Source organism: Micrasema longulum, unplaced genomic scaffold, assembly GCF_059751315.1.
Source record: "Micrasema longulum isolate JH-2025_06_02 unplaced genomic scaffold, ASM5975131v1 h1tg000019l, whole genome shotgun sequence".
Classification (NCBI taxonomy): domain Eukaryota; kingdom Metazoa; phylum Arthropoda; class Insecta; order Trichoptera; family Brachycentridae; genus Micrasema; species Micrasema longulum.
In genome coordinates, this window is record NW_028277227.1 from 258,386 (window position 1) to 402,564 (window position 144,179).

The 144,179-nt window shown below is 31.6% G+C and overlaps 1 protein-coding gene and 4 non-coding genes across 5 annotated transcripts; 1 reads left to right on the forward strand and 4 right to left on the reverse strand.

Annotated features, from left to right (window-relative positions):
* Positions 1-30,157: 30,157 nt before the first annotated feature.
* TRNAL-AAG (transfer RNA leucine (anticodon AAG)) lies at positions 30,158-30,239 on the forward strand. The gene has a single exon. It is a non-coding gene; the product is annotated as a tRNA-Leu (tRNA).
* A 3,509-nt stretch (positions 30,240-33,748) lies between these two features.
* TRNAL-AAG (transfer RNA leucine (anticodon AAG)) lies at positions 33,749-33,830 on the reverse strand. The gene has a single exon. It is a non-coding gene; the product is annotated as a tRNA-Leu (tRNA).
* A 3,114-nt stretch (positions 33,831-36,944) lies between these two features.
* Positions 36,945-98,276, reverse strand: LOC148285629 (uncharacterized). The gene is made up of 7 exons (XM_088242666.1): positions 98,054-98,276; positions 47,221-47,525; positions 45,408-45,574; positions 44,330-44,522; positions 43,297-43,430; positions 40,026-40,260; positions 36,945-37,686 (listed from the first exon to the last, which is right to left on the reverse strand). The coding sequence occupies exons 2-7, from the start codon at positions 47,267-47,269 to the stop codon at positions 37,613-37,615; spliced, it is 852 nt and encodes a 283-aa protein (XP_088098792.1). The 5' UTR covers positions 47,270-47,525; positions 98,054-98,276; the 3' UTR covers positions 36,945-37,612.
* Positions 98,277-123,876: 25,600 nt separating this feature from the next.
* Positions 123,877-123,995, reverse strand: LOC148285630 (5S ribosomal RNA). The gene has a single exon (XR_015825419.1). It is a non-coding gene; the product is annotated as a 5S ribosomal RNA (ribosomal RNA).
* An 86-nt stretch (positions 123,996-124,081) lies between these two features.
* LOC148285631 (5S ribosomal RNA) lies at positions 124,082-124,200 on the reverse strand. The gene has a single exon (XR_015825417.1). It is a non-coding gene; the product is annotated as a 5S ribosomal RNA (ribosomal RNA).
* Between the last annotated feature and the right edge of the window lie 19,979 nt (positions 124,201-144,179).

Below are 144,179 nucleotides of genomic sequence, written 5' to 3' on the forward strand. Positions count from 1 at the left end.
CCTGACATGAGAAGACGCACATAAGCTGGCAACCAAAAAAGATGCACGGAGGCTCTTTGTGGACACCAAATGCTCAGACTAGGGAGCAGACGTGGAATGATGATAATATATATATTTTTTTTTTACACAGTTGACGGTTTTAATCGCTTCTGAAAGTAAACCTGACTTACTTTCATTTTAAGTTAGCAGGTTAATTAAGCTAAATAATTAGATCAACAAATTGCATGTTTTATTGTTAATCTTAACCTTACTATGCACAATGTAGACGATCTGCTGCTTACCGATAATCGGTGTATAAACGTGATTTCAAACATGTTTATCACTCGGCAACTAGTTTATTATATTGTGTACATACTTGCCATTATAATTCATTTTAAAAAGTCGCTAGGGTAAAAAAAATAATCAAATTTTAAATAAAAAGTCAGTATTCTGTCAAAAGTTTAATTTAGCTAAAGTTCAAGTGGTATTTCCTTTGTTTTTTTTTTAATTTAAAGTTACAATGGTTTCCGCAACTTTCAATTTTATATTAAAAGATGTTCATCAGAATTCTCATTTAGATTTTTTCTTACATTCTTGTATTTTTCAACCTTTTAATGCCCAATGTAGCATATTTTCCGCATAAACTAAAATATGAAATTAAAACTTAATTTTTTTTTTTTCATTATTTTTCCCTGTATTTGCATAAAAAGCATACATTAAAATATGTTTTTAGTTAGAATTAGAAAAATCAGGAATTGAGGGGTTAAATAACTAATCTAAAAAAAGGGTGATATGTTTGCGTGTCAAAATTATTGTTAACAATATGTAATTAAACTTGAACGCAACAAATTTTGCAACCAAATTCTATCACCTTTTTTTTTTTTTTTTTTATTTTATTATATTGAAAACATATTATACATAATTATATACAATATTCCCAAGGAGTTTTTTAAAAAAAAACTCATTTAGGGACATACAGATAATAATTTTTTTAGAGACGTTTTTAAATTTTAAACTATAATATTATTTAACAAAAGCAGAAAAATTAAAATTATGATATACTACAAATTAAAAAGGGTATAAAAAATACTTGAAAATAACAGAATAAACAGAATACTAGGCATGGAAATAAATTCAAAATAATGTTTACATTATGCAATCTGGGAAAGAAAATTGAAAAAGTTTAAAAATTACATGGATGTATATATACATACTGAACTAGTACAAAATAAAATCTTTTTTTTTAACTAACAAAATATGCGCACACCCAATACAGGTTAATTTTTTTTATCAAAAACGTTGAAAAAATTGAAATTATGTATACAAGCCAAAAAAAGTATATAAAAAGAAAAAAACACAAATAACATTTAAATAGTATTAAAAATTACATATACAAGCAAAAACGGTGAAATATTAAAAGGTATATGTTCAAGATGCGCATTCTCTATAAACTAACATTATTTATTCAAAGTACTTCTGGAAAAAATAATTCTTCAATTCGCACGTCCTGTTTCTATATTTTGAAATAGGTACTTTAAATTTTTGTGGCAATTTATTAAATTCCTTGAAACCTATGTATTGTAAAGATCTAGTACCAAACTTCGTAGACTTCACAGATCCAATATATATATTGTTTTTTGATCGAGTACTGTACCGATGGATGTCTCCAATGAAAGCTGGCTTTATGTTACTGTGCATTGAGTCGAGAGTAGTATTAATGATAGTGTCAGTTATCTCGAAATAGGAAAGCATGCTAAAAGGCATGATTTTTGTTTCAAAATAAATGTCCCTTACATGAGTATCATACGGTAGGTGAAACACATTTCTGATCGCTCTATTCTGAATAATCTGCACCTCAGAAATTTTGCTCTTAGTTGCAAAACCCCAAACACAGCATAGGTATGATAAATGCGAATGGACCATAGAAAAATAGATTGCTCGAAGCAGCAAAACTGGAAGCATTCAATAGCATTCAGCACCTTAATTGTGTTACAAACTATTGATGAGACATTACTGATATTAGAAAGTTGTTCGCTATCTAGTTTTGAACTAATTGTTGACTTATGAATAGTAAATACTCTAACCTTAACATTCCAACGTAAAATAAATTGTTATTATGGTTTTAAATATTTTGTGGGTTAATATTATTGCTACATATCGCAAAACGGTTAACTATAGGTACCTTGTGCGATACTCGTAGCTAGGAATTATCATCATAACCATAATAGTTTATTTTTAAAAAAGTGTTTATCCCAGGAGGCTTAACTAGTAGTTCACAAAGGAGTTCTAGAGCCAACTCTAATTTATGGGAGCGAATTATGGAATTGGAAAAATGATGATGAAAGTAGGTTAAATGCTGTCGAAATGCGATCCCTCAGGCGAATGTGTGATAAAATGATGTATGATAGGTGCACAAATGTCGACACCCGTGAAGTGTGTAAGGTGGAGAAATGCATTACCGACAGAATCAAGAAAGGCGTAATGCGTTGGTTTAGACATGTAGAGCGAATGGACAGCGACAGAACGGCTAAAAGAATCTACGATGCAAATGTTGATAGATACAGACAACGAGGAAGATCGAGAAAGACATGACACGATCAAGTCCATCAAATACTTGAAGATGGACATGTCAAAAGTAGGAATAATCATCGTGCGTGCATGAGAAGATGTATGAATGTCTGTATGCAAAGACAGAGTGATATGGCGTTCTATTCTCTCTGTCTACCCTTACGGGGAAACGGCGTGATGGTTTGTTTTTGTTGTTAAAGTACTGAACTCAAAATTTTGCGCTTGTTGTAGTTACATATTTAACCCATGTACCTAGTGACTGCTTCCCTAATTAAAAACCTAACCGCACGCCCCTAATATGTAAGTAATGTATATGTATATATGCATATATGTGTATAGTGTGTGTTTTTGTATTAATGTGTTATTTTGTATATAATAATATGTGCAATCGTGTTGTCACGTAAAACCGATTAAATCCGTATACCAGCGCACAATGGTATGCCCATATGGGATTTTTTAAATCATTTATCCATTTTTTTTATTTTCTACGCACCTGTCAGCTATTAAAATTGGTCTTCTATTAAAAAAAAAAATACATAATTTATCTAAAATCGAACATAAAACCGCCTGTATGGTTGCCAATTCGCAAACGATTACACCTGAGATGAATGTAAATCTACATAAAAATACGATTTCAACCTTAGAGTATATACATCACTCTAAGATTTCAATTTCATTTCCCAAGAATTTTCAAAACTAATACTTAAATGGGATAATAACATATTTTTTAATGGAACTTCAGACCAACTTGAAGATTCCTACTAGAGTGTGAAAACGCTAAGTGGCCAAATGAATAAGTGGAAGCGTACCAAGTATTTTCATTGATAACTTATATTTAAATATAAGTTATTATATCATTAAATGGAATTCCGTGAAGAATTGTCAATAAATAACTCAAATCAAATAATACGAAAATGTTCATATTATTTTATTTTATTTGGGAAATCAACAGTTCAACATACATATTTATAGTAAACAAACAGATATACTGTATAAACTCAGAACTAATAACAGATTTCCACAAAATACACAAAGTTAGTAAAGAAAATATATTACATATTTATTTATTTATTTATTTATTAACGGACATTGTCCATGTATACAATTTATAAGGTTTAAATATTACAATAAAAGAGTAGTTTAAAATATTTAAAGAAAAAAGAAAGAAGCATTGACAAACATAAGGGACATCGAGACAAGATCTGGACTATTTATTTAGTGCTCGTTTAAATCGTTGTAAACTTAAACCAAAAAAGTCCAGATCCTGTCTTGAGTTAACAATACGACAAAGGCGGGTCATTGGAGAATTTAGGCCATAGTTTGTTCTATGCTGATCGATGAACAGTACTTCATTGTTTCTCAATCTACGAGTCGGAATATTGAATTTTACTTGTCCCAGTAATGATGGAACATCGATTATACCATTTAGTATGCCGAACATATATATGGAGTCAATATTAGTTCTACGTTTTTGTAGACTAGAAATATTTAACATTGACTCTATTTCAGCATAAGAATAATTATCTCTCTCTAGTCCAAGCATCCACGCTATTTTTCGAAGCAAGCGATGTTGGACTGATTCAATGTGATTTATGCGATTGACATAGAATGGAGACCAGACCACTGAGGCATATTCAAGAAGAGGGCGAACAGTTGAGCAATAAAGAGTTTTGATTGTACGGACATTAGTAAAATCAGAGGATATTCTGTTAATGAAGCCAAGTAATTTCAGTGATTTATTTACTGTATTATCTATATGCTCGTTGTATGTCAGTTTATAGTCCAAAACAACTCCTAAATCTCTGATGGACTTGACTACATCAATTTTGGAGTTTTCTAATAGGTACTCGAAGGAAATTGGTTGTTTTGTTCTATGAAATGACATTATTTTGCATTTTTTAATATTTAGTTCTAATTTATTGACTTTACACCATCGGTTAAAAGAGTTAATGTCTGATTGAAGAAGAAAGCAGTCTTGTAAAGTTTGAATTATTTTGAGAATTTTGTTGTCGTCCGAATATTAAATAAGTACATACAAGTTTATACATATAAAAATGTTATTTTCATGTACTCGTACATATTTTTCAATAATCTATTTCTTTTTTTTTATTTTAAGAACAGCAAGTTATTGTAAATTGGGCGGGATTAGGACAAAGATGCTTGAAGAGGGGATAAGGAGAGGGAAATGAGATGTACATATTTATTATTATAGTGTCTATCAAGTTGACTTTTTAGTGTAAATTTTAAATCTGACAGAGTGATCCATGTCTTTAAATTTTGTATTGTACACTGAAAAAGTCCTACGAAAAAAAGCATTTTTAACATACGACATTTACTTATCGGTACATAAAACAGGTGGTACCATCTACAAATCCTGACTGGCATATGTATTGTTGTAAACTAATAAGTTCTGTACAGTCAACTATTCCTGTAATAATTTGTAAACCAGTAGTTGGTCCGCACACGCTTTATTCATTAATCAAAATATTGTTTAATTAATAGACTTTTATTTCAATTTGTTTCCATATGTCCATGAAAAAAACGTGTGAAGGTACTGACAGCGCCCCCTAATGGCATAATTTGCTTAGAGAGGCCATGAGAGTCTCTACTCTTAACGCTAAGCCATAGATTGAAGATACTGTCATACTTCAGGGAAAATATTATGTTGGTCAAATCACAGCGGCTTTCATTTTTTTCACTTAAAGAATGGTAAATTACTCAAAAAATAACTGTAAATAATTTGTGTAAAAACTATTCAAACGTGTGTGAACAAAAGTTGTTATGTATAAATATGCAAAATTAGTTTTCTCAAGTTAATGTTATTATAAATCTTCTTCTTAAGTTCACGCTTTTGTGTTTTATAATTACTTGAATTTAGGTTTATTTTTGTTTTCGTTTTTATGTATTTTTTCATTTTTTACTAATATTCATAATTACAGTACGCGTTATTTAGGGAATCTTCATGTGTCTAAGTTTCGCTCTACAAAGTTTGGCAGTAGGTCATTGGAAAATATTGGCCATTCCGAATATAATAAACTGCCTAATGAGCTAAGACACGAAAAACTGAATAAAAAATCCAGAAGCGTCGCAATTAAAAAATATTTCTTAAATCTTTTTGATATTGATAATTACGAGTATTAATGTAGTTTATATAAAATGGTGTTTTACGTTTCTTACACAAAAATGTTTTTTTTTTATTTCGGATGTATTAATTTGTATAATATTATGTATTGTCAATTTTTTTTTTCTTATGTACGGTCCCAAATGAATTTCTAATAACTCCTGGGAGTATAATATGTAAATTTTGTATTAAATGTTTTATTAATAATAAATAAAAAAATAATTTAAAAAAATATATAGTAAGAATTTATACTTATAAAAAAATACAATACACAATACACATTATAAAGTAATGTCTAGCAGGAGAAGACCCGTGCTAAGGCAGACTAACATAAATGTTTATTTGTATATCTTCGTATTGATAAATACACTTTCAAATAAAGAAAATATATAGTATATTAAAAAACAAAAAATAACATAATTTCCGTGATTTTGGACAAAAAATACGGAATCATAAATTAAGACTGATACTGTTAATTTACTATTTATTTTTTATGCTTTACTTTTTACTTGTCTTTATTGACAATCATGGGATAATAAAGAACGTGATAAAAAAAAAAGCCACAGCAACATTGTACTCCAAAAGGGTTCGTGGCAATTACGTTAGTTTTATAAATTGTTTATAAAGTCACCTCTTAAGATTTAATCTATAAATATCTACATGTATCTGAAAAAAAAAACATTTCGACCTTACCAGGACCTCACCCGGGACCTCAAGCATAATAGGCGAATACGCCAAACACTTCATTACGAGGTGAACTTTTTACCACTTTTTTAACTATTTTTTCCTGAGAGTAGTCATCATGTCGTCACACTCGCGCAGGCTACTGTTTCTGTGGTCTTTATCAGCCAGGATATACAAGGTATAAGGCAGACGGTTATTCAAATGGAAAAGGTAGCCATTGCTGACTCGACCAGCTCCGATAACCTGGACTTGGCCTCAATGTCATGGGTTTTTTTTAGTGTTTGGAAAAAGGTCCAATATCTTAAACTGAAATAAAAAATTAAAGTGGTCTTCACAACCGCCAAAACAATATTTTGTTTTTATGTTAAGTATTGTTTTGCTCTGGTAAAATTATTTTTTGGTGCAGGTAGAAAAATAATTATGAGCTTTAAAAGTTTGTAAAAATCTAAAAAAAAAAAACAGTGTTCAACTTTGCATTACTTTGAAAAAAAAACTAACAATAATTGAGATCTTGTTATCATTGAGAACTCTCTAGAAACTTCTTTAAATGCTACATGCATTTCAAATCCTTAGTTAAAGTTGAGTGATTCGCAATTTTTTTCCACCTGGACGATCCCTGAACATAGATTTAGTAGAATTTTTCAAACTATGGATTTTTGTTTATGTTCAAAGCATTAACTTTGTTGTCAAACATTTTAACTAATGTTTGTAAATATTAGTATTAAAACACTTATCGACTTTTTAAGTCTATCGGTTTCGAGACGTACCCGTCTCTTCGTCCGGACACTCACTATACAAACATCTATGTCCTGACGAAGTTACGGGTACGTCTCGAAACCGGTAGATTTAAAAAGTCGGTAAGTGGTTTTATACTTGAAAATTATGGCTTGAAAATGATTACCTATTTCTCTTGTTTATGTTTAAAAAAAACTCTTTATATTTTATGTACAAAAAATTGTGGTAAATATTTGTACAGTAAAGAAATTGCAAAATAAAATGTTGTCATGTTTCCAATACGATATATTTACTAAAATAAACTAAAAACCCGCATTATAATCAAACCACAATAATATTTGAAAAAAAACAACCTACTTGCCATCAAAATTACAATATTTAGGTTTGTAAAGGAGAAGTTATTTCACACAACCAAACGGTTCCCAGGAGATATTTTTTGAAAAAAATGACTTAAAACTGCTAACGCTACTCAAAATATATCATAATATCCTAAAACCGACAGTAATTAGTTACAACAAACGCATTTTTATATAAGATATACAGAAGTTATTTTACACCAGGACAAAATTGTTAACTATATCTACTCCTTTAACACTACGTACCACTTTCCACACCACAATCCGAACACACAAATAAAAACAACACAAATATAAATAACATCCCCTGTATTCTCATTTTATCTTGTCCTTGTTTGAAATTTGTATTGTACTCGTATATTATGTTACGTAATTGGTACTGTTTTGGATTTATGATTTTTGTTGTGTTTTTTTAAATATTTTATTTACAGAGCACTGTGGGAACAACGTTAAAATACATTAATTTACTTACTGTTATTTTAGTTTTCCTACAATTTTATAGTTAAAATAGCTTTCAGAATTCTAACAGAATTCAAATTAACAATTCAATTAAATGCGGATTGCTTTCTTAACCAACTCTTATATTGACTGATTCTATCCTCTAGACGTTTTCATTAGAGCAAAAAATAAAGATGACTTTCCCTTGGGTTAGGGTTCCTACACCACTGACCGCAATCCTTCCTCCCCGTCATCCCTTCCTGGCACTTGATTACAATGAAACAATAAAATATTTATCGATGCGCATCGACAAAGTTAACAAAAAAAAACTCCATAAAATCGCAACTTGAGTATTATATTTAGTTCCTAAGAAAATTAGTTTTTGTTTAAAATTAACATTTGTGGCACGACCTTTATGATGTTCCTTGATAAATAATAAATTTACTTTTCATCCAACATCTACCCCTTGTTTTTTTCCAAAAATTTGTTACTAGTTCGTAAAACACTGAACACATGGTAACAGATGTATTTGAATTGTAATATTAAAAAAAAGTATAAAGTCTTATTCCACTGTTACTTATTATTTTTTTACCAACAACCGGGTTTTGTCATGACCGACATTGTCAGATAGGTAAAGTTGGATAAATTCATATAGCCTTATATATAAAGGTACTTGAAATGTGATTCTAGCTTTGGTAAGGCTAAAAATATATTTTAAATTTATTTTTAACCTTTGACAATAGAACAGTCCTGTTATAAAATGGGTCAATTTTATTTGTATGATTTTATACAGTGCTCAGACCAATTTCCAACCATTATTTTGTAGCTGCCTATCCATATCCATCCCACTTCTCGTTTCATAGCGCACTCTACATAACAACAATTCCACGTAATGATTTCCGTAAAAGAACGTTATATCTTAAGTACCCAAATAACATTCAACGACACGCAAAATCAACAACCTAGCTGTGCCAGCATCTTTTCAGACCACCATCTCAATTCAAGCTCTGCCAGCGTCGTGAGACCGCCAGCTTCTCCACCAGGTGGCAGCATCGCGTCACGCCTCATCATTTGTAGGTTTGTGGAGTTGCGCAACCTTCCGATCCCAACAATACATTCCACTCTCTAAATAAGCCTCATCGGGACGAGATCCATCTTCACACCTCGTCCAGTCCTCAATACACAGTCTTCAAGTTATTTTTTATTTGTATACAAATGAATCGTAGAATAGATATAGATATATAGATATAATCTTAAAATTTTATATAACAATTACAATTTACAATGAAGAGAAAAGAAAAGAGGGGATGGGAATGATAAAAAAAGAGAAAGGAACAACTTTTAGATAGTGACATTTTAATGCACAATAAGTTTTTCTGGGTTATTATGCCGTGTGTCGTTCGTACTCTCTACCGACGTTTCGGATCGCGTTACAGCGTCCATCATCAGGGTTGATGTTGATGATGGACGCTGTAACGCGATCCAAAACGTCGGTAGAGAGTACGAACGACACACGGCATAATAACCCAGAAAAACTTATTGTGCATCTTAACGGCCGTGAAAATCTAAGAAGTTTAATGACATTTTAATGTTGATTTAAATGTAAATAAAAAAGGACGTGTCTAACATTAGTGGGTAGATTATTCTACAATTAATCAGCTACTACTGTGAAAAGGGAGGCAAGATAACTAGATCGGTGAATGATTATTAAAAGGGTTCTTTCATTAGAGCGAAGGGATAGTCCATGTTGTGATAAAGGTTGGAAGAGCTCTCTAAGATAAACAGGCGAAGTGGGATTATTCAAAACATTGTAAAGAAGTGATAGAATGTGAATGTTTCTTCTATGCCTGATAATGAACCACTGTAGTTGCGTGCAGTATTCTGCTATGTCGTCAAATTTGCGGAGATTAAATATATAACGTACAAAAACATTTTGCAATCGTTCAAACTTATCAAGCAGTTCAGAATATGTTTAGATATGGCGGTCGATAAAAAAAATCAATTACATCCTACATAGATATTTTTTTTAACGTCGTATTGTTATTCGAGACTCATCCCCGTCCCTTTGGGGTGGTAATTAACTACCCTGGGGAAACAAGCTTCACCACCCCTTCCTGAAGAAATAGCCCCAATTAACACTGTCAACTGCGTGTATAGTATTTATCATCGGAATTTGGAAGTTTTGCGTGGGAGACTACTTTATCGATTTCCCTTTGTTGAGGCGGGTGGTTTTAAAAAACAATTAATTTTAAGAAAAAATAAAAAAATTATGGATGTTTTTTGAGGTAACAGATGATCGAGTTGCACTGCAATTTGTTTAACAATGCAGTGCTTTTTTCACCATCAGGCGTATAAAAAGGTTTGATGACGATGATGATGTATTTAGAATGGTATTTTAATACTGCAGTTTAAGTTCCTGGACTAGCACCTAAAGCGTAAGCCTTTTAAATTACTTCATTTGAATTAAAACAATGATCGAGATACGCTGCTATTGATATCTGAGCTCACCCGGAAACCAATGCCAATTTCGCCTGACCTACTATCGTATTAAAGACAGTATGAAAGATGAATCATGTATTCCCGGTACGTGAGCAACAACTTATTAAAACGTCAAAAATGCTGATTACTTTGCACGGCTGTCAAATTTCAGACTCGGTAATTTAAAGATGACCTCAATTCCCTACTCAAAAGAAGAGAGAAAAATTGGGACAGCTACTTTAAAAGCCATGAAACTCTTCCTGCAAGCCGTCAGTTGCAGATCAGTGGTTCAATGGAGTTCAGTTCAGAGATCTGTAGGATTTTCCCACACTTCCTCTTCTTAAAATAGATGGCACAGAAATTCCATTCATGACTTCAGTAAAAACTTAGGTTTTTACGCACATAAACATTTAGGGTGGCACGATCAGGTTAACAAAGTTAGTCGTAAACTTTATAGCAGTTTGCACTTACTTAAAACATTGCAGAATTTCTTGCCAATTAATATTAAGCAAACATTAATCCAGAGCTTACTTCTTCCACTTCTCGATTATGCACATGTATGTTATCCAGATGCTAATTCTAAATTTCTTGATAAGTTAGAACGATTGCAGAATGTTTGTAAACGTTGTATCTTTAATCTTCGCAAACTTAACCATGTAACCGAATATCGCACGCAACTACATTGGCTCAGTATCAGGCATAGAGGAAACATTTACATTCATTTAGAATATTTTACATAATCCCACATCGCCAGTTTATCTGAGAGAGCTCTTTCAACCTCTATCTTAGTATGGGCTAACTCTTTGTTGTAGCAACGAGAGAACCCTTTTTTACCCACTCACCGCTATATTTTTTGCCTCCTCTTTGACAGCAGTAGCTGCTCGATTATGGAAATATCGACTCACTAATGTCAAAGACTTCCTGAATATTTGAGTTTTCCTTTCGCCTTCCTCTTTCTTTCCTTATTTATCTCATTTTCTCTTCATAGTGCTCTAGTGTAGATATTGAGTAGGCTTTTATTTATGTTAATGTTTTTCAATATTTTGTTATATAATGAAAATATTATAATTTACCAACAATATGTTCATATACCACTGATTTTCTCAAATTGAACGGTTTGGGAAGTTAGGAAAAAATTGCCTCAAGACAATATGCCCGCCTATATGCGTATGTATGTAAACTGTATATAAAGTCAAATAAAATAAATAAAACAACTTTGTTTTTGACCACAAATTTTTATTTTTCACCGACCGGTTTCAAAGCAAACAAGCTTCTTTGTCAAGGTTTACGTAACTGACAAAGAAGCTTGTTTGCTTTGAAACCGGTCGGTGAAAAATAAAAATTACTGGTTAAAAACAAAGTTGTTTTATTTATATTATTATAATGAATAACCACAAAGTAAGTGCTTCAAATATAAAATTTATATGTATATGAAGTGTTTAAAAAAATAATAATTAGTACTTCTGATCAATTAAATTCAGTTGTCGATACTCTCATGCTTCCTAACCAATGTCTGTATTTTTCTACTGTCATCTCCATTTGATGTAGGAGCTCCTTGCATTATCAAGCACAACATCCTACAGATATACCAATGCAGTTTCCTTTGCATCATTGGAAGCGAAAAGGTGTATTGCTAGAGAACCGGACAATCGTTAATTCAATTTCTTAATTTACTTTCATAGACTCTAATCAAAAAAATTCTCTAGCTATGTTGGGATGTCTGTTATTCAACTGTTTTTCTAAACACGTGTTTTCCTAATGACGTCATTATTCTACAAACATATTTTAAAACAATTTATTATTATTTTATACGACAAGGAATTCCTCCACCAAGGGATTCTCATCTCCTGTCAGTTTAATTACTATTAAATGTTTGTGCCACCAACACTGCACAGCCCGAGGGCGAAATGATCTTGAACGGTAATGTAGTTTAAAATTTATTACATTTAAATTAATTATAAAATAATGTTACAGTTGAATTATAGCACTATAAGTTTGGAAGCATTTTAAACATTTAACCTTTTCATTTTATTAAGCTTGACATACATAGACAGAGATAAACGAGTTTTTTGAGAAGGGAATATGCAAGTTTAAATATTTACAAGGCTTATGACCTGGGCCTCAGTTATAATGGGGAAATAAAGACATCCCACTTTCACTTTGACGGTATAGTTGAAAATTAATTCTCCCTAGCGATTACGAACATACACTACTGACCCCCCCCTTTAAGTTTTGGGCAAGTACATCGATATGAAACAAGGGGAAGCGTACGTCACGGTACACATATCTACGCACTAAAATGACAAAGCTTCAGTATGACGTCATAGTTGAAGATGAAATTCTCCCGAACTATTACGAAGATATACACCAATCCCCCCCCCCCATCAAGTTTTGATGTAAGTACATCGGTTTGTACCGACGTGTCTAGAACCCATCGATACGTTTATTTACGCGTGACAAAAATTTTGTTACACCGAGCAATTTTTCCTTTAATTACGATTTATTTTAATTTAAAATCGTTCTGAAGTTAGCGCTTTTTGTCTAAAAAAGTCTATTAAAAATAATTAAATAGAGAAGTAAGTAAATTTTGAGTACAATTAAATTCCGACATAACTGTCAGTTTTGAAAACGAGCGACTAGATAAAGTGTCTACACTAGATAGATTGATGCCCACCCTATGAACACACAAGAGCATCTAGCCGTAAAATATTACCACTGTTAAAAATAAATCTTGTTATATTTTTTCCATCTGTTTTACTATCTTTCTGAATGCACGTATCGAGAGTCGGACTTGTAATCGCTCAGTAGATAAATACAAGCGATCTTTAAGTAAACAGTCTTGCTAACGCCAAAACCATATAAAAATCACGTTCAAGCGAGCATTTTTGGCTTGAATTGGGATTTTTTGGAGTTTCTAATCGCTTTGAAATGGGCACTTTTTTTCACAGAAGCCTATTTAAAATATTAAAAAATAAAAAAATAATGTTGATGAATTAAGGAACGCAGACTTAAATTTCGGGATCATTCATTGTTTTTATTCGATCACATGATGTCGAGATGACAAGTAGGTAAAACATACCGAGATAGATACAGAAGTTAGGTAAACCTTCTTGATATGTTCAGATGAAGATGAATATGGCGTTCATAATTGAGGTCTTTGTTTGATATAAACAGTGACTACTCACTTTATTACACTCACCATTCGGTGGTTAAAATATCCACATTTAAAATCATAAATATTATGAAAATGTTCAAAAAGGCTATAAAAAATGAATAATGGAGGTAGGTAGAAGTAAAATGGATTGTCTCATTCGTTCAAACCAATATTGAATTAACGGCTCCACAAGATAGCTTATGTTAGGTTTTTGTTCGTTCATTGTGCGTTTAGTAATATAAATATTATAGATTTCCATAAATGAATTATAAACATAAATACGTAGTGTTGAAAACTATCGGAACATTTTGTCGATTATCTCTATTTATCAAGTTAGTCTTCTTTGTTTATTTTCAACTGTAAAAACATTTTTTTTAAAGTCAAGTCTTCGGCACGGGTAACTCCAGTGAGGTCACATTATTTTTATTATTGATTATGGTTAAATAATAAATAAATTGCTATTTTGTTTAAGGAATCCAGGATTAAGATATAAGGCAGTTGTATATTGAAAAAACCATGATCTTTGTAAAAGTTAACTATTTCTCTAAAAAACATACGCATGCAGAAATATAAAGACCTTTTGCACCACACTATAGCTAACACAAACAAATTCCCATGATGTTCCCAAACTAAGGACTACATCAGCCTAGCGCTACCACTACGGCAGTGGAATAAAACTATAAATAAATTTCCTTAATCAATTAGAGATATAAAATCACTACAAAGGTTATCAAGAGCTGTGGCGATGTGTCTCATGGACAAGGCACAATGCCTTAGAAACATTATATTTTTTATAATATTTTTGTATCTATCTTTTTTTACTGCAGATATGTACATGTGTCTGTGTTCTTGTGGGAGGTATGGTGAGCGGTGATTGCGAGGTGGTCCGCTGTCATTCGAGTGAATATTTAGTATTTGAGTGAGTAGCCGTGGATCACCGTGCTGTCGCTTCACAACTGCTGCCTGTGCGAACGATACCCTACCGATACCACACCATAGAGATACAATTTTCATCTATTTTAATACGGGTTTACCTACATAGATAGATGCAACAAAAAACTGATATTGGGAAATATATAGAAAGCATGTTGTTTTCTTTTATTAGGGATTATAAATAAATCCTTTTTTATGTACACATTGTATTAATATTATTTTTCTATTTAATTGTGATTTTTTTCCTGATATGCATAATAAAGATTATAATTATTATTATTATTGTAAAATTATAAACTAAATTAACTAGTACGTAGTCATGTTTTGTTTTTTAGCTCAACACTTTAAATTGTCTCTCTTGCTCCCGAATATACTTTGTACTATCGGGAGTGAGACGTAAAGACTGATTCAGTACTCTTTTACGTCATACATCGTATCATGCGACACATTGGTAAACTTTACATTATATCGCAGTCTATGCTTTTATGTGATTTCTTTATACTGAGTACCAGAATAATTTCTAATAGTTAATAGCATTTATGTGATGAAGTTCACAATATAACCTTATAAAGAAATCACATAAAAACATAGAATGTAAAATGACACATATTTAAAATAACAAGCTGTAGACGGCAACAACTGCCACACGGTACAAATCTTAAGTACATAACATAACACGTGTATCTACATTCATTATTCTATGTCCGCTCCCTAGTTAAAGCACAAAGTGTCCACAAACATCCTCCAAGCATCTCTGCCGGCTACCAGTTCCTGTGCATCCTCCGTAGTCAGTTTCGCGTCCCGTAGTTCTGACATGAACTGCCGACGAACAGTCAGCAATGGACGTCCAGGACGCCGACAACGTGATGCCTTATAAAGTATGCAAGCGTCGTTAAGGCTCTCAGGAGGCATCCGTAGCACATGGCCAAGCCAACCGTATCCCCTCCACTTGATGACCGTTGTCACCAGAGTTTGCTGCGTCCGTTTCCTTATTACTTCATTTTGCACAAAGTCAAACCACCGCACATCCGAGATTCTTCTGAGACACCTATTCTCAAATTTCGGAATTTATTTATTTATTTTTTATTTCATGTCAAAAGTAGGAATAATAATAATATTTTAAAAATATATATTTTAATAAAAACGCACTACTATGTTTTTGTTGTTAATGATGTGGTGTTGGTTTGGACATGTAGTGCGAATAGATAGCAAAAGAACGGCTAAAAGGATCTGCGATGCGATTGGTGATGAATGCAGAAAACGAGTAAGACCGAGAAAGACATGGCACGATCAAGTCCATCAAACACTTGAAGATGGACATGTCAAGAGTAGGAATAATCATCGTGCGTGCATGAGAAGATATTCATCTTCATGAGAAGATATACATTCATACGAATGTATAGAAAGCGAGGTCTGTATGCCAAGATAGAGTGTTATGGCGTTCTATCCTCTCTGCCTACCCCTACGGGGAAACGGTGTGATGTTTTATTGTTGTTGTTGTTAGAATTTAGCTGTTTTAGGGCCTAGTGAGTTGCCACGATTCGCATCCGTTGAGGAGAATAGGTGTTATGCATGCGTTATATAGGCGGCATTTGGTTTTCACTGAGTAAATATCTTATTTCCGGACAACCTTCATACTGTTGAATGTGGCACCTGCTATTCCTAGCCATACTCCCAGTTCTTTTTGAAAGCTGCCATTTTCCGTTACATATTCCCTCCAGGTATTTGAATATGTATCTACAAAGATAACATTAACCCTGATGATGGATCCTGTAATGCAACCTGAAACGTCAGTAAAGAGAACGAACGATACATGGCATAATTTCTCAGAAAAACTTATTGTGCAATGTGGAACATTCTGCCTATGTTTGAACATCAACATTTCCTCAACTCTCCTATCTGTTGACGTTTGTGTAGTTAAAGAGTTGAAACCTTATTGATATGGTAAGATTCATTTAGCTGAATTATTTCGCCTACTAGGCCGTTTTTTATACCGGTTAGTTTACTCAAAAATATTTTTTTTTATTTCACCCCCTTGGGTATTAAAGATTTCAATTTTCTGTGAAAAATGTGGAACTATTTTTAGATGCAGTTTGAAAAAAGTATTAATATCAATTTGTCTTTTCTGTGCGTAAAATGTATACGAGTAATGGCTGGAGGGTTATACAAATGATCACAGCATGAAATTGAGCTGTCAAGTAAAAGTAATTGGTATCACAATGGAATACTGGAATAGTTTGACAGAAATCCTTTTCAAGCAAAAAAATATAAATAATATATATGTATGCGTAAAATATTCGTACCAATGATCCTGGAAAATAAAATATGAGTTTTAAAGTAGTTTGTGTGAAAGTCGCTACTAACAAGTAAATAAAATATTTTGTTGCTCGATAGTATTTAATAGAGCATTATTAAAATATAATTACAAAAAAAAAAACATTATATTTTCCTATTCAGATATAAATAGTTTATCATATTATGAGGTGTCTAAAATTTTGAAACAATTCAGGAGTTAGTCAAAATTTTAGTATATATCAAGATAAAATATAATGCACAATATTTTAAGTTTATCAAAATTTTCGTAGCCAAATCAGTTAGAAATTAATGTTGCCCTAATATTTGTTGACCATCTAGAAGTATTTTCCAAATTTTCGTGTACATTAATATATTACAACAGATATGAAGAACATTTTACAGAAGACTAGGCATTTATAAGGCTGTGACCTGTATTTGTCCGATTTAAGTGGCCACTTTAGACATTGTGTAACACGTCGTCTCGAAACCAACAAGCATAAGAAATTTGGCAAATGTTCAAATTAATATAATTTAACAAAGATGAAGAACATTTAATAGAAGGGAATATTGAAGTTTAAACATTTAAAGGGCTTATTACCTGTCGTTCGCTGGTTAAAGTGGCCGTTTTACACACCGTGTAACATTTAATATTCTACCTATGTTTGGACATCTATATTCCTTCAATTCTTCCATCTGCTGATCTTTGTGAAGTTAAAAAGCTGAAACCTTTTTTGATACGGATGAGATTCGTACCGAATTATTTCACCTATATATTAGGCAACCCTTGAAAACACTTCGTTTTTATATTTCTTCTTGGAGCAGCTGGTTTTATCAACGATATTTTGAGTGTGTCTATATTATTGTAGACAAGAACTGGATTCAACCCCCTTGAGAATTTTTAACATTAATATATTACAACAGAGATAAAAAATATATTTAACGAAGTCTCGGCATTTAAAGGGCTTATGACCTGTTATTTTCACACTCTAACATTCATGTTTGAACATCTATATTCCTTCAATTCTTTCATCTGTTTTTTAATCCAATTTCGTAGAAAATTCAGACAGACATTTTGATGCAAAATATTTTTAGTTTCTCAAAATCTTCGTACACAATTTAGATATAAATGAAACATAATATTTCGATTTGATTTGAATTATTTCTGACAATTCTTATAAAAAATATATTTTTATGATCTAATAACTTATATTTACATATATGTTACTAACTAAAAATACTTATATACAGCGTAAGAATAATATTTATCATATAATGTTTACCAGTCTGAAGATGCCCATTAGAGGGTGAAAGCGCCAGTTGGTATTAAAAATAAGCGGAAGTATACCAAGTATTTTTAATTAGAAACTTATTTGTAAATATAAGTTATTTATTATATATTTATTTATGTTTTTGGTAAATACAAGACCGAAAATCTGTTTTAATTAAATTAATTATTCATTTTACGTATTGATTGAGTCTTTCATTTTGCAGCGCTTTAGAATATCTAAACATAATTAATAATGTTGACTAGGTGCGTGGCTTTATTGTAAATTATTTTAATAAATTAGTTTTGCCACAAGCGGCTTATAACAATCTCCTCTCTTAGCGGGTAGAATGTTTATGTGAAATGATTGCGTACTGTTCAGCGTAATTTTACACATTTGCCTAATAACTAAATTATTATACAAAATTCTCAAAATTACACACAGTACGAATTTGCCTTTCCTCTTCCACCTACATTGTGAGTAGTTTTACATGCGATAAATTTGCACTGACGTAGACTCATTTATTTGTTAATAATAAACTCTTAAAAGACTAAAAAAAATCTTTACACGCGATAATGTAACATCGTATTTCCACTAGCAAAAAATAATTTTCTGAAATTTAAACATTAGGAAAAAAAACATACTGTTAAGTAATTTATTTTCCATAATTCACAAACGTTTTAAAATAATTTGGGCATGTAATAGTAAAATAAATTAAAAATAATACACCGGTCATTTAACTAGCGCTCACTCCTACTCACTGCCAATGACCGACTGATTCGATCGCACGAATACCTTCTTTCGTTTGTTTTTGTTTCTTTCACACAAACACTGGCGTGCTCTTTTTTACACTGTAAAACAGATTTATTGTGGTTTTAGCATCACCAAAATCCAGCATATTTATATAAAGCTAGCGGGCCCGATAGACGTTCTCCTGCCCAAACTTCGCGTTGGCTTGCCTGCTATTGACTGGATCAGTAATTTTTAATTCTCGGATTTTGTTACAGATTGCAGCGCCACCCATCGGGTCTAATTGTATATCTAAATCACCCGAAGACCCACTCAAACACACAAAAAAAAACATAAAAATCGGTCCAGCCGTTTAGGAGGAGTTCAGTGACGTACACACTTGTGGCGAGCGGTGATTTTATTTACAGGTAAGCTAAAAAAAAATAAAAAATTTGTAAATACATAGTTGGTACATAATAAAATGTAAGTGGTGTTTACTGTAAATTGCTATTTTTTCTGTAGTTCTGTGTGATACAACAACACTTATCTATGAAATCAACTCAAACGACGTAACTTTGTGATATATAATATTATGTACCTTTAGGATCCATTAAGTTAACACATAACTTATGAAAAAAAGCACAATGAATTCAGTCGGTATTAGGTATTCTCATTACGATTGGAATGTCAACTGGCCGATTTGTTCCAGAAATAAATAATGCCAAAAACGGCGGCGTCGAACGCCACATGCGAGTCATATGTTAAAAGTATCATCACAAAGAAAAATATAAACTATATTTGAAATACTGTTTTCCTTATCGAGAATCTTCAAAGAATTTGTGTAATCTGCAAGTTTACTCTCGGAGAAAAATCCCGTCACTGGGTTTAAGATGTTCAAAATATAGTACACTTATTTGTATGAAGAAATAAGCTGGAGTAATCAGCTAGTTCCTTGGCTTATTGCTGGCGCCGGCGCGCTTTATGATAATTTTCATTTATATTTGGAGAAAAATACAAACGGTGACAATGATTAATAAGAAATAGTAATTATTTGTTTGTTTTTCTTTTAAAAAAGTAACCGTATAACATCATTATGGATAGTCAAATATAATAGTAGGCTGCGCATAATCGCTGATACACACTAACAGAAGAATTATATATGTATAAAGATTGACTTTCTAAGTTCTGTGGGTAAATTTTAATTTGAAGATTACAAAAGTTTATTTTATTTATTGAATTTATATAAAAATACATTTTATATACATATAAAGGCGGGTATTTCTTATTTTCTTATATTTCTTCCTACCTACCCAAACCGTTTAGTAAGAGAAAATTACAAGTACATGGACATATTGAATCTTACAATTTTATACAAAATTTAAAAATAAAGGTTTAGAAAATAATAATATATAAAAAAATGACACTTTACTGTGAAGAGGGGAAAGGGGATGGGAAGGAAAAAAAAGGATAAAAGAACAACTTTAATATTTAGATAGTGACATTTCAATCTTGACTTAAATGTAATTTCTTAAAAGTAATTAATGGACGTCTCGAACGTAAGTGGGTAGATTAATCCACAACCGAGCAGCTACTACTGTGAAAGAGGAGGCAAGAAAATTAGAGCGATGAAAAGGTATTAAAAGGGTTCTCTCGTCACTAGAACGAAGAGATGGTCCGTGTTGTGATAGAAGTTGGAAGAGCTCTCTCAGAAAAACAGGCGAAGTGGAATTATTTAAAATATTGTGAAGGAGTGATAGAATGTGAATGTTTCTTCTATGCCTGATACTGAGACAGTGCAGTTGCGTGCGATATTCGGTGGTCGAATTTACGAAGATCAAAGATATATCGTATACAAATATACTGCAATCGTTCTAACTTATCAAGTAATTCAGAGTTAGCATCTGGATAACATTCATCCGCATAGTCAAGGAGTGGAAGAAGTAAGCTCTAGACTAATGTTTGCTTAACATCAATTGGCAAGAAATTCTGTTATCTTTTAAGTGAGTGCAAACTGCTTTAAAGTTTACGACTAACTTCGTTAACCTGATCGTGGAACCCTAAATGCTAAATACAACTTCTTGTATCCTATGCAGACTCGTTTTATACCACAGCCAGACAAGAGTTAAGCCGAATTAAATAATAATTCTTTACAAATATTAATGAATTATTTATTATCTAAAATGTTCTCTGTTTCTGTATGCATTGTGTATATCGTTCTTTTTGGGGGTGTAGGAAGTAAAAGTAGAATGAAATAAGACCTAAGTTCACTTCGCGGTCACGGTAAACCCAGTCTCCCTTAGTACACAAAGCCTGACTCGTACATATATTATAATATATAGTGGCACCCATAAAAGCATCTCCACCCACCCCGCCCTCATAACACGTCCCGACAGTGTCATTTGTACACTAACTGTCTCCTTGTTTCCTGAACTTTAGCCTACAGATGCCAAAAGTCTCTTGCCCGAAAATTTTTCGTTTTTATTATATTTTGCCTCAATTTTCCACAATCGTCAAAACAATAAAGCTTTGGTTTTTTTAGTGTAATATGCACTGTGTTGCATAAATAACCTTTTGAAAAGTCGTCGCTTTAATTCAGTGTTGTCCAACAGCCCAATTTTAACGAAAAAGTGTACAGGAGTTTAGAACACCAATTTAGAGCAGTAAAATTTTAACAACAACAACAAACTATCACGCCGTTTCCCCGTAGAGGTAGGGAGAGAGGATATAACGCCATATTACCATATCTTTGCATACAGACTTCACTCCCTCTACATTCATACATCTTCTCATGCACGCACGCTGATTATTCCTACTCTTGACATGTCCATCTTCGAGTATTTGATGGACTTGATCGTGCCATATCTTTCTCGGTCTACCTCGTTTTCTGCATCCATCAATATTTGCATCGTAAATCCTTTTAGCCGTTTTTTCGCTGTCCATTCACTCTACATGTCCAAACCAACGCTGTACCTATTTCTGAATTCTGTCGATAATGCTAGTCTCAGCCTTACACAGTTCACGGATTTCGACATTTGTGCACTTATCATACATCTTTCTACCACAAATTTGCCTGAGGGATCGCATTTTCACAGTATTTAACCTACTTAGATAATTTTTTTTCTAATTTCATACTTCGCTACCATACATTAGAGATAGCACTAGAACTCCATTGTGAACTGCTAGTTTTGCCTCCTGCGATGAACATTTGTTTGCCAAAGTAGAGTTCAGTGCACCGTTTACCCTGTTCCCGGTTTTCACCCTTCTTTTAATATCTTTCTTTGTCTTTCCATCTCTAGAAAACATACTTGCCAGATACATAAATTCTTCTACCTGATTCAGAATATCTGCATTCACACTGATCTCACATTAAGTTATATTTTCATCCCTTTCCAAAACCATCGCTTTTGATTTATCAACATTCATAAGCAAATCACTTTTCTTGCATACATCGTAGACTTTTGTTACCAAGAGTTGCGGGTCTCCTTTGCTGCTAACCAGAAGGACGGCATCATCAGCATACATAAGACAGTTTACAGTTATACCACTCATTTTTGGTACCATTCTTTAATCTTAGTAAAATTCTAATCTTTTAAATAGTCTTAAAATTATAATTATTACACTCGTTTTACTTAAAAATATGGTTAAGTGGTCCCTAAAATAAGAAATAAATATGGCAGTAGAACACAAAGTTACACTGTACCCTTCATTTTTAATTGAATCCCTACTGGCTTCAGATTAAATAATAATATATGTAATAAGAAAAAAAAATTAAATCGGCTTTAAGAAGCCAAGAAATTGATTAAGATCGAGAGTTTTTATTTTAATGTTCTATAAATAATGTATTCAAATTTGATTTATATGTACTTATAATATTTTTCATGATATATTTGTTTTTCTAATTGTTTTTTTTCTCCTTTTTTTGATTGAGCGGATACAATCCAACAACTGCCCCTTATTAAGACTGTTATTGTTTATATAAAGTTGTTTATTTGAATGTTGGATCACTATTTACATAGATAAACCTCACACACAAGCCACAAAAAGTGACATGGTGAGGTTTTTGTATTTAATTCTTATTTATTTGTCTTAATTTTAATTACTGTCTTCTTTTACAATCAAATGGACAAATAAATAAAAAAGTTATAAAAAAACCTTTACTTTTTAATTCAAATAAAAAAATATTTTCAAAAACTCTAAAAGGGGTTTTTTAACGACTTTTTTCTTGAGTTGAGGTCATTATTTATTTTTATTTCGTAAAAATTATATTTTTGCAGATTTGTGTTTTGATTTGTTGGATAAAAACGAACTGAAGCGAAGAAGTATAAAAAAACGCTGCGCTAGAATTATTCCCCTAAAAATATGGGTGAACGAGTATATTTATGTATATTTAACTTCCTAATATCCGTTCCTAGGGATCATAAGGCACTTTATTAGCAATAACCGACTTTAATACGTGTATCACTTACCAACTTTTCTATGTATACTAGTTTCAAGACTTACTTGTCGCTTCGTCAAAACACTTATTATACTCACATACAAAACCCACCATACTCCTTTACGATACCATAGTATTTGCATTAAAATATAAAGCAAACTTACTGAGAGGTTACATAGTATTAGAAGCTAACACCAACGAGCACTGGTTATAGTAACAAAATAATTAACCTAAAAAAAATTAAGCTAGGGGTGAAAGGGAGGAATAGTTTTCTCACACAAATGCAGCGTATACCGATCATCTGTTAAATGTATTGTGAGAGCCCACGAAGCATATTTGAAAATGCATGACTCTTTGGGGATGGTTCCGTATCACTCGGAAATATGTCTTTCTTTCGGAATGTTTCGGAATCACTCGGGCGCTCGTTATTTATAAACGTTTTTGTAACACCATAGAATCCCATCTGAATAGCGCCTACTAACTTACTCAACATAAAAGTTCTCGTTTTCATTGTAATATCTCGGCTGTGCCATAAATATCTTATAAAATAATTTGAAATGTTTTGGTTATTTCTGGCGTGGACAAGGCGTCAGGTATCTTCTTCTGCTATATACAAAGCCACTTCAAATGTATTTTGAAACATCTCGAACGGATAACACATCAGTTAATTACGAATATGCGTCCAAAAAAAGAAATATTCCCGCGTAAAATCACTCAGTGAGTATATCCCTATTTCATAGAAAACTATGCAGGATTCGAACCTGGATCTGAAAGATAGTAGGCGAATGCACAAACCTCTACACCTCAAAGTGGACTTATTTCCATTCGATTATCTTTTTCGGGATTTTTACCTGATAGTAGCCATCGAGTCGAAAACGCTTATAAAGGATTATGGTTCTATTTCACAGACAGAACTGTATTACTCATCTACCCGGAGACGTATAAAAGTCACATGTATACTTATTTTGCACATTTGTGGCACTTACTTTTCCGTCACAAAAGATCTTCACAGGTCGCACTGACGTCAGAAGCTTGCATAGCACTAACCCCCCACCACTAAAAAAAATAATAAGCACTCACTTTGTGGAATGAAACGTCTAATAAAATTAGAATTTTATTAATTATAAATTATATTTAAATCAAAATCCCTGTTTTAAATATTTTCCCTATAAAGTCTTACCCTACCTTAAACACAACTACCCCATCCCCTATCCTCGTCGAAACCCACTAATCTGGTCACTGTTTCTTTTATATATTATAATTATATAACAAATGTAATGAACTAGTGGTTTTTAACTGCTGTGAATAAATTGATTGCAATTGATTGATTTGGATCGTCAAGAGACGCTGTAAAAATACGAACAAAATCCAAGAAAGGCCTTCATTTTTGGCAACTGTTATCCAAACCTCAGGTGCCATTGATGCATGTATAATCCATAATTATATTCATTATTTGATTACATTGAATAATTTTATAACATGGTAATGAAACACAATTTAACACAAACGTCAATCTCAAACCATAGACAAATAATATAAAGCAAGTCACCATAGATCATACATATAAGTACCATAGTCTAAACCCTCTAAACACCGATGCTATTTAAGTACCTACTGAATACACTTTATTTCTCGAATCTTCTTCAGTCATACAAAAAAGACTCATGCTTTTCCTTGTTCACTCGAAAGTGTGACCCCTGTTTCCATAAAATAAATTAAAGATCTCGGTATCATATTTGATGAAACACTTTTTTTGGAAATCATATTGATTATATACGATATCAAAGAAGGGTATTTAAATGCTTGAATTTGTATTAAGGTCAGCAAAAGATTTCAAATCAATATTTTTAATCAAAAAATTCTATTTATCATTGATAAGAAGTCGGAATACAAATCTTTACATCTCTATGCTACCCATTGTTGTTTATATTTTTTAAATTATCATAAATTTCTCCCGTTCATAAATTTTATATTGCATTTCCAGTGAAAAAAAAATTATATAATCTTCTCCTTTATACATTAAATTCACCTTAAATTAGTAATCGAAGAATAATATATGATCTGTTTTTTTTTTTTGAAGTTGTAAATAATCTTTTTGATATTCCTAATTTGATCAAATGTATCTATTTCAATGCGACTAATAGGTCAATGAGGCATCATATTTATTTAAGATACATTAAAATATAAATATATGTATATTCGCACATTAATTCTCTACTCCCGTGAATTCACTCTTTCGGAAACAAATACTCTGATGACCAAAATATATATTTGTTTGCTATGACTTTATCAAACTTCAAGATCTAATCATTATTTTTTTTTTTAAATAATTGAGTTACCAATATTGTCATTTGTTTATTTATTATATTCTAATATTAGTAAATTGTTTAAAATCTCTGTACATGAAAGACCTCTTGGCGTTAGCAAATATATGAATTATGTATATTTGGTTATAAAATAACCCTAAAAAGGACAACGTGTTGTTACCGAAACTAGTCAGTTGTGTAAATAAATAAAAAAAAAGTTAATTGTGAAAGGAAGTTATTTTATTCATCTCTCAAAAACAAAAGTAGTTCCTTATTCATTTTATTTATTTATTTATTAACGGACATTGTCCATGTATACAATTTATAAGGTTTAAATATTACAATAAAAGAATAGTTTAAAACATTTAAAGAAAAAAGAAAGAAGCATTGACAAACATAAGGGACATCGAGACAAGATCTGGACTATTTATTTAGTGCTCGTTTAAATCGTTGTAAACTTAAACCAAAAAAGTCCAGATCCTGTCTTGAGTTAACAATACGACAAAGGCGGGTCATTGGAGAATTTAGGCCATAGTTTGTTCTATGCTGATCGATGAACAGTACTTCATTGTTTCTCAATCTACGAGTCGGAATATTGAATTTTACTTGTCCCAGTAATGACGGAACATCGATTATACCATTTAGTATGCCGAACATATATATGGAGTCAATATTAGTTCTACGTTTTTGTAGACTAGAAATATTTAACATTGACTCTATTTCAGCATAAGAATAATTATCTCTCTCTAGTCCAAGCATCCACGCTATTTTTCGAAGCAAGCGATGTTAGATTTTCTTTTGGATACAAGTTATATCATTATTTTTTTCAGTGAAATAATTTCATTGTACCTAACATGATACTGCTGTCTAATCTCTACCTGTTCAGTACTGTTAAACTATATTAAACTGTCGCAAAAAATACAAGTTTTATACTGTCAACGTGAATAAGATATTTCAGGCGACTTGAAAGCTGGATGCGTTCCAAGAGTGGATGAGATATGAGCTAAAGCTCTGTCCCTTAGTTTTTAGCTTTCCGAGTCCCAAAGCTCATAAAGTGGCCGAACAAAGAGAGGCCCAGAAGAGCCTTTACCCGGGAACTGTTTTGGTAACGGGAATGAACATTTTCACAGCAAATATTCGCGTTCAGATTCTGCCTAAAAAAATATGGGAAATTCTCGCATTTTCTGAAATTCGTTTTTATCTGACCGGTCGGTCATTGTAATGTATCGTAGAAAGATGGAAAAAAAAACATTTATTTTTTGTAAAGTAGTGAAAAAATAATACAACATAAGGAATATTTCTTTAATAAAATATCGCCTGTGGAGAGGAAAAAGTTACCAAGCGACATGTGACAACTTACAGAAGAGACAATCATTAATTATTTATTTTTTATAAAAAAAAAATATTTTCGTATTATTTTGGCATTTGGCTATTTTCAACTTTGGAAAATAAACAGGTATATTTTTGTATTCATAAAAATCTATATGTTTCTACATGAATGTGCAATACCTCAAACCACGAATACCGATAAAAATAAATGAAATGGATATAGGGAAATTAATTGTATTTTCGAAATCAATATGGATATTGTGTAGAAATGTTTTCATACATAACTTTAAAAAAATATATATAAAAAGTATGTCCGTAGAAAAATGCGAAATGTTTGGCCTTGATAATTGTGACCTCAAGATTCGAAACGATGTTCCATAAAAAAATTAAACAGTTACAATCGAAGTTCAAAATTAACATGAATCTTAATTTATTAGGGGCGTGGCCGATGCAAATACCGTTTTCGCGGGAAATTCAAAATTTTGAATGTTTTTCTGCCACCAATAAAAAGTAAAAAAATATTTTTTTGCTCGACAGTATTAAATATAGACCACTTTTATCTGAAAATTGTAAAAATTAACCGTCATATTTCCCTATTTTTTAAATTAATTATGTAATACTTTTGATATATAAATAATATAACTGTGTTTTTTGCAGAATGCTATTATTAAATGTAGCTACATATATCTATGTAATATTTTTTTGCTAAATTAAAGTTAGATGATCATACCCGTATGCAGAGACAAAACTTAAGGTGAGGAAAGTACATTCTATTGTCTTCACCTTCGGGTTATTCTCCGCATTTGAAATTAGAATTTACTTTCCTCACCTTAAGTTTTGTCTCTGCATACGGGTATCAGTCTCATACTTCAGATGCTAGCCAGTTTAATTACAGTAAAATATTATTACTTCAAGTGATGTCCCATCTCTGTTGCAATTGATTTATTTTCATGTTCCTCACCGTGTCACCAGAAATGAAAATCTGCTATTTATCAAATCTTCTAGGAGCAACTTTTGTTTTTATGCTTCCATGTCCAGAATACCTATATACGTATAATGAGTTAGAAACTACTTTGAATATATCTTCTATTCAAGACCGTCGAAATAAATCCGACCTTATAGTCCTACTTAAAATTATCAACTCACTCTTTGATGCGCCTGAACTACTGAGCTTAGTAAAATTAAATATCCCAACTAGACACCTCATACAAAACTTACTCTTTCATACCGATAACCATAGAACTAACTTTAGTTTTCATTCCCCTATGCCCAGAATTTTTAGGTCTGCCAACAAACATACCAGTCTTGATTTCTTTGATAACAAGTTGTCTTCTTTCAAACGATCACTAAATCAAATTCAATTATAAACACCTCTCTCCCGCTTCCACTCCCACAAAGTCTACCATAAACCATTGAGCCTTTCTAATTTTGTTATAATATTTTTCTATGTATAAATGTGTCCATAAAAATACTCATTGGGCGTATATATAAATAAATAAATGTATAGATTAGTCAATCCGTCACACATCTTGGGATTCTTTGGGAAAGATTGCCCGGCTTTTCGAAGATCTCTTCGCCACTAAAACAGTGTGGGATGAATGATGGATTGGCATGGTTTAGCTCAAAGTCCTATTAATTATCATGTTTTGAATATATATTGTATTGCGCTTTTTTGTCTTTGCTACATAGTTTTATGTTCTTTTTATCAGTTTCTTCTTATTATTGTTGTTTTTGGCTTAGGCCGTATATATAATATAATAAATCAATAAAAAATCAGTTTAAAATAAATATTTCGTGTCGAAAATGAAATTCAAAACCTCGTGAGTGCAATTGCGTGTATTTATTGTAAATAAAATATCGAGATGATTATTATTATCAGAAATGTTTTGAATTTTTCCAAATTTTTGTAGACAAGGATTCAACTCCCTGGGAAGCTGTTAATATAAACATATTACAACAGAGATGAATAACATTTTAGAGAAGGTAACATAGTCTAGGCATCTACAAGGCTTGTGCGCTGTCATTGGCTGGTTTAAGTGGCCGGCTCTTTAACTTTTACAAACATCAACAGATGAAAGAATTGAAGTAATATAGATGTTCAAATATGGGCAGAATAGTGAAAATTATACAGTTGTAAAGTAACTACTCAATCAAGCCAGTGACACGTCATAAGCCCAATAAATGCCTAGACTTCTACGTGCCTTCTCTAAAATGTTCTCATCTCTACTGTAATATGTCATTATTTTTATGTTAATTAAAAAATAGATTTAAAAAAATAGTATTGCGGGCATTTATTTAATTATGATGTGTAAACAAAACAAACGCGTTCCTCTCGTGGCCTAAAGGTTAGCACGTTTGCCTAGTCATTGCAATGGTAAAAAGTTTTGGTTTACATTACCGACATGGTTGTCATTGCCTAGACTGGGGACCTGAAGCGTAAGACTGATCATAATACATGATAGCTTTCTTAACCCGGAAATCAGTGAGCAGACCTGTACTTCCCATGGCAAATGTATAAAAATCAAAATTTTCTTAAAGAATGTTGGAAATTAAGAAGAAATCTAAAGAATAAAATAATTTAAATATAAATTTTAAATTTGAAGCACTAACTGTGTGGTTATTCATTATAATAAAACAACTTTGTTTTTAACCACTTTTTTTTTTTTTCCACCGACCGGTTTCAGTTTAGTCTTTTAGCCCTCTCCTATCTAGCTTCAAAAATATTGATATCAAATTACCACCATTTTAAGGAAAAAGACTTGATTTATTCGGTCCACGTGTTGTATTTAGTTAACATGATACAAATAAAATAGGAATTAATTCATTCGTTACGTAAATGTTGATGAAGAAGCTTGTTTGCTTTAAAACCGGCCGGAGGGAAAAAAAAAAAATAGTGGTTAAAAACAAAGTGGTTTTTCAATATTTGTTTTTAATTATAAATGACATGTGAACATTCACTGTAACATTTATGATTTGGAACAGTTGTTCTTGGAACAAAATAACATAGTACAGAGGACTACAAGTTAAATTATATTTGAACTTTATTATTTATGAATATTTTATCCAATATCTTTTTTTGTGAGTTTTAAACTTTGTTTTTGGATATTTGTTAATTATAATCGGGATAAAAAATAAATCTATACAAATGTAAGTAGATATTTATTTTACTCCTTTATATACATTTAACAAAATATAAATGCAAATTAATTTTCAAAGAATTTAACTTACTATTTATTATTTACAAAATTATTAAATATGGGAAATCTCTAATTGAATGCTACAAATATTGGATAATTTAATGTTATCTTTGTTCATCTTTGTTGTTATTCCAAATCTCCCCGTTTTCCTACACGGTAGCGTGGCCGAGCGGTCTAAGGCGCTGGTTTAAGGCACCAGTCTCCTCGGAGGCGTGGGTTCGAATCCCACCGCTGCCAATCTTTATGTAGATTTATTTAAACTCTTATGTTTTAATTGAAATATTTTTTCAGATACATTGAATTCACGTGATATTTTTTCATCGTTGCATACAACGAAACGTTTTGTAATATTTTTATTCTAAAACAATAATAATAACACGAAAAAAAATTTTCACCTTTGTCTTATTTGTATTTGAAAAAACGTAAATGCTGTTTATAACATACATTCAATTTTTATTTGCAATCTTCTGTTATGGTAAGTAAACATTATTCTAATAATCAAATTTATACGAAAATATTTTAAGATACAATTACAAATAGTTTCAATAATTAGTTATCTTTCAAAATATCTATTTTTATAATCCGAACTCATAATCAGCAGTTAACCTTTTGACCGAAGGATTAAAAAAATATATTGTATTTTGTACAATGAAATATATTTATTTATTTAACTTTGTATACATAATGTTGATTGTACATAAGCGGGCTTATTTCAAACCGCAATTTCTTCCAATGGACCAATAAAACTAATGTTTTGTTTTTATAATTCAAGTAACAGAACATAATCAATTGAATATAAAAATAAAAAAGCTAAAGACATACAAAAATAGAAATAAATGTATTTGTGTATGAATTATCTTAAATCAATACCAATACTCAATGGGAAAAGGGAAAAAGAGGAAACAGGAAAGGAGGAGAGATTAAGGAAGAGAAAGTAAGAGAAAGGAGATGTTTCTTCAGACGTGATTTAAACAGAGATACTGTAGTAACATCTTTGATGGTGGATGGTAGATGATTTTACAGTCGAGCCGCATGGACACTATGTCAGTTGGAGAAGAAAGAGGAAATGTGGATGGGTATTAAGAGAGTGCTTTGTGAATAAGAACGAATAGGTAAACCATGAAATAATAAGCGTTGAAATTTCCCATGATTTTTTTAATGTTTATAGAACTTACTTTGTAGGTCGTTCCCCCTTTTCATACCCAGTGGTGAATAGGGCACTGCATTTGCAAACCATATGAAGCCTAGTTCGAACATCTGTTTTTTTTAGATAAGGTCTTCCGAATCAGTCTAACGCTTCAATGCCAGTCCAGAAAAAATGAAATATTTCATTTTTAAAAATCTTTAAAAACAATATTTTACGTCTACTCTGTAAAAAATTGAGCCCAAGAGTCAACCCAGCATGATTACTACTACTACTACTACCATCACGCCATTTCCCCGTAGGGGTAGGCGGAGAGAATGGACCGCCACACACGTCTATCCTGGCATACACTCCTAGCCTCTTCCACATTCATACATCTTGTCATACATGTCCTTCGGTTCTGTCTGCTTTTGACATGACCATACTTAAGATTTTGGTTTATCTGATCATGCCACGTCTTCCTTGGTCGTCCTCGTCTAACGTTGCCGTTCATTTTTGCCATATATACTTGTTTTACCATTCTCTCGTCGTCCATTCGTTCTACGTGACCAAACCATCTCAGAGACCCTTTCTTAATCTTATCAATTATACTTGTCTCAGATTTACACTCTCGCCTGATTTCATCATTCGTAACCCTGTCATACATTGATTTCCCACACATTCGTCTAAGAGATCGCATTTCAACCGCGTTCACTCGGCTTTCATCCTTCCTCTGCCAGTTCCATGTTTCACTTCCATACATAAGTGTTGGGACTAAAACTCCGTTGTGCACTGCCAGCATGATAAGGCGGGCTTATCTCCATTTGATTTTCTTATTCAGGCTTTTATCCGAGAGCGGTCATCGAGTCGAAAAGATTCGTCCACGTATCGGGTTCTATATTACTATATTACATACAGAACTGTAACATTTATCCGCCTAGACACTGACGTAATATACACGGTATTCAGAGGAACATTCCTCATGGCAAACTTTAAAAAAAATCTAATAAAGATATTCCAAGTACTCTTTTTTTGTAATATGAAAATAGAGTAAATTCGTAATTTCTCTTACTAGCCAGAGCTCAGCTCAGACTAGGGTTTGTGGAAGGGATGCCTCAACGCAAAATTGAAAACTTATACCCGTATGCAGAGACCAACCTTAAGGTGAGGAGAGTACATTCTATTGTCTTCACCTTCGGGTTATTCTCTGCTTTTGAAATTAGAATATACTTTCCTCACCTTAAGTTTTGTCTCTGCATACGGGTATTACTCCATTTTCAAATTTAAAAAAAATCATGAAAAAATCTAATTTTGTAAAAAAATATTCAGGATTTTTTTAAGGTTTGATATGATAAATGTTGCTCGGAAGTTTTGTGGTCTGACCCGGACACATTGTGTATAACTTTTGAAAATAAAAAAAAATATGGAAGAATTGAAGGGTATATGGATATTTAAATATAGGCGGAATGTAAATGTTGCACAGCGTGAAAAGTGACCACTACTCAAATATTTCAATATTGGTGGCCATTTTCAACGAGTTGTAAATAACTCACTATTATAAAATGGAAATCAAGTTGAGGTAGAGTGGGGTTCGAACCTCGGACCTCTAATTTGCAGTCCGCAACACTAGCCACGGGACCACAACTCGATTTTAAGTTAACTATGTCGGTTATCAAACCCAAAACCTCTTTAGTGGTAAACGCACGCGTCCATAACTACACAACGAGCGGATTTTGAAATATTATAGATAAAATTAGTAATACTTAATTTATTTATTTAAAAAAAAAACATTTATAAACAAAGATTAATAATTAAAATAATGTGACCTCACTGGGGTTACCCGTGCCGAGCACACATACCAATATATATATATTTTTTTTAAATATTTTTATATGTGAGAAAAAACAAAGAATACTTAATATACAAAGTTAATTAACAAAGGGTTCAGACAGTTTTAAACATTATGTATTTCAGTTTATATTTAATTTATATATAGTTAATTTATATCATAAAACGCACAATAAAAGAACAAAAACATAACATAAAGTATACATTTGCAGAAGCAATTGATTCAGTATTGGTTTGGGAAAACGAGACAATCTATTTTACTTCTTCCTAGGTCCACTATCCATTTTGTTATAGCCTTTTTGAACATTTTCTCATTTTTAATTGTTTTAAAAGATAGTGGAAGTAGGTTGAAGATTATAATTGCATAAAACTCAAAATCTCTTTTTACGAATTGTAACCATAGCATGCGTAACAACATTTAAAAAATTGCAAAGGTTAAATATTTTCTTTCTTTTAATTTACGCAAATCATTCAATTTGGAGACTATTTCTAACTTCTCGAAAATGTAGTTAAATTGGAAATTAAGTTGTTCTAGAAGTTCTAATACAACCTGATTTTTTTTATTATTAAATTTTATTTGTTCGGGAATCGAACGTCTTACCCACTCGACCGAAAGTCGTGAGATCTTTATAATCATAGGCAGTTATTGTTATTTTTTACGCCTTAAACGTATACTGCTATTGGAAAGTTATGTTTTCTAGGAGATTTCGTTGCGTTTTTTTATGTTCGATTTTACGTTCGATTATGCCAGATTTAAAAAAAAAAAAAAAAATATTGGCAGCGGTGGGATTCGAACCCACGCCTCCGAAGAGACTGGTGCCTTAAACCAGCGCCTTAGACCGCTCGGCCACGCTACCGTTATGTGCTGACAAAATTAATATCAATATTGTGATATGGAAATACTAATAAATCTAATTTTATCAGGGGCTATGATTAGGTTTTTAAAAAAATAAATGTCTGTAACAGGCGCACGAAGAGTGACAGAAAAAGATGTTATGGGAGTTTTTAAGTAAGTTCCTGGATTTATATCTCATGGTTTTTAAAAAAATCCATGGGTATTTTCAGTCCCACGAGAAATTGAATTTAATTGTACGGCGAAATTTCTTGAAAACGTCTTTTTTTAAATAATAAAAACCATTTTTATAAAAATAAAGCACTTTGATTATTCCATATCAACCAATTGTAAGGTGTTGTGATTGATTTCTGGTTTTCAGGAAGCCAACTCACCGGTCAAGACAACTCATCGTCGACAATTAGTGATGTCATAGGCGGAGTAATTTCAAAATTGCAATTCTTAAAAAAAATCATAGATATGATAAAAGTATACATTTTTTTTAAATGGATTAGTCTGATAGTCTAATTTCAAATAAAATATCCATTAAAATTCCTCAGGCGATTACTATACGTATAGAATTAACAGTCCAATCATCAGTAATATTATTGCTGTGTTGACACATCTGTGGTTTTGATGAAATTATTATACAAACATTAGAAAACAGATGAAAATTTAATAATTTGATTGTTTATTCAATACTTTGAGCACCGGCCGAATAAACATACAAGTTACCGTGTGCCTGGCACATTTTTGTGAAATTTCGTGCTTTGTGAAGGGTTTCTTAAAAATGTCATAATTATGAAACGACTTCGTAAAATCAATTGAAACTTTTCACATTTATTTGAAACAATTTAAAAAGTCATTTTTGCATTATAGTTTAGCCAAAATTGGCCTTTATGGAGAGCCACATTGCAATGTTCGCACATATACAGGGTCTCACTCCTTTTTTTGTGCTTTGTATCCCGGAGCCGTGTAAACACGTGATTATAAAAACCATTCGTTGTGTCCCGGTCCCGTGTTTTCACGCAGTTTACCAACAGCGAAAAAGTACTAATAAAAGTCACCAGATTTCCATAAATGCACTTTTTTAGACAGCTGGTAAACCACGTGAAAACACGGGACCGGGACACAACACGTGGTTTTATAATTACGTGTTTACACGGCTCCGAGATACAAAGGGTTAAAATACTAACATCAATGTTCGATTGTTGTCAATTTATTAATGTTATTTGTATGCGAGTGCCTGGTTTAGTTACCAGGAATATTACACTATTTTACAGCGGTTATTTGTGCTAACGGCAACAAAGTCTTTAACTTAAGCATTATACATTTTTAAAAAGTGATCAAACAGAAACAAATACATTTTTGTAAGTTTATTATAAAATATAATTACTATATTTTGTTTAATATTTATTGCAACAGAGAGGGAAAACATTTTTGAGAAGGTAATATGGAAATCTAGGCATTTACAGGGCTTATGACTTGTCGTTGACTGGTTTAATTGACCACTTTACACACTCCTCAACATTCACAATTCTGCTTATGTTTGAACATCCACGTTTCCTCAACTCGTCCATTTGTTGACTTTTCTGAAGTAGAAGAACTGAAACCTTGTGAAGTGGTTCAGCCGGATGAATCTCACCCACATGTTGAATTATATTATGTACTTACCAGTTTCATTTTTTATACCAACCTACTATATTTCTATAAGTTTCAATTCTTGCAATATTTTGGTTTATCTAGTTTTATGATCGTTGCATTTTTTTCTTTTAAATTGCACAATATTTCTTTACTGTATTTCTAAATAAAGCATATTAATTTATTTCTTGAATTTATGGACACTGACAGCATTTAATACCAGGTCTACATATATTAACCTAACAAGTCACCAACTGCTGCGAAACGGAAACCAAAATCAGATTCTCTCAGTTCAGCGCGGCTATCGGGTGTGCAGCACGACATAGCTATCGGCACTCAACACAATCGTAAATTCAGTTCGCGTTTATTACACAGATAAATTTAATCAGTGTTGTCTAAATTTCTAATTATTTTTTTTATTTTTATAGTCATCACTATTTCCTTTCGGCTCCTAATGGTGCATAGGGCACTGCATTGGTACACCAATCGCAGTGTATCTTAATCATTTTTGTTACATGAACGTAAGATGAACAGTTTTACGCTTCAGGTACGGCTTAGGTAATTTCCAGGGACAATGAAATATTCAAGATTAAAAACACTTTTTTAAATTAATATTTCATATCAACCTTGTCGGGAATCGAACCCGAGACCTCTTGCATGGAAGGCAAATGCGCTGACCACTTTACCAAGTGGCCGAATATTATGTAACTCATTATTAGATCATGCAAATTTTTAAACTCAATTATGCTTTAAAATTAATAATTTAGGTTCACGCAATATAAATATATCCGCTTCCTATGTTATAAAACTTCTGGTAAGTCCAATTACAATATTACATAGTTAAAAACAGTCCACAACAAATTGTTTGTGGTTTATGTACTTATCTTTATACATATGATTCTTCTGTACGGGTGATGTCACCAAACTCCTCCGGCGGCTTAACGATATACGTGCGGTTTTCAGCGAAATGTAGATCTTTGTGCTGCGTGTGTTCGTAAATATTAAATTTTTAAATCGAATCTGTAAAAAATAAGTTTGAAGCATGAACCTACCAGGGTTCCATTCGACGAGAATGCATAAAACAAAAAAATTGGAAGGATTTTGTTTTTTTGTGTAAAAAAAAGAATAGTTTGTTTTTGAATGTTTACAAACAACATTCGCTTCATATGGATCCCAATCAGATTATTTCCTTACAATTCTTATTATTGTGTTAATTGATATTCAATATATTTTTGATAATCGCATTCATGAATAAAGTGCACCCCTGTTGGTGAGAAGAGCCGAGTTTGACATTTGAAAAAATAATTATAATTTTGAAAATTAATATTTTTTGGTTTTAGAATTCAATCATAAACAAGTACCTAGGTACCTGCTTAATCACGAAAAGTATTTTTCCAAGGTAAAAGCGGGCAAGCTAATGTTAAGGCAGGACAACGTCTGTCGTATCCGCTAGTATTCATTATAGTTTTAAAAATAAATAGACAATGAAAAACGAGTATTTTGTTAAAATATGTTTATTAATGTTATCACATTTATTTTACAATAATCCATAATGTCTTCATAAAAAAATTTAATCAATTTTTAAACTTAATCACGTCTACTTATAAATTAATGAGCATTATTTTTGTTTGTATTCATTTGAGAAAAAAAAACACCACATAAAATAAACTTAAGTGACAGGTTCTGCCTACTAAAAAAAAAAAAAAAAAAAAACAAATAACTGATTTGATCGCCTTCGCTCCATCGTCAGACAAGTGGATAAAATAAATTATGTAAACATGCTTTAAAATTTATGTTATTAGTAAGTAAGCATACGTATAATATTATTGCTGTGCTATGTTGTTTGAGTGTATAATTTGTCCCTATTTAATCCAGGACTTCAATCCTTTGTAGTTGGGACTAATAAAGTTTCAATAAATTTAAATCAAATTGAATTGTCAATAAATAAATATAATTTATGTCATTAAATCAAAATAGTTTTAATAATTACAAAAAACGTCCATCAATAAATTACGCTAACTAATTATAATGTTTGTTTTAATGAAAACTCACAACAGACATTTTTTTTATTAAAATCACTATTTTCACATGCACATCATTACAAATATGTACCTTCACTGTCATATATATTATTTTATTGATAAAATAATATTGTTTATCTTAAATTTACCGATATTTTATTAAACTTATCCAAATTAATATCGTTGATAGAAGGAGGCAAAATGAAAATGATGTTTTTCCTGAAAAAAAAAATATCATTAGATTTTTCAATAATAAATGATTGTTAAATACCCAAAGGCAGGATTACAATGTTATCGTGTGTCGCGGAGCTATCTGGCGCGTATCGCTTTTATGGATAACATACAGATAGAATTACATTGCACTCGTATGTTGTGTCGAGGCGCCTCGACACAGCAGCCAGATGGCTCTCCAACACGCCACTCTACAACACACGAGAACAATGATCCTATATTTATTCATGGAAATTCGTTGTTATTTTTATCAAATGTTGGGTCCCGTGAATCATGTTTCAGTCCCGTGGTTAGTATCGCGGAACCACGGATCAGGGGTCCGAAGTTCGAATCCAACTTAATTTCCATTTATTTCAGTAGAGAGTTATTTAAAACTCTTTGAAAAAACCCCCAAAGGTGAAATGTTTGGATTGATCATTATATCGCAAATATCACAAAGTAAAATCGTAAAACTCTCAATCACCACTTGAGAACGACGAAAGAGAGGGGACTTGATAGAAACTTATAAGATACTCAATCATAACTATGACTGCTCCCTGCTTGAGATTTATTAATTAAATCCCTACACGAATTTACGGGGTTATAACTGGAAGCTTAATCATCCCTAATCCCACCTCAATCCTAAGAAAAACTTTCTTTTAAGCGGGGTAGTTTCAGATTGGAATAAATTGCCAAGCCTAGTTGTCTATTCCATTTCAGTCAACCAGTTTTTTGGAAAAAAAATAACGCAGAAAAAAGTAGTACACGAAATATAGGCACATCAGCAAAGGCAAATATTTATGATTATTTTTTACTATTTGCAACATTTGGAACTAATATTATATAATGCATGTTTTTAGGTAAATTTTAAACTATGCAATAAAAAACTATTTTACAACTTTAAAACAGGAATGTAGTGTAATAACGCGGGATTTGACACAATGTGTAACAATCACTTTTCTCTAAGTGTGATGTGTAAATTTTTAAACATTTTGTAGAAACGCAACTTTACAGTTTGATGAGCTCTAAAAAATCAAAATTTTAGTTAAGAAGCCTAATTCTAGTATCAGTAGCAGCATTAAACATTCGGTTGTCCAGGATTTTTTTCACCATGGCGTATTTACATAAAACGCTAAAAAATTTATGTTTTTTCCCAAATTCCACGACATATCGGCAGTCGTCGTGCATTATCGCCAATCTATAATGTTGACAAAAATGATTTTTTTACTTTTAACTCTTATTGGATGTTCCCTAATCATACGATATGCGTGAAACCAATAGTAGGCTAGCATTCTCTAGAAGGACATTGAAAGCATCCACCACATACCCGAATCCGTTTTAAAGACTAAATGTCATTCTTCGGATTCACTTATCCAAGCAAGCATTTTTTTTTTCATTTCGAATTGATTACATTTCATCTTTTACTAACCAAATTCAGTAAGTAAAAGCGCGAACAAATATTTACATTTACAACTTTCAATGTCCCTTTCACTGTCGCTCTAAAACCACCCCTCATCCTCTACAAGGTAGAGATAAAGGGAAGTATAAATAAAATAAATAAATAAATTCTTCACCCATTTCAAACCTCTTTATGTCAACAGTGATAGAAAACGTTAGTTACTACTCTCTGGAGCACCAGAATGCCCCCAGGTGACAGTCAAGGCCAGTCACCGGCAGCGCACCCAAAAGCAACAGACTTACTTACTACTGGTTGCAAACCAACTTTTGCCACCACTCATACCTACTCAAACTTCTCTTGAAGGACAGTACCATAGACATATTAAATAATGGGTAAGATTTGATTTTTACTGCCTGTGAAAAAAAAAACCTACTTGATTTGCGTTAATGCACTGATGTTAATGCAATGAGTTCTACAAAACACCAAGTCAATAAATAATGACATACTATCTTTAGAAATAGAGTAATGCTTGACAAAACAAGAAATGTTTCATACATCATATTTTGCCATCTAAAACAAAGACAGCAAAACAAGACGTATTATTAATTGTCAATATTTACTCTTAATCTAATAATAGTATGCCTCGTATGTTGTTAAGTCATGTCTGTTGTTAAGTAACGTATCTCAATTTTCCATCTTTGTAAATTGAAAAATAGACATTTTATAAAGTGACACGGCTAATATTCTTATTTTAGCTGTACCATCATCATTCAAACCATATTTTGCTAGATTGTAGATCTCATCGAGACGAATCCGGTGATAGATAACTCAATATCCCTAAAAAAGTGACATTTCAAACTTTGTAATCATTACACTGATTTATTACTAATATTCGGTACCGACAAGCCTTCATTTTGTACAAGAAACAAAGGTACAGTAGATCGATTACCTGAAGAGTTTGGCCACTCTAGTTTCTGGATATGCAGCGTCTGCGGTACTGCTAGGGTAGCCGTGACCTCCGCCACAAGGGAAGTGGCGGGGGTCTGGGATATGACGGCGATACACTTCACCCTAAGGAGTGCCCCTAGAAAGTGCTTGCGCAAAATCTTCATCGTCAGATCCACCGTCGTCACAAACCCGTTATCCGTCTGATAGATCCAAGTGTTGATATCGGACTCATGCACCTGGGAAATAAATTACAAATAAACACAAAATAATTCCCAAACGACGTATCCGAACAAAATAAAAAACGAACGATATATCCATGCTTCGGTATCACTCAAAAATACGTCTTTATTAGTTAGCATTGTTCAATATTGTAACGTCAAAAATCACCGCTGAGTAGTGCCAGCTAACACCACTCAATATAAGCTTTCTCGTATCTATTTTAGTATCTCGCCTACGCCATAAATGTCTTATAAAATAATTACGTTTGTTTCGGTTATTACTGAGGTGGGTAACGCGTCAGGTATCTTCATCCGACACGTCTGCTATTTACGAAGCAACTTCGGGTAGATTCCGGAACATCCCGAACGGGTGGCGCGTCGGGTAAATACCGTACCGTAAAATATTCGTAAATACGAATATGCATTGAGTGCTAAATGCATGATTGAGAGTAGCATTTCCCTGAAAATCAAGACATTGCGAGAAACGGCGATATCTTTGGCGACTTGTAGAGGGTCTTTAAGAGGAGGATTTTACAACTATTGTTAACCTGGATCATCTTCTGTGTTTACCTGTTTTTACTTTTATCGTGTTAATGTTTGTATTTGTGAGTAATTTAATGATTTGATTAATTTAATTTATGATCTTGTAAGTCACGTGCTGTGGACAGTTAATAACTAATTACTGGCCCAATAACATTTTATTTTGTTCGTATTTGTATTTAAGTAATTTTGTATTGTCAAAAATAAATAAATTTGTGAAAAATGCGTCAGGACAGCAAGAGGTTGATTAAAAAGATCTACGACGCAAATGTTGATGGATGCATGAAAACGAAGAAGACCGTGGACGGCATGGCATGAACCATTCCAACAAAGTTGGACTCTTTCAGCATGAGAAGATGTATGAATGTTGAGTAAGTGAGGTCTTTATGTAAATACAGATTTATATGGCGTTCTATCCTCTTGGCTTTTCTTTACGAAAAACTACATAAGGTGATAGTTTTTAATTGTTTTTATTAAATTTCCAGTTGTCATTACATTGAAATTTCATTAATCAGTCGAAGAATTCTGGGTTTTCCACTTCTGTGAATTTCACCAAAATAGTTTGGAATATCCTACCGAGAAAACCTTTATCAAATTAATTAAACCATAAATAATATTAGAGTTTTCATTACAAAGACGGTAAATGCCGAGACTTCTAAAAATATATATGTCTTTAAAAAAATGTATTTTTTTCTTAGGTGTTTTCCACAAATTAAGTGAAAAATATACTGCAATTTTGAGACCAAAAACCAATAATAGACCAGACAAAATGAGAACTTCAGGACAACATCACAGACATTCGCACATTGAAGGTAAGGAGTCAAGACTTTTAAACCAAGTACTAGAATTATATAGGTAAACACAATTATCACAAGAGATTTAACAAAAGGCCCAGACAAATTTTCTCTACACGGTAAACAATACGAAGTAAAATTTTAAGTTCAAAAGGACAATCATTATAGTTTTCTGTTAACCTATACTGATCTGTTTTAGGATACTGCATACATGAACCCAAAAAATCTTAACCAAAATTTGCCACGTGTGATTTTAAAAACTGAATTATCAATTAACAATTATAATAAATAAAAAATTAAAAATTAAAAAAAAAAATCGAAGTCTCAGCATTGATTTATTGAGTTTAGGCTGCTTCGTGAATTTTGTATTTTTAACTCTTAAAATACTGTGGTAAATAATTCCTTTGCGCGTTTATGTAACATCGTGTTATCACTAGTACGGACGATATATTCTAAAGTTCAGAAATTTTTAAAAAAAACATGGAGACATGCTGTTTAATTTTTTTTTTCATAACTTATGCAAATAAACATATCATTAAGCCCTGTTATAGCAAAATAAATCAAAAGTCATCAATACGCCGCTCATATAAGGCGCGTGCATCCCCCATCACTGTTATCTAACTACTGAATCTATTTTACACAACACCCGCCACAGAACAGCGTCTCTGTCTTTTTTGTTATGAGTTCTATCTCCTTGCTCTCTCTTATACAGATGTGTTGCTGAATTAGCGGACATTCATTAGTAGCAAGGATAAATATTTTTTGTTTTAACATCCAGCAGAACAGTTATATAAATTTTACTTTCTAAATCCGGTGTGAAAATGTCCATTTAATGATTACAAAAATACGAGTTAATCATTAAAAAAAAAAAAAAGAGATATATCAAGTCTTGTGTCCTATGTCGACTAGTGTGACATCACATCCACACGAGATTTAATTAGGCTTAGGTAAATTATCGAAATGGGACATTAAAATGATCATTTAGGTTGTCCCCCTTTCACACATAATGTTCGTTTTGCGTGGAAATACTTGCGATTTAATATTTGTCTACAGTGAATTGCTAATTATGAATAACATAATAACTAGCTAATTTGATTATTTTTTTATATCAAGATAAAACAACAATTCGATTGTTACCGTTATTTTTTTGAGCGTCATACAACTTTACATTAAGATAGAAGAAGCATAATATATTGATTGGGAAGAGTTTGTTTTTACCATGTTCTAAATAATAAAAATACACATGTTAGGATAAGATCTCGTGAAAGATTATCTATATTTGATGTTAGTTATTTACAGTTATTTGGAATTATATTGGTCATAATTATTAAATGATACCTACGCGGAAAAAAATACTTGCGAGAGATTTATTTCTAACTGAGTTTATATTTCGTAATCGTGAGCTTAAGAGATCAAACGGCCTATATATTTGTTAGGAGGTTGTTGGCGTAGACGACAAAAAACCACCCGGGAGAATACTTATCCTAAAATAATATATCGCATATAAAATAGAATAGTGACACCATGAAATAATACATAATTAACATAAAATTACTTGTATTACTTTTAAATTTCAATTGACAATGAAAGCCAAAGGTTTTTGCTTAGAATCATACGCGGTAATGGCTTTAATATACAATATCTTAACTTAATTTGCTATAACTAAATATTTCTCTTTTTAGTGTCACTGTTCTTTTAAAGTGATATATTTTGTACTTACTTCCAATTCATTTACTTGAAGTGTTAGCGTGGCGTGTGGAACTGAAGGCGAAGATGTACATTTTATAATTAGATCTTCACCAATATCATATGTGGACTTAACACCCTCTATTCTGGGTTTGTCCTTTGGAAGAGCTGCAGACAAAAAAAAAACAACAAAGGTGTATGAAATAAATGATTTAACTAATATGCGGATAAACATTATTCCCTGATCTTATTTCATTTAATTCCATAGAGTCTAAAAACGCGATCAATTGAAAAATAGATTATAAATAAATTAGAAGAGCAAAATGGTTAAAATGATTGATCACCAATTTTATGTAGTTTTAAGTAACAAAAGTAATTTAATTACATCGAATGTTTACTTGATAAACATATATTGATTAATGTGTTCATATGTTTAAAAATAGATTTCATTGAAAACCTGGAGTTTTAGTGCTTGGCCATAGTGGCGAGCGTTTTACGGCGCAGCGCGGTGCGGTACGCGGCTTCTTGCTGCGCCCCCGCGGCCACGGTGGACACTAAACTTGTTACCATACCTTTGAGTTTACCGTGACCGTGAAATAAAAATATCTAATCATTGAATAATTATTGTAAAAAAAAACAATTTAATTTTTTTCTAATATTAGGAGAGTAACATTCTGCAGAGAGAATTTTAAGATTTTACTTTGAAATTAAAACTGGCATCAATTGCGTAGAGAAAAGACGCTAAAATGGTTAGTTTGTGAAAGCACACTATGTCCAGGGAAGTGTCTACGTCAACAAAAAAAGTTAATTAGGCAAAATATTAAAATATATATAGATAAAATGTGAATTTCATAAAAAAGTTTAATTAATGCTTAGGCAAAGAGCCGGTTTCGTTTCAAAACCGGTAGAAGTAGAAAAGTCGGTATGTGGTAAGGAATTAAAAAAATTACAAATATTGCTTTTTTTAAAGTTTCATACACAATTTTCAATGTCTCTGTATCATTGATTCTAAATAACTTTCTTCCACGCAAAACATTACTGTGTACGGAGAAGACCATTCCACTTACTCATTACTGTCATATTTCTGGCTTCAATGACAGTTCTGAAGGTGGGTGCCTCCGAGGAGACCTCACAGGAGTAGGTTCCTGATGCATTAAAGGACTTTACTGTTAGACTTATGCCGCATCTCTTCGTGTCGCACTGATCCCGATCCGGCTCTTGAATCTCGAAGTCCGGCATTGGAAATACCAGGAAATTAGGCTAAAATAAAAGCATTATTCAAAATAAAAAGTGTATACTCTTTTGTCATAATCAACATCATACTTTGCACATGCGTGTTGTCTGAAACTCTAATCTGGATTTTGCGCGTAACTAGTTTAACCTTATATCTTTTTTGTAATTTATTATATAAATTTATTGTCTATGGCAATTTTTTTTTACATATCTTATTATTATCGTCATAATCTTTTAAAGCATTATAATTTTGAAAAGTCCCACTGAAACTTTGAAACTACACCGCCTGCCCCTGTGCCCGCGACGTCACGAGTTCTGGTCGGAGAGTGATAACACGCATCTGATCTATGAAACATAACTGACAAGAAGCAGAGAAAACGTGGGCTGAACTAACGTTTTTTGTACAAACCGGTAGCTTGCAGATATTCTACGACATCGTCTGACATAATTGGATTAGTTTGTACGAACGACAAACAGCTTTCTTTTGTTTTTGCTTCTGATATTTAAAAGTTAAACCCAGTGCAATAAAAATGGCTACCACGGAACCCAAAAGATGTCGCTGGTGCAATCATTATCACTCATGGCTGCCACAACAACATAACTATGTAATTCATAATAGTCACATTAACCGGTGACGTTGCAAATCAGTTCATTTTTTAAAACCGTTTTTATTATTTTTTTCTTACATATTTAAGAAACTCATCGTAAAATTAAATGATTGAATTTTTCCACGTGTAAAAACGTTTTTAATATCAGATTTCCCGTAGAACTGAAATTCTTCATTGAAAAATAGTGATACTTGCATCCACAAGTTTGGAATAACCATCTATCATAACCATATTAAATTATTATTCGATTATTTACCATCGCAACCGAATACGAATTATTCGGTTGTAATCGGTTTAAGCTTACCTCGTGATTGGGCATGTATCTGAAGAACTCGCGGTCGTCCAGGTACCACTTGACGGAGAAGAAGGCGAGAGGCGCGGTGTCGTACGAGCAAAATAGACGGGTGGGATGTCTCGTATCCGCTACGGCAGGCACGTTTATTACGAAGATCTGCAGAGCTGATGCGCCATCTGGGTAATTTTAAATCAATTTAATATTTGTAAATGTTTTAACGGGTATTGAAAATGTTTTTGAAAAGGTGGTCGAAGCACAGTTAGTTTACTGTGGGTCAACCATCGGGCTGATTGTCGGAAAAGAGTACGAACGACACGTGGCACAATTACCAATAAAAACCTAGAGTGCGTTTCAACGGCTAAAAATTTAATAGTGTTTTGTTTTATTCAACAACAATGTTAACAATACTTAAAACAATATTGTCACAGGGGCGTTAAATTACCTGAGTCCAAGAATCTTTAACTCGTTCGATCAGGCAATAAAAGTCTGAATCCCATTCGAAATTCAAATTCAAAACATCAGTTTTTTTTTCATTCAATTACATGAGATTTGTTTTACATAAAAAATCATAAAAATTTAAGAAATATAATAGATTATGGACAACTTGGCATTTCTAGACACACCAAGCGGAGTTTAACAACGCCAGGCTGTCCACACTAACACATTCAACACGCGACCAGTTTTGGCCAAACGAAAGCCGGCAGACATTTTTTGATCACCGCTGGTTGCTCACGTGTTTGACATGAAAACATCGTTCTAGACATCAAATAATTTCGCAAAAGCATCCATTTTGTGCGTGGCTAAATTCATTTCCAAAATTATCCACATTTTGTTAAAATTAAAAATAATTGTTGTAGCTGAGTAATATTTCAGTTAATAATAAATTCATTTTAATTTGTCAGTTTTACTTTATTTATTTATTTACATACATTAGTTTCTTGCACATTATTTGAGATATAAGTCCCAACTCCATGGGACTAAAAGTCCTGTGTTAAGGTGGGACGATCAATTAGTTGACACAGACACACGAGTATATCACTACAAATATTGGATCAGAAACATAAAAAATAATTCAAAAAACATATATATGGCACATCAATATAGTAAACAGTAAACTCAAACATTCGGAAAATCATCAAGGAGTTTCCTACTCCAATCCCTTCCACTGAGGATAATCCAGTCATACTGGATTATTACTGTTATTACTGCTAATTAACACGTATCACAATCATTTCAGCATAATCTAACACTAAAAATTTCACTACATACAATTTCACAGTTGGCGTTTTGGGGCCCTTGATTATAGGCCAAATGTGTTAAAATGCCAATATTTTATATAGATATGAGGGTATTTGAAGCAAACTTAGAAATCGAAAAATTAGTTATTAATGCCAAAATAAACCATACATAAAAACCTACCTATCTAAATAATAGCGTAATTTAAAACCATCTCTTCATTTTGCAAAAACTGATTTCAATTATACTAGTACTTGACACCGCAAACTTAGCATTCTCCATTGAGTTGGTGAAGCATAATTAGAAATCTGTTTTTTTTTATTTTTTCGCAAATATCTCAGTAACTACTTCAACGGAGTTTTCTTAGTCTGCTTCTGATACCCTCATATTCCATTTATCGTTTTTTATCAATACAACAGTTGAGGAGGCCTAATTCTAGTTTTGAATTACAGCACAATATACCCAGGATTGAGAAAAATCTCTTTTCCTGAAATAAAAGAATGTAATTACGTTATTCCACAATGTTTTTGCCGATTCAATCAAAAATACATTGAAATATATTTGTTCATCATTTATGAATACTTACTATAGACCACAAAAGTTGTTAATATTGACAGCAATTTCGCCAGCGACATGTTTATTTTTCCTTCGTTAGTTCATGGTTTAGTTTGTCACATTGTTTTATTTTACTTATTTTCACAACACTTTTTACAATCACAATTTCGTTATTTGATCGTAAATAACTTTAGCATAATTTTTGTTAATGTTTTTATACTTCACAAAATACGGTTTCAAATGTTCACTTGGTTTTGATGCTGTATTTTATATTAAATTTGAAATCACTGTTAGCATAAAACTGCTTTTCATAGCTCCAATTGGCCACATCTAAATCTGAAAATAAAATTTTATCATATTATTTTATTTTTATTTTATTTGATTTAATTTTTGATTTTTACAGCTATTACATAAACGAAATAAGTAGAAAAATATTAACAATACTAGTGCCAATTAAAAAATCCACTGTTAATCTAATACATAAGAAAATAGTTTACGTAATTGTATATGTGTGACGTTTGTATTCATGTGTATGTGAATGTGTGTATGCGTGAATGAATGAGGGAGAGGGTACATGTGCGTATGGGAATGAATGAAGGAGAGGGTGCGTGTGTGTGGGTGCGTAAGTAAAAAAAAATAATTCTTTAAAACTTGTAATTATATTAAAAATGGTACAAGAAAGAGCTTGGTAAAAAGTTTGAAACTTTTTTGTTAAAATTTAAATCAAGAAATGTTATAAATCGTTGTTTTTTTTTAAATATGTAAAATTTCAAAACCGTAATCGGAAAAAAAAGCATTTTATTTTTAAAATTTAACTGATACACACTGAATAAATAATGTGCGACGAGTCCCATGCAATACGGTAGGTAACTACAAAATGAAAACAATAATTTTATATTTTTATGATCTGTTATATTTATTTTTGTTATTTTTTTAATAATAATGATAAATATTCTTCTTCAAACCAACTGGTCCAAGAAAAAGTATAAGTAAGTAAAAAAGTATTTTTTTAAATCGAATGCTGCCTAGTAAATAAATTTAATCAGATGGACCTTACCCGCATTAATAAATGTTTTTGCAGCTTCACAAAAATCAACAGATGGAATAATTGAAAAAATTTTTTTTTACATATTTTGTAAAGAGGCTACTTAAAACAGCTAATGGCAGATCATAAGCCTGTAAACACCTAGGCTTCCATATTTCTATTTCTTAAATGTTCTGTATCTCTGTTGTAGTGCGTTAATCAATGAAGTATTTTATACCTATTAAAGTCAAAACAAACATCAAACGTATAAATATAATATTACAAGAGTCCAATTGTAGTCCTGTGGTGATGTCGCGAGCTTCTTTCTGTAGGTTAGAGATTCGTTCTCTGTTTTAATAAATTAAAAAATATATAGTTTATTGTGTCTTCAACCATTTGTAAACTGGTTGCAGCAGAGTGGGAAAAAAATGAGAAGGGAATATGGAAGTCTAGGCATTTACAGGGCCTTTACCTGGCATTGGCTGGTTTATGTAGCCACTTGACACACTGTGTGCCATACTACCTTTGTTTAATTTTCCACGTCCACAATTCCTCAACTCCTCTATCTGTTGACTTTTGTGAAGTAAAAGAGCGGAAACCTTTATCATGTGGTTGAGATTCATTCCTTCTCAAATATGGTTTCCCTTTCTATTGCAACAAATTAATATTTAAATAACTTCCTAGGGAAGAAAACCAGCTTGTCTGCAAACACTTTGACGTTATTTATTTATTCATTCAAAATTACACTAGTTTAAATATTAATTAACTTATTAAGGCTTTTTAGGCTATGCTCGTGTCAAGCCATTTGATTTACAATAAAAATACATGGTAAAATTAATTAGATTAAATTATAATGACGTGTGATGCAATAGAATAACGATCTTCTAAAAAAAGGTAGAAATGATAAAAAATAAAATTCCAAAGAATACAATGCAAAAAAAAATAATAAGAAATAATTTTTAAAATTTAAATTATACAAATTTAGATTCACTCATAATCAAATATACAAAATAATGGTGTTATTAAAACCAACAAAATAATAGTCAAATATAGTAGTATTAAAAAAAAACAAAATAATAGTATCATTGAAATCAATAGAAAAAGAATATATATATATAAAAACATTAAACATTGTTGAATCGGGAATTCCTGATTGGCCCACTTTCGCAAATCCTTCCTGTTCGCGACAGTTTTATATCAAATTCAAGTAATATAATTGCAGAAAATTTTTGAAACATAAACCTTGTTTATCATAAACAAGGTACATATTAATGCAACTTCCATATAAAAAATAAGAAAAGTTCTTGAAACAATATTTCATTTTGTCCGCCCCTGTCAAGTTTAATTCAAAATCTTATCCACATGATAAACGTTTCTGCTCTTTTACTTCACAAAAGTCAACAAATGGAAGAATTGAGGAAAATGGATGTTTAAACATAGGTAAAATGGTGAATGTTACACCGCGTGTAAAGTGGCTACTTAAACCAGCCAAATGATAGGACAAAAGGTATGTAAATGCCCAGACTTCCATTTCTCAAAATAGTTTTTTCTTTCTGCTGCAACAAATTTATATATATATAACAATTGGACTTACTCTAAACCATTTAAATTTAACTTATTTAATACTGAACGAATAAAACTTTCTTGTTTAAATATTTTTTTCACGTTTCAAAATCTAATTAAACTTCGAGATTCAAATTTTAATCTGAAAAAATATTCATGTAATTCGTATAACAGTTCAATCAGTTTGTTTGTAATAACTAAACTTTAAATTCACTATTTTATTTTAGTCTAAAGTCGCAACCCTTTTATCTAAGAGTTTTGTCCTCTGGCTGACCCCTGCGCTTCGCAGACCACTTCTTGATATAAATATATTACTGTATAAAAATAATTAATATTTAAAATATCAAAAGAAACTGTGTTTCCAATGTTTTATTAAATTTTATGTAAAATAAATATACAGCAGGCTTGTATAATTTTATATTTCAACAGAACATTTTACAAGTTTAGTTTAAAATAAAATGAATATTTGAAGCACTAACTTTAAGATTATTCATTATAATACAATAAATATACAACAACTTTGTTTTTAGCCAATTATTTTTTTTTCTACTCACTGGTTTTAAAGATACACAAGATTTTTTATCAATGTATCTTTAAAACAAACATTATAAAATTTTAACAGTGATTACTAAATATTACACTGAAACATTGTGGAACTAACAAGTCAAGTTATTTTGTCATGATGGAAACGTCTTTAAAACAAAACAGGAGTGGACTTAAGAAAATATTATTTATATCATTTTTTGTCTTAATATGAAACGCCTTTTTAATTTCCAAGTGGTCTAATTTTAGTTTCAATTCCAAAAACTTTTGACTATTTCAGATGGTTTGCAAATTCAGAAAAAATACTATAATTTAGGCACCTTAAGTGTTCTTTTACTATTATTTAAAAGTTTCTTTTAGTTTTTCCAATGTAGATTACATCGCAATTATAACAATTTAATTAGTATATACCAGATTTATTATCCATAGAGACTTTATCTTTGTGAATTTTTAACAATCTTTCTATATTATTAGTTGTGAGGAATAAAGGTTTAATATTTGACGATATGGAAAAAAATAATTGTTTTGAAAAATTGACATTGATAAAAAGAAACCAGCCTCTATTGTTTAGGTGGGCTAACTTTATTTATTGTGGGAGTAGAATATAAATATTTATTTATCAGTATGCGTTTTGATTATCTTTATAATATTTAATCAATTAAGTTCAAATTATATACATTACGAACTGAACCCGGCAATGCTTTGCTATTGGTAGATACTGAACCCAATCGAAAGTTTGATTTCAACTATTGTAATTAGTCCAAATTGGATATGTAAGTAAACATTATTATTTATGTGTTTTGGTTTACATAAATTGGAAGAACAAAATTTTCGTATTATTATTTATTTATTTATAAGCGAATTTTTTCCATACAAAAAATGGCAAACATACATTCTTAATAATTTTTATAAATAGGTATTCGAACATGATTTTCATGTCACTGTCTTGTAGATGCCTCCCCAAAACTGTGCGAAAAAGACAACTGCATGTAAGACCTTTTGTTAGAATAGACAAAATCGACGTTTCGTTGCCCCGTTTTCCGCTTTATTTAGGTAAATACTGAACCGATTTTATTTTTACTTTGCCAGAGTATCAGAATATTTTATTTTTAATTAACTCGTTTTGTTATTTTAAAAAATAGTTATGGGTATTTGTAAACCAAAGACAGCAGAAAAAACTGTGCTTTGTTACTGGTTTTTGGGTGGTTCTAGTTCCCATAATAAACATTTTTTCAAAAAACAAAACAATAGAGACACGTTAACGGTAAGTATCTATACTGTGTGAATAACCATTGCTCTTGTGCTATAATCCAGATAGAAAATACGTGAAAACGTTTGTACGGAGAAAAATCAGACCGCGTTTCCTCTTAATATAAAACATTATAAAAAAGACTAATAAAACTTTACTACATAATGCTTTTATTTAACAAAAAACAGCCAACAAAAAAATAGCTTCATCCATTTTTTTCGTATCCGCATTCTCGGCAAATGCAATCCTAGTGATGGATAGTAAAAACATTTACGCTCCTTGCTTTTTAAAAAAAAAAAATATTTAAGGAGCTATAAACCTTTTCGCGGTAAATATGTACATTTATCTAAAAATGACACGTTAATCGGTCCAGTAGTTATTTTTTTTATTCAGAAAACAAAATATTCAGTTATTCAGTCCATCGAGGACAACCATTCGAACATTGCCTTTTATATATTAAGATTAGCGGACCCGACAGACGTTGTCTTGCCCAAACGTTGGCTTGCCTGCTATTAGCTGGTTGAACAAACATTTTTTTCGTAATTAATTACACACGTTATTTATTTTGGACTTTTTTGAGCTATTTAAATATTCGCAATAAGGGTTGGTTTTTCGTTTTATGTCCTCATGTGATTGGCTAAAAAGCCTCGTTGTGCTCAAATGGAAATTTTGCAAAAAGCACTGCTCAAATGCCTCAATTATTAGAGAAAATACGGGAATTCGTGTTAATGAAAGACAGTCTGACCGCAATATATGTGAGCCTCTAAAAGTATGACACTCAACTCACGCTCAACGCTAATTCTGAACAGATTTTACGATGTATTACGTGTAAATGAATAAAAGTCAGACCGCGTTTTTCCTTTAGCCTTCTAAAATTATGCACTCAACTCTTGCCGAAAGTGAATTTAGTCATTATTTAACCGCCCAATATATAAAAGATATTATTATTTGTAAACTTGAAGACGTAAATTAGAAAATTTTGCGAAAAAACCGCACGTTAATCTGTCGAGACATTATCGAGTATTTACGAGTCACAACACGGCGATTCATTTTTATACATATAGATGGATATATTATAAGCAATCTGTTTTCTTGTATTAATTTTTTTTTCCAAATTTTCAACTAGTGGAACATTAATTATGATAATGAACCCATGTTTATGAATGTGGAATTTTTAAAGGGAATTAAATTATTGGATTATCATAATGAATAACCACAAAGTTAGTGCTTTAAATAAAAAAAACTTTAACCATATATTAGTTTACGGAGATTCTTAATGATAGTTCCAAACTGGAACTATAAAAAAATAGTATTCTTTTTCTCATGTTTAGTTGTCTTGTGACAATAATCGCACAGTTAAAAGTTATTTCTAGTCTCAATGCATGCATGTACACGTTACAATACAGTTGCCGTGTATTCATCTGTGTGTGACAACATGGGGAGAATTGCAATTTCAGTGTTAAAAAAACGTCTCAATTTGGTAATGTTTATGAAACTATTTAGATAAAAAAAAATATAAAATATATCTTTTTAATATACGAAAAAAGCATTCTACGAGTGCACTCGTACATGGTACTGTTTTTTTCTTAAGATTCCTAACATTTTTGAATTTAAAAAAAAATGGTAATTTTATTACTACTTGTACAACAAAAACCATCAAAAATTTCAGAATTCAATTTTTTTAAAATTGGATCTTTTATGGGTACAGTTTTACCATCAAGTACCGTACTTAATATATTTTTCCAAAATTGGAAAATACATGCGAATTTCAAATACGAGTTGGAATTCTTGCCATTCTTGGATGAGTTTAATATTGAATTTTAAAATATTCGAGAATTCAATGTTGTGTTTAATAATAAAACTCATGACTTGTCTAGACAGACGGGTCGAAGGGCTTCGTATTATTCCGTGAATTAAAAATCATATAAGGAATTCAGAAAAATTCAACCACACCCCGTGCGAAAAACTTCAATATTAAAAATAAACTGAATTGTCAAGTTATAATTAAACTTTTCATTACTTAAGAAATAAATTATTTTGCATGACAATCTCGCATGCATGTATATCATATCTTCTCGAATTAATTTCAAAAAACTTTGCCAATATTCAGTACAGGTAAACGTCGTTTTACGCCGGACAGAATACGGGTTTTGGTTCGTCAAAGATCACTTCGTTCGAGGTCGGGCGTACTAACACGACTTTCATTGAACTGTCTCACCTATCTCCTTACCATTGTGTAACTTATCACATATTCTCCGTATACCTTACAAATTTGTTGATGAATGTGGACTGGTTTAATGTTTCTCTCATCAAAAAAACGAATTACAGATGGTTGCGAAATATATGGGTATGCATTGTTGACAATGTCTTTTGTCACAACTTCAACATCTTTTTTACACACAACCACTGTTCATTTCCCACTGTAGTATCCTTTGATCATCCACCACAATAAGACCTCGTGTAATGAATCACGCGTTTATTTTATTGAACGTGTGCCGCATCATAGACTTTGTTTCCACCAACCACCAGTGTTCAGCTCCAGATTGGGGGCCTGTCCTAGTGTTGGGGCCCCTCGCAATTGACAAGTCGGACCACAACAATTCCATCAAGAACGAATCAGGTTAATAGCATCCATTCCCAATCCATCTCATTTGTTGGGGTTGTGACCGATTGACACTGCATACTACATATCGAGAATTTTTACATATTTCATTTAAATTCAAATACAGTCCACTCCGCTAAATAATACCGTAGAAGCCCTAGGGCTTCGCCCATACAATAACTCGCCCCGCATCCGCGTGGAAATTCGTTTTTCCACCAACAGATCTTATCTCACAAGTGAAGGGATTAAAAAAAAATAATTGAGCAAGTACCACGAAGCGTATACATCACTCAGCTAACTCATAATAGCGTCAACTCCTAAATAGGTCGGGGTAAGTACCAGACGTGAGCAAACAGGATCGCAGCGCTAGAATGACAAGAAATACAAACGGAACTAATTTTCTGGATATACTCGGTACATATTCCTTAAATATTATGTTAATCAAAATAATATTTACCGCCACCGTCAAATAAACAACATTTGCTTTTCTGGTTTTATTATTACAGATCTACTCAGATCGTATATACACATATGTATATTTATGTAGAAATTTCAACATTACAGTAATCTCATGAAGCTTTTACATTAATATTCATATTATTTTCATACGATGAAATTCAATTTCTCAGTAAACTAGCTTTCGCCATACTCCCTTTTATGTGTATATAATGTAATGTAATTATTTCGGGAAGGCCGTGCGCCGTCAAAAAGAAATAAGCAGATAAGTGGGAGTGTGTAAATGGAATTATCCCCATTTCTACTGACATAACGATGAAAGCTTTCATTTTCTGTCGGCAGGGGATCGTTGGTTAAATATAAATTATATTTAGGACAGTTTTTCACGGCTATTTATATATTTATTTACATACATTTTTAAAAATTACATTTATATTTTTTAAATTAATTTATATGTTTTTTAAAAAAATTATTTCATCTCAATTCATTTAATTTTATTTGATTTTTTGATATTCATTTAAATTAATTTCGTTTAATTTTATTTATTTATTTTTATTTGTTCATATTTTTTGCTTACAAACTATAGTTAATAATAAAAATAATGTGACCTCACTAGAATTTCCCGTGCCGAGGACACTTAACAATTTACTTTTTTTAAATTACATTTGAGAATAAACAAAGAAGGCTAACTTAAAAAAAACGAAGATAATTAACAAATATTCAGACAGTTTTAAAAACAAGGTATTAACGTACATCTGTGTTATTTATATTACAAAACACACACTGAAAATAATAAACACCTAACATAAGCTGTACACTTGTGGAGCAGTTGGTTCAATATTGGTATGGGCGAATGAGACAATCTATTTTACTTCTACCTAGCTCCACTATCCATTTTTTATAGCCTTTTTAATGTTTTCTCGTTACTAATTGTTTTGATAGATAGTGGAAGTAGGTTATAGATTTTAATTGAATAATACTCAAAATCCCTTTGTCCGAAAGTGGTTTTTTGTTTGTATTTGTTTAAATTGTTTATGTGTCAAGGATCTAGTGATTATATTATTTGTATGTGATGTATTGTGGAGGTTATGTTTTTCATTTGAGTAAGAGTAGTTTTTTATTCCTTTTATTTCATTTTAATTCATTAAATTAAATGTTATATCATTTAAATTAATTTAATTTAATTTAAATTAATTTAATTTAATTTAAATTAATTTAATTTAATTTAAAATAATTTAATTTCATATTTTCAAACTAAAATCTTTCTTTTATTTAAGAAGGTAAACATAAACAGAAAAATAAAAATAATGAAATCCACTAAACCGCAAAACCGGCTTGTCAGCAGATTTCTTATTTTTCCTTTACAAAGAAAAAAAGTTACAGAAATTAAATATCATAACTTAAAAATCTAACAGAAATAGACAGCATACAGTGTAACAAATTTCCCTGCGCTCTCTCTCGAGTGTTTGATAAATATTTTTTTAAACAAACACATTTTAATTTTTTTAATTAACCATTCATTAAAGATTTAAAATTTCTTTTGCAATATGTGAATCATTAAAGAGGCCACAAGACCTCTAAAACAGATTCAGGTAAATGGTTGGTGCTTTCAATGACTCAAGTATTATTTTATTTGAATTATTTATTGACAATTCTTGGTGGAATTCCATTGTAATGATGTTATAACTTATATTTACATAAAATGTATCAATTTAAAAATACTTGGTACACTTCCACTTATTTATTTGACTAATTAGCGCTTTCAACCTCTTATGGGCATCTTCAGACTGGTGAATATTATACTGTCTTAAGATGCCCATTAGAGGGCGCTTATTGGTCAAATAAATAAGTGAAAGTGTACTAAGTATTTTTAAGTTGATAACTTATATATAAATATAAATTATTACATCATTGGTTCGCAAAATGATAGTGAACAAATGATTAAAAGCGTGTTTTGTTTATGCTTACTTAAAGAAAAGTTTCTTTCCTAGTAAATTTCGTAACAACAACACCGAATAATTTATAAAAATAGAAAATTTTATAGATAAATTCAAAGATAAACCAAACAATTGTTGAATATCTAACCCATTGAGTAGCAATAGAGGAAAGGTCGTTAAAGAAAAATAATTCACGAGGGGTAAATCTTGCGGTTGCTACTTGTGTCGTGAATCTTGACATTGAATACTTTTCCGAGTAAGTAAACTTCATAAGCTCAAAGGGTCAAGACTTGAAGCTTTTATAACCAGAAAAATTCCAAAGATTTGTCATTTATCACCAAACGTAGTTCGGATCAGCGGAATAAAATATTTTTATCATTTGAGGACAGTAAATGAGATTTTTTATATTTGACTCTTTAATAATAAGAATATAAATCATGTTTACTTTCAATTATTGTATCAATTGTTTTATTAACGTACCTACATTCAGTCATGAATTCATTGAAAAGACCTAAACTTGACACACGAGACTAACTTCAAAGCTGTGCTAAAAAATCCTATTCACGCGGTGATAAACATTGTGTTACTTTAAGCAAAAGACAGAATATTTTGAAGTTCAGACATTCGAAAATGAAAAAATAGAGACATTCTGTTAAAAAATTCGTTTTTCGTAATATGTAAGAACTGTAATTTGATTTATTCCTACTATAAGAAAATAAATTTAAAATCATTAATACGCGAGACATTTAACTAGCATGCACTCACGCTTACTGCCAATAACCGACTGATTGGATGGCTAGTGTCTCGAACTCACGGCTCAAAAGTCCGCGATTCGAATTCTACTCTACCCCAACTTTTTTCCCATTTTCTAAATGTGAGTTATTTACAACTCGTTGAAAATGGCCCTCAAAATTAAATATTTGGGGAAATCGTAAAAACGTTAATATTTATTATCTATAAAAAAAAGGAATTTCTTTTATTGTTTTTGTCTCTCTCACACCAATACCGTCTAGAAAACAGCGTCTTTGTCTTCCTTGTCATAAGTTCTATTCTCGTATGCTTTCTTACACAGTAAAATAGATTTTTTGTGCTATTGGCATCACTTTCATTCGAATGATTATTCTTCGCAAAGCAAGGAAAAGTTTTTTTACTATCAAAAGCCAGCATATTTATACAAATTTCACTTTCTGAATCCGGTATGAAAATGTCCATTTGAAGATTGCAAAAAATACAACTTCATAATTTAAATAAATAAGAGAGATACATAAAGAATTTTATCTCATGTAAACTCGTTTTACACCACAGCCACACAAAGTTAAGAATAACATCATAAAAATAATTCAATAATTTTTGATAAGACGGATTACAATTTGGACTTTTTCAACAACTCAACTGTTCACTACACAGAAAAGCTGAGACTCATTAATATTACAATAATAAGTATTTTTCTAAATTCAAAATTCTCCTTACTTACCCAACACATACACCACATCCATACACTGCATTCCACTCAAATCTACATTACCATACTCGACATACTACACTCCAACACCACAATTCAATAAAAACATAAAACAATGTCACCTGAATTCGCAGTACAAATTATTGTCCTTGTTAGAAATTTGTATGGTATATTGTGTTGTGTACGAAATTAATGCCGTGTTAAGTGTTTACTTGTTGTAACAATTTGAATCTATGTATTATAATTACTTAGCACTGTATGCAAAACATTAACAACAAAAAACAAATTCCAAGTTACAGAAATAAGCTTTCGGACAAAGGGATTTTAAGTATTATTCAATTAAAATCTATAACCTACTTCCAATATCTATTAAAACAATTAGTAACGAGAAAATGTTTAAAAAGGCTATAAAAAATAGATAGTGGAGCTAGGTAGAAGTAAAATGGATTGTCTCATTCGCACATACCAATATTGAATCAACTGCTCCACAACTGCTCCACAACTGCTCCACAACTGCTCCACAACTGCTCCACAAGCTATAGCTTATGTTAGGTTTTTGTAATTTTCATTGTGTGTTTTGTAATATAAATAATATAGATGTACATAAATACCTTGTTTTTAAGACTGTCTAAATGTTTGTTAATTATCTCTGTTTTTTAAGTTAGTTTTCTTTGTTTATTCTCAAATGTACAAACATTTCAAAAAAGTATATTGTTAAGTGTCCTCGGCACGGGAAACCCCAGTGAGGTCACATTATTTTTATTATTAATTATAGTTTGTAAGCGAAAAATATGAATAAAATAAAAATTAAATATACATGGAATGTTTTTTCTCATTGATATACCTACGTATTCAATTTGAAACAACATTAAACACAGAAAAGAAATGGTTTATGTACTTTTAATTGAAAATGCATTACCGCTTCGTACAGCGTATTTTAGACTCAGGTATTATTTTTGCCTGTCTAAAAACAATTTCGACCACCCTCATGAAAGTAAGTTGATCACCACCCTCTGAACATCCCCTTAGTTTGTGTAGGGGTTGCTATGTTATGTCTGCTTAGTATCAATCTCCCCACCTTTTTTCCACATGCTATTTATCACGCACAAAGGGTCTAGGAAACTTTTCACAGAGGGATGAAAACTACTGCTTAGCATCAAATTTTCTTAATTAGTACAAAGTAGTCTGAGAGAAGTGAGAATGTGGTATATTAAATGGTATCATACTTTGTATATTCATCATAATTTACGTAACCACACCCATTGGTGTATAGGGCACTGCACGTGGGCACTTCAAAGCGATAATTAATTCAAATAAATCTCAATTCAAGCGAAAAATGCTTGCTTAAACATGATTTTCATATAACTTTTGACAATTATCAAGATGGTTTCCATAATTTTTTGTCTATATCTACCGAGGTATTACAAAGTTGGCTCAATTCACATCACGATTTGTACTCTCATTAAGATATAAAAACAGGTAAAATAAATATAAAAACTAAATTTTATTTTTATGGTGTCAATGTTTTAATGGCTAGATGCTCTTGACTGAAGAGAGAGTGGAAAGGAAAGTATTGGGAGACCTTGGAAAACATCCAAAAGCATGTTACGGCCTTCTTGAGAGACATTCTCGTCGAGGACTTTCAGGGTGCCTTCCGGGCGTGGCAAACACGTCTCCGCAAGTGTATTGATGCAGGGGAGAGTATATTGATGAATTTTAAGTATTTGTACAGGTCCGATAAATAAATCGTTTTTTTCCAGAAAATGCGTATTACTTTTATAATGGACCCTGTATATAGAGGCTTTACTGACAGAATGCATTAAGCAATTTAAACAAGTTACGGGATAATGGAATTTAAAGCTTTTTTATTATTTCAACGCATTACTTCTCTCACGATTTGCATTAAGAATTTTTTTTTTAAATCTTTTACAGAGTAAAATTTATTCTCGCCATAGCATAAAATTTAAAATCAACATCTTGCACCTATATTTAAAAATATTCGAAATATATCGAGGCTATACTGGCAGAATGCATCAAGTCAACAGTCATAAACTTCAAATAGTTGTTAATACAGAAACAAGATGTTTTTTTTCCAGTTGTATGCCATCCCCATAGTAAAAATGACTTTCTTTAAGCTTTACAAAAATATTTTTAAAAATAAAATTGTGAGAGAAATAATGCGTTGACAGAATAAAAAATAAATAATAATAATAAAGAATACTGTACTCCTATTTAGTCACCTTACTATAATGTAAGTATTAATAGACTAGAAAGGGTCCAACAAAAAAATTTTAAGCAGGTCGACTACCGGTTAAACGTTAACTTTTCTAATCATGCTGAAAGTATGCAGTACCATGGAATAAACTCTCTTAAAAATCGAATAATAATGTTGGACCAGTTATTTTTTTTCAAATTAATAAATAATAAAATTGATTCTCCTAACCTACTAGAAAGATTTCCATTCCGTGTGCCATCTAGACCGACAAGACAAAATCTTTTGTTTTTACATTGAAAACGCGTCAACAAACTATTTTTAACAATCTACAATACCTAGAATATGCGACCAATATAACAATATATTTACCGAGGCTGATATTTTTTGTGACTATGTATGTAAATTTAGGTCAAAAATAATTGAAATTTTGAGAGAAGCAGACATTTTACATTTATTATATTGAACATAATTTAAATTATTGTATTAAGTGTAAACAATTTTTTTGGTGTGTGCATGAGTTTCTTACTCTAATATACAAAGAAATAGGCAATATATGTGTACATACTGTTTGTTTACCTAATAAAATAAATAATAAATCTTTAAATGCGATTATCCTGGAACTTGTTTTAATGAATGAATGCATTTTGTCAGTAAAGCCACGGTATCATCTAGCAAATGCATCTTGCCGTTAAAACAAACAGTTGCATCAGAATTGAATTCAAAATTCATTAGTTTACAAAATTTCTTTCTCGTATTTTAAACATGTTTTGATTCGTTTGAAAGACAATGAATTATTTAAAATGTTCTATAAATTTAAAAAAAATAAAATAATTTCTAACTATAATACATGGTCATCATTTCACAAGTTGATATAGTTCAGTAAATAAGAGAGTGTGTATTAGTATTTAATATTTCAAAGCTCTGCAAGAAATTTGACGACTTGGGACGTAAAGAATACGACGTCGATAAAAAAGGTAATGTGATGATTTTTAAGAAGTACTTTGTTTTTATGGAGACATTTTTCAGAAGTTTTATTTTATCCCCGACATATCATGCAAAAAAGTATTGAGACATAAAAGTTGAGACCTCTAGTTTATTTGCTCCGAATTATGAGGCAATTTGTACATAAATGCTAGAAAATATTTGTTTATAACGTCTTACCGACATCGGTTCCGAGACTTACACGTCTCTTTGTCAGGACACTAGTTGCACTGACATGCCCATCCCACAGTAGTCACAACAGTAGTCGCAAAAAATATAAAACCGACTTACTGATAGGACACATGCTACTATAAGCTAACACCGACGTGCACTGATCAAAATTAAAATAACCTTTGAATATAGCACATTGTACAATGTTCCATTGTAATAATCACCCTGCACCTAGTCAAGTCATACTCCTCTCTTCCTCCCCTGTCCTTTTTTACAACTATTGCTCCATCAAGATAAAACGTTCTTTATTATAATTTGTTTTATGAATGTTTTTACTACAATATTTATTAGTCTGCCCGAAGCGTGATACTAATCACCTTACCTTTCAGCAAGTTTTAGGTGTTAACCAAATGAATGCCAAATAGACGAAAGCGAACATTTTCGACTCCTCGTTCTGTTCGCGATCAATCGAGGAATAAAGCTGCCAAACTTGCTCGCGATTTTGCGCAGTGTACGGTGAAGATGCTATAAATGAAAGGACAGCCGTTCGGCAATTTTTGCGTTTCACCATTTTGTTTTACTTTGGGTGCTCATTTTTTTGAATTGAAAAAAAACTAACAAAACTTATGTTAACACCAGTAAATTATAGAATGATCATTTATACACTAAGATTGGAGTAAAAATACAGTGCTTTAAGAACTATTGAGCTCGGATGAAGGAATAATCCTGATGGTTTGATATATAAAAAAAAACATCTTAATTCATATTTCAAAGATGTTTTATGTCGTATAAAAAATATGGTAATAAATTGTTAAATATTTGCATGTGAACGTAAGGAACATACAATAAATGAATTAATCTTACGCCTGCCACTCTCTTTAAATCAAAGCAAAAGAAAAATAAATTCTGAGGGAATTTGATTTTCCTAATGGAGGCGCTTTCTAAAGCAATTACGTAAAAAGTTTGTTCGTGGTTTGAGAACCTTTGAAATCTTTTCACACCAAACACAATGTGTATATTTTATGTATTTTCAAGTGTATACAAACTACGCATGTCGTACAAATTAAAAATGCCACAAATACGGTAACAATAAATACACGGTGTTCAAAATTTAGAAACAATTTTAAATTTTTTGTAAAAATATTTTTTTGCTTTCTTTTGTTTTTTTTTGCTTTCCCCATTTACGGCCAAACCACTTATGATTGGCACTTTAAGCGTATTTATTGAGTCAATATTTATTTATAAATTAAACAATCATCATTTGAATGAAAACGCTTTTTTTGCATCAACAAATCTTAGTAGATTTGATTTTAAACTTTTAATTTGTATTCAGAGCATCTTCAATTTTTTTTAAATAAATAAAACAAGTTTGTTTATAATCACTTAATATTTTTTTTCCTACCGACCGGTTTCAAGGCAAAAAAGCTTCTTCGTCAAGGTTTACGTAACTTATGAATTAATTCCTATTTTATTTTCATCATGTTTACTAAATACTACACGTGGACCCAATAAATCAAGTCTTTTTTTCCTTACAATCGTGGTAATTTGATATGAATATTTTCGAAGCTAGAAAAGAGAGGACTAAAAGAAATATTGTTTTTTTGGTTATTCATTATTGTTTTCTTTCGAGTTTAAGTAAAAGAGTGCCAATTACCGGGGGGGGTGCCGACAATACCCTGGTTTACCCTATTTCAATTTTTAGGGCCATCTTCAACGAGTTGTAAATGACTTACTTTTAGAATTTTGAAATTAAGTTAATTTATTAATAAAACAGGGTTTGATCAGGAAATGTTTAATTTAAATGAAAATAATCAAATGTATTCGATTATTAAATTCATTCGAATGAAAGTCCGAATGTAGTAATTCATCATTATTCCTTATGCACTCCCCAGTTGAAGCAAATGTTGTCCACGGAAATCCCCCAGGCATTACTGTCGGTTGTGCATCCTCCCAAGTCAGGTTTGCGTCCCGTAGTTCTATATGAGCTGCCGTCGAACAGTCAGCAGCGGGCGCAGTAATTCATTCAAATGAATTTTTTAAATGACCGCAACTGCCAGCCCCAACATACAGGCAACAATAACCGAAACGCCCATGTCTATTATCTATGGTATACCGGAAATCGATAATTCATTCCATTGGTTCGATAATTTAATTAATCAAATTACTAATTATTTGTTTAGATAATTGTATTTATTCGATTCAATTCGTGAGTCCGCGACAGTAGCTACCACCCCATAACCCGGTTAAAAACATAATATTAAAAAAATATAATGTATAGTATTGTCACCTAAAAAAAGTTCAATAGGTAATGGATCTTCAGAGAGAAGACAGCACTTAGGAAGATAAAGAGTCAGTTTTTAAAATATACAAAAACGTAGAAATAAAACTGACATTTTCATGATGGCTTGATTGATTTTACTATATTTATATATTATAACAACAGAGATGAAGAAAGTTTTAGAGACTGTAATATAGAAGTCTAGGCATCTACAAGGCTTACGACCTGTCATTGACTGGTTTAAGTGGCCACTTTACACACTTTGTAACATTCACCATTCTGCTCATATTTGAACATCTAAATCCCTTCAAACCTTTCATCTGTTGATGTTTGTGAATTTTAAGATCTGAAACTTTTATTTATGCGGGTGAGATTCGTTTAAGTGAATTATTTCCCCTACATACTAGGCAACGCCTAAAAAATTTTTTTTTTCAATTTCTATGCTTCTTTATGAACCAGGTGGGTTTATCAACAATATTTTGAGTTTGTCCAAATTTTTGTAGACAAGGACCCACCCGCGTAAATAAAGGTTTCAGCTCTTTAACTTCACAAATATCAACAGATGAAAGAATTGATGGAATATAGATGTTCAAATATGGGCAGAATGGTGAATGTTACACAGCGTGTAAAGTGGCTACTTAAACCAGCCAATGACAGGTCATAAGTTCTGTCGATGCCTAGACTTCTATATTACCTTCTCTAAAATGTACAACCATTACTACTACCCATTCTAGATTACGCTGATGTTTCCATGACTGATTTAAGCTGTGAGCAACTCGATAAACTTGAACGACTTTAGAATACATGCATTACATTTATGCAAGTACATTTTTGGTCTTAGGAAATATGACCACATTTCTGATTATCGTAGGCAACTGAAATGGCTCAAAATAAGCCAGCGGAGAGATTATCACTCCTTCTCACTTCTGTTCAATGTACTAGTCCTAACGCGTGTTATATACCTGCGTGAAAAATTTCAACGCTTATCAGTTCATGGTTTGCCTCTTCGTTCTAATTCTCAAGGCACTCTCTTAATACCCATCCACAATACCTCTTTCTTCTCTCACTCATATAGTGTCCATGCGGATCGACTGTGGAATCATCCCCCATCCACCATCAAAGATGTTACTACATTATCTCTGTTTTAATCACGTCTGAAGAAACATCTCCTTTCTCTTCCTTAATCTCTCTTCCTTTCCTTTTTCCTTTTTCCTCTTTTTTCTTTTTCCCATTGAGTAATAGTTTTGATTTAAGGTAATTTATAAACAAATATGTTTATGTCTACTTTTATATATTTTTAGCTTTTTAATCTTTTTTTTTCTATTGAATATGTTCAGTAACTTGAATTAAAAAAATTAAACTTTTATTTTATTGGTTGGTTGGAAGAAATTGCCATTTGGAAAATAGCCCGCCAATGTACAAATAATTTTATGTACAAAAAGTTAAATAATAAAAAATAAAATAAAAATTTCTTCATTTCTGTTGTAATATTTTAATGTTAACAGCTCCCCAGGGAGTTGAATCCAGTCCTTGTCTACAAAAATTTAGACAAACTCAAAATATTATTGATATACAAAAACGTAGAAATAAAATTTATAAATTCATGATGGCTTCATTCATTTTACTTTATTTACCGGAACAAGTGGCATTCAATGTTTCGACCAGTGTTTGCGAAATAATGATGTGGTGTTCCTTGAACAACACAGCACAAACTATGACGTTTACCATATTGTTTACTCGAGACAGGATCTGGACTGCTTCAGTGTACTTGTTAGTCTTTAATACAATCACTAAAATACAGTAGATATTTTCTCGAGTTCGTTATTTTTTTTATGTACGTAATGTTTTTTTGTAACTGAAGGACTGTATAATATTTTAATAAATAAATAATGCTGTGAGTTAAGATTTATTTCCTAATTTATTTATTTTCAAAAAAGAAATGACAGAGATGTTTTGGAAGGATAATTTTTTTTTTCTGAAACTCAGAACCTGTAGATTTCAGCTGAGAGTCGGAAAATAAAGAAAAGAAACCAACTGATTTCATATTAATTTGATTTTATTTCACACAAAAAGAGATAAAATTTTCAGTTAAATTTACTAACAAAGTATTTCACATGCATCTGGAGACGATTCCTGGATTTAATAAATGAGACTTCGGAACTCAAAATAATCTGTTTTATAAGGGCTTGAAAAAATCTCAGAAAAGAAATTAACGTCTTTATTTTTTTCAATGCATTTATGGGATTTAAATAAGATAAAAATGCGTTAAAACTCGCATGTTTGTAAAAATTCATGTTTATTTTTTTGTCTAAATAAAGATTACGATACAACGCAATAGAATTTAAGTTAATTTACTAAGACTTAGGCATATGTGCTTTATAAGCAGGAAGTTATAGAAATAATCCTGTTCACACTGAACTCAAGTGTCTTTGTTTAAATCAGCAGATCAGCTTTCAATCTCCCTCACTTCTTTACAGCCTTTTTCACAACTCTCGCGCTCTAAAATATCTTGTTGAGAATACCATTTACCTTTCTGATCATGGCCTATTACTTCGCTTTACTTATTTATTTATTTATTTATTAACGGACATTGTCCATGTATACAATTTATAAGGTTTAAATATTACAATAAAAGAGTAGTTTAAAACATTTAAAGAAAAAAGAAAGAAGCATTGACAAACATAAGGGACATCGAGACAAGATCTGGACTATTTATTTAGTGCTCGTTTAAATCGTTGTAAACTTAAACCAAAAAAGTCCAGATCCTGTCTTGAGTTAACAATACGACAAAAGCGGTTCATTGGAGAATTTAGGCCATAGTTTGTTCCATGCTGATCGATGAACAGTACTTCATTGTTTCTCAATCTACGAGTCGGAATATTGAATTTTCCTTGTCCCAGTAATGATGGAACATCGATTATACCATTTAGTATGCCGAACATATATATGGAGTCAATATTAGTTCTACGTTTTTGTAGACTAGAAATATTTAACATTGACTCTATTTCAGCATAAGAATAATTATCTCTCTCTAGTCCAAGCATCCACGCTATTTTTCGAAGCAAGCGATGTTGGACTGATTCAATGTGATTTATGCGATTGACATAGAATGGAGACCAGACCACTGAGGCATATTCAAGAAGAGGGCGAACAGTTGAGCAATAAAGAGTTTTGATTGTACTCGAGAGATAACAAGTTCCATTCTTTGCCATACCATTTTTTTTTGTCCTAGCTTTAATTTTATTTAGTTGTATTTTATTTTATTATTGTATTTGTAATTGTATTTACCATCGTTAGAATGGACTGCATAAGTCCGTCAAATAAATAAATACCTCATCATTCTCTTCATGTTAAAAATGCACCTTCATTAGCTACTGTTAAGAAACTTTCTACTATTAAAACCCTTACATTGCTTGTTTTTTTATTATTTATTACTTTATTTTCTTAGATCCCGTTCCTGTCTCATGACCTGATCCCACATTTCTCAACATAACATAAGTATTTTGAATAATAAGTGCAACCTCTGTCTATCTACAAACAACAGCCGTAATTTAATAATGAAGTACAAATTTTGACGAATTAAATATTTTTATCAGTCCTTTTTTAGGTTGGCTGGAAGACATTGCTTTTAGCAATAAACCGGCAAAAATTCATTTATTTTTGAACCTAAATTAAACTAAATTAAAAAATAAAGCACCTTAAAAAATGGAAAACAAAAAAATGCATTTGGTTTCTTTTCTTTTGGAATCTATAATATTAATACTCTAGAATTTATTGATGTGTCTGTTCTTTCTCGTGAAAAGGAATTCGAGCCTTATAATCGTGGTATCAACGCTAAATCGGGGTCATTTTGAAGTTTTAAAATTATTTACGTGAAGGGAATTCGAATTATCTCTCTTTATTTATATTAATATGAATTCAAATTATCATTTAAATAAACCATGGGTATATGTTTTTTGAATTATTATAATCACCGTTATATTTATTTCTAAATTGATTGTTTTTCGATGAGTCATTAAAATATATTTGTTTAAGATTCTCACAAAACAAGTCAATTTATTATTATAAAAAATAAATAAAACAACGTTGTTTTTAACCACTATTTTAAAGGTAAACAAGCTTCTTTCTCAAGGTTTACTTAACTGATGAGTTTTTTTCTATTTTATTTTATCTTAGTAGTATGCTGCCAATGAAACAAATAAATCAAGTCTTGTTTTTTTGAGAGGATGGTAATGTGAGCTGGATACTTTTGAAACTAGAAAATAAGACTTGATTTGTTTGTTTTACTGGCAGCATACTGATAAAATAAAATAAAATAAGAAAGAATTTATTAGTTAAACCTTAAGAAAGAAGCTTATTTAGTTCTGATACCGGTTGCTGGAAATTTGAAAAAAAAATTGTGATTTAGAACAAAAATGTTTTATTCATTTTATTATAATCAATAACCAAAAATTAAGTTCTTTAAATATAAATTTCAAACTAAAAAAATATAGGTCTATAAATGTTTTATTGTTTTTGTTGGGGTGCATTTTGTTCTGTATTTTGGTTATTACATACACATATATATGTATATAAGAGCGTTGTACGTTGTAATCCCTTTCCCCACAAAGTTCAAGCTTTCTCCGCACAAAGGAGGGGTAAGCTAGATAAATGAGGCGAATGGAAAAAGTTACACCTGTAATTTGCTAATTAACGGAATGATTCATTGCGAAGTTTTTGTTCTGTCGACAGCTGGAAAAATTGCAGGGGGAACTTTGGTTAGTTAGCCATCGAAATGACGGAATTCCTTACAGAATTTAGCTACTCTTATTGGAAACAAAGCGGTTTGTATTTTCGAATATATTTTGAAAGATGATAAAAAAGAATTACCGTTATTACGTGTACTTGCTTTTTCAGCGAATTGTAAACAATGTCAGAAAAAATAACCCTTGTAAGTTTGGATCATCACAAATTGTATTTATTTATTTTATTTAACAATTTTAATTGACCGACCGAAAATTCAGTTTTAGCCAGTTTCGGCCAAATACTAGCCAAAACTTTGGCTCAGCGGAAACCTGCGGTCGGGATGTGTCAAAATACGTTCAGCTGTACTCGGGTGGAAAATCAGCGCAATTAGAGATGTTGGATTGTTGTCCATTCTCATATTAGTATACGTCATTTTTGCTATCAATGCACAACGATATTGTAAGATCCTAAAAAAAAATAAGGAGCATTGAAAACAAAGGAAACGCTGACGAGAAGAGTGTGTTTGTTGCACGACAACGCCCATCCTCATGCAGCCTTAGCCACCAAGGCGCTCTTGGACTCATTTGGTTAGATGTATTGAATCACCTCCCGTATTTTCCTGCTTTCGGAGCTTCAAATTATCATAGTTTTACCTCCCTCAAGTCACACATGGATGAAATTAAATTTTTAACCGGCGAGCAGATGCAGAAAGAGGTTTCGATGTGGAGGAAGGAGCTGGCGGGAAAGCTCTTCGTGGAAGGTATAAAGAAGCTTGAGCCACGGCTCACCACATGCATTAAAGGGGATGGCAATTATTTGGAAAAACAGTCAACAAGTACATTAACAATATCCTGTAATTTTTTTTTTCAAATGTTTGTTTTATAAAAAAAATAAAATTATAACACTTACTTTCTGAACATGCCTTGTAATGACAAAATGTAACGTTATGAATGTAAAAAGACAAAAAATATTTTTACGGTTTTTTTTCGCAATAGTAAAAAATTTTTCATTGTATTAAATAAATTTTTTCTTGATGTATGAATGTACTCAAACTAGAGTTTCAGATACTATAATGTAATGTACCTACTAAACAGAATGTAATAAAATATAATGTCGGTACCTACAAAACTTTTAGATGAATCAGCTATAAATTTTTTGTACGGCTGAACATTAAAATTACAGGCAAACTGTGATGGTTATTTGATCCTAAAAGACATTAGTGCAGAGTAAAAAAACACATCCAGGATTTTTAGACATAAAACGGAAATACGCATTAACCCGTCTTTTGATATATTTTGTTATGGAAAATATTTTCCTCGCGTCTGAGCGGATATAGAAAACAGTTTTTGTCTGCGAAAATTGTACATGTTGTTCCTTTAATGTAATTTAAATACTGTTATTCATAAATTTATGTTTTCTTATGTATCAAATTATGATTCTTTTCACCCAATTCCATTCTCCTCACCAAGTTAATTTTATGATCGCATAAATGATTCTTATGTTTCAGTCACCCTACTTCAGGGCCGCGATTGTAATCGGAAGTTAAGGACATACCTCTACCATGACGTCGTAGTTGAAGATAAATTCCCCCGAGTGATCACGAAGATTTATTTGCGACCCTTTGTCTTCAAGTTCTAAGGTAGGTACATCGATATGTACTGAGGGCTCGAGTACAAAAATAATAAAAAATTACAAAAAAATTTGTTTCACCGAGCAACTGCTTCAATTACAATTTATTATTTGTTATAATCGTTTTGAAGTGAGTATTTTTTTACTATTACTACTTGCTATTTTTTATAGTATTTTTTACTTACTTTTTTAAAATAACCTGTTTAAAATACGAATTGAAAATAAGTCAATTTTTAGGACAAATTCAATTTTGATATAACTGTCAGATTTGCTAGATGCAGAGATGATGTGGCCATATTAACATATTGCAGCATCTAGCCGTAAAAATGAAATAAACTCGCCCCTCGCGTGTTGCTTCATTGACTACGAGAAAGCATTTGATAGTCCGCATTGACTCTTTGGAAAATTTACGATGCGTATGGTATTCCTCCCAAGACTATTGCTTTTATGAAAGCAATTCACATAGATGGCAATTGTCGTGTGAGAATCGGTAGCTCTTTGACTAATTGGTTCTTATTCATCGTACTGATGGTTTTTATCTTATGCAAATCAATACCACCTGATCGAGGTATAGAAGTGAACTTCCCGCTAAAGTTGTGCGATTTGGAATATGCAGTCCTTTTTAAAAAGTCTGTTGGTGATTTTCAGGAAATTGTTGACACACTGCTGGAAAACTCAACTCGTCGGGGTCTAAATAATAATACAAAAAAGACTCAGATTATGTGCAACAAATCCTGTCCTGACCCTGATCAGCCTCTCTATAATAATGGGTAGAGGATTGAAAAAGTTTACAGCTTTAAATACTTGGAAGTTCACATAACTGAGGAAGAGCATAAATATTCGGTTCGATTTTATAACTAACATTAAAGTCCGAGAACGGACGCAGAAGCCTCCTTAACGAGCATCTTGAGGGTGTGGCCATGGATCTGACTTGAACACGTGCTGCGCATGCCTCAGAAGAACTTAAATCCTAGTTGCCTCTTCTTTAAACCTGCGGGGTCACGCCATTTTGGAAGGCCGTCAATGACGATCTTTAGATTTTACTCGGTGGAATTAAGGGGCGCTGGATTGACATCGAAAGAAGCGAGAGTGCTGGCTGGCAAAAGGGTCTCCTGGAAGCAACTGGTGATGTCCACATGCTCCACTTAGGATCGGATGTGGAAAATAAGAAAAAACCGTAAAAAAATATTACCACTATATAAATATTGTATTTTTTCCACATCTTTCTGAGAGCTTGTACCAAGATTTCGATAGAGCCGACCTTGTAAAACGTGAGTAAACAGAAATACAAAGCTAACTATACAATCTTAGGAACTGTCAAATTTCAAAAGCTAACATCATGGGTTAAAATTGTGATTTATTTAAAATATAAATCGTTTTTAAGTGACTGCTTTTTAACGCAGAAGCCTATTTAAAATACAATATGTACATATTTTTAATTTAAATTTAGCAAGGAGTGAAAAATTCACTAGAGAAGACAACGGTAAACCACTCTGGTTATCATTTCCCAGGAATCACCATGGCGAGTACATTCAATAAGCAGCTGTCCCGGTTGTGGAATATAAAAATAGCGCAGGACCGTGGTGCTTTCGCTGTAGTGATCGCTAGCATCGCGTCAGGGGAACCTGACAAGGTACCGTAAGAAGAAGAAGAAGGAGCGTGGAATAATCCACTTATTCTATTCTATAACCAATGAGGAGGAAAACAGAGTCTTAAAACTCACTGTACAAAAGATGGAAGCTGTACCATGATTTACCTGAAGAAATGAAATATTTCAAATAAATTTTTTAAAAATATGTTCTTGGAAAACTTTGATAAAAAAATAGAATATAATTAAAAGTTTACAATAGTTCTTTAGATGTTATAAACTAAAATAATAAAGCAAAAAAAACTTGTGAATGTCACACAAATGCTTAATGTCTTCGCGCGAGTTTCTCCTTAGTTTTCCTGGTTTAACTTTCATGGTATTTTATTAAGCGAGATATGGTTAAAACCATCCTTCTCCTCAGACTTGTTCAACTTGCCTGGCTACCGTCTCATTCACAATGATGGATCAGAATAAAGAGATAGTTGAGGTTACGATTTACCTGCTGATATATATTTCCGTTATGCTCATCTCCAATCACAAAACTTCTCCGAAAATCGTGAAAATATTTTCAGGACATTTGTTTCAAATTCTCCAAACTTTTGCGACCCGACAATTTTTTTTTTTTTTTTTTGTTTATTTTTCAATACTGTTACATATTATGCATGTATTAATTTACATATTTTATACATTATATTTATTAAACATTAGAACATAAAAAGAGAAAAAATACATATTCTAAAAATAAACATAGCCTTAAATTTGGAAAAAATGCCCACAACGACTTAAACGTCTGAGCGTGGGCCATTCCTTTTTTATTGTTTTTGGTGAATTTTTTGGTATACAAACACAAATATGACAATGCCATTAAAAATCATACAGAAATAACAGGAAAATGACATAAACAATGTAATTAAGACATCAAAGTTTAGAATATGCTGTTGTACGACTCTTTCACAATAGGTGTATATCTGTATTTTCCATGCTGATCCAAGTCCTCAAAGCCGCTTTAAACTTTGGAAGGGATTCTATATTTTGTATTTCCTTGGGTAGGAGATTAAAAGATCTTGGACCAACATGGAAAGAGTGTCTCTGTGTGAACTTAGTTCTGCATCCTGGAACCGACAGTACACTTTCTGATCTGCTACTAGTCCTATTTAAATTATTGACAAACAATTCCCTATTTTTGTGTACATATTTTAAGCATTGTAATAAATATAACTTTTTTAAATTAAGGAGTCCGCTCTCTATGTACAATTCGTTACTAGGAAATAGTCTATGCTTTTTGTACATTATCTTAACTATACTCTTCTGTGCGATTTCTACAGGGTGACTAATTAACTATTTAGGTACGTTTGAATCTTCCTTGGCGGACATAATTTCCTCTCATGAACTCTGCATGACTCTGAGTGGTATTTATTTATTTATTTATTCATACAAATACGTATATATTACAAAGAAATAATAATGTATCCCTAACTCCATGAAGCCTAGAGTCCGGTGTTGAGTTAGGATATAACATAGTGGAAGGTACAAGTATTACCAAAATCGGGTTGTGGTCCCGTGGCTAGTGTTGTGTACTTACAAATCACAGGTCCGAGGTTTGAACCCCCACGCTACCCCAACTTAATTTCCATTTTTTAATGGTGAGTTATGTACAACACGTTGAAAATGGGCACCACAATTGAAATTTTTGCGTAAAGTATAAGAACTATAATATTTATTTATTTTGTCGGCCTCGTGGTGATGGTTAGCGCGTTAGCCTGCCATGCAAGATGTCTCGGGCTCGATTCCCGACATGGTTGATATTTAATATTTATTTAGAAGGGTGCTTTCAAACTAGAATATTTCATAGTCCCTGGACTGGTACCTGAAGCGTAAAGACTGATCATCTTACCTTCATGTAACAAAAATGATCAAAATAAGCTGATATTGGTGTACCAATGTAGTGTCTTATGCACCATTAGGTGAGGGAAGGGAATGATGATGATGATGTATATTTATTTTATAAAAAAATAAAATTAAAGACTATTATATATATTTTAATAAACCTATGGAGAACACGCAAAATTGTAGATAAATATATGCAATATCTCGCAGCAGTCTCCTGCAATAGTCTCTTCCTGTAGACAAAATCCAGACTATTACACTTCTTATATTAAATATTGTTGATAAATTACCTGGTCCATGAAGAAGTATAGAAATTGAAAAAATAATATTTTCAGGCGTTGCCTAGTATGTAGGTGAAATAATTCAATTGGATGAATCTCACCCGCATAAATAAAGGTTTCAGCTCTTTAACTTCACAAACATCAACAGATGAAATAATTGAAGGAATATAGATGTTTAAATATAGGCAAAATGGTGAATGTTACACAGTGTGTAAAGTGGCCACTTAAACCAGCCATTGACAGGTCGGAAGCCCTGTAGATGCCTAGACTTCTATATTACCTTCTCTTAAATGTTCTTCATCTCTGTTGTAAAGTGTTAATATAAACAGCTCCCCAGGGAGTTGAATCCAGTTCTTGTCTACAAAAGTTTGGACAAACTCAAAATATTGTCAGTAAACTTCTCTTAAAAATGGCTTTAATTTTGGAGAACTTAATATGTTCATCCAGAACATTGAACACTCCTGAGGCCACAAAAGAGAAATTTCTTGAGCAAAAGTCGTAAGTATTTTAATGCTTGTTTGCTCATCTCTACCGATATTGCAATATTTTGTGTGAGATGGAGAACATTTTAGAGTAGGAAACATGGAAGTCTAGGCAATCAAACATTGTCGAAATGATGAATATTACACATGTGTCTATCTATATGGCAACCGTTCGTCTCCAAAAGACGATTGTGATGTTTACTTAATTTGAAGATTGGGAGAAACAGCTTCTTCGGTGACTGTATAGTTATATATAGGACCAACACAGTTGGGCACATTTCTCACACTTCCAGGTTGTGGGAGAGGCTTCAGTAGGTAGCGGCCTTCCTCGCAGTCTTTTATGCCTCAGACTTTCCAGCCAGAGGTTGTCGTGTGCCATTTTTTCCTCCTTTAAGGCTCCTCTCCACACATCTCTATCCCTGGCGAGATCTTCCCAACGATCAGCGTCAATGCAAAAAGTCTTCATGTCATGTTTACAGACAACTTCAAATCGCAATTTCTGACCACCGTGGGATCTTTTAGCATCACAAAGCTGTCCATACATAATATCTTTCGGTATTCGGTCATCTTACATTCGACTCACATGACCGAGCCGTCGCAGGCGTCTTTCTTTTAAGATCGCCATCGTCGAAGACATCTGAGTACGGGTTAGGATATCTGCATTTGTCTCAAGGTCAAAGACTAATTGCATAATGTTGTTCTGCCACGTCACGTCAAGAATACGCCGCAAACATCACAAATGAAAAGCTTTGTCCTTTCTTGGTGTCTGTAAGTTGGCCAGGTTTCACCGCTGTAAAGGAGCGCGCTGAGTACACAGGCTTGATAATCTTGTACTTTGATAAATATGGTAAGTTTATCGTTTTTCCAAACTCTGTCTTGGAGCTTTCTAAATGTGGTAGCTTCTTTTCCTATTCTGCAGTTCTCTTGGTCTAACAAACCTCTAAGTTACGAACAGTCTTTAGACACTGTTGATCCGAGGTGACAAGACTTTGAACAGACCTACAGTATTTGACCATCAACTTTAATTTCTGGCGTCTGATCTGTGTCTTGTCGTAAAACAATAGTTTATTTCAAGCTTATATCTATTTCAATTTTTTTACATGCTGTTGAAAACAGATCCATAAAAAGTTGTAGATCTTACTCTACACATGTGTAAAGAGTTAACCTATACCAGTCAATGTCAGGTCATAAGCTCTGTTAATGTAACTTCTTTTTTTTTTTCTCTAAAATGATCTCCATTTCTATTGCGATTCGTTAATTAATCATTTGTTCTAAGACAATCAAAGTTCTAAAGAAAAAAGTCGTATTCTTCTTAATTTACTTTCAATTAATATTTCGTAATTTCCTTTTCCCTGTCGAGGTCGAACAAGTACTGTTATGAAAGGGAAACAAGATTTCCACAAAACAATAACAAATCATGGACATCGGATGTAAATGACATCTCAAGGTCAAAGGCTAATTGTATAATGTTGTGCAAAAATGTGTCAAGCTATGAAATCGAAGAAAACAAGTTGATATCGGAATAAAAGATACAAAAGTGATTATTATAATTATTATTTTTAGAAATGGGAGTCAGTTCTATGTAAGCTCCTGATATCACTGCGACATGTAAAGATCTATTGTAATGGATCCCCATGAATAAATCTCGCCCTCTAGACCCAGGCTTATAAAGAGCCTAGACACTGTGTGAAAAGCGAGAGTTCTCATTTTGCTAAATCTTTCTCTCCAAGCCCACATTCGTAAAGTATCGGCCTATCAGGTAGGGGGCGAGTTCCTCAACATACTCAGGTTTAACCAGTGGTCCCCTGTGGATGAGGCTTCTTTTATGAAATAAAGCCTCACATTTACATATCGCACCTTAACGACGAAAACGACAAAAAAGCTTAGAAGGAACTAAGATCATAAAACGACTTCAATAGACATTATGCATCTTTCTGCATTTAAAAAAGCACAACATTCAGGGAATAGGACAAACCGTTACATCGGTCTCTTTATTACTCAGAAAATTTCGATTCCGTATCACTACGGAAGCGACGTATTAAGTGTTGTGTTCACATTGCTATGTGAAGGACGCAACGCAGACAAACATATAGTGACCAAAAGCCGGTTGAGTCGATTTTATTTCGATACAAATGGCATGTTTACTTTATTAAAAAAAATATTAAAACGATCAATTTAGCTTTGTGATTGTTTCGTTATGACTTACCGATAATTTAAGTAGCTTATTTAAGTTAATATAATTTTATAATTTAAATTATCGATAATCTTAGTGACCTATTTACGTTTATGTCATTTCGAGAATAAATATAAACATGTGTTTGGTGATCTGATCTGACCTAATATAAAATATGACAATATCTTATTTATTTTGATAGCACTTTGGTGCTTTCGTTTGTTTTTTTCACTCTAATAATGACTCATAAAATAAATGTCTTGTTAAGACTAATAATTATTTTATTTTATTACGCTTTTTTTATATAGAGTTTAATTTTCAGATGAAAATTTGGTGCTTACTTCGAAAAATACGAAACAATCAAAGGTGTCGCAATTTACATTCTTCTTTTACAATTTCCCGAAAAGTTTATTTTTTTAGTTGAGTTGTTTTCGTCCTAACAGTGCGATATAATGTGTATAGGTGTTTCCTCATATGCAGTGCAGAACCTACATCTAGAAGTTTCTGAATGGTTTATTCTAGCAAGGTGTTTGTTATGTTTAAAGCCACATATGAATTAGTATCGGAATCATTATACAGAAGTGATATTCTTGTTTTAAAAAAAACAGTTTGAAGAGTTTGAACTATATTATTGTGTTTTGTTGTGAGAACAAATTCTCTGTAATACGTCGACATGTAAACCAAAAACCACGCAACTGGACTAAAAATAATGAAACACTGTTTTAAGTTTCTTAACGTATTGTTGAGAATTATTGTTGCGAATATGGTTAACATGATAACAATATTGCAAAAATGTGTTGACTCCACAAAAGACGCTTCTTCTGACCGAATCGCAGACCATTTTTTTTAATTACAAACGGCTAGTAACTTGATGTAATTTAGTATTCATATTGGAAGTAAACCCCAAGGTATTTTTAACGCCTGATTTTATTTTATTTTAGTTTTTACACAAAAATTTTCATCACAATAAAAAAAAATCACAACAATCTTTATGTATATATAAAATTCTTCTGTACATGTGATGTAACTGAATCTCTCCTAAACGCCTTAACCGATTTACGTGCGGTTTTCATAAAAAATAGATCTTTGCGCTGCGTGTGTTTGTAGATAATAAAATTTTCAATAAAATCTGTAAAAAAAATGTTACAAGCATAAATCTTTTTTTCATTGACCAACCAGGGTTGCATTTGACGAGAATGCATTTACAAAAAAAATTGAAGAATGTTGATTTTTTTATGTTTAAAAAAAGTTTGTTTTTGAATGTTTACAAACAACATTTGCTTTTTATAGATCCCAATCAGATTCTTTCCTTACATTCCTTAATATTTATTCCCATTTATTTATTTTTACTGGATTTTCGGTAATATTAACTGAAATTAAATACATTTTCTAAAATCCCATTCATGTATAAAGTGCACCCTTGTTGGTGAGAAGAGCCGAGTTTGACATTTGCAAGAAGAATTCTATATTTGAAAATAATCATTTTATGTTATGGAAATCAATCATAAACAAGTACCTAAATACCTACTCAAATTCAATATTTGAATATTAATAATTTTTAATTTTGGAATTTAATCATAAACATGTACCTAGGTACCTTCTTATCAATGAAAAGTCTTTTTTTAAGCTAATAGCAGGCAAAACAACGTTCTGGCAGAACGGCTGTCGGATCCGCTAGTAAACAATAAATTGTACATAAAAATTATAGGTTTATGTCAATTTTGTTTTTGAGAAGAAACATTGTTTTATCATTTTTGCGTTATTGTTATTTTACAAAGGTTTTTTAAAAAGTGTTCGGCAAAAATGTGTTATCCCATTTGTTTATTGAATATTGAAATTAAAAGATAATAAATACAAAAATTGTATTCTTTATTAAGTACTTTTTTATGTATTAATCTTTCAAGCCCAGCTAAATAATTAATCATATTTTTTAAAAATGCGCCTGTTATTAAACATCAATTATCTCAGTTAGAGGTTGGAGGGGCTTAACGCATTTTTGCATAAAACCATTTAAAAAACAACGTTTTAATGTTCATTCAAATAAATCGAATTTCGACCGAAACAACTGGAGAATTTCTTTCTCAGTCCATTTTTGTAGATTTTAATTATGATTTTACAAAGCTTTGAAATTGAAATGAAAATATTTTTAGATTTGTGAATATTGTCGGCAGGTAGTGGAAATGCGAGTTTGGAAGAAATCTTCTAAATTATTTTTATTTTGTGGACTAGATTAAATTTTAAATAAGTAACATTAGTAAATCTAATACTGCGTATCACGATCATCTGTTGCATACAGGTAAGGTGAGTACAATTAAATATTTCAGTGACAGCCACCTTATAAACAAATGTTTTCAGCCAAACTTTCTAAGAATCGATCCCAGGGCCTCAAGCGTCGTAGGCAAACGCGTGAAACATTAGACTACGAGGTGGACTTTTACCCAACCGAGCCGAAAACGTTTGTCCGGGATTCTGGTTCAGAACTGTATTCTTTATCCACTCGGACAAAGATTTTTTTTATAATATTTTAATAGGAACTTGAATACGTTCTCGCTGTTTTCAACGTATGGTGTTGTGTTATCTTAGCTTTTTTACATCGGACAATACTACAGCCAACTGTATCATGAAGCTTCACTTTTTATTTTTTTATTTCTCGACATTCAATACGGAAAGTCAATATAAAATATTTAAGGTTCATACAAGAGGCACTCTTTAAAAAATAAATTATATTATACAAATTTATAAAAAATAAAAGAATTTGAAATGAATAAGTCACTCAGATACCAACATAATATGAAAATTCCTATATTCCATACAAGTCATGGTCAAAATAGCTTTGCCTCAAAGATGCAAAAAATTATAATAATCTTCCTAATGAACTAAAAACTATTAAAAATAATATATCAATTAATAAATTTAAAGTTAATCAAAAGAAATTTTTTGAACTCAAGTAAAAACAACATTAAATTTTAATTAGTATGAATTTATTATTGTTTTATGAATTTTCTTTATATATCCTAAGTTTTTATTTTTCTTTTTCTTTTCATGTACTCGTATTCAAAATTATATAAACTCTTATAAATAAACAACTAAAACAGTGTAAGTCACTCTCCAAGCACAAGAGTTAGTCTCTTTTTTGGAGAGTTACAGTGATAACATTTACTAGATGTGTAAAAGTAGATATGATTAAAATTTTACAAAAACATGTACTTTTTATGAAATTTATGAATGAAAAAAAAAAATTTTAATTAAAAAAATATATTTGTTTGAAGGGTACATTGTACAGTGCATTGTTTTACTGTCCATGAAAAAGGGACTGTAAAACAAATTAACGAGATGCAGTGTGCACTTTCTATATTAATGCAGTAAATATAATGATAATTACATATTGGATTTGAAGTAATTATAAAAATCTACTCAGTATCTGCTTTCTTCTTTGTTTTTTATATGCATTTCTTTTTTTATATAAATCCAGCAGCTTATATTCTCGGCATTTCTAAAACCAATAATGTGTTCAGTTTCTTCAAGTAGACATTATACTAGTGCTACACTGATCCCTTGCAAGAGGCTCCTCCAATCCTTCGCTGCCTTGAAAAGCTTTTAATTAACTTTCGGGGGATATTTGCAGAAGTTGCTTTGAAATTTCAGTTGAATTTTAGATTTTGTGCAAATCACTTGGTTTCAAAATGTGATTTCCCTAATTACGGGGAGAATGAAATAAATCAACGAAAAACGAATTGTAACTATCACTTATTATAAATTTATTAAGATTACAAGGACAATGTATTTTGAGATAAAATAAATATTTAGTAGGTATATTTAATAATAATTTTTGTAAGGCGAAAGTGCAGAACTTACAAATTTTTTATACGTACACAAAATATTGTTAATGTCATGGCTGAAGTCTGGTAAAAAGTAAAAAAATCATACCGATTTGCCATTTTCAAACGCCGTGTTTCTAAAAACCTAACAAAATGTGGGGTGAAGTAGGGCACTTTGATGCAAGGAGAATAAAGCAATGAATACACCAACAATATAAAATAATACACAAATTTGATTTGTGTCCCGACATCACTAAAACGTGTCTTTGCATCTATAAATATACCATTTGAAAATACGCCACCGATCAGTTAGCTGTTGGGTGGTATTAGGGTGTTAATATTTGACGAGAGTAGGTTTGTTTTAGCGCGGACGGGTATAAAATTACGTGAAATTTAATAATGTTGTATTGTTGATGTAATAATATTGTAAAATGTAATAATGTTCCCGCGCCGTGATTATAAACGCTACCTTCATCGGTACATAGCGAGACAATATAAACTAACATTGACATTTATTTATTTATTTATATTTGGGAAAAAAACAACAGTTTTTACATATATTGTATACAGAAAGTAATAATACATTTAAACGAAAATTGTGAAAACAGTCAATTTAAATTTTCCACAGTGGTGTAAGCTATTGATTTAGTAAATAATCGGTATCAAAATAAAAGCAATTTAACAATGAAGAAATGTTTGGCACTTACAAGTTACAAATAAAATAAAAGTACGTTTATTTAAATACAGTCAAAAAAATAAAATAAATATAAATAAGAGAAATTTAAACTTAAAGAATAAGAAAAGTAAAAAAATATATAAAAATAGTGTAAAAGATACAAAATATTATAATGAACATACAAGTACATACATTTATGTACAAAAATGTGTTTATTTGCATGAAAAATCAAAGCATCTTCTTTGGTGACTAAATGTAATGAAACGCATTTAGAAAAAAAAACGTATTCTATGTTTAGACACAGAAAACTTAAATATCTTTTGTAGGTTAAATTTATCTTCAATTTTATCTACGAAGTAAAAATAAGTTTTCTGCATGAAAAATAGATTATGATTACAATTTTTTTCTCAAAACATGTTCAATTACTGGTTACCGACCTTGAATTTATATACAAATATTCACCCTTTTGAACATAAATATCGATATTTGTTTATACCGTCTTAGTATTTGTTTTATTTATTTGTTTATACTTTTACATTGTTTGTATTCTTTTTTTATACAGAATAATGTTCCCTCACTGGGGTGTCCCGTGCCGAGGGAAACATTTTACAAAATGTGAAACATGCCTAAGATTAGCTTTTTAATAAAGTTAACATAATAATAACAAAAAAAAGTATATACCGGTGAAGGTAGCCGTTCATAATCGTGGCCCTGCAAAATAAAAATGTTATTTTACTAATTAATCTGGATTACACGTGATTTTGAAATAACTTCAGTGGTTTTATTAATAATCGTAAGTTTTTCGAAAATATTCGTTGGAAACACATTGATATACGACATTGAAATTATCAAAGTGCCGCACTTGTGAACAATAGTACCCTAATAAATCGTCGCTTCAGTTCGTTTTTATCGAACAGACCAAAACACGAATCTGCAGAAATAGAGCTATAAAGTTTTTTTACGAAATAGGCATGAAAAAATTACTACGGCTTCAGACAAAATTCGTTTAAAAACCCCTTGAACGATTTTTGATTTTTTTTTTGTTTGAATTTTATAAATAAAGGCTTTCTCAAAACTCCTGTACACTTAAATCAATTTCGTTAAAAATGGTTTGTTGGAGAAAAACGAACTAAAGCGACGAAATGACGAAATCTCTAGACGACTAGTTTTCTTTTGCAAAAAATGGTGCGAACTTATTGCCGCAAGATTAATGGAGGACATCTCAATGAAAAAGACGTAAAGACTGCTATATTTGAAGTTACATCGAAGAAAAGGAAAGAAAAGAACAAGTTTATTTACAAACAACAACAGGTGAAGAACATTTTTGAGAAGGAATATAAAAGTCTATGCATTTACGCTTATGACCTGTTATTGGCTGATTTAAGTGATCATTTTCAACACTTTATAACATGGACCATTATGCTTTTGTTTGAACATTCATATTTATTTAAATTTTTCATCTGTTTATTTTAGTGAAGTTATTCGATGAAACAGAAATTTAAAAAGGGCAAAAAATGATGAACTCGGAGCATTTTGATAAAAGTAATACAAGTTTAGTAAAGAAAATCTTCCATGAAGTCTGGTTGCACGAGTGATTAGTGGAATTGAGTGGTTCGTGGCTGGATCGACCGTCAGTTGATAAAGGTCAACCTATTCCAATCCCCAAATATTTATTTATTCTCCTCGTCGCTATGGCCATGGAAAGCTACGGTTGCTGTGAAAACAATTATACATAATCATAGCAACCAACGATAACAATATTTTTTCCTACTTTACAATTTGTCTGTCCGCATCCGCATGCTTCTATTCGTAATAGAAAAATATCACATACTACAAATACCGATAAAAATATTTAAGATTGATTAGAATAATTAATTGTATCCTCAAAATCGATATGGATATTGTGGCGAAACGTTTTCATACATAAATATAAAAAAGAAATTTTATAAAAATACGTTGCTAGAAAAATGTGACGTGTTTGGCCTCGGTTGTTGTGACGTTAAGATTCGTGACATCGTTTTGAACAAATTTCAATCGCCAGGAACAAATAAACATAAATCGTGATGTATCTATTAAGGGCGTGGTCAATGGAATGGCCGTTTATGTATGCTTTTTTAATCGTCTGCCCGGATCCGCTCACCTTTTCATCTTCTGACTGCTGTGCCGCGCCGCCGCATTTATAGAGATTCATCCCCGCATTAATTTAGTGAAAGTGCTGTGTTTTGTGTTTGCCGAAAAAATCGATGGACTACCTAAAAAATTTTACTATACGGATTCCTACCCCTGATCCCCTTTTCTGACTTCCCAAAGGTAAGATGTTTGTTAGCTGTAGTTCGTTTGGCTGCAGACTGTTTTTATCCACATCTGCTACCTTCGCTTACCGCAGTTTTTTTACCCCCCAAATGAACATAGATCAACGATTATATTAAATATTTCCACGAAAATTGCAAATCGCCACCCCAAAGTCTATGAAATGTATGTGTGAAACACTGTTAGTTTTTAATCGAATTTCAGATTTTAATTAACTAACTGTAACGCTGATTATGAGCTCAATTATTTTTTCTTGTAAATTGTAACCTCTCTCCTGCAATTTACACTGTGTATCAAAGTGCCTCAGCAAATGTATCAAGGTGCAAAATGATGCAAAATCCATTTTTTCTAAAGTCATTGAATTCTCTTTGTTTTCGATGTTTTATGGTTCCTTTGATTGCTATTTAAACAATTTATGGTATCCAATACCATGGATAAGGTTAAAAATTTTTTTTTTCATTTTTTGCACCACAATAGGCCAGGAAGCCCAATTACAGTGAAGAATTACATTACAGAACACCCAGGCTTGAGAAAATTCACATTTAATTTTTGTGTTCTCACCGGGAATCGAGCTCGGAACCTTCCGTGTTTGAGTTAAGCGTCTTGACGACTTCACCACGGAGGCCACCAGGATGCATAAAATAAGATTTAATTTTCATGTATCAATCTGCCCCACTTTCCCTTACCTAAGTTTAATTGAAATTTCAATTTCTGCAGGTCGAAAAGTAAATATATTTTAGTTGCACTTTTTTTGACTATATTTTTTATCAGAAATCCCTTAAAAAAGGTGCTTTTATCTAATATTGGTTAAAAAAAATTTAAAGGCTTGATTAAAAAAAAAACAGCGTTTTAATGCAATAAAATCGAGTGATATCCTATTTTCTTATCAGACTACAGCCATGAACTACAGGTTTTTAGCCCTGTTAATACCATATTTTCTTTTTTCTTCTCAAAAAAAAATTGCCTCCGTGAAAATATCTGTCACGGCTTTAAAGTTATTTTGGATGAACGAGTACGATATTTATTGTCATTTCTTTCTTGTCGGCTGAATAAAATATTATAAAACATTAAGATTTCTGGCAGCGTACAAAATAAGAAGAATTGAGATCAATTTCTCTTGATATGATGCCAAATTGTCTATTATCTGAAGATACTAAAGATTCCTCTTCCGATATCTAGACCAGTTGAGGTAATATTTTATATAGTAATGCGTTTTCTTTCAAATAGTGTAAAATTTAAGACGAACTAGAGAAATCAACGGACTATCAATTGGAAATATAATAGTTTATTAAAAACAAACACTGAAGTTCATTCAATATTAAATGACTGCAGGTTATGCATCTTTTATAGAACGGGGATCTTATTTCGACGGTATTCTTTCTACTTTTTTCGTCATATTTAGCTTCCGTACGAAACGGTCGTCACCAGGATTATGAACTGTTAAATCTTCCTCCAGAGACAAGTATTTATTTTAAAAATCATTCCAAAACAATATTATGAAGATAAAGCAAGCATAAATAAATGCCTTTTCTAGGAACCCTGATTTAAAATTATATAGAAGAAACAAGCTTCTAAAACAAGGTCCTTAAAAAAAATTGTTCAATATTAAAACATATGTAAATTTAAGAATTGATCGTTTAAATACATAATTTTATATTCCCGAGGCGGTACTTCCATACAGGCCCATAAACCAGGCTTGTCTAGCATGCCATGCATATCATACAAGATATTGTTTATCTTTATAATATGTCATAATGTGCCTTCTGGGTGCTTTGTAGACTGTATTTCTGAAGTGAAGTAAGTAAACATGTTTTCACGCGATAGATTTTTTCGAATCATGGGCTTGCTTTACTGGGAAACCCTAACCAAGCTACTGGCATATATTTGTATGTATGTTATACACATACATAAACATACAAATACATACATATTTACATATACACATTTACGTAAAATATGTTAGTTTATGTCGATTTAAGTGCACTGTTCACCCTGTTTAATATTATTTTTTTCAGTATTTCCACACTTTTCAGATACACAAACTCTTCAACCTGATTCACAATATCTCCTTTCACAACGATCTTACATTTAGTAACACTTTTAAATGACAAATGGTTTTTATGTTATTTTTTTGCTAAGCTAATCGACAGGTTTTTGAAAGGTTTTGGAGATTGACATTAAATATTTTAGAATATAATAGAATTTAACTTGAACAATACTTAAGAACTATTTAAAGTTACAGAAAATATGGTAATAGCCTGATCTAAGCGAGCACACCAAGCGGGTCATCTTTAAACCAGGAGTGATAAAACCGCTTGCTTCTTGAAATCTTGCCATTGCCGTAGGAACGCATCGACAGTACTGTTTAGGAAGATTATATTATTTGTTTTAAGGATCCTTTAGAAGAGATGAAAAAGATCCGGTTGGTTCTAAAATTTGTAGTAAAAACGGTATTGGCACGCAAAAAAACGGTGAGGTACATTGATGTCAATCGATGAGCGAGGATATAATGGGCATCTGTATAGTTATAAGGACTTATCGTGTGAGGTAATATTATACACGGTTAAAACAGTAAAGACAGTGGTTAAAATAAGCGAAAGGACACAAAATAGCAAACACTGTCTGAGTCCTGGGTTCCCAAACAGTGAGGCGCGCCCCACTTAGGGGGCGTAGAGTGCGCGACGTCTCCAAAAATAAACTGCAAATTAAAAATTATGCCATTTATCCCATGGTCGGCAAAGAAGCACTACATGTTCTTTAGCCATTCTCAACTACCTACCTTTAAAGATAATAAAGGAATAAAGACAAAATATAGAAATATTTTAATGCTGAAAATGATATTTACTGTGCATTGACTACTACGATACATACTCGTATGAAGCCAAAGATTCACCTTAGTCAAGTACAACCTTAGTTGTCTCACTAATAATAATGACTCACTTTTGCAGGTTGATCATTTATCTGTCATTCTAATAAAAATAAGCACGCTGGTTATTATTTTTATTAATTTTGGATGATTTACGTCCTTTTATTGTTCAATATTTCAAAATGCTCAGTTATGCATTTCACCGGGGCCCACAAAACGCCTTTTTCCCGCCATAGAATGAATGACCAGAATCTTATGCGGACTTCGAAGGTTAAGGATCTGGGCATTACTTGTGTGAGTTCCCTGACATTTCATGATCAGATCGAAACAGTTTGTAGAAGTTCTTTGAAAATGTAAGGATTCCTTCTGCGTACTGCCAATGTTTTTGGTAATACACGAGTACTGAGATTTTTTAATAACTCGTTGGTGCGACGACTGAAAAGTGGCTCGATGATTTAGGGACAGTGTGAGTAGAAGAACTGTTTTTATGGTGGAGAGGGTTCAAAAGAAATTTCCTTGGTTTCTCTACACAAGGGGTGCGGATATTATTCATGGCTTAATCCCACTCAGTTCCAGGGTATGTTCGGTTACAGCAGTTTGAAGACCAGAAGGAATTTGTATTTACCTACGTATTTCTTTCAATTGTTGCGCAGTATTATTGACAACCCTGAAATTATGAGGAGCATAAGATTTTATATTTATTTATTAGTTGATTTATTTATTTTTTATTCTGATAACGAACAGATATATTTATCTTATTTATAAAACATAACAAATAACAAATAAGCCAATCACAGGTTTTCACAAGTAGCATCACAAAAAAAAAATATTCTCGAACATAAATTGACCAGTAATCTAATGTTAATCCAAAAGAAAGGAAAAATCACTACGAATTATTTCGAAAAAAAATTATTTCGAAATCAAACGCCGCACGTCATTCAAGTTATTCGCAAATAAGTCTATGTTTAATGATTTTTTAGTTGCATTAAAATAATCAAAATTTCGCCATAAATACATATAAACTTCGCCTTTAATTAAATGAAACACTAAGAATATGATGGAAAGGTTATTCTGAACATTTACTTTAAACAGCGTAACATAGACTGTTACACATTCCAATATACAGGACCAACCTGCCAATAGTTATGCCAGTGGGAAGGATTTCTTTATGTTAAACAAGTAATTGTTGTGTGTCCTCGGCACGGGTAACACCAGTGTGGTCGCATTATTTTATTATTAACTTTTGTTTATAATGGAAAAAAATGAGTAAATAAAATAAATAAATATGACTTTTAACATTGACATTTTTCGCGTCTCAGAGGAAGTTTTTCATTAAAAGATCATTTTACTTTTTAACATATAATTCTCAAGATGTTATATATACTTGTATACCTATGTGTTATTTTTAAATATTACCTAATTATACTGGCTTTCAATTTTCAATATTTATGTATGTATATAAATTAAGTTACTCTATTTTGTAATGTACATACATATGTGGAAAAATAAAATTTAATTAAAAAATTTACTTAAAATTGAGAGTGATGATAGGGAGGAGGCGTAGTGATTTTAGGAGGGGAGGAGGGGTGCATGTTAAACGTTTGTAAACCGGTGGTCTAAATAAAACTGAATGTCTGTTGATGTCTGTCAAGAGTCTGGCTTCTCCTTAATGAGTTTTCTGTGGTTACCTTTTAAAGCAAATGCTAAGAAGTTCCTTAACAAGGCCACAGCCGATTACTCCACCAGATCACCCCACCCAAGTTGGAGTAGTTAGAAGGAACATATATTTTGCAGTAAATATGAGCCTTGTTCATATAATAAGAATGGTAAAAAATATACAACCCCCATCTAAAAAATAAACAAATACTCGTAGAGTTAGATAGATTATAATTTTGTGCAAAAATATTTAATATGAATGTGAGGTTATGTATAAAATGTTTTTAAAAATTATTTGAATTTTAATGAAAATGCAAAATTTATGTGTAGCGTTGATATTATTTTCATAAAGAATTCATAATGTTACGAAACATTATCAGATGAAACAAACAAAGAATTCTAAAAGAATCGGTTAATTGGATTTTGCTGGAAAATTTAAAGCTTTGTTTCACGGCTTGAACTCTCCTTTGAACTCGCATTTTAAAGTTAAAACTAAACGCCCGAGTAACAAAAGCTCTCAACTAATTCAATAAGAGAGCTTTCGTATCTATCCTGAAAGCGTTTATAACATACCATTAAAGTTACACTTATCTCCAGACGATAAGCAAACCACTCCTCCTAATTTAATCAAAAACTACCCCTCTAAACCATACACGGTGTTTCAAAGCTAAGCACTAAAAAAATGTATACAAATTCCTAATTATAGAAGTTAAGTGAATAAAAAAAAAACATTTTTTTATATTTACGAAATAATTCAGCATTTTATTAGTTATACTACTTATTTAAAAATGTATATTAAACCAAACTAGACTCAAATTTCAACGAATTTAAGGTAAACTTTTGAAATGACAATAAGGACGTCTAGGTATTTATTGGAGCTTATGACCTATCATTGGATGATTTATGGGGCCATTGTTCATACTTCGTGACACTCATCAGTCGGCCTACGTTTAAATATTCATATTTTCAGGCGTTACCCAGTATGTAGGGAAATAATTCAATCAGATGAATAATAGCAGCAATAAAGGTTTTAGCTCTTAAACTTCAAAAACTTCAACAGATAGAAGAATCGTAGGAATAGAGATGTTCAAATATAGGTGAAATGGTTAATGTTACAGTGTGTAAAGTAGCCACTTAAACCATTCAATGACAGGTCAACAGCCTTGTGGATGCCTAGACTTCAATATTCCTACGTTAACATTCATATTTCTTTAATTTTTCTAACCGTTGGTTTTTGTGTCACTAAACGGCCGAAAACTTCAATAGAATTTCTTGACAACAAACAAGACAACGTCTGAAAACATTTTTCAATGTTTACGTTTATTTTTGGCCTAGTTGGTTTTAGGTTATAAATCATGCAAATGCCTAAGAATCCATTATCCCTTCTGGTTTTACAAATTTGAAAATCCATTATTATTCCTCGAGAAACCAATGTAATATTAGTACACGTTGCATTGGCTTTTTAATGATCATATTTTTTTTAACATTGAACCAATTTCAACGAATAAAGTATGAAAAAAAGTTGTCAAAAAACTTATTTGACAAAAACAAATTGCTTTTTTAAAAAACTAGTTTATAAAGGGATAGGCTGGGCAAGTTAAGCATTTTTTATCAAATCTATTATAACTATTCAGCAGCGTTTCAGATTAACTTAATTCCTACAATGTTAGATACGTTATTTACCTTGCTCCAAACGACATTAAAAAAAAAACTATTTCAGATCTACTTAAGAAAATATGTTAAGCATTTCCTAGTTGCTCAACTTGCCCCATGAGTGTGGTAAATTGAGCAAGAGTATGGGCGAGTTGAGCAATAGAAAGAGAAAGCTCAGTAGTTTTATAAAAATTGCCTAAATTTCAAATAAAACTTCAGTTAATAATGAAGTACATATATATTTAGTTCCATTAAGAATTTAACAGAAAAATAAGTATTATTTCCAAAACAAACAAATCAAAATAAAATCAAAAGCAAACAAACAAAATAATTTTTTGTCGTTTGATATTATTAGATAAAAAAATTGTAGAGAAATTTGTTTTGAATATTCGTTTTCAAGTACATCATATACATACGAAATATGCATTCAGAGTTCGTCAATCATCATTATTGCTATTGCCATATTTTGCAGCGATGTTCGCGCCCTTGTGTTTGTTCATTACAGATTTTGCTGCGTCACTTACGAGTAGTTTTTGACTCATATTTGAAGCTGGTAAAGTTTTTATTTTGTTTATTTGCATCCAAAAATAAAATGTCAGACAAAAATGCGATTTTCGTGCTATAAATCTAACGGGGCAAATTAAGCTAACTTCGATTAGACTTATTGAAACGAAACGTTAGTTATAATAAAAATGACAAGACTTTAGATCAAACGATTGTTTGTCATCGAAATTTTAATAAAAACGTAAAATGCGTGTAAAATATACTAACGTGATTGAGGATGGGTGTTTTTGTAGAAGTCCAAGAGAAAAATTACGGTCAACAAATATTTTACATTTTAGTCACAAAATAAAGAAAGCCTAACGAGCAAGTATTCCTCTTTCTCGTCCCCTTCTTCCTTTATGTGAATAGTTGTCGTAAGATGTGTAGTTATAGAGATATTTATTTTAACTGCCCAACTTGCCCCTATACTCAACTAGCTCTGCTCTACCCTATGTACATTAGTTATTATGTTTTTGACGTAGTGTGAAGTACAAATAACGTAATACGCACAAAAAATTTAACAAAGGAATCTAGAAAACATGTAAAAAGTCGTATGTTATTAACAAAGTGAATATTGTTTACACAAAAATCTAATCAAAACCGTGTATTCAACACATAGTTCTACTAACATATTACAACAGAGATGAAGAACATTTAAGAAAAGGTAATATAGAAGTCTAGGCATCTACAGGGCTTATGAAGTGTCAATGGCTGGTTTAAGTGGCCACTTTACACACTGTGTAACATTCACCATTCTGCCCATATATGAACATCTATATTCCTTCAATTCTTTCATCTGTTGACGTTTGTAAAGTAAAAGAGCTGAAACCTTTATTTATGCGGGTGAGATTCATCTAATTGAATTATTTCACCTACATACTGGGCAACGCCTAAAAATTTTATTTTTTCAATTTCTATACTTCTTCATCGACCAGGTGGATTTATCAACAATATTTTGAGTTTGTCCAAATTTTTGTAGAAAAGGACTGGATTCAACTCCCTAGGGAGCTGCTTATATTAACACATTACAACAGAGATGAAGAATACCTTCTCGTAAATATTCTCAAAATATTGTTCGTTTTTCCATGTTGAATAAATTTGTGGCAAAAAATCCCCAATAATAAATAATTTTATTTCTATGTGTGTCCTTTATCAAAATATTTTCAACGACATACTAATAAGCCTATTTTTTTTTTGCGTCCAAAACAGATTTATGTAATGTTTTATGTTTTTGGGTAATAGTTAGTTCAAAACTTGCAGAAAAAATAGCATCTGATAATATTAAAAAACATGAATATAAAAAGTCAAATTACAAATGTTTTGAGTTTGTCCAAACTTCTGTAGACAAGGACTGGAATCAACCCCCTGGGTAACTACATACACAGTATGTAAGGAAGCCACTTAAACCAGCCAATAAAAGGTCATAAGTGGGTCTGAACTTTTTTTTATTTTCTTCATACAAATACATACTTATTACAAAAAATATAATAATAACGTATTCCAAACTCTATAAGGCCAAGGGTCCTGTTTTTAGTTGGGATACAATAAGATGGAAACAAGAAACGTTCTTAATTAAGTATTATTACAAAAACATTAATAAATTTTAAAGGGCATCTAGACAACACGCTTAATAGTATACAAATCTATGCAATATCTCCCAGCAGTCTCCTGCAATAGTATCTTCCCTTAGACAAAATCCAGACTTGTACACTCCTCCTGAAAATGGCTTTCGTTTTAGAGAACTTGATAGAATTATGTTTCCAATAATCATGTGTTCATCGTACTATACGTCATTTCTTAGGTATCCAGATGTTTACTAACTGAGATGGATATGTTATCATCATCACTATGGCTGCATCAACTGCATGGTATATGGTGTTAATGACATTATCTCCCTTAGTAGATTCTCTCCTTTTCTTTTATTTTTTAAAAGCGTTTTATTTTATATATTTATTCTGCTTGTGTAAGAAAAGGTTTTAGGCGTGTATATTGTTGTGCTATATTTAGTTATTAATGTGCTAAACTTGCTTTGTTTCTTTGTTGTTCTCAATGTGTGTTATTTTTTAAATGTTAATATTATTTATCTCTCGAATTGAGTTGTTGTAACTCCTGGGAATTTAATTTAACTCATTGTACTTGTAAAATACTTTATGTTTTATGATGAATAAATAAAAATAACAAATAAAAAAATAAAAAAATATAAATAATAAATGCCTAGACTTCCAAATTTCTTCTCGAAAACTTTTTCCCTCTCTGTTGAAATAAATCTAAATATGAACAACTCCCTAGGGAGGAAATCCAGCCAGTCTGCAAGCATTTGGACATAATCAAACATTGTTAAATTACTACCTGGTAAAAGAAGAAGTATAAAAATTGGAAAATTGTTTCCAGGCGTTGCCTAGTAGGTGATTTGGTTCAGCCGGATGAATCTCACCCACGTGATAAAGGTTTCAGCTCTTTCACTTCACAAAAGTCAACTGATGGAAGAGTTGAGGAAATGTGGATGTTCAAACATGGGCAGAATGGTGAATGTTACACAGTGTGTAAAGTGGCCACTTAAACCAGCCAATGACAGGTCATAAGCCCTGTAAATGCCTAGACTTCCAAATTTCTTCTCGAAAACTTTTTCCCTCTCTGTTGAAATAAATCTAAATAAAAAAATATGTTCATCCAGGAGATTAAACACTCTTGGGGCCACAAAAGAGAAATTCCTCTGGGCAAACGTCGTACGTTGTACGTATGGGGGGGGGTCTCCCTATCCCCGGTCTACTTCTTTCGTCGTGTGGTGATTGAAAATTCCAACTATTGTCGGATGCTACAAATCTTTACTTAAAACATGTGAGGACATGGTTTTGATTTGATAACTTTGAGAAAAGTTGCTTAAAGCCAAATATAAATGTACGTAATATTCTCAGAAGAAGCAGGCGGCTCTGGAAACTTGATTAATATTTTTCAAAAGTTTTTTGCAGTGTATTCAGTCAATGGCGGAGAGCGTCGAAGTTTTATCATTAAAACATATAATCTCCTCACTATTACGCGTACACCGTTTCTTCTCATATTATTTTTAATGGCCTCCTTTTATTGTTTAATATTCAATAAGAAAGTTCAAACTGCCAGAATTTTTGTTTAATATTTTCACAACGAACGTTTTTAATTGGAGAGCAAAATAAGTAGACACTGAAGTCCTTGGGTACAAATTGTAAACTCCGTGTTTTTTTCCACTTCATAAATGTTTATTTTTACAATTGTAATATTTTGATCGGCCTCGTGGGGTATTGGTCAGCGCGTTTGCCTACCATGCGAGTGGCCTCGGGTTCGATTCTCTTTTGTACTATCATCAAAGGAATGCTCCACCCAATCCAATTACTCAGTATTTTTTTTTTAAATTTATTGCAAAAAAAAAATATATATACTTAAAAACAGGGAATCTAAATAAAACCAATTAATGTAAAATGAAAACGAAGTGTTCTTTGTCTATGATAGTCTCTACCTAACATGGCACAGCCTGTTATAAGATGGAGATTTTTTATCTTTAGAGCGTAAGTAGTCCTATACTAATAAAACAATAATATAAAAAAGAAAAACTAAAACTACTTAATTATAAATGCCTAGCTAATCAAATGTAAGAAATTAAAAATTATCATCATACAAATATAAAGTATATATATGTGCCAAGAATACATGTAACTTAAACATAAATAATATAGTATAATATATAATAAAACAAATATAAAGCAATGAAATACATAAAAATATAAATAATATGTGTACCAATTATATAAAGTACCACGTTTATTGATTAAGATATATTTTTCAAAAGAGTCTCTCGCTACACTATTTATATGTGCAGTTATTTTTTATTTAAAATTTGTTTTATCTTTTGAGATATTTGGCTATAAATCGTTAAATATTTTTGGAGCAACTACAAAAGTGTTGATTGGACACGTCAATGATAAACCATTCTTTTAATTTTGTAATCAACAATACCATTTAGGCGCTTAAATGTATAAGTTTAATACCTCAACATAATTACAACAGAGATGAAGAACATGTAAGATAAGGTAATATAGAAGTCTAGGCATCTACAGGACTTATAACCTGTTATTGGCTGGTTTAAGCGGCCATTTTACACACTGTGTAACATTCACTATTTTGCCCATATTTGAACATCTATATTCCTTCAATTCTTTCGTCTGTTGATCTTTGTAAAGTTAAAGATCTTAAACCTTTATTTATGCGGGTGAAATAAATCTAATTAAACTATTTCTCCTGCGTACTAGGCAACGCCTGAATTTTTTTTTTTGTTTTCTATACTTTTTCATAGACCCAGTGGATTGATCAACACAATTTTTGCAGACAAGGACTAGATTTAACTTCCTGAGGATCTGTTAATATTAACATATTACAACAGAGATAAAGAGAATTTTAGAGAAGGTAAAAAAGAAGTCTAGGCATTTACAGGGCTTATGACCTGTCATTGGCTGTTTTAAGTGGCCACTTAACACACTGTGTAATATTATATTCCATTAGGTAAATTTAGCCCGCATAAATGTAGGTTTCAGCTCTTTAAGTTCAGAAACATCCACAGATAAAGGCATTAAAGGAATGAAGATGTTGAAAAATTGGCAAAATGGTAAATGTTATACAGTGTGTAAAGTGGCTACTCAAATCAGCCAATGACAGGTCATAAGCCCTGCAGATGCCTTGACTTTTTTTTTGCCTCAAAAATGTTCTTCATCTCTGTTGTTATATGTTAATATTACCAGCTCCCCATGGAGTTGAATCCAGTCCTTGTCTATAAAAATTTGGACAAACTCAAAACTTTGCAATATCTCAATTAGTTTACATTTTTTCCATATAGTTTATCCATTTAAATTGGCCCTCAATAATGGAACCCAAGTACTTGGTACATTTGTCTAAATAACTTTTATTTAACTCAGAACTAAAATCAATTTAACACAATGGGTTACTAAAAAATTTACACTAAAAATGTATTATGTAACTTAGTAGACATTATAATAATAAATATGTACATCTCCCCCCCCCCTCCTTATCCTCTCTTCAAGAATTTTTGTCCTTATCCCGCCCAATTTACAGTAACTTAATGTTCTTAAAATAAATATTTTAAAAATCTTTGATTATTGAGTACATGAAAATAACATTTTTATATGTATAAATTGTGTGTATTTATTTGATATGTAATATATTATCCTTTACTAACTTTGTATACTATGTGGAAATCTGTTATTAGTTCTGAATTTATACACTATATCTGTTTGTTTACTAAAAATATGTATGTAGAACTGTTGATTTTCTAAATAAAAATAAAATAAATAGAATAAAATTTTATTTAGTATAAATTTCAGAGCAGATTACAGTCAAGTCATTCTATAACTATAGTTATACATTTATTGGCTTTAAAGATATACTTCGCCCAATATCACAAAGTTCATTTATATAAATTAAAAATAAAAATGGGCAGAGAAATGTTCCCTGTGGTACCTCGTAAATAGTAGTTGCAGTATTACTACATTTTACTTCAATTCTTGTGCATTGCAATCAATTTTGTAAGTAATTTACAAAGAGTGATAGATATTTATCTCGATCGATTTACCAATCCAATGCCCTATGCACCATTAGGTGCGGAAAGAGAATGAAGATGACGATTATTTTTATAAAACTCTCAAATTAATTTTGTAATTGCAAAAGCATCATTTAACATTACTTAAGTAGTTCAGGTTTTTCCCGTAAACAATTCTCGATCATGAATTTATAAATTATACGAAATGGCGTCCGATTCTGCTATTTTTTTTAAAACGCAATTAAATATGAAAGCTTTTTTAAGTCACCTATTATATTGACCTTTTAAATTTACGTATCGTAAAATTTATTATAAAGCTTTCTATTTAATTAATAAAGCAACAATGTTTCGATTATTTAAAAACTCAGTGAAAATTACTCCCTTTATTAAAAAAAAAATTCTGATAGCCATAGGTTTGTTGCAAGTCCGAAAAGAAAGGGAGTATGAGAAAAAAATATTGATACGTACCACATTTTTATTATTGATGAGCGTTTTGGTTTTTTTAAATATGTAGCAGTTACAGTTACCGTTTCACAAAATAAAATGCTTTGGGAAACGGTTTCTAAATAGCTATTTAGACTAAAAATCTAGTACTTACGTCTGCTGAAACAGTTTACTAATTATAAATCAAACTGTTACTTATAAAAAAAAATTGTTTATAAAATAACACATGGCCATGGTTTTTCCCACGCTGCTTTAAACTAGTATTTTTACAAGCGGTTTCACGGAGCAGTTTTATTTGTGAATTAATAATATTGATGATGTTTGTCTTCACAGTAACAGTTTAATTTTTGTATGAGATTATTTTAACCTAACAATGTTTGATTATGTCCAAATGCTTGCAGACTGGCTGGATTTCCTCCCTAGGGAGTTGTTCATATTTAAATTTATTTCAACAGATGTAACCCTGTAAATGTCAACCCTGTAAATGCCTAGACTTCCATAATTCCTTCTCAAAAATGTTTTCCCTCTCTGTCGAAATAAATTTAAATTTAAACAAATCCCTAAGGAGTAGATCCAGCCAGTTTGCAAGCATTTGGACATAATCAAACATTGCTGAGTTACTACCTGGTAAAAGAAGAAGTATAAAAATTGTTTTCAGGCGTTGCCTAGTAGGTGATTTGGTTCAGCCAGATGAATCTCACCCACGTGATAAAGGTTTCAGCTCTTTTACTTCACAAAAGTCAACTGATGGAAGATTTGAGGAAATGTGGATGTTCAACATGGGCAGAATGGTGAATGTTACACAGTGTGTAAAGTGGCCACTTAAAACAGCCAATGACAGGTCATAAGCCCTGTAAATGCCTAGACTTCCATATTCCCTTCTCAAAAATGTTTTCCCTCTCTGTTAAATAATAAATAAATTTAATTATTTTAACCTATTTGGAACTACAACTGTTTTTTTTTTTACCACCTTTAATTCTTATTGTACGTACCAAACAATAATTATTCACAAATAAGTAAGTTAACCAAAGGCGTGTTATTAAAATTGGAAAAATTCACAAATCTCACAAATTAAATATAATACAAAACTGACTTGATTGGTAAAAATTAAATAGACGATTAAAAAAATCTTTGACAAACCATAAAAACTTAAAATGAAAACGGTTTTTTGTCTTGGTTGATGATTTAAATTAGTTTTCAAAACTTAGTTAAATAGAGTGGTAATGAAAATTGGCTTAAAAGCACTAAAATTGTGTAAATTTTTGAAGTGTAAATAAAATAACCTTTTATTTAAACCTATTTATTATCATGTCACAAAATTGCATTTTGATAAAGTACTTAGGTATTGACCATTTTTTATTTCTATATTCAAGCAAAATATTTGCGTTCTAATTGTTGCAACCACAAAATATCTGGTTTTAATTCAGTTGCAATTTTCAATATGCCTTATTAACTGTTTTGAAGTATTGAAATTGAATTATAAAAAAAGTGGGTGAACATGGAACTTTGATCGAAAGTCTGTTATACCGCCACAAGACCACAAACCGAATAATCAAACATCTAAATTATATTTACCTAAAACAGACTAGATTTTCTTCTAAATAAAGTTACAATCACGATCAAATTGTAACGAATGCATTACTTTATCATATCGCATGTATGTACTAGTATATATAAGAATATCTACTATTTTTTTGATTTTATTCTTTTTTTTAAAATAATTATGATCCAACTTTATAAGATTGGTTTCTGATCTTATGAAATAAAATCTAATGTAAGAAAAACAACGCAATATTTTTTTTCTCCAATGAGGTTATTTTTTTAATAACTGTTTTACTTTTTTAAACTGTTTTAAATAACTTACTAAAAATTATTCTGTTTTAGAATCAACCGTAAAACAACAATGTACCTACATAATATTTTTAAAATATATATTTTATTTTAACGTCGTATTTTTTTTTTAAATGGATTCTTTTTTTTTGTATATAAATGGATTTTTATGTTTGTTTTTACATACTATGCTATTTTTTATAAATCTAAAAATTATAATTATAAATTATAAAAAACTTACCCAAAAATAATCCTGTGTATTAATTAACCAAAAAATTATCATTAACCGGTCATCGATAAATAAGATATTGATAATCACAGTTTTTCACTAACGGTTTTTATTCGTGAAATTTTAAAGTTAGCGTTGTCTAGCGTGTTTAAGCTGGTAACGCGCGTCGCGACGTTGAAATTTCGGAAGCAATAGAGCCTCGGTACGAATCGGACCTACGTCCAACCGCTTTAAGGGTTGCATCTGAACTAACAAACAAGTGGGGCTGCGCACGCGCAGAAGGAATTTCAGTTCCTTGCTCGTCCTGAAAAAGGAGGTGTTATATTTGTTTCGGACATTTCACTGCGGATTTCAGTGAGACTTTAATCAAAATTTCAGGTCTATTATTGTGAAATATTTTATGATTGATACTTGTGTTTTGAATATTTAGTTAATTTTTAAAAGGTTTTATTTACAGATACAAAATACAGTTACCTAACATATCAATCTAATGGTCTGTCTTTTTTTGGAGCAAATATATCATTGGCTGAGTACAGGATTACTTAATAGACAGTATTTTTTGCCAATCTTCATATTTTAATCACACAAATTTATTCATGTATTTTAATTGTTAATGTGAAACAAAAAATATTAACATTTCTTGATGTAGGTAAAATACTTTTGTTTTTGTTTTACTAAGCTAACCATAGAATTAAGAATAGTCCAGAAACCGCATACGCACATGAAACGGAAGGCGACTCAACTACTCATTAATGAGTAGGTTTACGTTTTGACCAATTAGTTTCATTGTAGACGTCGCTCAGTACGCAACTCCTGATTTGAATTCAACTATGCCGTGTTGTGTCCTTTTAAAGTTTAGAAATACTGCAACTGTAATTTGCAAATGAATGTGTATATAACTAATGCATTACTTAAAAATTGAATTATTTTTCAATTTGTCCGATTGTCGAAGAAACAAAATGGAGATTTCGTTAGTGTTGCCAGGGTAGAATGTTTTTTACCCTACTTTGCCCATCTAAGAAAAGAACTAATAAAAATTAGACCTCGGATTAAACAACGCCGTGGGGGACATTTGAACGACATTATCTTTAAAATATCAAATGTTATTTAACATGCTATTAAAATATCCATTTTATGTAAAATAATATTTGTTTTATATTTTAAGTTCAAAGTTCATTAATTCTATTACTCTTATTAAATAACCCTTTACTTATCTACTCTGTTGTGTCAATCAATGTTTTCGCGTGCACAATAAAATTTTATAAAAATTAACAGATTACTTTTTTTTACCTTACATATGTGTTATGATTTTTTTTCCCATCAAGCAACATTACCCGGCGACTTCACGAGTACGCGCGGCGAAAGTAGAAACTTTATCTTACAGAAATCGTTTTTTTTTTTATCTTCACAAATAAACTCTTTTTTAAACAGTTTTAGCAGAAGCACAGTTATAAAATCACTAGAGTTTGTGGCGTTTGAATATATTTCGGTTAGGATAGGTTAGAACAAAGCGTTGAATATAATAACGTTTATAAAACAATGCTTTAAATTAATTAACTCACTCTTTGTTTAAAGCATGTCCACACCTTGGCGACTTAACTCAATGTTTATAACAATTTAACACATATTTGTGTATTTTAAACTAAAGTTGCAGAGAGGAACTATAATTCACACCCAGCCCGCTCGGAGGCTGGGTGTGTTTATTAACATAAACGGCAAATCTGCCTTTTACAAATAGTTATGTTACTAACATATTTTAATTAATATTTATATTTTTTTTAATACATAAATTTCCTCATACTTTTATATAAAATTTATAAAAATTAAAAAAATATAAGTTAAACCTAAAAATTATACAAGTGTTATGTTACGAAGTTAATGCCGATTCAAATCATAATAAAATACGTACTTAATCCTCGCTTGCTCCCTAAGTAAACTTTATAGTATTCACGAAATCTCTCCAGGCTTTTCTGTCTGGGGCCAACTCCCGTGTGCCCTCCAAAGTCAGACATGAACTTCCGACGAACCGTCAGCCGTGGTCGTCCAGGACCGCGAGAACCTGATGCCTTGTAAAGCAGGCGAGCGTGGTTAATGGTCTAGGGAGGCATCCGTAAGGCCCAGTCAGCCGTATTGCATCCGCCTGATGACGGTTGCTACATCCGTTGCATTATTTCTGCATTCCTTACGAAGTCGTACCACCGAATACATAGTTTTTTTTGAGGCACCTATTCTCAAAACTCAAAAGTATGCTCTTTTGGGCCCTAGTGAGGTACCATGATTCGCATCCGTACAAGAAAATTAGTGGTTATGGTAAATTGTAAGTAAATAAAAAAACATTAAAAATTTTAGCATTGCATTATAGAACCGTGTCATTAGAAAAAAAACCATTCTGATATCTTCGTTATCGCAAAGCCAAGTTTTTTTATATAACTAATAATGAGTTGAATTAAAATAAATATAAAACTTATAAGTTTTAACAGTCATGGAGAATACCTTAAAGATGTGAATCTTGAAATATAGGCATTGACAAGGATTATGACCTATCATTGGCTAGTATAAGTGATCACTTTACACACTGTGTAAAATTCACCATTTCGATTATGTTTCAACATCCGTTGATGTTAGTGAAGTTAAAGAGCTGAAACCTTTATTGTTTTGAAGAGATTCATCTGGCTGAATTTTTTCACATACTAGGCAACGCCTGAAAACAATTTTCCAATTTTTAAACTTCTTGATGGACCAGTTAGTTTTATTACAATATTTGACTTAGTCCAAATGTTTGAAGGCAAATATTTGAAGACAACATATTGATGTTCAAACACAGGCAAAATGGTAAATGTTACGCAGTGTGCAAAGTGGCCACTTAAACCAGCCAATGACAGGTCATTAGCCCTGTAAATGCCTAGACTCAATATTCCCTTCTATGAGGTATTCTCCATCCCTGTTTTAATTTGTTAATCTGAATGACTTCCGAGGGGGTGAAATCCAGTCTTTTGTCTACAAACATTTGGACAAACTCAAATATTGTAAATAATGTAAAACTAATAAAATGAATTATTTTTTAGATTGCTGTTTCTAAACAAATTACATGCCACTTTTTTTTCAGAAATTAATGCAGCCAACCTTGAGTAAATAGTTCAGCTTTTTTCATAATTACAAAATAATAATTTTTGTAAAATTTATGAAACTGCTTTTTAACACTTACCCGGGGGAGAAAAAGTTATAGCACCTTAAAGTTCAATTTTAAAACTAATTTACACAGAACTTAATCCATACCAAAAACTTGTTCCTCCATTGTATTTTCTCAACTAATACTTTGCCAAAACCACGGTAGGTTTGTATCACCAAAGTATATACCTTTAACTTGGAGATAAAGTTTATTTATACAAATTTTGTAAACCATAGTAAACTAATTAATTTAATGTTACACACTATCCATTACCCTAATTACCTGCTTACCTCAGCAAGAACGATTTCTGTTCTTGTCAAATTTTGTTGGGGATTTATTTTTTACGAAAAATTTTATTTATTTATTTATTCATTCAAAATTACAAAATTAAATATTTATTAACTTATTAAAGCTTTTTAGGCTATGCTCGTGTCAAACCACAATAAATAACAATAAAAATACAAAGTAAAATTAAATAGATCAAATTATTATGACATAGAATAAAAATCTAGAAAAAAAGGTAAATAAATAATCAAATTCCAAAGAATACAATGCAAAAAAGATAATCAGAAATAATTTTCAAAATATAAATTATACAAATTAAGAATCACAAATAATCAAATAAACAAAATAGTGGTATCATTAAAATCAACAAAATAATATATTTATAAAAGCATAATTGAAATGATAATTGAGATATGTCTTCTAGAAACTCACTCAATACTATAGTAAGAAATATAAGAAATAGGAGCAATAAATCATATGCCAAATAATAGTACGTACTAAATTAAATTAAACAAAAATACATAATGAAAAATAACATAAAAATTATCAAAATATATAAAAAGCAAATAAAAGTAAAAAGTATGGAAGGAAAGCAGATTTGTAAATTATTGCTAATCTCGAACTTTAAAAAAATGACAACCTCGTCCCTATTAATTACATACCTTTTACCTATAGTACATAGGTGAAACGAGGAACAAATTAAAAAGGGCTTAATTTCGTAAATTCAATCAATTATTAACGCCAAAAGGAAAAAACCCTCTTCTAGCCAAAAATAATTACATTTTTAAATATATTTTATTAATTCTTTTTTTTTTCACACAAATATACATATTACAAAAAAAAGTATCTCTTATTTTATGAAACTACGAGACCTGAATTGAGGTGGAATACAACATAATGGAAAGTGGATGTATATTGATAAACAATACCAAAAATATTACATTAACTTATATTTTAATAAACGTCTTAACATCACGCTCAATGGTAAATAAATATATTCAATATTTCGCAGCGGTCTCCTGCAATAGTCTCTTCCCTTAGACAAAATCCAAATTTGTTCATTTCTCCTGAAAATAATTATTGTCTGGAGAACTTCATATGTTTATCTGTATGCACAAATTATTACTTTTAATGCATTAAAACTAATTTTTACAATCCTCATAAAATGTTTTTTTTCATTTTTTAAACGACTGGGGGTTAATTAAGGGGAAGCTTATAAGTAAAAAAGTCTTGTTTTCTATCTTAAAATCTTTACTGGTACACTTCTCCTGAAAATGGCTTTCGTTTGGGAGATCTTAATATGTTCATCCATGTATACACGTAATTAATTTTAATGCATTAACACTAAATTTGACAGTCTTTAAAAAACATTATTGTAATTTATTAAATAACCGGTACATAAAATTAAGAATAGTCCAGAAACCGCATACGCACATCAAACGGAAGGCGACTAAACTACTTATAAATGAGTAGGTTACCCATTTTTTTTTTGTAGACGTCGCTCAGTTCACAACTCCTGATTTGAATGCAAAAATGCCGTGTTGTGTTCTTTTAAAGTGTAGAAATACTGCTAGGATCTTAAAAAACCAGGATGCAAAACAAAAAAAAAAAAACAAAAAAAAACAATTTCATGTGTAATAAGCAAATGAATGTGTGTGTAACAAATGCATTACTTGAAAATTGAATTATTTTTCCATCTGTCAGATTGTCGAAGAAACAAGATAAACGTTTCGTTTGTGTTGCCAGGGTAGTAATTTTGTTTACCCTACTTTGCTCAGCTAATGAAAATCAGATTTCGGATTAAACAACTCTATCGTAGACATTTGACCGACATTATCTTTAAAATATAAAACATTATTTAACATGATATAAAAATATCCGTTTTATGTCAAATAAAATTCGTTTTATTTTTTAAGTTTAAAGTTCATTAATTCAATTACTCATATGAAATAATTCTTTACTTATCTACCTTGTTGTGTCAATCAATATTTCCGCGTACACAATAAAATTTGAAAGAAATTAACAGATGGCTTTTTTAACCTTACATTTGTGTAATAATTATATTTTTCCCATCGTTCAACATTACGAGGCGGCATCACAAATGCGCGCAGCAAAATTAAGGCATAGTGGGATAATTATTGGACACAGTACGATGTATTCAAATATGATTTTACGCTCCTGCTGGACTGTTTTTAATTCTATGCACCAGTGGTTAATTAAAAGTTAGCTTATAATGAGTAAAAAGGTTTTGTTTTGTTCTTTTAGTTAGTACTTACGTTATGTACGTACTAATTTAAAGAACCTTTTTTAAAAACACAAATACCTAACCTACAAAAAATAGTAAATTACTGTGGAGATAAGTCCGCCACGTGGTGTAGTGGTTGACGCGTTTTCCTATTATGCTTGAGGTCGTAAGATTCAAATATTGTTCTTTTGTGCAATAATTCATCGTTCTGGATTTGCCTAGAGCGTAAGACTAATCTCCTCACCTTCCATTAAAATGATCCAGATACGTTGCTATTGGAGTACCACTAGTTGCGAATAGATGATTTTTAGGAGATAACATTAAAATTGAGGAATAAATGAATTTTTTTTTTTAAAACACACAAATCCCGTGTCTTTTTTATCAAATAGTAAATGTAGGCTGAGAAATTTAGGTATGGAGAGGGATGTTTTAAAGTGTCATTCTGTCATTTATTAAAAAGAATATTTGTAAATTGCATTATTTTATTTTTATTTTTATATTGAGTTTTCCTACAAACATTTCTTGGTGGAAATGCATTTTAGTAATAATAATAAAAATACTTTATAGTTTTATTCCACTTTTATTTATAATTTTTTTACCAGTGACCGGGTTTCATCGTGACCGACATCGTCAGACTGGTATTTTTATTATTATAATATTATTTTCAGTTTCAGTGCTGCAGAGCAGCGTTTATTTAATTTTTAAAAATGCATAAAAGAATTTGTTACCAACTTAGTCTAAAGACCTTTCGGTGGGACACATTTTTTTTATAACAGATTTACATTACATTTATTTTATTTATATTTTAAAAATTTATTTTTAAACAGGCACTATAAAGTATCTAGAAGATATTCCTTCAGATCTTTTTTTTCATTTGAAGATCTTTCATGTTGATGATGGTTTGTGGGACATCATTGAACAATCTTGGAACCACGCAATTTAATGTTCGCTCTCCGAAGTAATTTGTAATTCGGGGAACAAACAGGAAGCCCTTAGTTTTTAATCTAATGTTGTGAGTGTGTTAATAGAATGAGTCTTTATACTGACATATTTATTGTAATAATTAGTATTATGCTATTAGACGATTATCTGTGCACCATTTTGGTGTTGGTTTTTAAGATGGCGCTTCTGTCAGTTTAAATTGAGCCAAATCTAGTTTAGCAGAACCATAAAGCGAACCGCTTCCTATTTAAAGTTAACGTATCTACAGAATGCAACTACCCCTAATGGCCTCCGCAAGGGTAAAGCGTTTTCCGTCGATTAAGAGAAACATTTGTCAACTTGAACTGTTTTTTCGTTGGAAATAACCTTGTTTAAATTACGCATTAACAAACAATGACATAAACGAAGACCTTACTATATTGACTAAATGGACAAACACAAACTTACTTACACTTAATGAAAAAAAAAGCAATATTATCCATTTTGAATCTAGAAAAAAATGTCACAAAGTAGATGCTTACATAAATAATGAACGACTAACTGAAATTGAACATGTTAAATACTTAGGACTAACAATAGACAGACAATTGACATGGACAATTCATATCAACAATTTAATTAGCAAAGTGGCAGCTTTATCGAGTCTATTTTTTAAAATCAAAAACTTTGTTCCAATAAAGGAAAAATTTTTAATGTATGAAGCATATGTAAAAACTAAAATATGTTATATGCAACTACTATGGGGAACAGGATATCAAAATGACATAAACAGACTACAAAGACAGCAAAATAAAATGTTAAAGTTAGTGTATGACCTTCCCTATCTAACAGCAACTAAAGAACTTTTTGAAAAAACTAAACAACTAAACGTAACTGAACTCTTTAAACTAGAATCTTTAAAATTTAATCATAAATTAGCCACTGATGTAATGGTAGACGAAAAATTAAAACTTGAAAAAAATTGTAGTAAACATAAACACAATACGAGAATATCAGAAAAATATCATATTTGAGCATATATAGCTTTTACTATCTTTTAAAACGAGAAAACTACAATCGAGACTTATAAACCATGGACTGAAATTATACAATAAACTACCAGACAAAACTAAACAAAAGATGTTAAAAATATTATAATTAACAGTAGAATGTGAATTTTAAAAGTGAAAACATTTTGTTAAATGTATGTATCCCGTAAAGGTTTATCAATAAAATTTAAATAAATAAAAAACATTTAAAAAAATAAAATTGCTTAATTATGTCAACCAGTTTCGAGTTAACCCACGGTTAAAGTGCGATTAATAACTGCTGAAAATGCTATTTCTGATACATAAAAAAATAACAACAATATATATCGCTCATCGGCCTATCATACTCGTACACATATACGAGCCATATAAATAAAAATATTTTTTAAAAAAACAGTTATACGAAAACGTTCCCATACTTACCGAGTCTGTTTTTATACCTGGGCTGCATTTGACGAGAATGTATATACCATAAAAGATGCGAGAATATCCATTTTCGGTACATAAAAAAGTTTAAAATGAAATGTTTCCAAACAACATTTGTTTTCGATTAATCCCAACCAGATTTTTTCCTCAAACTCCTTTAATTATTTATTTTTACTTGAATGTTGCGGAAAACTAAAATAATAATTATCATATATAAATGTCGGCCTCGTGGCGTGATGATCAGCGCGTTTGCCTACCATGCGAGAGGTCTCGGGTTTGATTCCCGACATGGATGACATGAAATTTTTATTCGAAAGATGTTTTTCACACTAGAATATTTCATACTGCCTGGACTGGTACCTGAAGCGTGAGAGTGATCATCTTACCTCCATGTAACAAAAAAATATCAAGATACGCAACAATTAGTGTACCAATGCAGTGCCCTTTGCACCATTGGGTGCGGAAAGGGAATGATGATGATGATGAATTATGTTATTAAACCCGGATTCATACAACCGCATCCCTGTTAGAACTTCGTTTTTGTGCCGCTAGGCATGGTTTGACATTTAAAATAAACATTTCTTCTACTACGTAATAAATCATTTAATGCTTTGTCAATCACTGATAAACAAATTATTCCCAATGAAAAGGTACAGCATTATTGTTAAAATGTTTATCAGAATGATTTTCACGCGTTTCCACGACACAAACGGGGATTTTGGTTTCGATTCTAAACGTCAAGCTCACGTCACACCCGGCTAGCGGTCAAAGAACGACTCAATAAACATTGGGCATCACTCAACGTTTGAGCATCAGTTAAGCGTCATGATTTTTGAGGGCTGGTAAATATTACAAAGTGTAAACCGATCGCTTAACCACTTTTTGATAGATCACAAACTCTGCTCATGCCTAGACTTTTATTTTTTCTGCACTATTTCTCGTAGAAAAACATAAAATTAAATTAAACCCAGAAATTTTTGCTCATAAAATACGGCAGATATAACTGCATGATTTCAGGAGTTTTTAAAAGATGTTAGCTCTAAAAACAATTTGTCAAAAAAGCAAAACAGTAAAGACACGCCAATGGTAAATAAAATAAAACGGTGAGGTGCAGAAATGCTTTCGCTGAAGTAATCGCCAACGTCGGGGAGACCGACAAGACACCGAAAGAAAAAGAAGAATGGTAAATATCTAAAGTGCGTAAAAGAATTAATGCACTAGTGTCATAATCCAGGAAGAAAATACAGGAATATGTTTGTATAAAGGAAAATGAGACCGCGTTTCCTCTTAAGGTGTTACGAACCAATGTTTTATAGTCTGTTCATTATTACAAGAATTTCCAAATAAACAAACTATGTAGCTGCGTGATACCCGACGGAGAATAGCCTATTTCGCACATATCATCTTAATCTAAACGGCACGGTAAAATTATAGTGGACTGACATTTATAAGATTCGTTGGTACATATTTAAATTTGATAATAATTTATTTTTTTTATAAAACTCCATGGTTAATTAATTAAAAAATATATCAGTAAAAACGCTTCGGTTAATATATATTTTTTCAAAAATTAAATATTAGCATTCTTAAAATTTACTCAAATATTGCAATTTTGGTGACCATTTTCAACGAGTTGTAAATAACTCACCTTTAGAAAGTGGAAATCAAGTTGGAGTTGAGTGGGGTTTGAACCTCGAACCTTTAATCTATGAGTCCGCAACGCTAGCCACGGCACTACGACCCGGTTTAAATAATATGGTAAAACTTAATAAAAGAGATTTAAATAATAATTTTATCAAAATCATTATTTAAATTTAGCGAGTACTCTCGGTGGTGTGAAATGTGCCAATTATGCGATATCACGCAGTGGGCTCGTGATTTTCAAGTGTCCAGTCTCATTTTTTTACGATTTTTTAACAGCTTTATCTCTGTTGAAAAAATGTCTTAAATTTATTTATAAGGGTTATTTTTTTGTTATACAGTTTCCTACGAAAAGAAAAAGATATCGTTTATTTGACGATCCTAATAAATTGGAGCTTATAAAGAGAAAGGTCGCAAAATTAAGTTATAACATGTTTGTGTTTTACGATTGATATAAATTACTCTCGCTTGCTAATTTAACAGAAATCTACAGAAAAAAACAACCAACATAAGGCTTATTCCACGAATATTGGATCATTAATCACAATTTGAAATTACAAAAGAATCTCATTTTATCCGTTTTGTGTTCTGTTTCAAAAAGAAATTTCGCTTCTATTGTATAGCACAATGAAATTCAAACATTCAATTATAAATGTGAAAAAGCGTATTAAAAACAAATAAAATGTTTTCTTTGCGCCTTTTTTCTTTCTAAGAATCTTAAAATTCTGTTCTTCAAAATTCCTTTGTACGCGGTGATGTAACATCGTGTTACTTCAAGCAAAAAAAAATATTCTGATGTTCAGATGTTTGAAAAAAAATATGAAAAGCTTGCAGTTAAATAATTTCCTTAATTATATTTTTTAAGTAAAACATTTTCCAAAATTAAATAAATTTATGTCTTTAGTTTAGGACTGCTTTAGCAAAATCACCCTTTAAAAAGCACTTCACTCAAATAGCAAATGCCGAATCAGAATCAAGGATGTTGTCATAGATTGGTTTGAGGTCACCACTGGAGTTCGTCAAGGTTGCGTACTTGCACATTTCCTTTGTATAATCCTCATGAACTTTACCTTAAGGAAGACAATTCCATTAGATCGAGGAATTTGCATCTCCTCCCGAAAACTTTGCGACCTAGAGTATACCGATGATGGGGTTATAATTGACGATTCAGTCAGGGGTCTTCAGGTCACTGTAGATAGCATAAATAGGTACTCCGCATGCATGGGTTTAAAAATCAATATTGCAAAAACCTATGTACTTTATAACACTTCATACGTTGATGCACAAAATCCCCTGACTCTGTCAAACCAAGTTATCGAAAGGGTCGAGAGTTTTAAATTTCTGGGAGTACATGTTACGGAAAACGGCAACTTTCAAAAAGAACTGGGAGTACGGCAAGGAATATCAGACGCCACATTCAATAGTATAGAAGCTGTCTAAAGATGCCACCTTTATAACGCCTGCATAACACCTATTCTCCTCTACGGATCCGAATCGTTGAACCTTACTAGGGCCCAAAGCAGCAAAATTCTGACTTTTGAGCATAGGTGTCTCAGAAGAATCTTGGGTGTGGAGTGGTTTGACTTTGTGAGAAATGAAGTAATAAGAAAATGGACGCAGCAAATTTCGGGGACAACTGTCATCAAGCGGAGGCGATACGGTTGGCTTGGCTATGTGCTGTGGATGCTTCTTGAGAGCCTTAACCACGCTTGCCTACTTTACAAGGCATCAGGTTCTTGACGTCCTGGACGTCCACTGCTGACTGTTTGTCGGCAGTTCGTGTCGGAACTACGGGACGCGAACCTGACTTGGGAGGATGCACAGGAACTGGCAGCCGACAGAGATGCTTGGAAGATCTTTGTGGACACCATATGCTCCAACTAGGGAGCGGACATGGAATAATGAAAATGAAAAATGAAATTTCACAACGAAATTAGAAAAAGAAAAAAAAATCATAAATACTTCTTTTTATTTTCTAATTTTGCACCTCAACAGGCCAGGAAGCCCAATAACAGCAGTGAATTACATCACAAAACACCCAGGCTTGAGAAAAATCACATTGATTTTTTGTGTTCTCACCGGGAGTCGAACTCGGAACCTTCTGTGAGTGAGTAAAGTGTCTTGACCACTACACCATGGAGGCCGCCAATCATATAACAGCATGCACTTCCGCCTACTGCCAATAACTGACTGATTGAACGAATTTCTCATGTTGTTTTAGTCTCTTTCACACAAACACTGGTCGCAGAACAGCTTCTCTGTCTTTTTTGTTATTAGTTCTGTTTTCGTGCTCTTTCTTATGCAGTTAAACATGTTTATTGTGTTATTGGCATCACTTTCATTCGTATCAATATTTTTTGCATGATAAGGATAAATATTTTTATGTGTTAAAATCCAGCATAGTCATGCTAATTTCACTATCCAAATCCAATGTCGAAATGGCCGTTTGAAGATTATAAAAAAGTACAACTTCGTCATTTAAATAAATTAAAGGTTAGCTTCTACTATCATGTGTCCTATCTGCACGATAAAATAATTATTTTTGAGCAACTACTGTGCTAAATATGTATGTATAGCAGGGGCGTGCGGTGAGATTTTTAGTTTGGGAAGCAATATGTACATACTCATCCAAAAAGTACATAAATACGTACATAAGTCCAGTAAACCATGCATTACAACTCGTAAAAAAATTAAATATTTAGGTAAATCATAAAAATTTAAATACTTATTTTACTTATAAAATATATATTGGTTTATCTTTTATTTTATTTATTCCCAAAAAACGTATTTATTAGCATTATCAATTTATTGAGTCACAAGTTCCAAATCCATGGTACTTATGTTGAGATATTTAACTGGCTATCGCAACTGCTCATTAGGTATAATAGTCCTATATAATTACCCCTGTTTGAAGAAATGGATAATTTAAAGGAAATTTTTGTTTTGAAAGAAAACATACAACATCTGTGAGTTTGGATATAATATATCTATTAGCTGCAACTGTTTTGTTGTAAATATCGATATTTATTTTATGTTGTTCACTTAAAAAAGTTTCTATTATGTTTTCTTTATTGAAACGTTTGAGTTTAAAACATGAATCTAGATGATGTTAGGAACACTCGTGTCTTTTTGCAGATTTAATGAGATTGTTCAAATCACAAAATCCTTGTTTATTCCACGTATTAAAATTGTAAGTACAGAATAAAACACACAGCCAACAATATAATTTTGACATTTGTCTACAACCACAAATTCACTCAGTTTTCTTATATACGGAATCCGAAAAATATCGGTCACATGATTTTGTTTTTGTTATTATTTTTTAATTCAGCGTAGGTTTACCATTTTGAATAGCTAGTTTTTTTTTTGGCAAACGTTCGCGATGCAAAATTCTTAACTATCAAAGATTCCAAAACACAATTACACATATTATTTAGATTTGGATATATATTTTCCACGTCTCCATGTGTAATTAAAATAGATTTTCACTAATAGCGTAATCTTATTCTGTAAATATATAAACAAACTGACAGACCTAATTATTATCGGTCAACTAAAGTATTATGTTATTTTATTTGAAAAATGCTATGGGTACTAAAAAAGTTGAGAAGTTAAAGAGCTAAAATCTCAATTAAAAAATGAACAGATTGAAGAATAAAATAAAGTTATATAGACGTTTAAACACGTGCAGGATGCTAAGTGTTACATACACAGTGTGTAAGGTGGTCATTTTAACTAGGGGATGATAGGTCATAAGCCCTGAAAATATGTACCTAGACCTCCGTAGTCCCTTCTCAAAAATGTTCTCCTATTCTGTTGTAATATGTTAATCTCGTTAACTGATCAAATCCAACATTTGTCTTTAAACATTTGAACAAACAGAAAATATTTTTAATATCCACAGCAATTTTAGGTAGTCTACAATATTAAAATAGTTTTTATCAAAAGTCATAATACTAGTGGACCCGACAGACGTTGTTCTGCCTGAACGTTGGCTTGACAGCTATTAACCGGTTCAGCAAACGTTTTTTACATACAAGAATCTTCGATAAACTACAACTAAGTAAAATTTTACATTTTAATATTTTCGTTTCGTCATTGTGTGATTTGCTGTTGCCCAAAACAAAATAAAAAAAAGAGAGCCATATCTCGTTATTCTGCGCCGTTAACACTTGTTTGGACAGAGTTTGTTACAGATTGCAGCGCCACCTACTGGGTCTAATTGTAAATTTAAACTATCCAGAGACCCACTCAAAAACACACAAAAACTTGCAGCAAAATCGGTCTCACCGTTTAGGGGTTCAGTGACATACACGCGTACAGAAGAGTTATATATATCTTCCACAACTTAACTTCAATATCAATACATAGATGGTGCTCCAACACGCTAGTGAATGGTTTCTCATTTAATAAGATATATACAAGAATCAAAAATGGTACCTGTGTCGATATTCGCTAATAAGCGGAATGGGGAATGTTGTAAAACGTAAAGTGGCCACTCAACCCAGCCAATGACAGGTCATAAGCCCTGTAAACGCTCGAATATCGATAATCCTGAATTTGAAAAAATTCTACCTCATCTTTGTAGGAATATTGATAAAAAAATATATATATATAGTTATATATATTTTTATTATTATTAGTTAAATATAACTATAATAATAAATCAATATATTTCATAAGTGCTACATGTTTTTTTAAATCTATACAAATCTACTTTTATACATCTAGTAAATGTTATAACCCTTACTCTCCAAAAAAGAGACTAACTCTTGTGCTTGGAGAGTAAATTACACTTTCACAGTTATTTATTGATTTGAATTTATGTGATTTTTAATATACGAGTAAATGAGAAAAAAAAACTATTGGGATATAAAAGGAAAAACAGAAAATAAAAATACATTCTTACTAATTAGTAAAATTGAGAGTAGTTTTTACATTTTTTCAAAAAATTATTTTAATTCACTTTGAATTTATTTATTGAAATATTAGTTTTAATAGTTTTTAGTTCATTTGGGGAGATTATTGTTATTTTTGACACCTTTGAAGACAAAGCTATTTTGACCGTGATTTGTGTGGAATTTAGGGATTTTAATATTATTTTGGTATCTGGGTGACTTATTCATCTTAGTTTTTTAAATTTGTAAAATGGAATTTATTTTATGAATAATGTCTTCTGTGTGAACCTTAAATAATGAATATGGAATTTCAGTATATCGTGTTGAGGGTTTATTTAAAATTACTTTAATATCAATATTATAAACGCCTGATCAATCTATTCGTCGTATTATAATATTGAGCCATTGCAAATGAACAGTTGTGTTTTGAAACTAATATAATTTACACGCACAAATATGTATTTTGGTGATTAAAAATGAAATTTGAATGCACAAATTGTCCATTGTTTCAAATGGGATGAAATAATGGAAAAAAAGACCACTGGTAGTACAACTTCCGACGGTGGCAGGGAAATTCTGAACACGTTTTTATAATCACCGGAAAGCGCTTAAAACAATTTCCACGACAAACTTAAATAAAGGAATATTGCAAAATGCACGAATATCTAACAGAACATTTTTAAAACCAATTTGAAATATTTTTACGGAAATTTCGCAGAAGTTCAAGCAGTATTTAGTGAAACAGCACGCCGTATGCTGCCGGTGTTTTTTTCACTTTTGGTCGTCCTTTTCCGCCATTTTAGTGAGCTGGTTAGAGTGTTTTAGTTTTTAACTCAAATCACCTTTTACAAAATGTTCAACTGAGATATACAAAATATTAAAGAATTAAATATGAAGTTTTAGGCATTCTCGTGTTGGGGTTAATGATACCAGAGACGAAATAACTTACCTTATTTTTTGTTTTGTACACCATTTTGTGAAAAGGACCTAAATGGTATTGTTACGGTATTTGTTAAAATCAATATAGTGTAAAGATTCTGCAAACCAAGACTTGATTTAAAATAAACGTAAAAATTGAATTTTTCAATAAAAAATTATAAAAGCGCCATCTATAAATAGTTAGTTTCACATTTTTGATTAAAATCACATTAAACATGCGTACCAATAGATTTGCTTTACTGTGCGTATAATTCTAGTGTGTATAAAATAGTATGCATTGCAGATTTAGCGTTGGCGGCTGCCATTTGCACATACCTATTCTTATTGCTCATTAACCATTTCAGACTTATATTTATTTATTTATACATCAACGGTTCAAAGAATCTTTTACAAAAAAATACTCTACAGAAAAAACCACAACTTGTTTTGTAAACACTTAATAAATCCTTTATTTTATCAGTTGGTTGGAAGAAGTTACCATTTGGCAATAAATCCACCAATATACAATTTATATTATGTCCAACACGTTTAAATAAAGAAATAAAAAAACACGTATTCTTTTATAAAAAAAATCGTATCCATATTAGTTCAAATTGATTTCCATACCTATGTATCCTGGGTATATGTGAGTCCATTTCGAAGTTGGTTCGTGAATTGTCATAAAAAAACTATTCATTACTTCTAGTGCACCGACCAGGTATTCAAATTTGAATTAGTTCAAGCAGAGCAGGGCTATCAATTATGGATTTCATTATTTTAAATAAGAATATTGTTTTATTATTAAATTAATTAAAACACACGTTGACAAAATGACATGCAAAGAAATGCAACGCCACTGTTTTTGGTTAGGAGCCGCCTTGGAATATCACGTTATTAGTTTGTTAAGATCAATTTACATCCAGTGTAAAAAAAAAATACAGTGAGAAAGTTTAATGGATTTTTTGTTTGTCGATAAACTATTAAGGTAAGAAATTTTTTGTTGTTTTTATGTATTTTTATTATCAGCTCTAAAATTGTTTAAAATTTTGTAATTTTGAAATGGTCTCCTTCTCGGAAGTGAGTTGGCTTCCCGAAAACCGGAAACCTATCACAACACTCTGTCGTTGGTTGATTCGGAAAAACTCGTGACAAAGTTTTGATTGATTGATTCCAAAGTTTCAAAATTTTCCTTCTTTTAAAAAACATGCACTATCCTGGATTCAAACTAAATATAAGAACTCTTTTTTTCTATGATTTATTTGTTGCCCTTTAATAATAAGGAATATTTTTGTGATTTTTTATTTCCTTTTTTAATTACTATAAAAAAAAACATTTTATCTTTTACAGAATATTTTATTTTTTCTTTCTTATGTTTTACAACAATATTAAAACTGTACATTATTTATTATCGGAGCAAAAATTCATTAACAATTTCTTGTATACCCACAAACAGGCCATGCCTTTGTGGGATTTTTCGTTTACTATTTTTCTATTAATATGTATTTCGTTGATATGTAATTATGCTTTATTTTTTTAAAACTCTGTTTTATTATAATGTTTATTGTAAAAAAACAAAAAAATAAAAAATAAAAAAAAGTTCTAAGAAGTTCATTTTTATTAATATTTTTAGACTTTCCTAAAAACTTCGCCGTACAACTAAATTATTTAATTTTTACCGCGTGAATTTTTTTTATCCAACTTCCTGGATCATTGAACTTCCACATTCTGATTAATTGCACCACTTGTCTGTTGGTAGATGAACGCTCAAAATTGATCTGGTTTGCGGAATGCGTTATCTTTATCTACTTTGCCACCGAACCCTAATACAATGAATGCAATTACCTACCTTGTACTGGGGTTCTGACACCTTATTGTTTGGAACTTCTCTTGCGGCATTCAGGATCAGATCAGATTCTGTGGTGATAATAGAGGGGCACTTGACGTGGTGTCTTGATTATTATTATTATATTATTACACGACACAGTGGATTAAACGAGATATTGATAGCAAAAGTCATTTATTTGGGATTGCGGTGAGAACATCAAAAGCACATGCACACACGATGACAGTTCAGTCCTGATTTAGTTTTTTTCGTTGTTGTATGTGTTTGAATTAATTATATATGTATGTGTTGTATGTATTATTAAAAAGGGCCGGAGACAAAAATGTAGTACCTACCCACAGTAAGAATCACAACATCTTAACCGGGGCCCAGTAGGTAGTTAATAAATTTAACGTTTACCACACATACAGTAAATCTGAAGTAACCACTGACATTATTGATATAAATATATATATATATATATGTTTATATAATTTTTAAATACATAATATTTATCACGTATCATATTCATGCATAATTTTAGGTATGTAGGTAGAGTAATAATTACACGTTGTTCTTGGCTTAGTACGTTCGTTGCCATTTTGTGGTAAAAGCTATGCTTATCCGGTTTCGCATTCTGTGCATCCAAAAGCAACATATTTACATAATTTAAATTTAGAAGATCATGCCTGAATTATCACATTACCCGTTTTACATAATTATATAGACTTTTTCAAATAACGTCTCCATGCTGCTGAGATATTTTTTTATCTTTATTAAATACCTCGAGGGTTAAATTTAATCCAATGATTTGGCCGTACTCAAATACAGTTGATTAAAACAACTAGTCTAATAATATGATACAAAAACAGGCATTTTTTTGTAGATAAATGATTAGGTTTTTATAATTCATTAAAATTTAAATACACATAACTATACTGTTTAAGCCTGTAGCCTGGTAAAACGCACGCAAAATCAGGAAATCATACGATTTTGTCATTTTAAAACTAATGTTTTTTTTTTTATCGCGCAATAATAAAAAAATAAAATAATATACATTAGATAAAAACAATAATTTTTAAAGGTATTTCTGTTAAAAAATATACTAAAAAGTTTTATGTAACCAAAATATAATTACTTTTAGACCGGCAGATTACGCCATTTCAAATTTAGACTAAACATAGGTATCTGGGAACTCAATAAAGACTAAAATTTGGTGTAACTGTAAAGTATTGAACTAAAATTTGGTGGAACCATTTGAAGATAATAAATTGAACATTAAAGTGGCAGAAGCAAAATTTTATTTTTTTGTTTTTGAAAAGAAATAAAAGCATTTTAAATCACATTCATTTTTGTGACATTTTCTTTTATTTCTAGGTAAAATTATTCCTTCGATAATATCTTAAAAATATATTTTTATAGAAATATTCTAGTTGAAACTTTTTTAATAGAATTTTACTATTTTTGTTTTAAAAGAAGATAATTCTGGTTGTAATATTCAATTTAAAACAATGTCTTATTAACTTTTTTATTACCTTCATACCTGCCCTTATTGGTACCGGTAAGGGCAAAAAATAGACGGAAGTTAGTGTACATTTTTACATATCTATACTTATTCTTCGTTATCGAGATCGGATAAATTACGGTTGTGCTAGCGTTTTTTTCCAATCCTCAAGTAATTTCTAGAGCGCATTTTTTGGTATGGTTTTCAGTTACATCAGAGATTCTGTTTTTATATTATATTGTCGTAAAACTTCATACTTTTATAGTCCTTTTCAGTTTTAATCGCGAAAAAATGGCGAGGCCTGAGCAAGAGTCCGTAATTTCTCGAAAATTCGCAAATCACACCAAAACCAGGAAGATCTGTCCCAAGAAATTCGTGCATAGAATTTACCATTCTTAACTAGAAACTTGAGGTTTTTGTTATGCTGTCTTACAAAGAATCAACAAAGAGATGAATATTAAGGTAATATGTATATTAAAACGTAGGGATATTGTAAATGTTTTATGGTGTATAAAATGTTTAAAAACAAGCTTATAACAAAATATGCATAAGTAGTGGATGGTGAAAAATGTTTTTTTTCAGAAAAAGAAATATTTTCGCTCTTATAATATACTCAAATATTTAGCCGTGAGCCCGAGACACTAGCCACGGGACCACAACCCGATTTCATTTCCAACCCGATTACATTTCTTTTTTTTTTACTGTAACTATGTCAGTGTCTGGCTGGATGAAGAACACAGTTCTGTTTGTGAAATAGAACCAGAACCTTAGTCGGATGCTTGCAACTCTATGACTAATCTTAGGTTAAAATCTTGAAAAAGGAAATCGAGTGCAGATGTCCCGATTGTGTCGTATTGTAAACTCGAGACAAGATCTGGACTTTTTTGGTGTAAGTCTTTATAGATTTAAAAAATCACTAAGATAGACCGGATCTTGTCTTGGGGTGGTATTTTTTGTTCGTCCTAGCTAATTTTATTAAATTTTATTTTATTTTATTAGTACCTGTATTTATTATAAGAAATTGTATTTACCATCGTTAGAATGGACTGCATAAGTCCGTCAAATAAATAAATAAATAATAAGTCCACCTAGTCCGCCTACCTTGTTTGAAGTCCTGGGCTCGGTTCGCGACAGGGTGGACATGAAGTGTTATTATTTAACGTGGTTATATATTGGATCATTTTATGCAAATTCCAAGAAAAGGCTAATTTTTTGTCAACAAAGAACATTTTGAAAAAAATTAATAAACAATTCATTAAAGCTAACAAAAAATATTTTTGCAACGTGCGGATCTAAAAAGAGGCCACAAGGTCTTAAACGGATCTGGATGAGTGGGGCTTTCAATGAAGCATTATATTACTTTAAATGTAACAAATATGATCGAGATACTCTACGATTATAGCTTCAATGCAGTGCTCTATGCATCGCTGGGTGCGAATGGGAAAATTATTATGGCTATGTTGGTGTTGATCTCAAAAAAAAAGATTTATTTCAATTTACTTTGGCCAATATAATGACCTTTCAAAGTGTCGCTGACCTATTTTAAACTGTCTATAGCTTTGGGTTAGAAAATACAAAAAGAAAATTTACAGCAAACAGGCGATAGACTGTAATTTTATCCTTAATCGTTAGTTCTCAATCTTTCCGGATACAAAAAGAAACGGTTTTCTCGTCCCGATAGTAATAAAAACATCTTTATCGTTTCAAATTATTTTTTACTTAGCAGAAAGCTTCTCAAGTGAGGAAAAATATATAAAAATGGAATATTTTAGCTTAGGACAATTGTATGAAAAGGAAAACGATTGAAATTGGAAGTTCAATACAAAATGTATTACTGATGTTTTTATTGGACGAAACAGAAGGACGAAAGCTTACCAATTTCAAGAAAGGTTGTATTTTGTCCGTAATATACATTTTCATACATAAATGTTTTTTTGGAAATTCAGGTTTTTCCTATCCAAAGGCATTTATTTATTTTTTAAATAAGGTACCCAAAACGTTATCGCGTGTTTGTTTCGTCGTATTAACTTTGAAAAAATCTTTTTATTTTTAATAGCACAATTATATTTTATTATATGAGCGAGTACGTTTATATTTGCTAACCGGCGCATGGTTATTTGTGAACTGGTGATTTTAATTCAGTACATTATCATTGTTACTATGACTCAAAACAGTGCTATATAATATAAAATATTGGAAATAACGTCTCCAGGATCCGCCTGCATCCGCCATTGTTTCCGGGACAAAAGTCCAGAAGGAAGCTTCCTGCAGCTTAATCACAGATGTTTATCGATGTCGATTAAAAGTCCTTCAGCAACTTCACCGATCATAATGAAAGCTGAAAAACGTGAACCGCGATAATTAACGTGGGCACGTGGCCAAACGCCAAACGTCAAAGCGTTTAAGTCAATGTGAGTCGAGTTTCAGTTTCCGTTTGTCGTTTATTCTGCTTTTTGCAAGGTTTCATAATAATATTCCTCAATTGATAAATAAAATTTATTATAAAAATTAAAGACGAGTGATACTTGAATCCACAAATTTGGAATATCTAGTCACTGGTTTTTGACATACATGCTACGTAGGCCAAACGGGTAGAGCATTTAAAACACGCATAAAAGATCATATACAATCATTTTCTAGTAATAAAGATAATTTAAATTTTGCCAATCATTTAATAGAACATAAACATTCCTTCGAATGAAAGAACAATGTAAAAATAATTCATGTGGTACCTAAAGGCCATAAACGTGACAAACATGAAATTCTCGAAATGAATAGATCAAAAAATAAATCCGACGTAGAATTACTTAATGAACAAAAAAAAAACCTGCAAAAAGCACCACTTGCTTACTTTAGAAGATCGCCGTCTACTTTTAGACATGGGGGTGCTTCATGACATACTTAGTAGACGCCTTGATAGACCGGCTCTTATGTCAGAGCTATCATTAAATGTCCCTGGCTACCGCACCCGTCACACGTCGAGTTCTCATACTTTTTTGTCTTATACTTAGTTTCAATAATAAAGTCTTATTTTATCTTATTTTATTTTATTTTATTTTATCTCTAATTTTTAATATTTTATTTATATTTATATTTTCGACACTTGACACTTGTGCAATATTTACACACATGTCCTCCCTCATTCCAATATAACACCCACTCACACACACTCTCACTCACTTACACTCACATAAACACACTAGTATGTATTGTACGTGTATTTAATGTATTTCTGTATATTTTATTTGTTATATTTTTGTTACATGTATTACTGTTGATATCCCCAATAAATAAATAAAAAATAAAAAAATACAGCTAGCACACGTTTATTCCCCATTACTCTACCCATTGTAATAATTTTACAAATGAATTATTATTCTTTGTTTTTCAAAAATCATAATTGACAGAAACCAGACTCACGAAGGATAGGACAATTAAAAATAATATATATACAATACTTACTTAAACTCATTAGAAATATCATTATATCAATTCATTAGTTAAACTGAAATACTTTGTAAATGATCCTTAAGACAAAAATAATTAAATTAAATTTACTCTTATTTAATTTTGAATTCTCTATCCTTACCTCTGTTTTGTATAAATACATTGAATTTCTTTGAAAAGATACCAGTCTCGAATACGTCGCGAAAGCGATGAAACCGGTCACTGAATATTCCGAATTAGTGGATTAAAGTGTCACTCGTCTTTTATTTACTATAACAAATTACAATGAACTTCCATCAAAAATTTTCAATTACAAACTTAAATGTTTTCGACAAATTGAGGTCGATCAAAATTGGAATTGGTAAAACTATAAACACTCGCTGTGAGAATCTTTTATGAAGACGATTGTAACCGACAATAGCACCACTGCGATTGAGCTACTGGAAAGAGACGCCAGTCACCGTTTCCACCGAATTAATATATTTTGTTGAACTTCTTCCAATTGAGCAACATACTTTAATACATTCCTGTAGTAATATTTTCTTCATCGTGTATGTTCTTCGAGGTGTGGGTTCTGTACTGTAGATACTTATATTAGGTATATATGACGCTTTATATTACAATATGGGGTAGCATCTTCTGGGGACTCCTTGTCATATTTGAAGAAGTTAAAGGACTCACATGTGAGAGCATTCGCTTTCCACTCAGCAGCTTGGCCTTTTAAAGACCTGGGCATAAAAGCAAGATTTAACGTTTTAATTCGAAAGGTCCGTAGTTCAAATCCTACTCTACCTCGATTCCCATTTTCTAATAGTGAGTTATTTCCAACTCGTTAAAAATGGCCCTCAAAATTAAATATTTGGGTAAATAATAAGAACGCTAATATTTCCTTTTCAATTAAAAAAATAATAAAATACAAGGACCTGTTAAAAAATATCTACCCATATCGTAGTGACGCTTTGTTTACGTCGACTTCTATCATTTTTTTTTTATGTTCATTAAAAAATTTTCATGTAAATCCAATTCTTTTCCTTCGTTTTTTTCATATTATGTACGATGTGTTGTTTTTTGTGTGTTTCTGATTTTTTTAAATATTTGTTGTGATATGTTGTTTTATTTAATTACTTGCCATGAAGTTAGGACTCCGTCTCAAAAACGTCTCAAAAAATGAAAGAGAAAATACTGTGAATAAATAAAATTAATAAAAAAAATAAAATCTATAATCATAAAAATAATATTTATTTATTTATTTATTTATTAACGGACATTGTCCATGTTTACAATTTATAAGGTTTAAATATTACAATAAAAGAGTAGTTTAAAACATTTAAAGAAAAAAGAAAGAAGCATTGACAAGCATAAGGGACATCGAGACAAGATCTGGACTATTTATTTAGTGCTCGTTTAAATCGTTGTAAACTGAAACCAAAAAAGTCCAGATCCTGTCTTGAGTTAACAATACGACAAAGGCGGGTCATTGGAGAATTTAGGCCATAGTTTGTTCTATGCTGATCGATGAACAGTACTTCATTGTTTCTCAATCTACGAGTCGGAATATTGAATTTTACTTGTCCCAGTAATGATGGAACATCGATTATACCATTTAGTATGCCCAACATATATATAGAGTCAATATTAGTTCTACGTTTTTGTAGACTAGAAATATTTAACATTGACTCTATTTCAGCATAAGAATAATTATCTCTCTCTAGTCCAAGCATCCACGCTATTTTTCGAAGCAAGCGATGTTGGACTGATTCAATGTGATTTATGCGATTGACATAGAATATGACTAAAGCATTTAAGAATACATATTTGAATTCACAATAACTACATTGAGGGGAGATCCTTAAACCCACCATCCACCCGCAGCTGTTATAGAGTCCTAGGGGACTCTCTGTCAGGTGCGCATAGAGGAAAGTTATTATAAATATTCCTAAGGAATACAAACTCTATGCAGATTAAGGAGGGGGAGGAGGACGTATGGACAGAGGCCAACACGTCGTCCCCACCCCTCAGGATCCCCTCAATGCCTCTGTTTTTTCACAATTACTAAAAAAATAAAACGTTTTTTCCAAAGAGTTGTTCATGAAATCCGCAACATTCTAAGCCATCACTTTATTTCAAACGCATTTATCTACCGCTGTTTTATTTGTTTCAAAATTCAGACCCCAACATGTCATGCTTTCATATCGTAAGGTTGTTCGTATGCCATATATGTATCTACCTTTCTAAGGCAATCAAAATTGCATTTCGCTCTTGTTTCCGCCACATACGAACGAATACTTAATGACTTACTATTAAGGTTTCCGCAGTTTACCCATACACAAATATGAAGAAAATTGGGAAAACACGAAAAAGTAAATAAAATCAACAAATAATTGAGCTTCCTTTTTTTATTATCTAAAACTATTTTCATTCCGATTGAATAAAACTTCCACCCATGTCTCATGTCGAAATTTGTTTTAAATCCATTTAAAAACCTGATACACAATTAGCCTCACGAAAACGATTTAATTTCAGAAAAGGGTAGAGGTCCATTAGAGAGCCTGACCAAAATAATTTAATTTCCATCGGACCACTTCACCCTAGTAATAGTGTAGATAATGGTTTCAGATCGAGAATGAATTCGACTGATGGATAAACTACCCTCTCAAAACCGGGTCCCTTACCCAGCCATGAAAATTTATAACCAACCCTTTTGGAAACCAGATTTTTCCTCAACCAGTTTTTAAATAATGTATCCAAATCTTCGCAGACAAAAAATATCGGACTTACCCACTGAGGGATTTACTTAAGAACTAAAATAGATCTGCTCAGAAACATTTGAGGACATCTCAGAACAAAATGACAATTTTTGTTTTTTGTGAACGCATTGTGATCCCGGGTAAGTCGGATTCTTTCCGACGGTTCGGCTACCATTGGAGGAGCCAACTTCAGGGTAAACTGTTTGTTTGGTAGAAAAAAATATGTAAAAAAATACTAGTAATTTGTACCGAGTCGCAGTCGGTAATAGGCACATTTCGTATCATTTTTGTAGTATGTTGAGTTGATAAAAATCAACCCAAATAACATAACAGAGACGACGGGTAAAAACCCGGTGTTTCATTCATTTAAATATTTGCACCATTTGAACTAGTACATAAGCGTCTTCAAACACAGGATTTGATCTTGATTTATTCCTCAATATTAATATTTTCCCCTTCAATATTATCACCATCGGATAAAGCTTACCTACTTATGCCAACGTTTATTCCAATGATCATTTAATCTTTTTGAAATGTAATGTTTTACTAACGTTTTCTTGTCACACATTTTGAAAACCAAGCATTTTAAAAATATATTTATTATTCTTTATTCTGATAACCAACAGCTACAATTGTCGTTTATTTAACTTGTAAACTATCTTGAAACTATCTTTTTATGATGCAACTGGCTCTTAAACATTGTACGTGGGGTTTTTTTAAAAACAAAATGCTGCAAATGTGCAAAAGGTAGGAGAGGTAGGAGGGCCAACGGCACGCGGTGTTCCCAAGCGGTCACCCATCCAAGTACTGACCGCGCCCAATGTTGCTTAACTTCGGTGATTGGACGAGAACCGGTGTGTTCAACATGGTATGGTCGTTGGCGAGGCTTGAAAGAATATCTTCCATTATCAGCAAACTTTCAGGAAGAATAATTTTTATGCGCTGCTGTGAAACGCAAAAAGTAAGAGGGCCAACGGCACGCGGTGTTCCCAAGCGGTCACCCATCCAAGTACTGACCGCGCCCAATGTTGCTTAACTTCGGTGATCGGACGAGAACCGGTGTGTTCAACATGGTATGGTCGTTGGCGAGGCTTTAAAGAATATCTTTCATCATAAGCAAACTTGGCGAGGCATTATTATTATGGAAAACTTATGAAGCACCATTTTCATAACATAATACCACAAGGAAGCCTTACATAGTGATTATAAAGGTAATTAAAATTTTATTGCAGCTTTTAAAATTGTAATTTAATTGAAACAGTTTATTTTGTTATCACATGCTATGGATTTATTCAAATGATTTAGAGAACAAGTGGGTTTTAAGCTTTTTCCTAAACATCACTTCACTTTCACAGCCTATGACATAGGGCCTGCGAACGCAATTGTCTAAAACATTAATGAAGTTAGGTTTTTTTAATCGAAAAATCGCGAACAAGTTGCGAGGTGTGAACAGGCGTCCATCGTTTTTGCAAAAAAATGTTAACTTAAAAAATTATGTAAACACTTATTGAAACTACTTATTTTTCAAACGCGTATCATCATCGCGTCCATTAAGTGAAATATTATGATTAAAAAGTTTAAAGACAATATTTATAGTTTGTCCAAATTTTTGTAGACAAGGACGGGAATAAACTCCCTGGGGAGCTGTTAATCTCAACATATTACAACAGAGATAAAGAACATTTTTGAGAAGGTAATATAGAAGTCTAGGCATCTATAGTGCTTATGATCTGTCATAGGCTGGTTTAAGTGGCCACTTTACACACTGTAACATTCACCATTCTGCCCATATTTGAACGTATATATTCTTTAACTTCACTAACATAAACAGATAAAGGAATTAAAGGAATAAAGATGTTCAAATATGGGCAGAATGGTAAATTTTACTCTGTGTGTAAAGTGGCCACTTAAACGGACATGCCTTTGTGGGATATTTTTATTTACTTTTTTCTGTTAATATGTATTTCATTTCTATGTTATTATCCTTAATTTTTTAATATTCTGTTTTACCTATTATGTATCCTGTAAAAAAAAACATTTTTTTTTAAAAATAAATTTTAAAAATCTGTTAATTTATTTTTTAAATAACAATGTTCGAAATACTAGTTTACAAATACTGAATCTTCAAATTATATTTATATTTTGCGAGATTGTTTTAGTATTAAAAACCGTGACTAGTTTAAAGACATAAAATACGATATACTTTTTGTATGGAGAAATAAGCTAAGGTAATCCGCTAGTTTTATCGTTCATTGCGAACGGACTAGGCGCTTTATAGATTTTTTTGTAGGAAGATAAAAACGGCGTTGGTGATTTAATAAGATTTTTATGTATAAAAATTATTTTATTTATTTTCCCACAAATTTGGTGACAGTAAAACATTATTATCGAATGTCTTATAATATAAAAGTAAGCTGTGCGTAATCGCTTATTTAGACGATTCGCCCCTGCCGCTCATAAGCTCAGTTAATTTATTAACTACAATATTTTTTTCACGTCATATTTATTTTATCTCATTTGAGACATGTCAAACTTCCTCATTAAAAATGTACATGAAACCTGCCCACGAAAATGACTAACGATCGCTTTGACAAATGTGAGGGAATTATAATGGAGGGTTTTAGGTTCAATTGACATCTGCATCATGCCCTTACCTACACCTGGTAGGGCATAGGGAATTGCTTCAGCACACCAAGTGCGAAGTATTTCGATCGTCTGTTACATGGTCGTATTACGCTTCAGGTGCCGATCCAGGGACAGTGAAATATTGTAGTCAAAAACTACATTTTACACAGATACCAACTTCTTATCAACTTTGTTAGGAATGACCTGATCATTTTTGTTTCATCTCAGATTTTTACTCGATAGTTATACTTTTTGGCTTGTTCTGGTGTAAAAATGTGTTTGAAAATGAAGAAGGAAGAATTCATACTGTGGTAGTAGAAGTAGCTTTGAAATCGTAAATTATCAGAAATAATCTGCTGCTTGAAATATGGCCCAGTGCCAAATTATGGCATCACACACCGATTGTCTTGAATTTATGGTCTGTTTTTTTGTTAACAAAATACACAAGTGCCGTTTTTTAGGTTCTCAACCGTTGCCAAAATATTACTATGAAAAGTCCAAGCAATGAAGGATAAAACAGTTCTGAGGGTGGTAGAAATAATGAGATATTTATTACATTTATCAGAAAGGATTTTTTTTAAATAATGGACCATCGTGTTACTTATTTATTTCAATCTATTGTACTATACAATATTCTGTGTTTTTATTTGTGTTTTTATTTAATATTTTTTAGTGTTATATTTTCTCAATTTTTAAAATTGTTTATTTTTTTATTTATTTTATTATTTTGTTTTGCATTTTTTGTTTCTTTTTTATGTTATTTCGTAAACTTGCCAAACACAAGAGCCAGACTCTTTTTTGGCAAGTTCAACCTTAAGTGTTCCATTTTTTTCCTGAATGTATTGTTTATTTATGCTAATAAAAGTTTTATTGAAAATAAAAATTGAGATTGTCCAAATGTTTGTAGACAAACGACTGGATTTCACCCCCTCGAGAGTCAATAAGATTAACAAATATGTGAAATAGTTCAGTCAGATGAATCTCTTTATAATAATAAAGGTTTCAGCTCTTTAACTTCACTAAAATCAACAAATGGAAGAATTGAAGAAATATGGATGTTCGAACATTGGTAGAATGGTGAATGTTACACAGTGTGTAAAATGGCCACTTAAACCAGCCAATAACAGGTCATACGCCCTGTAAATGCCAAGACTTCCATATTCCCTTTTCAAGGTATTCTCCATCCCTGTTGTAATTTGTTCATATTATTGTACTATAATTTGGCTCTACCGATGACAACAAACGGTCTTGAAATCATGTCATTCACTGCCAGAAGTATCCACAAAATTAGGTCTACGGAAAGATGTCTTTTTAAAAAACCGAATAAGTAATGAGGAAAAAGACGCCGCACCGTACAAAGGTAACATATATCGCAGACGGAGTAGGAAGACAAAAATGACAGTGAGTGGGTCTTGTGGCGAGAAGTAAAGTCGATAGGTGGACCACCAGAATACTGAATTGAAGATCGTAAGAGACCACATAGGGGATGGACTGACGACATTGTTCCAGGACAGGAAATCATTGAAAAAATTGTAACAGGCCTTTTTACAGCATTAGAGAGAAACAGGTTGTTAAGATTTAAAAATACGAGTATATGGTTGCCAAAAATACATGTACATTAGCAGGCTCTTTTGTATGAGCAATATCTTTCATCTTCATATAATTTATACGCTCCCTAGTGAAAGCATAAAATCGTGTCTGCAACCTGCCTCAAGCTGCAAACGTGTGTCAAGTGGAGACAACACAGTAAATGACTCTTAACTTTTAAACGACTGTGGTAAATAATTCCTTTGCGCGCGTTGATGTAACATCGTGTTACTGCAAGTAAACGACGAAATATTCTAAAATTTAGACATTAAAAAAAATGGATACTGTTTAATAATTCCTTTTGCATAATTTTCAAAAACAAACGCATGAATTGGCCCTGGTATAGCACATAAAAATACGCCGTGTTCTTACATGCGTGCGTCTTCCATCACTGTCAACAACCGATTGAATCTATTTTGCACAAACACCGGCTACTAAACAGCGTCTCTGTTCTTGTTATGAGTTCTTTCTTCGTGTTCTCTTTTAAACAGATGTATTGCATTGCAAGTTATACAAATTTTAATTTCCGAATCTGGTGTGAAATTGTCCATTTGAATTTAAAAAATACGACATCATCATTTAAAAAAATTGGAGAGATATATCAAGTCTTGTATCGTATGTAAGCTATTGTGACATTAAAGCCACACAAAAGTTAAGAGTCTAGACCCGCTTGACTGAACAAAGCATCAGGTTCTCGACTCCCAAGTTGTACACTGCTGACGTTTGCTGGCAGTTTATGTTGGAACTACGGGATGCCAACCTGACTTGGTGCGCAAGAGCCTGCTGCCGACGGGAAGTCCTAAAGGGTGTCTGTGGATACCATATAAGCAATATCTTGAGACAAATCAAAAATATTCTCAAAATAGATGGTCAAAATTTGTAGAGACATTGATTTTTTAAAGCTGTTTATTAGCTAGCAAATAAAAATGCTTGAGCATAAAATAGGGATTACTCAAAATATTTGAGCGGTAAAGAATAGATGGAAGGATTTCGAAAGAGAGAGAGAGGATCCAGGAAAAAACAGAAATGGTAGAAAATTACCATCATCATGCCCTGTGTTGGAACACCAATTGCAGCCTACCTCGGTTATCTGTTACATGAAGTTAAGGTAATCAGTCTTAGGCTTAAGGTTTGACAGAGACACTGAGATATTGCAGCCACCTTAAAAAGTACTATCTGAAACACTGCCAGGGATTGAACCCGGGACCCCTAGCATAGTAGGATAATTCAATCCAGCATATCCCCACTCGATTTCTTTTTTCGGGTTAGACTTATGTTAAGCTTATATTAGCCTTAGGTTTAGTTAAGATTAGGTTAGGTGTGAGTTGGGGTTTCAAGAAAAGAAAGTAATGTTTTAAGCGTTTCTTTAAGGTGAACAGCCGAGTCATTGTGTGGTTTAAATCATCAATTTACACACTGTATAAATCACAGTTTTACCTTTGTTCGAACCTCATCTTTTCAGTAAAATTATTCAATTCAGTGTCTTGAATTTTGTGAAGTAAAAAACTGAAACTTTCACTTATGTGTCAAATTATTTAACTGACTATTTTAGCTATTAAATTCTACAAAATTTATTTTTATTGTTATGATATTATTTCAGGAAGGGTATAGTGCGATTGTATGAATAAATAAACTTTCTCATTAAAGTAAGATGATGTTTTCTGACTAAAGCACTTAAACAAGCTACTTGTACTAAAAGCTTGGCTAAGTTACTATAAATGAGATGTAATTCGTCTACCAATGCTTTAAGTAACAAGTCCCTTCTTATTTGCACGAGAAACAGTAAACAGCTTCTATAATACACAAACTTTTGAATACACTTCCTAGACAATATACTTACTTGAAATGCGTTCATAAAAACTTGCGAGACGTGAAATTACAAATATATACTTGTATTTTTGTAACAAAGCATTTGACTTTGGCTTTGTCTGAAAAATTGGTTAACCGGTTATTTATTCAATACAAGTTTTTTTTTAAACTAATTTATTAAGAGGACAAACAGTGGCTGAGAATTTTGATAAATTGGTATTTGGACAGTGTCCATGCGGCTCGACTGTGGAATCAACTCCCATCCACCATTAAAGATGTTACTACACTATCTCTGTTTAAATCACGTCTAAAGAAACATTTCCCTTCTCTTCCTTAATCTCTCTTTTTTTCATTTTCCTATTGAGTAATAGTTTCAATTTAAGGTAATTTATAAACAAATACGTTTATTTATAATTTTATATATCTTCAGCTTTTTAATCTTTATTTTCTATTGAATATGTTATGCAACTTGAATTATAAAAATAAAACTTTAATTTTATTCGTTGGTTGGAAGAAATAGCCATTTGGCAATAAGCCCGCCAATGTACAAATAACATTATGTACAAAAAATACACTCTTTAGCAAATGCTTCTCCGATACTGTGCAAAAAAGGCACTGCACGTGGCGTGTCGAACTGATTATGCCAAACTAAAATCATCAAAATCGTCGTTGAGTAATCCTGCGTTTGCACCCTAAAACTGAAGCGATATCATTGTTGTTTAAGGACAGAGTATCTTATTAAAGTTATTATGTCGGAAAATCTCACGTTTTTAAAAAACACTACAGTTATCATAATTCTATACAGTACGTCCGAAGACGGCAGATAAAACAGGACGCGTTCAAAAGTTTTCGGATGGTTCTATTTCCCATAATAGTCCATTAAAAAAAACGAAACAATGCAAAAAGCACATCAATTAAAAATATCTATAGCAGCTTTCCTCGTTTGGCAACGAGCAACTTTTTCGTGTATGTGGGTATCCCCAAGGAGAATAATGTCCTCAAATGCGGTGTGCGGTATGTGGTGGGTAAGCCATAAATATCTGTAGTGCGTAAAAAATCACTGCTCTAATGCCTATAATTCTGGGAGAAAATACGGGATAAAGTTCGTACGAAAAAAAGTAAGATCGTGTTTCTTCTAAATAACATTTTGCTCATTGTACACATGGTTTAAATACATACATATTAGACATGTTTACGTATCAATAAAAAAAGTTACAATATCATATTAATCTACATTATTTTGAGTTTGTACAAATTTTTGTATACAAGGACTGGATTCAACTCCCTGGGGAGCTGTTTATATTAACAAATTACAATAGAGATGAAGAACATTCAAGAGAAGGCAGTATAGAAGTATAGGCATCTACAGGGCTTATGACATGTCAATGGCTGGTTTAAGGTGCGTAAAGTGGCTTGTCAATGTGTATATGTAAAGTGGCTGTCAATGGCTGGTTTAAGGTGCGTAAAGTGGCTTGTCAATAAGGCTTGTCAATGGCTGGTTTAAGGTGCGTAAAGTGGCCACTTAAACCAGCCATTGACAAACCATAAGCCCTGTAGATGCCGGGACTATATATTACCTTCTCTAAAATGTTCTTCTTTTCTGTTTTAATATGTTGATATCATATCTATATTTAAATTTAAAGAAACGAATGGAGTTATATTCCGAATGAGCTATTTTACCAGTTTTGCTTGAGTATTGTTCATACTGAGTTATTTTCAATAAAGAAAACATGTTTTTACCAAATTGAAAATAATATCGTTTGAAATTCAGAATTTTCAGTATGAGTACAAATATTTATTTTTGTTTATTAAAAAAAATGTTTTAACGATTTTTTGTGAAGTTACATTTCTATGGCAGCTACGTAAACTTGCTTATGATGTAAGCATCATACTTTCAGGACAACCGATTAATGGCATTTAAAAGAGCTGATTATATACATAACTTTCTCAAGTCATATGATTTACGTAAAATTTAAGCAAAGCATATTTAAGCATGCATATTTTTTGTTTTTTGCTAGTGAGTCATCTAGCAAACATGTTAGCAAGCAGCAAGGATGATTTGCAACAAATAGTCTATAGAATGTATGATGCATGCCTGGAGAGCGAATTGATGATGATCGAAAGTAGGTCAAAAGTTATGGTATTTGAAAGGGGAAGTATGGTTACTGACTGCATAATAATTGTAAACAACAAATGTTTCAAACAAGTAGGAGAATTTGTGTATCTGAGAAGCATGTTTTCAAAAGATGCAAGAGTAGGATGTTGAAAGGACGGTAAATGCGGGCAACAAAATGAACGGCGCACTAAGCACAGTAATTGCTAAAATAAATATGCCAACCGAATCTTAACTGGCAGTGCACAACGGAGTTTTGGTTCCAACACTTGTATGGTAGTGAACCATGGAACTGACAGAGGAAGGATGAAAGCCGAGTGAATGCAGTTGAAATGCGATCTCTTAGACGAATGTGTGGGAAATCAATGTATGATAGCGTTACGAATGATGAAATCGGGCGAGAGTGTAAATCTGAGTCAGGTGTAATTGATAAGATTAAAAAAGAGTCTCTGAGATGGTTTGGTCATGTAGAACGAATAGATGACAAAAGAATGGCAAAACAAGTATATATCCATCCTCGCCTCTGTTGTATACTACATGATTTGGTCTGACACACGTCTTAGGCATCCAGATGTTTACTAACTGAGATGGATATGTTCTCATCATCACTATGGCAGCATCATCTGCATGGGATGAGATATTAATGACCTTATCTCCTTTAGTAGATTCACTACTTTTTCCTTTATTCTTAAAAGCGTTTTTTTTAAATATATTTATTCTACTTGTGTAAGAAAAGGTTTTAGGCGTACATATTGTTGTGCTATATTTAGTTATAAAGGTGCTAAACTTGCTTTGTTTCTTTGTTGTTCTCAATATGTGTTATTTTCTAAATGTTAATATTATTTATGTCCCGAATTAATTTGTTGTAACTCCTGGAAATGTAATTCTACATATTGTACTTGTAAAATACTTTGTGTGTTATGATTAATAAATAAAATATATTTTATTTTTTTTAAATATGATGAAAATCAACGGTAATGTGAAACGAGGACGACCAAGGAAGACGTCGTCAAATAAACAAAAATCTTAAGTCTGGTCATGTCAAAAGCAGGCATAACCAAAGGGCATGTATGACGTGGTGTAGTGGTCAAGACTCACTTACGGAAGGTTGCGGGTTCGATTCCCGGTGAGAACACAAAAATTAAAATGTGATTTTTCTCAAGCCTTGGTGTTCTATGATGTAATTCACCACTGTAATTGCGCCTCCTAGTCTGTTGTGGTGCAAAAAAAATAAATTATTTATCTTTAAATAGATAACTTGTTAGCTAATTAAATGACAAGATGTATAAATGCGGAAGAAGCTAGAAATGTATACCGGGATAGACGTGTGTGGCGGTTCATTCTCTCTGCCTACCCCTACGGGGAAATAGCATGATGGTAGTAGAGTCATCTAAACTAGTGATAGCTTCCCCGTTTTAATACCCGTATGCAGAGACAAACCTTAAGGTGAGGAAAGTACATTCTATTGTCTTTACCTTTGGGTTATTCTTTGCATATGATATTATAATGTACATTCCTCACCTTAAGTTTTGTCTTTGCATACGGGTATAAGACAGTATAATTCTGAAATCAAATAAGATTCTTTAATATTTAATTATGGCATAGGTTAATTTGTGAGACTTGGGTTAATCAGCTCTTCCGAAAAGTTATTGTATTCAACATACGATAGTTTACGTAGCTTCGATTTCAGTATTTATCCTCTTCCATTGTACTTCTTGAGCTCTATAATCGTGTTTTAAAATATGTTTAAGTGCATTTATGTGACAACTCTATTTCTCAACACTTCTCGTTATTTATTTATTTCACAACACGCATTACAGGTAATGTAAAACATAATGTACTTTTTTTATTTCAATAAAGTTAATATGAGCAAACCTTATCTCCCAATTAAAAAACAGCTGTTATTTTTAATTAATTAGGTTGTTTTATTTATCTTATGCATGTACCGATCTTTTGGTATATATTTACGTTTTTTTTTACAAAATTTCAATCAACCTCTTTTTTTTTACCAATCTGTCCTTTGGTTAGCTGGAAGATATTGCTTTTAGCAATTAGTCCGCCAAAATACTGTTTCTTTGTACCTAAAATTTTAAATAAATAAATTGAGCCTTTAGCACAGCATTTTTTGAGTTTAAGCAAAAAACTTAAGGAATAAAAAAAGGTTGTTAGATAATATTTTGTATCATAATATATTTAAATATAATGTCTGCAGCTTCAACGGCAAACAAGATTTTCTGATTGTGCTATTTCTAAAACATCATAACTGTTAAACCGAATGAGATAATTAAAATCTTTAAAAAATCTTCAATCAGAAATAACGATTGGTTTTAAACTAAATGTGGTTTTAAATTACCTACAAGAGAGGGAAAACATTTTTTATAGAAGGAATACGGAAGTCAGGCATTTACAGGGCTTGTTGGATAAAAGTACTTACATATTAAAACAGCATATCTGGGACTTCTGATGTTTTTTGCATGAAAACAAAGTGGACTTCAGATTCTTATTTCAACTTAAAAATGCATTTTTTGACATAAGAGGACTTTGGTGTTTTATTTACGTCTAAAATAGCGTATTGCTATAATTTTTGCATTAAATAAAAATTCAAAACGGCAAAAAGTGGACACCCGTGTTTTATACGTTAATGATTTATATCATTAATTTAAGTGCTTTCACACTCATAGATTACGCAAACAGGGAAGCTTTTAATGAAAAAAAAACCCGCGTTTTGTCCTCTAAGGTACAAGTATTATGTATTTATAATTCTAATATGTGCATGTGTATGTGTGAATGAATATGCATATATTTGAATGTGTGTAATGTACGTGTATGGACATTATATGTATGTTTATCAATGCATTATATTATGTGCCCCGACTCAACCATTGAGATTTAATATAAAGAGACGACACTCCATACAAATCCGAGCTAAAAAGTCATCCCAAAAGGAAAGGGAATGACCAGCGGAGGAAACAAGTGTCGCCACGTCATATCACGTCGACAAGCAAGCAAAACATGTGGTACTGTAAAAAGCACGAGTTGTTTATATTGGTCTACTTTAAGTTCTATTCAGTATGTCGCTCCTTTCCGCATACGCGTCATCTTTGTTTGTCGTTTACTATACACTCAAACAACTGAGCAGGAAAGACAGGAAATAACTCACGAATTCATAACATAGCAATAAAAAGTTTGTTGACATTAAAATTGTTTAAAACAAGTATTGATTAAGTTAAGAACATTACTTGCCGGTAAATGGTTATACTATCGCTTTTCCAGATCGATTTGTGCAGTATCTTAGCGTACATATAGGCATAGTAATTGCGATGAGGCAAAAGTTCAAAAGTAGCCGGGGACTACTCGTAACCGACTTAAGTCCGTTCTATCAAACATATGCCAATTGGCCGCAGATTGAGGGACCATATTTCGAACGCTCATGTTTATTCTAGTTATATACCTCAACTAGCGGACCCGTCCGAAGTTGTCCTGCCCGAACGTTGGCTTTCCTGCTATTAGCTTGGAAAAAGACTTTCATTGATAAGTAGGTACCTTACTATTTGTTTGTGATTAAATTCCAAAACTTTAAATTGATAATATTAAAATATATCATTTAAGTAGGTACCTTGGTACTTCTTTATGGTTGAATTCCTAAACATAAAATAAATATTTTTTTAAATATGGCATTCTTTTTGCAAACGTCAAACTCCGGTCATCTCACCAACAAAGGAGTGTACTTATGTAGAAATTCGATTTTTAAAAATTTATTAAATTTAATATTATTTAAGTGTTACCAAAAATCCAATAAAAAGAAACAAATGGGTAGAAATTATGAGAAATTAAAGAAAAGAATCTGATTGAGATAGACAAAAAACAAATGATGTTGTAAACATTCAAAAACAAACTTTTTTTTACACAAAAAAACAACCTATTTCCATTTTTTTGCAAATGCATTCTCCTCGAATGCAACCCTGGTAGATCGATGAATCAAACATTTATGCTCCTAACTTATTTTTTACATGTTCGATTGAAGATTTTAATAACTATGAACACGCACAGTGTAAAGATCTATGTTTTTTCTGAAAACCGCACGTAAATCGGTTAAGCCGTTTAGGACGAGTACGGTGCATCACACGTACAGAGGAATTATATATATAAAGATGGGTTCAACACAGATTTTCAGGCAAGTTTCCTTGTTGAGTCGCTATTAGTTGTATATCTGTACTTAATAAATGTAGATGTAAAATTGTAATTTAAAAAAGGTTAATAATAATAATGATAAAAGTAATAATCATGGTTTATTAACAAAAATAACAATTACTTTATCTACTACATACACATTTAGGTAATAGATTTCTCTGGATCGTGTCTAGTCTGCCTAAGAAGGTACAACTTGTTTAAAGGCAGACATTTTTATGTAAAATAAACATTAACATCACTAAAATTTATTTCAACAGAGAGCGAAAGCATTTTTGGGAAGGGAATATGGAAGTCTAGGCAATTATTATTATTTATTATTTGACACTTTATATACATATACATTATATATACATAAAAGGGCGGGCATATTGCCTTAAGGCAATTTCTTCCTACCAAAGCAAACCGTTCAGTTTGAGAAAAGTATAAATTTATGGACATATTGAATCTTACAATTTCATACAAAAATTTAAAAAAAAGATTAATTAAAGAATTAAAAATTAACACTATATTACGAAGAGCGTAGGGGGGATAGGAAAGAAAGAAGAAAAATAAAGGAACAATTCAAATATTTAGATAGTGACATTTTAATCTTGACTTAAATGTAAATAAAGAAGGGGCGTCTCTTACATTAGTCTAGGGGCTTATGACCTGTCAATGGCTGGTTTAAGTGGCCACTTTACACACTGTGTAACATTCACCATATTGCCCATGTTTTAACATCCACATTTCCTCAACTCTTCCATCTGTTGACTTTGGTGAAATAAAAGAGCAGAAATCTTTATCGCGCGGGTGAGATTTATCCGGCTGAACCAAATCACCTACTAGGCAACGCCTGAAAATAATTTTTCAATTTTTATACTTCTTCTGCAAGCATTTGGACATACTCAAACATTGTTGAATAACATTTTTACCCACTAACGGATAGTTGAATAAAATTCGTAATTTTTTTTAATCAAAGATAAGCTTAGCCAGATATAAAATAACACATTATAAAATAACCTTGCAATATTTTTACTTAAGCCATTCGGCATTGATCAGAAGGGCTCAAAATTTGTGACTAAGGGACTATTATTAAATTTTAAATTGAATTTCAACACCCTTGCACGATATTGAAAAACTCTCAGGCATTGCGATGTACCGGATCGATTGATATTAATAATCGAATTATTCTTACCAGTTTTGAGTAATAAAAGGAAAATCGAAACATGCAACATTCAATATCTGCCTTTTCTCTCCAATGTTTCTTCAAATATCAAACTTACAACAGTGTGTCTTTTTTGAGTGATACCGTGTGTGTTGGATTTGTTTCGACGTTTTTTCTTTTTCTGTGATTTATTTTTTTGCCCTTTAATAATAAGGAATATTTTTGAGTTTTTTTAAATATTATTTATTTCCCTTTTTAATTACTATTAAAAAAATACCATATTATTTTTTACAGAATATTTCATTTTTTCTTTCTTATGTTACACAAAAATATTATAACTGTCCATTATTTATTATAGGAGCGAAAATTCATTAACATTTTCTTAAATACCTGCGAACAGGCTGTCGGAAATTTGTTTTCAAGCGTTGCCTAGAAGGTGAATTGGTTCAGCCGGATGAATCTCACCCAAATGATAAAGGTTTCAGTTCTTTTACTTCACAAAAATCAACAGATGGAAGAGTTTAAGAAATGTGGATGTTTAAACATAGGCAAAATGGTCAGTGTTAGATAGTGTGTAAGGTGGCCACTTAAGTGGCCAGAGGGATTTTTGGTTTTTATTAAAAAAGTGATGTATAATTTATTATGTAATAAAAAATGTAACAAATGTAAACGATACAAATTGTTAATACAAAAGTAAATAAACCAGCCAAAGACGGATCATAAGCTCTGTAAATACCTAGACTTTCATATTTTCCTGTCAAAAATGTTTTTCCTCTGTTGCAACAAATTAAACAATTAACTAATTTAAATAACATCACAATTTCTTTGAAGTCAACCCAATGATAAAGTGTTGTGATAGATTTCCGGTTCCCATGAGGCCAACCCACAAATCAGGTTTACTCGCCGAAGAGAACTAGTGACGTCACGTGCGGAGTACTTAAAAAAATAGAAAACGTATAAAAATAAATAGTATTTTTTATGGCATAGTCCTATTAACAAATAATAAACAAAAACAACTGAGCTTTTTCATTACCCACAAATTGAAATGCCATGTATTACACGCTTGCAATGAGTCTATTTAACTGTTCGTCATTAACGTATTAGGTGTTAACATAAGTTGGGTTCCCTTTTTTGCAAATTTAAAAATGAGCACTTTCCGAAGAAAATTTTCGGTTCTGCAAGATCATGTGTTTGCTTTAACGTTAATTTGTAATTTTATTTGATTACAAGCCTTTAAAATGAAATGTCAAGTAGACGAAAGTAAACATTTTTTAAAAAATCCTTTAGTCCGCGTGAAATCGAGTTAATAAACCTGCTAAAGCTTCTCGCGATGTTTGCGCAGTGTACGTTAAAAACGCTATGAATTATTGACATACACATTCGTGGTAAAATAGTGGAGGAGAAAACATTAACGACTAATTTGTTTAAATTAATTTTTTTGTGTTCTCTTGTTCTCGTCATTTGGAAAAAAATTACAATTTAAAAAATATAAAGAATTACTTCGTTATCTCGCTCGTCAAAATACTAACTACAAAATACATCGAAATTTATTGTAACGTTTTAAGTTCGATTTTTGATATGGTTTACATTAAATACTGATTAAAATAGGTGTTTTTACACTAAAATATTTCATAGTCTCTGGACTCGTACCGGAAGCATAAAATTGATCTTATTATTTTATTTTATTTTTATTTATTAAGGAAAAACAACTTAGTTTAAGGGATAAAGAAATAGAGTGGAGGTATCTTTATATAACAAAAATTATCATAATACGCTGTGGTTGTTGTACCGATACAGTGCCGTATACGCTATTAGGCGCGCAAAGGAAACGATGAATTATTAATCGATTCGTATATATTAAGTGAAAAAAAATATTCGGTTACTTAATTATTTGTTTTCATTATCGGTTATTTGCGTCACTAGTAGAAACTTTGGTAGAATCGAGGCACAATCTGATCTCTGATTGATGAAGCATTTTAATTGAAATTCTTTTTAGTTTCATCCTCAGAATTTAGATTCTCGACGCCAGAAACTGCGGACTTTTGTTTCGGATAAACCAATTTCGCTTCTAATCCAACTTTCTACAAGTTTCGGCTTCATTTTGGGGGAAATATTTATTTAGGATCCTTCAGAAAGAATCTTTAGTCTGAAGAAGCTGAAGGTAATAATGAAAAGCCTTTCGTTGAAAACAAAAGGGTATTTTCACGACAAAATTATTATAATTGTAAAATTAAGCGTACCTTTGACGTGCTCATAAAAAATGTTTTTTTTTAACAAATTCAAAAATATTTTTACCGTTATTTTGAATCATTTTTTCAAAAAGCAATATAAAATATTTCATATCCCAAAATTATTACAAAATATTGAGATGTGATGTTTCGATACATCCCAAATACTCCAAAAATAAAACGATTTCAAATGAAAACATAATTATCGAAATATTAAAACAGAGATGAAGAATATTTTAGAAAAATAAATATAGAAGTCTAGGCATCTACATGGATAATGATCTGTCATTGGCTGGTTTCAGTGGATACTTTACACACTGCGTAACAATCACCATTCTGCCTATATTTAAATGTCTATATTCCTTCGATTCTTCCCTATTTTAACGTTTGTGAAGTAGCGTCAACAGAAGAACACACTGTTTAACAGTCACTATTTTGCATATGTTCGAAGATACATAATTCTTAAACTCTTCTATATGTTGGTTTTTGTGAAGTTAAAAGATCTACCGTATTGTTGTATCATTGGACGTAGTTACTAACAAAATTGAATTTCGAATTTTCGAAAAACCATTTTTTTATCGTGTTATGTGTTATGAACGACAACTTTATAATACCCAAGGAATGACGTGAAAATATGAAATAATTGAAGAGAAATATTTTATTTACTTTGTAAAATGCTAAAAATTTTCAGCTTCATAATAAACAGTTGTTTTAGTTTTAGAACGAAAACAGGTCTTCATAAGCCTGATGCTTACCCTTTATATGGCAAAGGCCGAAAATGGCTGGTATAATAACCACGCGCGTTGATGTCAAAATTGAGGGTAAGAGGTACAGGGCACTGCAGATAGAATAAACACCTAGCTAGAATCAATCTCTCCGAAACTTCTAGATGTACACAGGTTCTGTGGTGTCGACGATGAAACACATTAACAGATGATATGTCAAATTGGGGTTCGAACTGTCAGAGGGTGTGATTCTATAACATGCTGCGAACCCCCGGTTGCATTCCACCCACAACATTTTCGTTAGCGTCCACGTCGCGAACTCTGGGCAATGAGATTATACTCATAACGGTATGATTACAACATATAACGAGAGGATAAAAGGCGAGTTTCCGGCACCTATAAACCAAAACCAACTAGCTAAGGGAAGGTAACCCCAACAGAAAAATCCACAGGGGATGGCAACGGAATACCTCTCTGGCCATATTTTTCCGGGAAGCACTGCAGCGAGTGCGTCAATAAACAGTCATCCTGGCTCCGGAATATAAAAGTAGAGCAGGACAGAAATGATTTCGCTGCAGTGATTGCCAACGTTGAGGCGAAGGAAAATATGTCATTGTAATGGTTCATATCACAAAAAAGATGCACCTATTTTATATCATTGGTTAAACCTGATGAAGTTAAAACATTTGCCCTCTACCTTAGTTTGATACTTTAAGGCCTCGGACTTAGGGGAGATATAAAAATATACATTTAAGTACTCACACTCCATTCAGTAACTTTTTAACGGCTTTTCAAAAAACTAGGCCTAGACGACGATAGTGACAGTGACTCATCACAATATATCAATGCAGATTGCAGTGACACTAGGAATTTATTTGACACTGACTCCAATAAACATATCTACAAGAATAAGAATTAGGTGTAAATTTCAAAAAAGCATTCATTTTAAAGTAAACTTTTGTATCTTAACTCGCAAAAGGCTATGCTACAAATTCCTCTACACGCGGTGATGTAACATCCTGTTATCTCAAGCAAAAGATATAAAATTCTCAAGTTTAGACATTAAAAAAAACACATATTATTACATAATTTATTTTCCATAATTTATAAAAGTTAAAATATAATTTAGGTCTGTTTTGGCAAAATAAAATAAACATCACAAATACGTTGGTTATTTAACTTGCGCGCACTCCCGCTTACTGCCAATAACTGACTGATTGAACGAATTGATTTTTTTGGTATCTTTCACACAAACACCGGCCACAGATCAGCGTATCTGTTTTTCTTGTTATAATTTATATTTTCGTGCTCTTTCTCATACAGTAAAACATATTTGTTGTATTATTGGCATCACTTTCATTCGTATAATTATTCTTCGTATGGTAATAATAAAGTCTGAATGTTAAAAAAACATCGGGCTACATTGAAAAGATCAATGTTACTAAATACTTGGGACTATTTATTGACTCCAAAGTTTCATGGAGCTACCAATTTCAACATGTAAAATTATAAATAGCTAACAATTTAAACATGTAAAATCATAAATAGCACCCGTAACTGGCGTATTGCATAAACTTCGTGGCTTGCTTCCTCATTCCGTTTTGTTTGCCGTCTACTACGCTATGATATATTCCCACCTATCCATCTATCATGTATATGGGGTTTTGCTAGCAATAATCAGATCTCGAAAATACAAGTTCTTCAGAACAGAGCTCTGAGAAACATTTTTAGACTGAAATGGGATTCCCATGTCAAGGATATTTACCGGCAGACAAAAAAAAACTTCCTTTCAAGGTGATGCCACTGCATGACATAACCAATACTATTTGGAATATCATAAACTTTTCTGCTCACACAAATTTAAAATACACATTTGGTCATTATATTAACAATTACAATACGCGTTACTCGGGGAATCTTCATGTATCTAAGTTTCGCTCAACGAAGCTCGGCAGAAGGTCTCTGGGAAATTTTGAACGAATTTGATAAACTGCCCGATGAGCTAAAACACGAAAAGTCGAATAGAAAATCCAAAAGTGTCGCAATTTAAAAAATTACTCAAATATTTTTAATGGTGATAGTTATTAATGTAATTTTTATAGATGCAAGGTACTGTGTTTTATGTTTTTTTTTGTATCATTAATAAAATGTTTTCTTTATATGTACGGTCCCAAATAAGTTTTTTTTAATAACTTGTGGAAGAATAATATGTATTATATGTTTTATTAATAATAAAAATATAAAAACATATATATGTGTTTATTTTTTATACCAAAATCCAGTATATTTATACAAATGTTACTTTCCAAATCCGATGTGAAAATATCCATTTGAAGATTATGAAAAATAGAACTTCATAATTAAAATAATTAAGAGATTTATATCAAGTCTTGTATCCTATTTAGAGTAGTAATTCACCACAGCCACTCAAGAGTTAACATATTTTTGAGTTTCTTTATTATTTAATACAAGTATCAAGTTAAATCGAGATCAATCAAACGTGGCGATATTTGCGTTGTTAAATTATTGATGGACCGCGAGCGTAGGGTTGTGTATTTGGAAATATCTCTATTATTTTTAAATATGCAGTACGATTGAATATTTAATAACCCTTTGTTCATATCATAGTAGGCTGTCTCACTACGTCAACATACCTACCAAACGCTGTCTTGTTATTATCAAATTTTCAGAACAAAAAATCAGTGCCAAGTGTCGTGAAGCATAAATATAACATTGTTTTTACCCCCTTGTTCGGTGGAAGTGTTAGCTTCAATGAGCTCAAATTCTTTCGTGCAATAAAACAGCAAAAAATATATTTATTAAATTGTACCCGCGAAGTTTGTCATTTGTTACTCGTAAATTAAAAAATAAAGCAAAACTTTATTTGTGGCTAGTCCGTAAAGTGCTTCCATCATAACAAATGAACTCTTCTGTAAAATTTTACATCATTTGCGCTGTGTAAGTGACGTTTTAACAAGTGAAAACGTTTTATAAAAAAGAAGTGTTTAAAGTATACAGTCTTTGACAGTTATTGTTTCAAGATCTGTTCGGCCCACTGTGCACTGCTATTGGTTGTCACTTTGGCTCGTCACGCTAGTAAAATTGCGGACAATAATTTTGCCAGGCGTCGACTACTAATCACGCATTATTTATTAACATCATGAATTGCAAAATTTGCTTGAAAAACATGAGCCCAACGAAGACTTTAAAGTGCTCAAGGTGCTATATGAGTGCGCACCATTCATGTTTGGGTACTTCCTCTTCTGTTTTTAAAAGAATGTCCCAAATTTCACGCGGTAACTGGAAGTGTGAATCATGCAAATTGCAGGACCCACGCTCTAGATCCTCGAGCCCTCATGTGATTGCAAGTCAACTCTCTACGTCACCTACTGCGCAACCTTCTCATCCGGCGCCCCCAACGATACAGGCCCCACAAATAGTGTCTTCGGCTCTTGAGGAAAGATTGGGCGAATTGATGAAATCGATGTTCGAGAAATCAATTGACTCCTTGATGTTGAAAATAAAGAAAGTAATTAAAGACGAAGTTAGCGCTGCACTTGATTCATTTGCTTTCGATATTAATAACAAAATTACAGAACTTGAAGGTAAACTTTTGCAATCCCAGGTACGTATTGCCGATCTGGAAAACCAATTCGGTGATCATCAACAGTGGCTTCGAGTAAATAATGTAGAGATATCCGGAGTTCCGGAATTGAGCAATGTTTCACCCCCTGATATCATGATGAGGATTGCTAAGCTCGCTGGAGTGTCTCCGAAGCCTGATGATATCGAGTTTGCACATCGCGTGCAATCTTTTAAACCAGAGGCCGGACGTCCGAAAACCATAATTGCAAAATTAAAAAACCGTCAGCTCAAGGACAATATATTATCTGGTATTCGGAAACACAAAAATTTCTCATCTGCGAACATTGACCTACCCGGTGAACCTAGGAAGATTTTTGTTCACGACCATCTGACTCCATCTAACAAGAAACTTTTTAAAGACTGTAAATTGTTGTGTAATTCTTTAAAGTTCAATTATATATGGGTGAGAAACTGTAACATTTATGTAAGAAAATCCGACGGTTCACCACGAATCCATATTAGAAACGAATCGGATTTTCTAAAACTAAAATTATCAAAACTCGCCGTATAGTGTTATATAATATATTGTATCACTATTTTATCTTTTTTTACATACAACTTTTTACGATACTTCCATTTGCACAATTGTTCTACACACACTTGCACAATCTACCACATACATTTTTATTATTATTAAAAAATCAAATATTCAATATTTCACACTATTTTATTGTCAGAAAACTGTATCCTTATAGTGTACTATCATTTGCACACTTGTCCTGTACACACTTGCACATTCTACTGCACACAATTTTATTATTAAAAAAACAAATATTCTATATCTCGCACTTTTTTATTGTCTTTAAACTGAATCATCATAGTTATGCGCCTTTACCAAGGAGTTTAGTCACATTATTTATGGAATTATCTAAAGGTATATATTTTTCTCAGTTATATTATGTTTATGAAAGGCGATAAATTACAAATTCTTTATCAAAATATAAGGGGAATTCGCTCTAAATTATCTCTTTTTTATCAGAATGTCTTAAGTAACTGTTA

Bases quoted from the DNA above. Each gene is read 5' to 3' on its own strand.
- LOC148285629 (XM_088242666.1), bottom strand. From the start codon at position 47,269: ATGTCGCTGGCGAAATTGCTGTCAATATTAACAACTTTTGTGGTCTAT. The intron at 43,431-44,329 runs GTAAGTGGAATG...TTTTGTCTGCAG, and splicing joins CAGAAATATGACAGTAATGA to CTCTTCCAAAGGACAAACCC. The intron at 37,687-40,025 runs GTAATCGATCTA...TTTTTTTTTCAG, and splicing joins AGAGTGGCCAAACTCTTCAG to GAAAAACATCATTTTCATTT.